The following is a 144,179-nucleotide window of genomic DNA, read 5'->3' as shown; positions in this document are numbered from 1 at the left end:
TTTTTCTTGTACGGCAAAGCTAAGTTCACTTAGTGAACTGAGCTTTGTGTGCTGATTGTTCATGCTTCCTTTATTTGGTCATGGGCCACGCTTTTAAAAGCGTGGCCTAAGGCTCCAAAGTGTGCTCCAACTTCAAAGTGTGCCCCAAAGCTCTTTTTTTCTCCTTTTTAGCTTATTTTGTGCTTCTTTTTCTTCTTATTTCCTACCAAATTTATAGAATTAAAAGATCAAGGAAATATACCATTTAAGCGTAAAATAATGTAATATTTAAGCACTAATTATCAATTTCTTGTATGAAAAAGCATAGAAAAACATGACATGGTGACATGTCATCACAACACCAAACTTAAACCTTGCTTGTCCCCAAGCAAGAAAAGAATCATGCAATTAAGATTGACAACCCAAGGTAAGAAGAATAGCAACTCAATATTCATGGTAGGCTAGTTTTCTATGCATGCTACAATCACAAAAGAGATGTAAATGATTGATACTTCTATCTAGCTCATTTTATGAAATCTTTTTCTTATATTTCTTCCTTGAAACAAGCTTTTGATTTTCTTATTAGCTTCTCCTTTTGGGTGCTTTGCCCCATGAGTTGATAACAAAGCTACGACTTCTAAATGCTTTGTTTTCAAGTATTACCACTTGATACATAAGCACCACAAGCATTTAATTAGAGGGCTTCATTAAGCTCATTTTTCTTTTCTTTTCTTGACTCTCTAATCATTGATGCTCAGAACCTTGAGCTTTGAGGGAGTGCTTTTGCACTTGAGCCTAGCCTTGACTTCTAAGTGTTTTGTTTTCAAGCATTTGGCTTGATACATAAACACCACAAGTACTTAACAAATTGTCATTTCTACTTCTGCCCCCTCTGTCCCTTTCTCCCATTTCTACTTCTGCCCCCTCTGTCCCTTTCTGCTCTGCTTCCAGGTCTCTGTCTTTCCTCTGTTCTATTTTCTTTACTGCCTTATGTTAATTTTGTTAATTAGCTTAGTTAGTTAGAAATGCATTTTAGTTGATTAGCTGGTTAGAGAACCTGAGCTGGATAGTGGATTTAAGTTTGTTTTAAATAATGATGATGATTGAAAGTGCTGCTGCTTCTATGGTTTTCCTTGGCTTGTTTGTTGCTAGATGACCTACCCAGTGTTGATTTAGTTTGCTTGATACTGTTGCCTGGCTGTTCATTATTGCTTTGATCTTGCTGAGTGCTGTGGGTTGAGTTCTTCTCCAATTTGCACTTCATTGTTGGATTCAATTATGCTTAATTGTTTGAATTCATGCTGCTTGCAAGTGGAATGATTATTGTCTTGAAATGGTATTTGCAAGTTGAATTCAATAAATAAGCATGCTGCCTAAATCCATTGTCCTTATTCATTTGGCAAATTTAGTGATGTATTTTAAGCCAGTATTTTTGTTCATTGTTCGAAGAAAGGATGTTATGTGTTACTGGCTGGTTTAGTTTAAATTGCTTTTTGATGTTTTACTGCTGAAAGATTGGCTTATTCATTCAATTCATATGAACTCACATATGATTTTTGTGTTTTCAATTGTTAATGAATTCATATGGAACCTGAATTGATTGTTTGAATTTGGGAAATGGCCAATTTACTGTTGAAATGCTGCCGAATTTTTCCTAACCATGTTTCATGAACTAACATTGTTTTAATTGATGCAACAAGCTTCTATTCGACGAAATTCTGTGTCAATAAAATCTTGTTTGCTAAATGGATTCGGAAAATTTCTCTTGAGCTTCCTTGCAAGTTTTGGTCATGCTTATGACTTTCTTTGCTTACTTGTGATGTGAACTTACTTCTATGCATTGAGTAGTTTGAATAAATTTTCAAATTGACCATGAACTTGAATTCTTTTGAGATTTTGTGCCTCTTTTGTATAAACTCACAAGTTTGAAGGTTTTTAATCTATGCGGCTGATTTGATTCATTATATTCATGCCTAATTTGCATTAAGTCACATAGATCATGAGCTTTTCCATTCTTGCTTCAACTTGTGACTTTCATGCCTCATTGAATTTGGTGTAGAATATTTCTTGATTAACTTGTTTTTCAATGTTATGACTTTACCAACACCAATTAAAGCGAGCCTAGTGACTTTTGCATTGATTGTTGATTCACTTTTAATAAATTGATTCTTCTGCAATCTTGTATTTCATCATCAATGACTAAATGTCCCTCGTGATTTTGAGTGTGATTACAACATACTTTGTGCTTTTCTTTTGAATTGAGTCGGTAACCGTCATATCACTGATTTTTAAACTAATTTCTAACTCTAACTTGTTTAACTAACTAACTTCTCTTTTGGTTTTTCAACTTAACTCCTTTAATCATTCTTTTGAATATGACGTCTCTTAGGCTCAATGAATAAGCATTGTGCAATTATGGTTTGAATTATTGGTTTGTGATTTGGTTTGAATTCTGAGTTTTGTTACTTGCATTCTAAGAATTCTCTTTTCTTTACTCACTTCATGAATATGTTCTACCTTGAGTACTTAATATCTACTTGGCTAATTGCTTATATCATATCATAACTGTTTTTCAGGATGTCAGACAAATGGAAAGCTATAGCCACTACTTCAAAGAAGAGAAAGCGCTCCAAAACCTCTACCCCTTCACCTTATGCTAATTATGCTAAGAATCCACTGAATGATGTGGACATAGAGAATCAGCTACTCCCATCCACTGACCCAATTAAGTTCCCCAACCTCTACTATGAGCTTCGCTTCCCAAAATATCAGAAGACGAACCTGAATATTAAGAAGAAACTGGTTCTTCCCAATGATGTGAGACGCGCCATCAACAGCCGTATTCTGGAGTTGGGCTTGGACTTTGTTGATAGGGATTTGGGGAGGATAAACACTTCGTGGGTGAGGAAATTCTACTGCAAGTTCTTCCGTGCCACTCTTGATTCAGTCCAAGTGCGGGGTAGAGAGATTCTGATCACCGAGGCCGCTATTGGGGAGGCATTGCTTTGCCGACCTCATACTGGTGACCCATGCGCCTGTCAGCAGGCAGAGGTAGCTATCCACTGCATAACTTTTGATTATGAGGCGCTGATAAACCACTATTTTATGGTTTATCTTGTGCTCAATTGAGTGGATTTTATCAACTCTTTACCCACTTATTCATACTATTTGCATGGTTTTACATTTGTCTTCCTAATTATGTGCTTTGATTGAAAACATGCTTCTTTGGCCTTAAGTTCCCTATGTTTAATCTTCTCTTATTACCATTAGATGCCTTGATATGTATGTTAAGTGATTTCAGAGATTACAGGCAGGAATGGCTCAGAGGATGGAAAGAAAGCATGCAAAAGTGGAAGGAATACAAGAAGTTGGAGAAATTGCTAAGCTGTCCAGCCTGACCTCTTCGCACTCAAATGGATATAACTTTAGCTATATAGATCCAAATGATGCGGTTTCAGTTACGTTGGAAAGCTAACATCCGGGGCTTCGATTTAATATATAATTTGCTATAGCTTCCCCGACGTTAGGCGATGCGAACGCGTGAATGACGCGCCCGCGTCGTATCTGCGAATTGCAATCCGCGCGAACACGTGGACGACGCCTCCGCATCACTTTTCCGCGACCTGAACATAACAGAAATCGCTGGGGGCAATTTCTGAGCTGTTTTTGACCCAATTTTCAGCCTAGAACACACAGATTAGAGGCTATAAGGTAGGGGAATGCATCCATTCATAAACACGCTTTCACAATTCATAATTTTAGTTTTAGATGTAGTTTTTAGAGAGAGAGACTCTCTCCTCTCTCTTAGGATTTAGTTTTAGGATTTAGAATTATTTCTTCTTCATCACAGGGTTAATGTTTCTTTTATTTATTTTTCCAATTTAATTTATGAACTTTTTTATGTTAGATTTGAATATTCTATTTAATATAATTTGAGGTATTTAAGTTATAAGATTGTTTTATTTATGCCATGAATGCTTTTGATTTATCCAAATTATTTTCATTCGAGTAGACTCTCTCCCCTTTTGGCTTTGGTTAGGTAATTGGTAACACTTGAGTTGTCAAACTCAGCAGTGGTTGAAATTGGCAGATTCTACTTGATCTAGATCTCTCTAAAGCTAGTCCTCCAATAGGGATTGACTAGAACTTGAGGATCAAGCTTATTAGTCCACTTGACTTAACTAAGTGGGATTAGAATCCAATTCTCATCACATCTGATAAGGATAACAAGGACAGGATTTCCAGTTTTAATACCTTGCCAAGAGTTTATTTTATTATTACTATTTTATTTTTCTTATCATTTAACATACTTCTTCCTTACTTTCAAAACCCCCAATTTACAAAACTCATAACCAATAATAAGAATACCTCCCTGCAATTCCTTGAGAAGACGACCCGAGGTTTAAATACTTGGTTATCAATTTTAAAGGGGTTTGTTACTTGTGACAACCAAAACGTTTGTAAGAAAGGTTGATTGCTTGGCTTAGTAACTATACTTGCAACAAGTGTTTACTATAACTTCTAAACCATCAATCTTCAGTTCTTCAGGCGCTGAAGCGCGTGATTGCCACACCTGAGGCCCCTTGGGTGATGAATTATGGGAACAAGAAGCCCAAGGGGATGCTATTCACTTATCTGTCGAGAGAGGCTAAGACTTGGCAGCATATATTTGCCCATTATGTCTTGCCCACCACCCACTTCTTAGAGATTCCGATGGATATGCTAGTCCTTATTGGCTGTGTCATGGAGAGGAAGGAGGTAGACTTCCCCCGGCTGCTCAGGCAGAGCATGTAGCGCGTGCATATCCGTTGCCTACTGTCATTTCCTACACTGGTCACCAGCATGATTGAGCTAGCTGATGTCCCGTGGGAGGACGATGATGTGACACCACCACTCCCAGATGACGATGACAAGGAGGTTACTATTCCATGGGGTGGGTGGGTGCATGAGAAGCCTCAACCCAGACGTCGTTCTCGAGCCAGAGTAGTGGTGGAGGCAGCTCAGCCTTCGTCATCAGCAGCAGCAACAGGACCCTCCTCTACTTCAGCCGCAGCATCCTTGCCACTACCACCTACACCTAAGCCGACATACATGTTGGTACAGTGCCTATTTCGCTTCATGGAGCGCAACGAGCGTCGTATCATGCGACGTCTTGATCACATAGACCAGGTGTTCATATCATAGGGTATTGAGCTACCTCCGCTCCCAGACTCTCCCGCCTCCGACGAGCAGGATCAGGAGGAGGAGCATGTTGAGGAGCCGACTCAATAGGAGGCACCACCAGAGACACAGGCCACCACAGAGCTTCAGTAGCCCCCTGAGGACTCACAGCCACAGCCACAGCCTGAGCCTGAGCCTGAGCCATAGCCCGGTGCGACTGTTGACCCCCAGCCTAAGCTTCAGCAGTAGCATCGAGGATGATGCTTCATCCTAAAGTGTGGGGAGGTCACCATTCGTGACCGGTGGATATCAATTGTGTGGTGAACTTTCAGACATTTATCTTCTAGTTTCTGCTACTTTATTTTATTTTGCACTTTATCTTTGAGATCATTTTGGGATTATTGTACATATTTGTTATTGTGGATACCCTTATTTTGTTTGTTGCGCACCTTTATTATATATGTGTATATTGCATTTTGGCTTTTGATTGTGATTAGAAAAATATTTTGGATTGTTAAAATCTAGTTGACCCTTTTTTGTATGAGAATTGTGTTTTAATTGAAAAGAGGGTAAACTAGGAAAAAATTTTTAAATTTTCTAAATCACAACATTGCATTAGAATAAGCTTAGTCAATATGATGAAAATTTCCAAGAAAATCCATTTCTGGAGCACCACTCCAATTGGTTGAAAAAAAAATTTTTAGAACTTGCTTGATTAATACACTTTGTGGATCATGTTTTGAGCTAAGAACACAAGCATGAGAGTTTTGAGCCTAAGTGTGTGGTTATATCATATATAACCACTTATTTTTATTCTTGTGTGCATTATTCTCTTCCTATGATTGTAATCTTTGATTTGTTTGATTCTTTATGTCCATTATTTTGTGTATACATGCATTTATATGATTGAGGCCATTGTTCAAATAGCTCACTTACCCAAATAGCCAACCTTTTATCTTCCATTGCTAGCCAATTTTGAGCCTATGCTTAACCTATTTGTTCTTAATTGAACCACATTACAAGCCTAAGTGAAAAATAATAAATGTCCCTTGTTTGGATCTTTGATTAGCTTAGGCTAGTGAGAGTGTTCATTACTTGATTTTGGGAAAGTTGGGTACATTGGGTAGAGATAGAAGTGTGTGTGTGTTTTTGTTAAAAAATTTTGGGAATGGGTACATACTCATATATTAATCATGTGTAAACCATATGCATTGATGATCTTGCATATAGTTTATGTTTCTATGTTTTAAAATAATAATAATAATAATAATAATAATAATAATAATAATAATAATAATAATAATAAAAGAAAGAAAAAGAATTGCAATAAAAAGGGGACAAAAATGCCCCAAAATTCAAAGCTTAATAATGATCAATGCATATGTGTGGTGATCAAAAGAGAATACATGAGTGTGTGTAAAAGTGAAGAATGGGTAGTTAGGATTGTTTAGAATTGTATAGGTTGTCATAGGTTAGGTAGGAAGTTTAAAGTTAATCAAAGATTCAAATTTCAAGCTCACTTGACCATATGCATCCTACCTTGACCCTAGCCCCATTACAACCTATGGGAAAGCCCTCATGATATTTGTATTTATGCATAGAATAATTGTTGATTGTTAGATGGAAAACAAATCTTAGAAAGCATGATTGGGGGAGAATTGAGTAAATCAATCCCATACACTTGAGTGCCTAGACGGATACACATCCGGCGAGGGTTCGATCGCTCAATTACATGTTTCCACCCATGATCATCTTTTCTTTCAAGTTTGTGAAAATCTCTTAATGATTCAACTCAATTGTGGTTTACTTTGATTGCTATTGCCTTAGCTCTTGTGCTTGCATATGTATTCTTGGAGATTGATTTATTTTGATTAAGCCATTGCATTCAAGTAAATAGGTTGCATATAGATAGATTGCATTCAGTTAGTTTACATTGAATAAATGTTGATACCCATTGCTTCTTTCCTGATTTTAGCATGAGGACATGCTTAGTTTAAGTGTGGGGAGATTTGATAAACCCCAATTTCGTGGTTTATCTTGTGCTTATTTTAGGGGATTTTATCACCTTTTCCCACATTTATTCAATGAAATAGCATGGTTTTGTAATTCTCTCTTGAATTGTGTCTAAGTGTAAAAACAGACTTTTTAGGCCCTTAAATTGGTGATTTTGATTCACTTTAATTCCATTCGATGCCTTGATGTGTTTGTTGAGTGATTTCAGGTTCATAAGGTAAGTATTGGATGGAAGAAATGAGGAGAAAAGCATACAAAGCGGAGAATGCATGAAGAAACAAGAATTGGAAATGCGTTGATGGGCGCGCACGCGCCGAAGTGATTTCCCATAGAGACACGCACGCGTACAAGGCACGCACGCGCCGAAGTGATTTCACATAGAGACCCGCACACGTACATGCCGCGTACGCGTGGATGAAGAAACAGCCAATCGAGGTGCACGCGCACATGGCGCGTACGCGCCGATACTCTCACGTGACCCACTTAAAGGCAAAATGTTGGGGGTGATTTCTGAGCTGTCCAGGCCCAAATCCAACTTGTTTCTGAGTGTATTTCATGCAGAATTGAAGTCCAAGCAAAGGAGGAGCAATTAGTTAGTCAACATGAGCCTTTAGTTAGTTTTCTAGAGAGAGAAGCTCCCTCTTCTCTCTAGAATTAGGTTAGGATTAGTTAAATTGTCATGGATCCATGCTTAATTCCTTGATTTCATCTTGTTTCTTTTATAATTTCCCATGTCTACATCTTGATTTTCTTAGTTGTAATGTTAATTTCTCGTTTTGCTCTCTTGTATGTTGATGAACATTGTTAGATCTAATTTCCTTTTAATGCAATTTCATGTTTCTATGTTTCTTTTATGTTGATCTTGCTTGCTATTATTGATTTCTCGCCTCTGAAAGTTATGGGTCTCCTAAATCTTAGCAATTTGTGATGTTTACCTTTAATGCACATTAGGTGTTTGATATAACGCTTCCTATAGTTTTTGAGTAGTTCTCTTGGCCCTTGGCCTAGGCTAAGGGGATTGAGTGATCTTGAGTCCTTGGGTTTCATTGAATTGGTAATTCTAGAACCCTTGGGGATCAATTTGACAACCATTGACTCTAGCCTACTACTAAGTTAATTAGTAGCTAGGTTGGGACTTATGGATTGATGTTGATCAAGCCATTTGACGTACTCCAAGCCTAGGAGTAGACATTACGTACTTAAGGCTTTAGTGAGTAGACCTAATGAGCTCGGTTCCTCATAATTATCAATATTTGAATTGTTGACCAGGATAGTGATCTCAATTACCTAAGTCTCAGCCAAGAGTCTGTTATCTTACTTCCCTTAATTACTTGCTTGATTTACGCGTTTTGTCATTTAAATTCTTGCTCATTTAATTTCTTGCCCTCTTATTAATCAAACCCCCCTTGCATTCTCATAGCCAATAATTGATCACTTCATTGCTATCCTCGTGAGACGATCCGGAGTCCAAATACTCCGGTTAATTCTTATTTGGGGTTTGTACATGTGACAACCAAAATTTTTTATGTGAGAATTGTTTGTTAGTTTGGAGCTATGCTTACAATGAAGTAATTCTTTTCTATAAGAAGAAAATCTAGACCATTGAGTAAAACAGCATTCATCACTTCACGCCTGGGAAGATGTCCAATCGTGCAGAGTGTGAACGAGAAACAAGGGGGGAGTGCACCTGCAAAGGCACTCCGAATCTTAGTTAGTATTGATAATTCAATATATCCATTTAAGGAGAAGATGCCATACCTTTATAGGTGGAGTATAATTGGTCGGTTACATATTTGTTGATCTTCTGATTTAAGGGGCAGTTACTAGGTCACTGATGGATGATGGCGTTTGGTCGGACGTTATCTTTGCTAAATTATGTAACGTGTAACGGCCGAGGCGTTTATGCAATTTGCCAAGTTATGGTCATAATGCCAACTTAAGAGCTCGGATTCGTAACAGCCGTATCATTTATAATTTACTCACCCCTCGCCATCAATATTATATTATGTAAGAGGGATAGGAGTTGTGGTATGGAATTGATAACCCACAAACTAACCGACAAGTGCACCGGGTCGTACCAAGTAATACCTCAGGTGAGTGAGGGTCGATCCCACGAGGATTGATGGATCAAGCAACAATGATTGAGTGATTGGCTTAGTTAGACAAACAGAAAATGGTGTTTTGAGAGTTCAAAAGCATAAAACAGTGAATTTAGAAAATTAGAAAGCAAGCAATAAATGGGTTGTGAAATCTATGGAGAAAACAGTTAAGGCTTCAGAGTTATCTATCTTCCGGATTGACTTTTCTTACTAACTATTTTAATTATGCAAGATTCAATTCATGGCAAACTATATGTGACTAAACCCTAATTCCTTAGACCTCTTTAGTCTCCTCTAACCTTCATCAACCGCTAATTCTTTGGTCACTTGATTCCAATTAGAGGGTTAAGTTCAATTCTAGTTTATATGCCACAAAAACCCTAATTACTCAAATATAATAGGATTATATGTCATGTATCCCATTAAGTCCATATAATTAGAAATTTAGGAGAAGTTATTTTCAAGCTGTTGTTCAAGTAAAGAGTTTTTTCAAGAACTCAATTAGAACCAAGTTCATACTTCCGTTCCATCCAAATTCATAAGATAAAGAACGACAACAATTCTTGAAATAGAAATTAGTACATGAATTAAAATAGAAAAATAATAGTATCAATCCATACAATAGATAGAGCTCCTAACCTTAATAGTGGAGGTTTAGTTGTTCATGGTTCAGAGAGAAAACTAGAATTCTAAAAATTGTAAAGTGCGGAATGAGGTAGAAGAGAAGAGAAGAGACTGAAGGGTTGATTCTTTTCCCTTTTATATCTAATCCTAATTAATGTAAATTATATTTCCTAAAACTAAATAATATCTTTTCCTATTTTAAAATAAAATAAAAGTTTAAATCAAAATCACTAATTGATTCGTGCAGCCTTGTGTAGAATGAATTGGGGACCACCATTGCCTAAAGGGTTTGTGCGAATCCAAGTTTGGCGTGGACTAGGCAGAGTTGCTTTCTTTAGAGCTTCTTCATTGGCGCCAAACTTGAGGTGCTGCAAGTTTGGCGTGGAGGTCACGCATTGCCTTCCTTGGAGTGTTGATTGTGGCGCCAAACTTGGAAGGATCCAAGTTTAGTGTGGAGGTTGTGCGTGTAGCTTTTCTTGAAGCCTTTGAGTTGGCACCGAACTTGAGTAAAATCAAGTTCGGCGTGGAGATGGCAGTGTATATTCTCCTTGGGGCTTCTTAGTGTTGGCGCCAAACTTGAGCTTCCTCAAGTTTGGCGTGAAGTGGTCCATACGAAATGGAAAAAAGGGTATACTATTATATATCGTTGGAAAGCTCTGGAAGTTAGCTTTCTAATCCACTGGAATCACGTCAATTGGATCTCTTTAGCTCAAGTTATTCTTGTTTGAGTGCAAGGATGTCGGGGTTGACAACATCATTCGCTTTCTTCCCTTTCTGCTACAAAACTCCATCAAACCCATTCGAATGCTACCTGAAATAAATAGAAATTGCAAACAAATCAAAGTAGCATTCATAGTGGCTAAAGGTAATTAAATCTTGGTTAAACTCAACAATTTGAATGCAAATTCATTAGGAAAAGATAGAGAAGATGCTCACGCATCACAACACCAAACTTGAATTGTTACTTGTCCTCAAGCAACCAAAACTAATACATGATTAAGATGTGAATTTGCATGAGAAGTGAGAGTTCAATTAGGCTCATGTCTCTTCTTGAAGTGGGGTTTATCTATTGCAATACTGAATAGTTTTGGTATCTCACTCTCTTTTGAATCAGAGGAATGTCATTGTCATTCGAAATTAGAATCTGGATAATATTATGAATTCTCTGATCTTTATAGTTCAGTTTAATCCTTGAACACAGCAGATATCCTGCAATTCTCTTTTAATTGGTGCTTTGCACCTTGAGCCTAGCTGTGACTTTAAATATTCTGTCTCAAGGGTTACTTGACACCAAAAACACCACAAGCACTTAACTGGAGAACTCTCTTGAAGTTCTGATTTTTCTTACAGCTACTCCCAGACAGTGGTGCTCAAAGCCTTTGGCATACTCTGCTAAACGCACTTGATCTGGACTCGAAGTGTCCAGTCTCAAGGATTACTTGACACCAAAAACATCATAAGCATATGACTAGGGAAACAACTCTTTGAGCTTTTAATCATGTCTGACCTCCCTAGTCATTGATGCTCAGAGCCTTGGACCTTGCTTTTTTTTTCTTTTGCTATTTCTTTTGCTTCAAGGATTAAGCTTTCAATAACTTCAGAGGATTCATAATAGTTCTCTAAATTCTTGTTCCTTATACATCAACATCTTCAATTATGCACGGTTCATGTCATGCATTCAGAATCACAGAGAACACCACCACATTTAAGTAAATAAGATTATTCTTTGTTATAAACTCTATTTCTCATGCACTACATCTTTTTCTTTTTCTTTTGAATTCAAGCTCAGTGAGTAATACATGAGACACTTTTCGGAATTAAAAGCAAATAATAGAATAAAAATAGCAAATTAAACTAGAACCTAGAAATTGAAATAACAAAGGATCATGCAATAACTAAGACAAAATAGCAGAAAACAGGGACATAACAAAGTAAGAACGGGAGGGAATATAGAATGAAAGGAGCTCAACCACCTCAGTTATCCTAGTGGCCGTTTCATTCTTCAGGCTGTGCTCCTCCGTGAAGATAATTCGCCTCCCTTTGGTGCCATTAAAATAAACAAAAAATTCACAAGCGAAGCGACAACACCAAACTTAAAAGTTTTCTTGTCCTCAAGTAAAAAAGAACTAAAAACAGGAAGGGACATAAAAAGATGTACGGAGGAGTGAAAACAAATATTATTACAAAAGAAGAATAAAATGATAAAAGGATAAGAAAGGTTAAAATAATTAAAATATAGATATATATAGATATATATTTTTGTATTTTTTATTTTTTTATTTGTTATACATATATATAATTATTTATTTATTTATTTATATAGATAAGAGGGGGGAATGGATTATATACGTAGATAAATATATAGTATGGGAGGGGTATATATATATATATATATATATATATATAAAAGGGGGGAGGGGGACTGTATATGTATATATATGTATATAAGCGGGGTGAGGACAATTGTCATGGGATTTGGCGGGGATTTGTGGAGATTTGGCTTTATTATAGCACAAAATAATCAAGCTGACGCCAAACTTTAGGTAATTGAAGTTCGGCACCAATAGTCCCACATGAGCATTCCCCTCCAAGCCAAACTTGGTGCAGCCCAAGTTTGGCGCGAGCCCCATTTTTTTTTTTTTTTTTTTTGCGCCAAATGCCAGGGGAGCCAAGTTTGGCGTCCTCCTGGAAAAGAGCACTCCTCTTTTGTACGTAGCTCTCATGCTGAACTTGAAAGAGGTCAAATTTGGCGCCAATTCTTCCCAATCTACGTCATACGTCGTTTTTTATGCTAAATTTGGGAGTCCCAAGTTTGGCTTCAACCTTCTAGAGCCATCTCCTTTTTTGTACGCATCATTCAGCACCGAATTTGGAAATCCCAAATTTGGCGCCAACCAGACCGAGTCAATCTTTTTCAGGGTGGGTAAAAATTCTTCTAAGTGTACCGGTTCCTGTTTTTGATATTCTGCATGATCAAAACACACGTAAAACAAAAGAAAAACAATAAAAACTCAATGAAATTCAAATAAATAATAAAATCAAAGTAACGGAAATTAAACTAAGGATACGAAAACATCGGGTTACCTCCCGACAAGCGCTTCTTTACCGTCACTAGCTTGACGGTTAGCGCTTCTAAGGAGGAGGATCATAGGAACTTAGCTCTTCATCTCTCACTGTGAATCTTCTCTCTGTGTTCCCATAAAGTATCTCAATATGCTCCAGAGAGAGGATTCTGTTTACTGTATAAGTCAACACTAGATTGCTAGTCAACACTACCTTCATTTTTGGGGAGAAGTCTTCAGTGGGAATCTTTTTGTTTCTCCATCCCCTGGGTACTTTCTTCTTTTTGGGAACCTCCTCCTTGGTGGATGATGCATTCCCGACACCAAACTTAGGTTTGATGTCAGGAGGAATTTTATTGATTGTCACCAAAGGAGGTTTGGGCTGCAGATTCTGTTGTGCATCATCAGGGGGTTCTTGAAGGTTTGGAGCAATAAGTTAAGTCTGCATGCATCTCTTTTCTTCACCTGCTGAATGCATATCTTTGAAGACATGAAAGACTAGTTGCTCATCATGCACTCTAAGCACTAATTCACCTACTTCTACATCAGTTAGAGCTCTCCCAGTGGCTAGAAAAAGGTCTTCCTAGAATTATAGAGGCATTCTCATCCTCCCTCGTGTCAAGAATCACAAAATCTGCTAGGAGGAAGAACTTACCCACTTTGACCAAGATATTCTCCACTAATCCATATGCAGGCTTTATAGATTTTTCTGCCATCTGTAATACTATCCTTGTGGGTTGTGCCTTTTGGATTTTCAACTTTTTCATCATAGATAAGGGCATTAAATTGATGCTTGCTCCCAGATCACATAACGCTTTCTCAAAGGTTGTGCTCCCAATGGTACATGGAATTTGAAAGCTTCCTGGGTCTGGCATCTTCCTTGGCAAGTTATTCTGAATGATGGCACTACATTCCTTAGTCAAGACCACTGTCTCATCTCCCTTTAAAGGCTTCTTCTTTGATAAAAGCTCCTTCATGAATTCGACATAGAGAGGCATTTGCTCCAAAACCTCAGCAAAAGGAATATTGATTTGTAACTTTCTAAAGACTTCCAAGAACTTTGAAAACTGCTTGTCCTTGGTCTCCTTTTGAAGTCTCTAAAGATATGGCATTTTAGGCTTGTACTCAGGCACCTTAGGCAATGTAGGATGGGTGTCAAGAGAGACTGGGAATGGATTATGTGCACACCTCGGAGGGGCGTGTTCCACCTCCTCTTTCTTCTCCTCAGGAGCTTCTTTTTCAACTGGATCCTCATTAACTTGTGCTTCCGTACTTGCCACCTGTCCACTTATCAAGGTGATAGCCTTGCATTCCTCTCTTGGATTTGGAATTGTGTTACCAGGTAGGCTATTAGTGGTCCTCTAATCAATTTCATTAACTTTTGTGGCTAATTGACTCATCTGACCCCCCCAAGTGTTTTATTGATGCTTTGGTTTCCTGTATAAAGCTTGCCAATATTGCTTCCAAATCAGCATTCTTCAGGGGCTGAGAAGTTGCTTGCTGAGATGACTGAAACTGGTGGTCATTAAAATTATTTTGTTGAAAACCACCCTGAGAATTATTATTAAAATTCTGTGGTCTCTGAGGTTGCTCTCTCCACCCCAAATTTGGGTGATTTCTCCACCCCTAATTATAGGTCTTAGCATATGGATCATTATTGGGGTTTCTAGAAGCATTCCCCATGTAGTTGACCTGTTCAGAAGGAAATTGAGCATAACCATAATTCTCACCATGCATAAAGCTACCAGTCATGTTATAAGGAGCCTCTTGAGGTGCAATCTGAGTATTAACAGCTAAAACCTGCATCCCACTCAGTTGTTGAGTAATCAGATTCATTTGCTGAGTCAAAATTTTGTTCTGAGAAGGAAGAGCATCAAAAGCTTCTACTTCCAACATGCCTTTCTTCTGAGGGATTTCAGAGTTCACAGGATTCCTGTTAGATGAGTATAAATATTGGTTGCTAGCAACAAACTCAATAAGCTCAGTAGTTTCCTCCGGTGTCTTCTTCATATGCAATGAACCACCTGCAAAACTATCTAAACACATCTTGGATATTTTACCCAAGCCTTCATAAAAGATATCTAGCTGAGTCCATTTAGAAAATATATCCGGAGGACATTGCCTGGTCAGCAGCTTGTATCTCTCCCAGGCTTCATAGAAGGTCTCACCATCCTTTTGCCTGAAGGTCTGAACCTCCACCCTAAGCTTAGTCAGCTTCTTTGGTGGGAAAAATTTAGTCAGAAACGCAGTGACAACTTTATCCCAAGTATCCAGACTCTCCTTGGGTTGAGAATCTAACCACAACTTTGCTCTATCCCTTAAAGCAAATGGGAAGAGCATGAGTTTGTACACCTCAGAGTGTTCACTCCATAGTCTTCACAGTATCACAAATCTGCAAAAAATTAGAAATAAATTGACTTGGATCCTCCTGAGGAAGTCCATGATACTGACAGTTTTGTTGCACAAGAGTGACTAGCTGTGGCTTTAGCTCAAAGTTGTTTGCAACTATAGGAGGCACCACAATACTTTTTCCATAAAGATCTACATTGGGAGTAGTGTATGAGCCAAGCACTCTTCTGGGTTGTTCATTCCCAATTGGATTTGCCACATTGGCATTAGCAGCATGATTATGATCCAAAGTGGACTCTGCAGCCTTGTAAAGTCTTGCTTGTTGTAAACGCCGCCTAAAAGTCCTTTCAGTTTCAGAATCAAAATCAAAAAGGGACTCCTTGTCCCTGTTCCTGCTCATAAACAGACAAAAGACAAGAAAAAATGGGATTCTCTACGTCAGAGTGTAAAGAATTCCCTATGAAGTAACCTGTGTAAAATAATAAAATAAAAATAAAAATAAACTAAGAAATAAAATTCGAAAATTGTAAGTAAAATTAGGACAAAAATTACAAAATTATTAAGAAAAGTAAATAAGAAAAATTAAAATAAAAATAACTAGCAGACACCAAACTTAATTTCAGAAATTACAGAAAAAAATAGTACTGATTTTCAAAAATTGTAACCAAGAATTAAATAAAATTAAAACTAAAACACCTAAGCTAAGCAATCAAACAACTAATAGTTGTCAATCACAGTCAATCCCCGGCAACGGCGCCAAAAATTTGGTGCAGAATTGATAACCCACAAACTAATCGGCAAGTGCACCGGGTCATACCAAGTAATACCTCAGGTGAGTGAGGGTCGATCCTACGAGGATTGATGGATCAAGCAACAATGATTGAGTGATTGGCTTAGTTAGACAAACAGAAAATGGTGTTTTGAGAGTTCAAAAGCATAAAAGAGTGAATTCAGAAAATTAGAAAGCAAGCAGTAAACGGGTTGTGAAATCTATGGAGAAAATAGTTAAGGCTTCAGAGTTATCTATCTTCCAGATTGACTTTTCTTGCTAACTATTTTAATTATGCAAGATTCAATTCATGGCAAACTATATGTGACTAAACCCTAATTCCTTAGACCTTTTTAGTCTCCTCTAACCTTCATCAACCGCAATTCCTTGGTCACTTGATTCCCATTAGAGGGTTAAGTTCAATTCTATTTTATATGCCACAAAAACCCTAATTACCCAAATATAAGAGGATTATATGTCACGTATCCCGTTAAGTCCAGATAATTAGAAATTTAGGAGAAGTTGTTTTCAAGCTGTTGTTCAAGTAAAGAGCTTTTCCAAGTTATACAAGAACTCAATTAGAACCAAGGTCATACTTCTGTTCCACCTAGATTCATAAGATAAAGAATGAAAATAATTCTTGAAATAGAAATCAGTACATGAATTAAAATAAAAAAATAATAGTATCAATCAATACAATAGACAGAGCTCCTAACCTTAACAGTAGAGATTTAGTTGCTCAAGGTTCAGAAAGAAAACTAGGATTCTAAAAATTGTAAAGTGCAGAATGAGGTAGAAGAGAAGAGAAGAGTCTGAAAGGCTGATTCTTTTCTCTTTTATATCTAATCCTAATTAATGTAAATTATATTTTCTAAAACTAAATAATATCTTTTCCTATTTTAAAATAAAATAAAAGTTTAAATCAAAATCACTAATTGATTCGTGCAGCCTTGTGTAGAACGAATTGGGGTCCACTATTGCCTAAAGGGTTGGCGCCAAAATTGGAAGAATCCAAGTTTGGCATGGACTAGGCAAAGTTGCTTTCTTTAGAGCTTCTTCATTGGCGCGGAACTTGAGGTGCTGCAAGTTTGGCGTGGAGGTCACGCATTGCCTTCCTTTGAGTGTTGATTGTGGCGCCAAACTTGGAACGATCCAAATTTGGCGTGGAGGTTGTGCGTGTAGCTTTCCTTGAAACCTTTGAGTTGGCACCGAACTTGAGTAAACTCAAATTTGGCGTGGAGATGGCAGTGTGTATTCTCCTTGGGGGCTTCTTAGTGTTGGCGCCAAACTTGAGCTTCCTCAAGTTTGGCGTGAAGTGGTTCGTATGAAATGGAAGAAAAGGATATACTATTATATATCATTGGAAAGGTCTGGAAGTTAGCTTTCCAATGCCACTAAAATCACGTCAAATGGACATTTGTAGCTCATGTTATTTTAGGTTTAGTGCAAGGAGGTCGCGGTTGACAGCATTATTCGCTTTCTTCCTTTTCTGCTACAAAATTCCGTCAAATCCATCCAAATGCTACCTGAAATAAACAGAAATTGTAAAAAACTCAAAGTAGCATTCATAGTGGCTAAAGATAATTAAATCTTGATTAAACTCAACAATTTGAATACAAATTCACTCGGAAAAGATAGAGAAGATGGTCACGCATCAAGTTGTATGATTTGTATGTATATAATATGTATATGTTACTTGAGTAAGAAGTTTTGTACATGCATATTTTTGTTTTGTTTTATTTAAAAAGTATTCTTTTTCCGATCTTTAGAAAGAACAATGATACGATTTCGAGTCAAAGGCTCCTATTTTATTATTAAGTATATGTAATCGTCGTAATACTTCTTGCTATCAGAGTAGCGCCGCTGGAAGCGTGATATTCTGATTGTGAGGGTGTTACATCCTGTATAAATGATGTGATATGGTCAAGTAACGGATTCTAGCCTTTTTTTTAATTTCTAACTATAATGTTTATGTATATGTATGTTTGTGTGAAAGTACAAGAGTAAATGAAATCCAGCAGCTCTATTTATTCATGTAGTGTGTATTTTTAATTTTATTAATGGTTGTTTTATAATTATTTGAGTATCCTAGCAAGGTATTTTATTTTTAATCTCATATCTAAAAGATAATAATAATAATAATAATAATAATAATAATAATAATAATAATAATAATAATAATAATAATAATAATAATAATAGGATCCATATCAAAAGGTAAAACATATAAGATTAATGTGAGTGTGAAACAAAAAATTATGAGTTATATGCTATTCTTTTATCTAGCTATGTACTAAATATATTGTGTTATTAGGTATAGCTTTGATGTTATATTTTAAGAGTCAAGTTTTTCTACATATTTTTTTTAGACTAGGCTCAGATACATATTAGATATCTGGGTTTTAGACTTTTTCTCTCATTCCTATTGTAGGTTTATTTCATAGATATATCTATATACGTGTGTCTATATATATATATATATATATATATATATATATATATATATATATATATATATATATATATATATATATATATATATATATATATATATATATATATATATATATATGTGTGTGTAGTTTTGTTTGTTGATGTAATTGGTTGGTATTCTTTAATAAACAAAATGACTCAAGTATCATGTTGAAGATTCTTGGCTACATATTAGTATATTTATCTTTTATTGTTTTTGTGAGACAAATCAAGTTTAAATGTCTCAGTTATGTGCTTCAGCAAGGTTATAAAGAAAGAAATGTTTAAAAAGAAAATGAAGTCAAAGATCTTAACATTCACATGTTTCGGGTAATTTTTCTTTTCATGTATTTTTCAACCAAGTGTTAAATATAGTATATATTGTATTGTGCTCACTGTTTGTGATATTTTGTAGAAAATGTTGTTTCTTCATTACCTAGCACTACATCCACAAATACTATAGGTTATTTTTCCCCTAATGGTTAAATATTGTAGTTTTTTCTTCCTTTTCACTTATTATATTTCTTGTTATTATTATGATCTTTTTTATATATGGGCTTTCTCTTTTTCTTTTTCTTTTTTTGTTTTTATAATTTTCCTTAATACTATCTTCTTTCTTTATTTGAATGTTCTTTTTATTTTTTTAAATGTCAAATGATATAGGTGTTGATCGAGATGCTAGTGGTCTAACACAAAATTTATTAGCATCAAGTATTATCATATGTTTTAAATATTTCTATATTAGTTTCTTTTAAATTTTTTAGCATTATATGTTTTATGCTTAATTTTTATTTTCATATTATTTTTTATTCTTTTCTAATTTAATATTACATTAGTTTACATGTGTTTTTAAATTTGTATCTGTTAATGTAGACTAATTAGTGGTTAGGTTTGTTACATGCAAACTGTATTGAGTAGAATAATTAATTTGCATTTCATAATATTTTGTATAGCATCATCTTACATTTTTCATTGTTGTAATATTTAGTTTCATGATATTTTTCTTATAAATTAATATTGAAATAAACAGATATGTTGTTCTACATCATGGCAAGACCTTGACTAAGTATGATGTCAAAGATGATCGATTTGTAAGTTTGTATAATTATATTTTCATGTTTATTGGTTACTTTATTTTTTATGAACTAATTGTTATTTTTTTTATACAGCATATCCCATATCACTTTACTAGATTACTATTTAATTCTGGAGGATCAGAACATTAGAAGTTTATTGTTAAGAACTCAGAGATTACTAAAAGCTTTGCAATGACTGTACTGAAAAGTAAAGGCAGGAACCGAGAATACAAAATTGGTCTTAAATGGAAAGATTTTGTGAAAATGTATAAACTTAAAGCTGCATATTCATGTGTTTTTAAGATAGTTTCAAAAGAAGATCATCTAATTCAAGTTTCTGTAACTAGAAAGTAATTATTTAGGTGGATTCTCAACTTTCTAGTTTACTTTTGGAATGTGTATCATATTTTGGAACCTTGATTTTCCATCCTCTAAAACATATAATATGTATAGTATGTGAACTTGTTAGTTAGTCTATGTTATTTTTTATTTTATGCTATAAATAGTTTCTGTAAATAAATGTGAACTATTAGGTTTTTTTTTTTCTTTTGAAAATGTTGAATCATTTCATTTTTTAACATGTTGACCAAAATAAAATTCCGTGCAAATACACGGGCTTTCACGCTAGTATTTAGTAGTGAAAAGGAATACACATTTTATTTTAAAAATAATATTGACAATACAGTGATAGCACAGCGATGATGACAAACACATTCTATTCAGAAAGAGAACAAAAATAAAAAAATAAAAGTAACGGTTTTATTTTTTGAAGGAAAGAAATTATAGAAATTTTACTTAATAAAAGGTAAATTAAATCTGCTTAATAATGTGTTTAATCAAAAATAAAAAGTGACTCATAAAATAATTAAATAAATAATATTATTAGATTAAAAAATTAAATAAAGGCTAAACTTAAAAGGATGAGCTGTATTTTTCTTTTTTGTCAAAACCTTACTAATCAATAATTAATTGATAATGCTAAAGTAATTTTAACATAAAAATTAGATACTAACTTTTTTTTATCAAAACACTAATAATTTATTATACAATAGTGACCATGGTTATCAAGTTTAGATCGGACCGGTTAAATTGACTGAAAAATTGGTATATCAAATTTTTAATCGGTTCGAATTAAGTGTCTGACCACTTTTGTTATTGATCCGTAAAAAATCAGTCTAATTCGCATTGAATCGAACCTGTTGGCCCGATCAGATCAATGTAACCCGTGCGCTTCTACAGTGTATCAGCGGTGCACGGGATCACAATAAGAAATAGTTTTTTGTATGTATTAATCATCCAAAAAACATTACTATGATTCGAATTTGGTATCTTTTAAATTATATGCTAATAATTATATATATACTTAAAAATAATAGTTTTTGTTTACCAAACACATCCTAAAAAATTAATAATTACATCATATTAAAGCAATTATATTGTAAAATATTGTTTTTATTCTTCAATAATATATTGTATTTATTTATTTTTATAATTTAATTTTGATACATTGATATTATAAAATATGTTACATAATTATTTTATTATATCTCTATTTTTAAATAATTATTCATACAATTAATATATAAGATAATTATTTTTACTGAGGTAATATTATTAATATACTTGTGAAGACATATATTTTAAATTTTAACTTTAATTTTAATTTATTTTTATAATTTTATTATTTTTATTTAATTATAACCGGATCAATCAGGTAAAATCAATTATTTACCAATTGAATCAGTAACCAAATAAATTAATTACCAATTTGATTCTGATAACTATGATAGTAACTTTAACATGAAATTAGAATCTAAATTTTTATCCAAACATCTATTGACCACTCGTTAACTGAACAAATGATCCTAATTTGAAATTAGAATATGATCTTTTTTTTTTTGTCAAAACACAAAACAACTACTGATTGATCCGGCAAAAGTGACTTTAAATTAAATTTAAAGTTTTATTTTTTTGTCAAAATAATAATTAATCCACCAATAACTTGCTTATCAAGAATAATGCTAAAATGATATAATTTTATCGAATTTTTAATTAAAATTTTATATTTTCTCTTTTAATTGGGCTCCTAAAATATATCAGATTTTGTAACTAAGTATTTACTATGACAAAAATATTGAAATTAATGAAATATTCTATTAAATTATAGAGAATATTCAATAAAATATTAGGCATATTCGTTTTGTTTAATAAAATATTCTGTTAATTTTGATGTTTTTGTCACAACAAGGACTTAATTACAAAATCTAATATGCTTTAAAGACTCAATCGAAAAGAAAAAAAGCTCAAAGACCTAACTAAAAATTCAATAAAACTATAAGGACTGACAGAGTAATTAAATCTAATTTTTTTAATGTACCATTAAATTGGTCTTGTGGCCCATAATTTGGGTATCATAATCCAACTCATTGTCATATTAAAAATAAGTTTCATAAATGTAAACCCCGTAAAATTAGCAAATAATTAACCAATAAATTAATTTTAATAAAGAAAATTAAAAATGTGAATATTATATTAAATTAGGGTTGAGCATATTAAAATGAGAAATTTGACACTAATTTCAAAAAATTTGACCCAAAATTGAACCGAATAGACCGAAATGGTCGAACCGGACCCGAACCGAGCCCGTGGGTCCAACCAGCCCCTTCCACTTAATGGGCTCAGCACACCTCTTCCCCATTTTTGCATGAAAACACGCTGGAGTCATAGCCATGGGGAGAAGAACACTCTTCCTTTTCCAAAACCCTCACTCAAATTTCATTTCTCAATAACTTTTGATCCAGAGCTCCGATTGACGAACCGTTTATGACCACGCGTTCACCGCGACGAGCTCTACAAAACCTATGGAACAATTTGGTAGGTAACTCACTATTCTCTTCTCAGCCACTCTCCCCAAATTTCAAAAATGTATGAGCAATTATGTTGAAAATTGTTCAATTTCGGTGTTTAAGTTCGAATTAGCTTGAGGAACACGTTTACTATTGCTTATACAAAGCTCGGATAAGGTGAGGAAACCATAACCCTATCTAAATTCTGAATTTGTGCTATAGATATTGAGTTGGGTATATATATGTGTTGTATATTTGTATTAGGTGGTGTGTTTGTAATTGGAACTTGATATTGTGGACATTGGAAGCCTTGGATTGGTGTCAAGTCTTGATGATTTTGTGAATTAAGGAGTTGTGTGTGTAGCTTAAGTGTTGCTTTGGACAATAAGTAAAAGCGGCCAAGGTATGGTTTAGGTTTTGCGTATTTAATATATAATGTTCTGCGAAAAGTTAGGCTAGATGACCATAGGATAAGAATGTATGTATGAGGGTGTAAATTGCTTAGTGCCTTATTGATAACTATGAACCAAGTTGAGTATGGATTTTTATTTAATATTGAGAATGGAGATTCGAATGTTAAATGATGATTTAATGATGGTTGATAAATTGAGATTAATGAATGTGTATAGATGATGAATTGTTGAAGGTCTTCTTGATATAGTTGTGAAGTTATGCATGAGAATTATTTATAATTGAGGTATGATGGATGATGGAAGGGTGTAGAGTTGTGTTGTGGTGATATTACATGTGTTGTAACTAATTTTGAGTGTAGAAGGATTGATATTGAATGATGATTTGATGATGATTTATGTATGTATGTATGTTGAATAGGTGAAATGAGAATCTTGTTGAATTGAGAAATGGTAGGACGTGAGGTTGTTGTGGTATTGATAAGGATATGTTGTGTTGATGGCTATAGGTATGGTAAGTGAATTGAGGTTGAGTTTTAAAGAAAATGGAGGTTTTGAAGCTTTGCGTAAAGTTGGTTTTTGGCCGAACTTCAGCGAGACATAACTTGGCTTCCAGACCTCTGAACTATTTCAAACCTATTTTAAATGAAAATTGGGTCCGTGACGTTTATGCCGTTCAAAGAACGGATGAAAAATGTTTTAAAACAAAAAAGTTATGCCCGTCGAAATTTAGACTTGAAATCTGGAATTCTGTAGCATTTCAGACATGGCAAAATTCGTACGCGTGACATTTCGGAGTGCACTTCCACGCGTAGGCATGGCCCACGCGTACGCATTGCCCCTGTTTCAGCAAAACTGTATTTTGTATTTTCAAGCCTAATTCCAAACTTTTAAACCTCTGTTTTCGTTCTTTTAACCCTAAACTATAGTAGTAAGTTTAGTAATGAGCTGAAGCTAGGAAAAAGGTGATAACTTGGGAGTAAAGTAATAATCTTAAATGATGAATTAGGTATAAATTGCAATGATATGAGGTGTATGTTTGAGACCATGCTAAACTATGGCTATAAAGAATAAATATAAGGAAATGATAATGATAAATGATGAGATTTGGGATGACTGTGTGTGGCCGGAATGGTCGAGATGTATATGTGGCCGAAATGGTCGAGATGACAAGGTCTATGTGTGATCCCGCTTGCGTATTAACTTGATAATGTGTTCGGATGGCAAGTAGAGGACGGAAGTTCCCTCTCTTGTCGTGATGTGGATGTGGGAAAGGTGGAAAGGCACACTCTTTCGATATGTGGAAAGGCACTCTCCTTCGTATATCCTCCAGGAGAATGTGGAAAGGCACTCTCCTTCGTTTATGATCCTCCTGGAGATGCGCAACCTAGAGACCAATGTCTGGGTTAGCTACCAGATGTGTCGGGTTCTGGCAAAGTAACCGACACGTGAGCTCACGGCCAGTAGGATAGACATTCATCATATGCACATGTGTGCTTTGTTTGCTATGCCTTAATTGGGAATGCCTAATTGATTATATTCTACTAATTGTTGTAATTGTTACTTGAACTACTTGTTTTCTACTTGTGCTTGCCTTGTCTGTTTGTTTTGTCTATGCGAATCATCGGAGATGGAGGTACGGAGGAAAGGTGGACAGGTTTAGAGTTAAGGTTAAAGTTTAAACTAGGTTTAGAATTCCCTAAAAGACCACCCTTTTTATGATTTCTGTTTAGTAATTTAAGCTTTATAATTTGAGAGTCGGCGTTCTAGGATTGCCTCTGGCATTTTCAGGACCTTATATACCATGTGCGTGGCACCTTTACCATGCTGAGAACCTCCGGTTCTTACCCCATACTGTGTTGTTGTTTTCAGATGTCGGTCGAGGGCTCCTCGCTAGGCGTCTGGATTTCTGAAGTGGAGTAGCCCTAGGTTCTTTTGATTATCAATTTACGTATATATCTGTACTTAGCTTTCTCTCCAAGAAACTTGATTATTTTGTCCCTCATAGAGGTTACAGGAGAGTTAGGAACTTGTTTCTGTATTTTGGGTGTTTTGGGATACTTGTATATGTATGTAAATATTCTCCAGCCAGCCTTGGCTTTGCAGGCTGAGTCAGGAGCTAGTTATGCTGTATTCTTGGCTCTCTATTCACTCTTTCTCTTATTCATATCTATAACATTTAGGTTTCTTAGCACGCAAGTAATTGTGTTTCTTGAGCGTTGCGCTTTTTATTTTGCGATTTTGCTTTACCCATTTTCAAGGCTCGTAGTATATTATATGTTTCCGCTATTATACGTATGTATTTGCTGATTAGAGGTCTGTAACACCACACTACCTCTGTTCTACGACTTAAGCGTAAAGCTCTGTGTAGTAGGGTGTTACATTATGGTATCAGAGCAGTTCGTTCCTATAGAGCCTGAAAGACAGACTGACTATGCTTCTGTGCATTCTCTGTATATGTGTCTATGTGCCATTAGGATATCTAACTGATATATGTGGCATAAATGTTCATGAGCATGCATTTGGGACTTAAAGCACTATACTTGCGATATTAAGATTGATCAACTTGATATCACTTGTTTGGTGTGTATAGGGACCAGATGGCGACTCGCAGACGCGGACGCGGGCGAGGTAGAGGCAGAATAGGAAATGCTATGCCTAAAGTGATAGGGAATAATCCTAACCCTGTAGACTTTATGGCTATCCTGGAGAACATGGCTGCGGCTATGCAGGCGACAGCCAAAGTCCTGAGAAACCAAATAAACAATGGAAATAATGGCAACAACGGTGATGAAGGTCCTATGATGCTTTCCTCCTTCCTGAAGGTTCATCCTCCGACCTTCAGAGGAACCTCGAAGCCTACCGATGCGAACAACTGGATTCAAGCAATAGAGCGAGCATTACAGGCTCAGCAGGTTCCTGAAGAACAGTGGGTTGAGTTTGGAACTTATCAGCTGCAAGGTGAAGCTCAACACTGGTGGCAGGATACGAGGCAAATTCTGCAGCCTGATGGGGTTGTAATTTCTTGGAAATTATTCCGAATAGAGTTCTATAAGAAGTACTTTCTTAGTTCAGTCAGAAATGCTACAGAACTTAAACTGCTTCAGCTGAAACAAGGCTAGATGACTGTTACTAAGTACACTAGCAGGTTTGAGGAATTGTGTCATTTTTCACAGATTTGTCAAGGAGCTCCTGAGGATTTTGCTGAGTGAAAATGTATTAAGTACGAAGAGGGCCTTCGGAGTGATATTATGAGCTTTGTTACACTGATAGAGATCAGGGTATTTTCTGAATTGTGAACAAAAGCCGAATAGTTGAAGAATGTGTGAGGAACGCAGCTGTGGCAAAGAATGATAACCGGGAGTCCTGCTGAAGAGATCACCATCAGAATTTGGCACCAAGGAGTCAAGAATTCAAGAGGGCTGATAACTACTGACTCAATAGGCAGCATAAAAACAAGCAGGGTATGTGTTACCGATGCGGATCACCCGGACATCTAGTTAAGGACTGTCCTAGTCCACGTGGTGGAAACTCATGATGCAGATTGACCACAATCACCAACTTAAGGTAATTGCAATGATTGAATTTAAGGAGCAATGTAACATTCTAGGATACCGTGATTACTCATAGCCTAAGATAGGGAAGAAAGACTTAACAGTGAAATGTCAAACCTAGTATAGGACTTAGAACCAAACTAAATCGTTCCGAGTAGGGTATTGCCGTCAAAGCTTGCAGAGCTTAGTGAAGTTTTTGGTTGGCGTTGGATGAATAATCAAGACTCTTAAAGATAAGCGGATTAGGGGAATAAGGCAATAGTTTGTTCACGTAAGAGGGCCCAAGGTAACAATGGGTCACAAGAAATAGGAGGTAAACTGAAACTGATACCTGAAATTTTATTTACATATAGGAAGTGAGACATCGTACTTATCCATACTTACAATAAACTAGAATTGTAGGTGTCAAACTTAATAACCCAAAACTGCGAGGAAGAGGCACGACACGGATTTAGCTTTTAGCTGTAAATTACTCAAGTGGCGAGATAAAGTGAGTAGCAATAAGAATTTGAGGCGAAGACCGAATCATTCTTGGTTATATTATGTACAATAACACTGTTAAAGTCGACAAAACTTAGAAAGCTAGATGAAGTGAGTAGTAAGAACGGAGTCTGTTCGATTAAGCATTCTCAGTGTGAAATATCGAAGATGCCAGAGGTGAGGAAGATAACAACAGAAAGACTTTCGATGATTAACTTACTATAGTCCAATCTAAAAGCCAATTACAATATCACGTTTGTCAAATTATCCGTGTACCATGGTTATATCACAAGTCAGCAGCCCAAACATTTCCATACTCATTATTACTTGAGCTTATTTCAACATTATAGTTGGTTATTTGGTAGCTCTCCCGATGCTACTTCTTAGTTCATAGTTTTGTTTAAATTTGGAAGCCCTTTTAACAATTGGAGTTGATAATTCTTTTAAATTACTCAAGCCCTCCATGCTTTACTACACATTTTAACTTAAATACAACTGTGTGCTTGCTCTCGACTCACACACAGCCAGCTTTCACCACGATCAATCACGAATTCACCCTTTACAATGCCATCGAAACTAGAATCGATCTTATCATGAGCCTACTCGCTAATTCCCAACCTTGTCATCTCTCGCCATTCAACCATACAAGACAAATATAAATAACCTGCAAGTACCCGATAAGTTTTACAGCACTCGTAATGAATTGGTTATCTTTCTGAATTCTTACTCCTTACTTACATGAACCTTGTCTGGACATACTTATGTCAATTATGAACTAGAGAAATTTGTTGTGAGTGGAGTTGCTCACCTTCGCAATTTGTATTCTTCGGAGTTCAGTTGAGACTTACTTGACTCGAAATTCCTTGATTCTCTTTCACGATTCCAATAATCGAATTCCTCTCTTACTATGCACCTTGATTTTTATCCTTGAGCATTTTTGACATCCATTTTGAGATTAAATACAGTCACCAAACCAAATGTCCTTTTTCATTCCTTGTAAATGCCGTTTAAGCGGTGTGAACGTCTTTTAGTTTGATGTCTTCTCGAAAATTTTCTCGAGCTTGGTAAACATCTAGTATTGTTCCTAAATATAACCATCAAGGTGATAACTCATTAAGAGCAAAACTTTTAAAATACGGAAGATGGAATATGTAGTATACCACAACAAGAAGAGATCTGGAGCTTTAATTTTTGTCGACCGTATTGTCTATGGTTCAATCGACGCGTTAAGATACACTGATTACTTAAATGTCCCAATATAACAAGATTTTTGAACTTTGAGAGGAGAAAGCAACCTTTGTGTCGAGATTCATCACATCTGAACCTAATGATACATTAACTAAGGACTTAGGACGTGAGTGAATGCAACCTTATGGTGCCATGACGACGCCCCATTAGAAAAACTTTTAGCAATAAATGAAGGATTTAAGACCATTAGGTAATTGTGAATCGAATGACGAAAATCCATCCACCTTTTACCTATCGAAGGAAAAATGACCAGGATATACATTAAGGTGGTGCGGTATGTTAGTCACTCTGGTATCAATCCAACCCCAAAATATTTGACAACCTAGGTCCTAATTTGAAAACCGAGACAATAGAGAAAAGGTTAGCAAAATTCAAGCTAAGATTCTAACTACGTGATCCCAACCAAATGATTTAATTGGAAGTAAAGACCAAGATAGTTAGAAAAAGGGAAGTTACACTTTCTTGAAAATTATCTCAACAAGATTAGGAGCGGTGAGAAATTGAGACCAAGTGATTAAAACCGAGAAGTATTGAAACCGAAATGAGACGACTACCCACACCTCCTTTCAGGTAACTGAATCTGAATTTTGAGGACAAAATTCTTAATTAGGTGGGTAGGATGTAAACTCCGTAAAATTAGCAAATAATTAACAATAAATTAATTTTAATAAAAAAATTAAAAATATGAATATTATATTAAATTAGAGTTGATCATATTAAAACGAAAATTTTGACACAAATTTCAAAGAATTTGGCCCAAAATTGAGCCGAACAGGCCGAACCGGACCCGTGGGCCCAACTAGCCCCTTCCACTTAATGGGCTTAGTGCACCTCTTCCCCATTTTTGCATGAAAACACGATGGAGTCACAGCCATGGGGAGAAGAACACTCTTCGTTTTCCAAAACCCTCACTCAAATTTCATTTCTCAATAACTTTTGATCCAGAGCTCCGATTGACGAACCATTTGCGACCACGCATTCAACGCAAAAAACTCTACAAAACCTATGGAACAATTTGGTAGGTAACTCACTATTCTTTTCTCAGCCACTCTCCCCCAATTTTGAAAATTTATGAGCAATTATGTCGAAAATTGTTCAATTTCGATGTTTAGGTTTGAATTAGCTTGAGGAACATGTTCACTCTTACTTATACAAAGCTCGGGTAAGGTAAAGAAACCATAACCCTATCTAAATTTTGAATTTGTGCTATAGATATTGAGTTGGGTATATATATGTGTTGTATATTTGTATTAGGTGGTGTGTTTATAATTGGAACTTGATATTGTGGACATTGGAGGCCTTGGATTGGTGTCAAGTCTTGATGATTTTGTGAATTAAGGAGCTCTGTGTATGGCTTAAGTGTTGCTTTGGACAATAAGTAAAAGCGGCCAAGGTATGGTTTAGGTTTCGCGTATTTAATATATAATGTTCTACGAAAACTTAGGCTAGATGACAATAGGATAAGAATGAATGTATGAGGGTGTAAGCTTAGTGCCTTGTTGATAACTATGAACCAAGCTGAGTATGGATTTGTTATTTAATATTGAGAATGGAAATTTGAATGTTAAATGATGATTTAATGATGGTTGATAAATTGAGATTAATGAATGTGTATAGATGATGAATTGTTGAAGGTCTTCTTGATATAGTTGTGGAGTTATGCATGAGAATTATTTAGAATTGAGGTATGATGGATGATGGAAGGGTGTAGAGTTATGTTGTGGTGATATTGCATGTGTTGTAACTAATTTTGAGTGTAGAAGGATTGATATTGAATGACGATTTTTGATGATGATTTATGTATGTATATATGTTGAATAGGTGAAATGAGAATCTTGTTGAATTGAGAAATGGTAGGATGTGAGGTTGTTGTGTTATTGATAAGGATATGTTGTGTTGACGGCTATAGGTATGGTAAGTGAATTGAGGTTGAGTTTTAAAGAAAATGGAGGTTTTGAAGCTTTGCGTAAAGTTGGTTTTTGGTCGAACTTCGGCGAGCCATAACTTGGCTTCCGGACCCCTGAATTATTTCAAACCTATTTTAAATGAAAATTGGGTCAGTGAAGTTTACGCCGTTCAAAGAACGGATGAAAAATGCTTTAAAACGAAAAGCTATACCCGTCGGAAGTTTGGACTTGAAATCTGAAATTCTGCAACATTTCAAACTTGGCAAAATTTTTTGGAAAAACGCCTGTCCACATGTACGCGTGGCCCACGCATACCCGTGACATTTCGGTAGTGCACTTCCATGCGTACGCATGGCCCACGCGTACGTGTGGCCCCTGTTTCAGCAAAACTGTAGTTTGTGTTTTCAAGCTTAATTCCAAACTTCTAAACCTCCGTTTTCGTTCCTTTAGCCCTAAACTATAGTAGCAAGTTTAGTAATGAGTTGAAGCTAGGAAAAAGGTGATAACTTGGGAGTGAAGTAATAATCTTAAATGATGAATTAGGTATAAATTGTAATGATATGAGGTGTATGTATGAGACCATGCTAAACTATGGCTATAAAGAATAAATGTAAGGAAATGATGATGATAAATGATTGAGATTTGGGATGACTGTGTGTGGCCGGAATGGTCGAGATGTATATGTGGTCGAAATGGTCGAGATGACAAGGTCTGGGTGTGATCCCGCTTGCGTATTAACTTGATAATGTGTTCAGATGACAAGTAGATGACGGAAGTTCCCTCTCTTGTCGTGATGTGGATGTGGGGAAGGTGGAAAGGCACTCTCCTTCGTATTGTTTCCCCCCACATTCTTCTCTGGTTGCAAGGTGGAAAGGCACACTCCTTCGATGTGGAAAGGCACTCTCCTTCGTATATCCTCCAGGAGAAAGTGGAAAGGCACTCTCCTTCGTTTATGATCCTTCTGGAGATGCGCAACCTAGAGACTAATGTCTGGGTTAGCTACCAGATGTGTCGGGTTCTGGCAAAGTAACCGACACGTGAGCTCACGGCCAGTAAGATAGACATTTATCATATGCATATGTGTGCTTTGTTTGCTATGCCTTAATTGGGAATGCCTAATTGATTATATTCTGCTAATTGTTGTAATTGTTACTTGAACTACTTGTTTTCTACCTGTGCTTGCCTTGTCTGTTTGTTTTGTCTATGCGAATCATTGGAGATGGAGGTACGGAGGAAACGTGGACAGGTTTAGAGTTAAGGTTAAAGTTTAAGCTAGGTTTAGAATTCCCTAGAAGACCACCCTTTTTATGATTTCTATTTAGTAATTTAAGCTTTATAATTTAAGAGTCGGCGTTCTAGGATTGCCTCTGGCATTCCCAGGACCTTATATACCATGTGCGTGGCACCTTTACCATGCTGAGAACCTCCGGTTCTTACCCATACTGTGTTGTTGTTTTTAGATGCAGGTCGAGAGGCTCCTCGCTAGGCGTCTGGATTTCTGAAGTGGAGTAGTCCATGGGTTATTTTGATTATCAATTTATGTATATAATTGTACTTAGCTTTCTCTCCAAGAAACTTGATTGTTTTGTCCCTCATAGAGGTTACAGGAGAGTTAGGGCCTTGTTTCTGTATTTTGGGTGTTTTGGGATACTTGTATATGTATGTAAATATTCTCCGGGCAGCCTTGGCTTCGCAGGCTGAGTCAGGAGCTAGTTATGCTGTATTCTTGGCTCTCTATTCACTCTTTCTCTTATTCATATCTATAACCTTTAACTTTCTTAGCACGCAAGTAATTCTGTTTCTTGAGCGTTGCGCTTTTTATTTTGCGATTTTGCTTTACCCATTTTTTAAGACTCCTAGTATATTATATGTTTCCGCTATTATACGTATGTATTTGCTGATTAGAGGTCCGTAACACCACACTACCTCTGTTCTACGACTTAAGCGTAAAGCTCTGTGTAGTAGGGTGTTACAATAAAAATATGGTTTAATTACTCTCTTGGTTTCTATAGTTTTATCAAATTTGTAATTAGGTCTTTATGATTTTTTTTTCTTTTAATTGGATTCCTATACTGTTTTTAATTTTGTAATTAAGTCCTTTTTAGTATAAAAAATATTAAAATTAACTGAATATTTTTTTTGCAAGATGAAGATATCCAAAATTAAGAACCTAATTAGATCTTTGACCACATATTTTTAAGAGAAATATTCTGTTAATTTTAACGTTTTTAACATAAAAATGACCTAATTACAAAATTAAAAATAGTATAGAGACTTAACTCGAAAAGAAAAATGGTATAAAAATTTAATTGTAAATTTAGTGAAACTATAGAAACCAAAAGAATAATAATTAAACCTGAAAATATTTATCATTATATCATCATTATCAAAACTGAATCGAATCGACCAGACCAGATCTACCCCAAAATAGCAGTGAATCGATGACCTATTTAGTTCAGTTCAAAATAAGAATAATTTTTGTCTAAAAACTGACCGGTTTGTGTTAAACCCCTTGAAAACTGAATAGTTAACAGATCAATTCCACCTAAGTCACAACTATTGCATATATCTCCTCTCCTATGTGCATGCCTAATACCCTACTCCACATGCACACAACGGAAATCTGATTGAAAAGAAGTAAAATTTTCAAAAGTTAAATTAAAACCTTTTGAAAAGCATTGACAGTTTCAAAAAACAAACAATGGAGAGATCGAAAAATGGTTACAGAAATGAGTATATAAAGACTACGTAGAAGTAGAGTTGGAGAATTAGAAGAATGAGTTTATTTTGGGTAGAAGAAATATACAGAGTATGTTTGAGTGTGTGAGAAAATATATATTTTATATTTTAATTAAAGTTAGTGTGTGAGAGTATATTAATTTTATATTAAGTATATTTATGGTGTAAATAAAATTTAAATATGTCCTCTCGAGTCTTGACGTTGTAATAAACGTGATATAGCGATGAAAGCAGAATAATATATTATTGAGTGAGTGAATAGAATTGAAGTAAGTAATATTTTATATTTTTTTAATATTATCAGTATTACTCTGAATATAATTTAAAAATTATTATTAAAATTTTTTATGTAAGTATCATAATATCTAAAGTAATCAAATAATAAATAATAATAACAACAAATAAAAGATATTAGAATGCTTTTAAATATTTTATAATAATAATAATAAAAAAAAGCAGCAATGTTTTATGTTGAGAGTTATTATTCAATCAGTAGAAGAAAAAAGCTACTACTTAATTTAAATGTGTAAGTTGCATATGATATAAATAATTGATTGGCCAATATATTAGTTTTTTTGTTATTTGACTGACTAGGTCTGCTGATTTCGTGCCACTTTGCCCTCACCTCCTTTTATTAGGAGGAATATTATGTGAGTGTGGATGTGGTTTCATATATTTAAATAAATAAATAATATATTAAATATAAAATTAATATCTTAAATATATATTAAATAAATAATATATATTTAATATATTAAATATTTTAAATATATTAATATTAAATCATTTAAATATATATTTAATATATTAAATATTATAAATCTATTAATTATATATATATATATATATATATATATATAAACAGGCAAGTGACTTATTTTTTTGCAAGTCATTTAAAATATTCAAAGTGTCTTTAATATTCTATAAGTTTATTAGTTTTAAAATTGTTATAAATTTGTAAGTATTTTACTTTTAAAATAAACTAAATTAAAATCATATTGTATTTTGATAAATATCAAACAAGTTAATAGATCTCAAACCTCGCATTAATCATGTCAAATTAGATTTAGATTAAGAAGTATGTTTGCAATTGATCAGAATAAAAATGTTATACACCATCAATATTCAATCGAAGAGTATTAGGGGGCAGCAATTTTTGTAATTTGTAGCTATCAAATAGTTATCAATGATGATTTTAATGGTGTGAGATTTGTGTGAGATTTCATCCAATAGTTTACTTTTCTTTACTAGTTACATGCTGGTCAGAATTTAATAAAGTTGTTGGCCTAAACTTTTCCTATTCAATATTATAACATAGATCATGCTTTTATTACTTCACTGGTAGAGAGATAGAGACCCGAGTGTCAAACATTCTATTTTCTTTATGGAGAGTGCATTGTGACACGATTGTGCTTTAATAATTGTAGAGTTGAAGTCGAGGATTCAGTCACAAAATAAAATTCACATCCATCTGGTGTATTTATGGGTAGTGTGTTACCGTAAAGCAAAAGGCTCAAGTTTATATACTACTAATTTTGGGTGTTCGTTTATTATCAGACAAGTTAGAAAACTTAGTCCATCGAAAGTATCTTCCACTGGTGATAGATTTGGACCACTATGAGAATTTAAGTTGGGGAGTCTATATACCTCGCCAGTTTATACTAGAGATTATGTCGAGCTTCTTGCAACAAGGTAGATCAAATTAGTGGTTGCACTATTTTGTTACAATCGTGGGCATGGCTTAGGCCTTCATGGCTATGTCCAGTGCCTCATTTGCCTTTTTCATTTTCATTAGCACGAAGATTTATATCATAATAATATTATTTATCTTTTAAATTGTATTCCATTTTGAAATGCTAAGTTTACATAATTTACATAGTTGAGAGGGATGTAAGCATCCTCGACACTGAAAATTCCATAACATACTTGCAATTTGGACTCACATAGACCACATGTCCATGCATGAGGTAAGATTAAAAATAAATTTACTTTATTATATGTTGTGGGTTATATGGTATTATGTAATCTGGTGTTACTTTGATATGACAGTTTAAATGACAATCTTACCAAGATACAAATGTGGCAATGCAAATTTCGTCGGATATTATGCATGACATTGAGCAGTTGTGCTTATCGTTGTCCAGTAATTTGCTTTGAAATTATCGAGTGGTATCTGGCTGACTGGGTGACACATCAATTTGGTTGGACTCAACGTCACCTTATGGATCTCAAAGTTAGCCACAATAATAGAGACTTAAGGAGTCATAACTACAAGAATTAGAATGACATTCATTTTGTTTGGATTACGACTTGAGACATGTGACCATAGATGGTTGGAGATCTTACTTCTGACATATGGATTGGTATCGTCCCCACGAGCCACATGGATTTTTGGCCACACAGGTTCGCTTGCACAATCCAAGACTTGATCAACTTCCCGAGCTGTGGCAACGTTTAATGTTGTTCCACCCATTCAATTGATGTGGAAGTTTATGCCATCTGACTACCATCACGGTCAGCATGGGGCTCAATATTATCCTCAACTGCAAGTTTCAAGAGCTTCTGTAGATAATGGCCAACTTCAAAGAAAGGTTGTGAATGATTGGTCAGATGCCACACCTGATGTTTCTCTGCAATCTGTTGACATAAGCACATCATTTTCGAGTCGCTCTAACTTTCATTTTCACTTTGGAGGAGGATTTTCTAGCATGCAACCAGATTTGAATCTTAATCTAGGCTTGCAAAACCCGTCTGGTGACGACATTGGTGTTTATAAACCACAAGTTCACGAGGACATCTTACATATTTCTCAGGTATTTGCTTTACATTGTGCATAATAGTAATGTTTGTTAAATATCATCTATTGTTATCTACACAGGCACTAAATGACTGGGCAATCTTTATTTTTTTAGTTATGGTTTAGGTGGAACCAGCATTATTACAAAATTTTGCTGCATAACAAGAATAAGTGACAGATGAGCTCTTGCACGGGATAGAGTATCAGTGGCTGGATGCCTCAAATTTTTTCCGTGTAAGAAATCTCGAGTCGGAAGAGGCAGAAACTAGGCAAGAAGCTTAAACAAATGCAAAGAATGCAACTGAGGAGAGTCATGTCAGATAGTGCACCCCACGTCACACAACTGGAAACATACATATAACATGATGAAATAAGTTTTTCAATTGAATTTTGAGAGGATCTACTCCCATTCTTTTCATACATTTAATTTTTTTCAAAGATTGTTTTACATGGTATCAGTGCACAAATCGGAAGCAAAAGTGTTTAGTCATTAACCTATTTCACAAGTCACTGATAAACAAGACTGGACTCTATTTTTGTTTTTCTATCTTCTTCCTCCTCTTTCTCACACTATTACATACCAAATTGCAAAATCATCAGTTCCTCTAGTTTTCAATCAATATTTAGGCGACAGTCACTTGATTTTTCAGGAGCTTTTAGAGTATCATTCTCCAGTGAACATGGATCAAAAGGCAAGAACTTGTTCTGCTTATGCATCAAATGCCAGTCTTCAATATTAGTCCCTTTGCCAAAATCCAAGACAGAAAATGCTCTTTTTTCTAGCATTTCTATAATCTTCTTGGTCTTACCAAGCACATGAACCGAATATCTGACACTATCCTCTCTCTCTTCAATGGCGCTATTCAAGCACTTTGTGGATATAACATGGGGCAAGTTAGTGAGACATGCACCCAATATATCACAGATCATTCCTTTCAGTGCTTCAAACAACCTCTCTGAACTATGGTCTTTCATGCATTCATGATTCAATAGAGTGGCTTGGCTTATTCTGTACATGGAATTAGATGCCAATATCTTGATGGGCCATGATGAAGGTGATACCCTAATGCATATATGGTTATATTTGGCTTTAAACTTGTGATACCGGATTTTCGCAGCTTCACTGAGTTTCTCTAATGTCTCTTTGGGGCTCTCACTTTGAAGGGAAAGCTTATAAAGATCCACATCATGCCACTTATGATATAGATCAACTCCAAGCCATATGATTTCTGCAGCTGTCCTCACTTTAATTAATTTTCCTTCTTTGTCCAAGTTGTTTTCTATGAACTTCACATAGGGAAGCCCTTCATTTAGAGCATCTATCAAATTTCTCACCTTACACCTATCAATGTTTGGAATTGCAACTATTATGCTTGCTAGTGTTACCAAAGGAAGTGACCAACTATTTGGAGGTTCTGCACAGTGTAAATGAGGAACTTGGTCACTGTCAAACGCTACCACTCCCTTAAACCCTTCCAAGATTGAACACTTTTCTATTAGCTCAATGACATGCTTTGGCTCCTTCTTTTCCCCAGCTTGAAACCAATGATTAGTGGCGTCACGATTGTCTTTCATCATCACCCCAACTAGCTCTTCCTCGCCTTCAAGATGAAGAACAAAACGCCTCAGATCGAGCTTCGCATTCGGCCTTGACTCTGTCCCGCTGCTAATGCTTGAAACACTGTGACTAAACTTGGACTTTAACTTCCTGATAAAGTTACAACCTGCCAACACAAAGCACATGAGGGACACGGAAACACACTGTGTTGCTTTGCACGTCAGAACAATCCCTATCTGCAGTTTAATCAAGAACTTGAACAGGATCACTTTTGCATCATGGGCTAACTTTCTGTACTGCCTATTCCGAATTCGAAAACCAAGAGGCCTTTCTTTCATTAGAATTAGCCTATCAGTCCAGTATCCTTCCACTTGTAATCTCTTCTTAGTACTTCTATGTCTCAAGACTGGGCATCTATAACTTATGGCAGTGAACCATCTAAAAGCAGGGGAAATAGTACCAATTGCCACTGCAGCAACCTGAACTATGAGAATCATTATGGTGGACCATTTGTAATCACTGTGGCCAGTGCAGAATCTAAAGGACCATGGCATTAAATAAGACCTAAGCATAGCCTCTGCTAATGCCATTGTACTTAGAAGACAGAAAGCGCCTGACGCAGTGCACGTCACTGACCTTCCAACAACAAATTGGGGGCTGCTAGTGTGTGCCATCATCCAAAACCTCATCAGTTCTTCTCTAAGACTGTTGATGACTTGATTATTGGCTTCGGCTTCGGCTTCTTCTACTTGGTTCGCGCTTTCTTTTAGCGCCTCCTCATTCATCTCATACTTCAGCTCCAAGTAATGCTTCATCTTTGGGATAGCCACTGCGGAGGAGAACATTGTCATCAAGAGAATGAGCATTAGAAGCATGATGATAGCATGTTCTACCCAGAATACATAGATAACCCCGGTAACAAATTGGATGCAGATATTCACAATCATGGTGATCACAAGTATTCCCATGGCCACAACATTCATCATGGTCTCTTTGTTGTCCGTGACACCAAGAGAAGGCATGGAGTTACCTATCAAAAGTGAATAAAGTTATAAGTTGTATTAATCTTAATCAACCAGCCATAACAGAATTCGCAATTGCTATAACTAACCATAACAAAATTTGTAACTGCAAGTCTGCAAGCAAAGCACAGTAGCTGCTATCCATAAGTATAACAGATTTTGTAACTAAAAGTCGGCCAGCAAAGTAGAGTAGCTGCTATCCATAACTAACTATAACAGAATTTGTAACTAATATAACCTGTGATTGTGCATACAAAAGAGCTCACGGCACAATCACAATGATGAAGCCCAGCAGGACAAATAACTTCTTTTCGTCCCTTTCTCCTTTCTACATTTTATGCACCTTTATTCTTTTCTATTCTAGAATTAGTATGTTATGATGAATTACTACACACTCTCTTTCTTTTTCTGGCCAAAGGAATCATTTTGTGGATTTGAGATCTTGCGTATATTTTACGAGTTGTACAGAGGAGAACATGTTCCTAATCATTCAAATAATATACACAATAGATTCATACATATCATTTTTCAGTCTTTTATTCCTTTCACTCAGTCTTATTACATACAAGTCTAAAAGCAAGTGAAATAGAGGCTCTTCCTAACTAACTAACTAACTAGCTAGCCGTAACAGAATTTCTAACTAATTCAACTAACTTCCTTGGACTCACCAATGATTGTGCAGATCAAGGCGCTGCTGCTGAGTTTAGCGAGCTGGTCATGGCGCTGAGGCACCGGAGTGTTGAGATCAACGGAAAGCTTAAGCGCAACGCCGATTATGGTCAAGGAAGTAGCGTTGAGGCAGAAGTATCTGCAAGGGAACCAGAATTTGCGGCCTCGAATTCCATGTATGAGATCTACAGTTACTGCTATGAGACAAGCAAGGGAAGCTGCTGCTATGTATATCCCAATCCATGGCATAGGTTTGTTGAACTTTGTGTCGTCCATGTACCCACCAACACTGCACCCTGTTATCCCCATCTTCTTCTTAGAATTGAAAACCTTTTCTGCCTTTCGGGGTTGAGCTTCTTGATTGCTTCTGCTAATCAATTAGAGCAGTGAATGTTAATTCTTTATGGCTGAAAAAGTAATAGTATTTCTAACCACATTTTTGTTCCACGAGTTGTCAATTAGGAATCCCTCCTCCTTAAAATTGGACTTTAATAGAATAAGATATGACAATTCTACAAGGAAATTATTGAGGACTTAATTGATTAATTTGTGTTAGTAAAATATTCATTAATATTAATACGTATGTGGGTAAATGTGGTTGAGGGGAGTCAAAAATGTTTTGGTATGGAGCTTGACTACTGAATAAATTGACATGAATGTTTCTTAGTCTCTGGCGGACCCGCGGAGCTGTTGGTTGATGAGGTGGGAGGCGGTTAACCGTGCCAAATAAACTGGAATTATCTATGTTAGACTTTGTAGAGGTACTTTTGTTTGTTTTTTCTCATCTTTCCGAATCCTCTTGCTTTTGGGGGAAAGTTAATGCAGAAAAAAACGGCACCTACGTGCACAGTGATGTCATATCAAAAGATCCATGGTCAACGTATAAATCATGAGAAATTACATGTATCACTTTTCAGTATTTTTTTTGGCAAATTCTTTGGTGTCGAATTGGTGGAATTTATTTTTTATGATAAATTTTAAATATTTAAAAATTATTTATTTTTATATTTTTTAAATTAAATATTAATTTTTATTTTATTTTAATAAATTAGGTCATTATATATAAGTATCATAGTAAATATTATTTTTCTCTTGGTGTATTTTTAATGTTATTATTTGTAAAAGTTTATAATTTTTTATTTTAATTAATATATACTAAATATGTTAGCATGTGTACTTGTGCATGATAATGAAAAGCTAGTTAAAAAATCATTAATTTATATTTCATATATATTTATTTTCCTTAGTTTGGTCTCCTTTTTTCTTTCTTCTCCTTCTAAGTCTAGATAACTTTGAATTTAAATTGTTCCCAAAATATTTTAGTTAAGAAATATGATATATGAACTCAAATTTTTTAATTATTTTATAACTGATTTAATCATGAAAAACTAAAAAGTTAAAAGATGAATATAGATAGTGTTGCATTTATTCTGAAGTTGTTATAAAGATAATTTTGACGACATACGCTATCAATCTTATGTATGCATCTTTTAGACGCGATTTAAAATAATCGAAGAATATTATACTACTAATTATGTAGTATCGACTTTGTATGATCTCTTCTCTTTGTTAGTACTATGAGTTTTTTTTTTTTTTTTTTTAGAGAAATAATTTTTTTCCCCATAGATAAATAAGATTTTTGAAGGAAAAAAAATTCATGAACTTGCTTTTTATTTAACAAAAGATTATCATTTAGTCCACACTAAATTTGCTCGAGTTAATAGAAAGGTTAGGACCTTTGAAGATGGCTTATCCGATGATATCTTCTGATTTATCCCTTTATAAAAGCTCATCAATTTAGATAGTTCGATCAACAAGGAGAAAAGAGTCGTTTGTAGAGATATCCTAAAAGATCATAATAGAAGATTTATTGTGAGACTATAATAGAATATTTATTGCGTGTTTTAGTGCTAACCTAAGATACTCCTCTGTGACTTTTTGTGTTACTCTGGAGTGTTCTTCTTGACTTGAATCTAATTAATAATCTTGACTTTGCAAATGTGGAGATTGAAGTGGATTTAGAAGTGCCTATCTGACTGTGCTAACAAAACTTGAATGAACTCTACTCTACATAAATTATTAGTTTCTGCCATAAAAAATATTGCAACAACTTGAGCAACTAATCTCTTTATCATAAATTCAAAAAAATTAATACTTATGTAGATAAATTAATCTCTCTTAAGATAACTCTCTAAAGTTGTCTGCAATTTTTCTTATTTTGAGTGTTAAGTCTCATTGTTCCAAAAAAAAGAAAAATTGTATGGTGACCTTCGAATTTCGATATGTAATAGTAGTCTAAAAGATACAATAAATATAAACACCCTTTACAATTTATATCGTTCATTGAGGAGATAGTTAATATTTCCCATTTTGGTTAACATCGCTAATTGGCTTGCCAAAATGAAGACCTATACAACGAAATACTTTTGTTGATATATCCTTGTGAGTTTTGACCATCTTCTAAGTTAACAATATTCGGGTGAAAAAAAAAAGTAAAAAGCATAAATATACCTCCAACTTGACAAGTTAATGACTAATCTGTTATAGTACTGAATTCCATTTAAAGGTTTGTTACTGGCCAATGAGTTGCTGTATCACAAGGCGGGATTTGAATTTTCGATACTTGCTTAAGTATAGATTAGTGAGTTAACCACTAGATCAATCCAACTTGATTGTTAACCCTTTATTATGACACGATAAATTCACTAATCACGACAAAAGTAATAACAGTTGATAATATTAATGGAAGACAAGACCAGGGAGTTGAAATTTGGATCTAGGAAAAGAATTATTGGGAAAAAATAAGATAAATTAGAAAGATACAATTAGGGCTCGAACAGGGGATTGTAGTGAGTCGTATTGAGTGGTTGTTGAAGGCTCTTGATTTCACGTTGTTTTTGGCTATCGTCGTTAGAGGAGAAACCGGAGACAAGTGTTGTCGGTCGTTGGTGGTGCACCAGCTAAGCGTGGATCGGAGAAGGTAGTATGTGTGGATTCGGCTATCAATGTGTCAGAAGTGGTTTCGAGGAAGGGGTATATCATCGGCAGTGTTGACAAGTGCTACATTCACAAGTATGTTATCATGATTTCTCCCTTTGTCCCCACCGTTGTTGTTGAGTTCTCTTTTTTTGTTATTAGTATCTTCAATAAATATGGTACATTCTCCCCCCAAAATCCTCACAATGATAGAAGTTGACGTTGGCTTTTCTTACCTTTGTTTGAATTTAGATAGGGGTGGAAGTGGGTCAGACTACTCGACAGGGGCTCATGGCTCTGCTTATTTTAGCTTTGGCTCGACTCAGCTTGTTTTATTAAACAGGCTAGTCTTGGGCTATTTATAAAATTCATTAGTTAAAAATACCAGGTCACATGCTTTAAAAAAAGCCTACGAAGCTTGTTGGGCTGGCTAGTCAAAATATTTCTTTTGTAAAAATAAGTTATTCTTAGTGTAGACTTTTAACTATTTACTTATATTAAACACAAAACAAAACTAAACAGAATTAATAGTCAATACTAATTAAGATCATAGTTTCTTGTTAAAAAAAAAGTTTATGAATTATAACTATGGTTATGATATGTGACTAAGGATTGATATATAAATGAATTTTTTTACAAATTATAAATTATAAATTTTAGAATCTATTTAATGTCAATTTAGATTTCTTAAGTTTATTATTTTTTGAGTTTTAATTCACAAAATAGGCTTTTTAAATAGTCTCGTGGGCTTGTTGAACTTTGAACAGGATGATCTTGAGCTTGAAAAAAAGCCTATGAAAGATAATAAGCCTAAGCTTAGGCTGTCTATTTAGAATATGGGTCAAGCTCATCAAAACCAAAGCTCGGCCATTTCCACCCCTAACTTTAAGTGAATGTATTTTAAACTAGAAAAGAGCAGATAGTATAATTCAAATGGTATGCTAAGAATTAATTGCATTAAAGTGTAATGGTAATTGTATCAATTAAACAGAATTTAGTTGGTGTCTTATGGAATATGATTATAAGTGTATAGGAGGTTCATAGTTGCAAAAGTGATAGTAGGAGGCATTTCAATGAAGTTTGATGTGTTAGTAAAGATTTGTAAGGGTGCTTGGCATCAATATTGTGAACTAGATGTTCGAATTTCGTGTTATATTTGGTATTGGTATTTCATGTCTTAAATGGTCTGTAATGTAGGAACTTAAAAGCGCCTTGGAAGGGATACTTGCAGTAAAGGGAGCTTGAAATTTTTTGACCAATGGACTAATGGATGGAGTAGTGATTCCAATGAGGAAGAGGTCTCTAAAGGGTTAGAGTCACAATCTGGAGTGGGCAAAGAGAGTGAGGCAAAAAAGAGATTGAATGTATCTGGTGAAGGGGAGGAGGGTGGCATGGTGCTTTCATCGAAGTTACCAGCTGGTTCAGACAATCCTACAAGTGATGATGTGGATGGTTCCATGCCGTCAACCGCGACTGCATTGGCTGAAGCTGAATTTGATGGGGTTGAAAAGGCTTATGCAAGATACATAGAGTATGCAAAGGCCCCTAATTTGGCTGTTCAAAAAGGAGATTCCATTAAAGATGATGAAGGCAATGTTATGAGAAAATTTTTTACTACAATCGACAGGGCTTGCAGGAGAAGAAGCATTATAAAAAGGCGAATAGGAAGAGAGCGCATAAGGCAGATACTAGGATCAACTGCAATGCGAAGTTTGTTGTGTTCTTTCACAAACAAAGAGCTGAATGGAGGATAAAGACATTTGTTCAAGATCACAATCATGATTTAGCTTTGTCTGCTTTCACTAATGTCATGCCAGCCCACTGCAATATCAATGAAGGTGACAAAGCCCACATTCATAGTAGGCACAAAGTAGGATTTCAAACAAGTCAGATCATGGGGTTGTTTGCATACTTGTCCATTAGTTATCAAAACTTACACTTTATTAAGAAGGACCTTTAAAACTATATCGATGATGTACGTCGCTCTTGGATCATTGAAGGGGACGTGGCAGCAACAATAAGTTGTCTGAAGGAAAAAACTGAGGTGGATCCGTTAGCTGTTGTGCCATATACATATTGTCCCAAAAATCACCCTGGTCACCTATTTTGGTTATATGGGGTGATGCGGTGTGACTATAAGTGCTTTGGTGATGTGTTGGCGTTAGATTTGACATATAGGAAGAATCTATACAATTGGCCTTTGGTAATATTTTTGGGCACTAATCACCACCGAAAAATAATGATTTTTAGTTTTGGGTTACTGGAGGATGAGAAAATTCTATCTTATAAGTGGTTGCTAGCCACTTTCCTTGAGGTAATGCATCAAAAATAGCCTAAAGTTGTGGTTACAGATGGAGACGAGTCAATAAAGGAGTCTATTAGGGCAAAATTCTCTAACGCTACACATCGACTTTGCACCTGGCACTTAGTGCAGAATGCTATTTCAAACATCAAGAATACTAATTTTTGTGCAACATTCAAGATTGTTGTGTATGGTCATTTTAAGGTAGAAAAGTTTGATAACTATTGGGCAGACATGGTTGTTGCATTTGGGTTAAAAGAGAATAAATAGATTTGTAGAACATACGAAAAGAGGGAACAGTGGGCGAATGCCTATTTGTGTAACAATTTTTGTGCAGGGTTGAGAATGACATCAAGATATGAGGGCATTAATGCAGCACTTATGAAATTTATCAAGTTTTTGAATTGCTTGCTGGAGCTAGTTCAGAATCTTGAACATATGGTTAAGGACTATAGGAACAATGAGTTTATTGCGGATTACAAATCTCTATATTTGGAACCGGTCATGACTACAGAATTGGAATCAATTGAAAGGGCCGTGTCACAAATCTACACTAAGGATACATTATTTGAGGTGAAGAAACAGATTGATGGTGTAGCTGTGTTGATAGTTCTTCATACGAAAAGCTATGGTAGCTTGGAGAAGTTCATGCTTAGAAAGTTTCGTAAGCCCCATCGGGTTTACTCTGTATTCTATGAAAATAGTTCTGAAAGGTACGAGTGTTCGTGCAAGCTCTGGAACAGCATAGGGATTTCATGCAGTCATATCATCTGTGTTTTGAATGAATTAGAGAAGGATGCCTTGCAGATGTGGTTGGTGTTGAAGAGATGGTTCAAAGATGCAAAGTTTGGATCATTCCATGACTTTGATGGTAGTTTGGATTCTAATCGTACATTCCGGGAAAGGTATGGTTTGTTGTAGACTGCTTGCCTTCCTATGTGCTTGTTAGCGGCCCAATGATCAGATACGTATGAGTATGCGGCTAGCAGGATTGCGCAGCTATTAAAAGAGGTTGAAGCAGAAGTCCCAAAGGGTAACAGTACAACTTTCATGCATGCTATTGCAAATGGTTGTGATATTTTGGATCCGAAGATAATCAAGTCGAAAGGTGCACCCCGGTCAAGCAGCAATAGCAAAATGGGTAGGTGGTGCAGGCATTGCCATGGATTTAGACACGACCGACACAATTGCATAGCAAACGACGAAGACGGATATGATGAGGTTAGTGTTATATTTCATTACTAAGAACGTAATATAGGTTTTGTATCCCTTGTGTTCTACTTGTGGATTTACTATTTCATTTTTTAAGTGCATAGTAATGAAGAAACCTGTGTTATAACTTGTTGTACAGCCATCAGGGTCAGGTTTGAGACCAAGTCAGGGTGGCGGTAAAAGATCTTGCCGTGCCAAAAATAATAGGGCCAGCCAGGGCGACGTTTTTTCTTGATGAAGGAAATTGAGTTTCAACGATGACAAACTATAGAGGGAAATTGCTGGTCTCAAGTTTTCAACATGAGTATTCAAGTCCAAAAATAGGATGGTCATACCAGAAGCTGTTGATGCATTGTATTTCTATGGAATGAATTAAAACCTTGATGTATACAGTTAATTTGACTTGCATTTTGTCTTTGTCTTTTAATCATACCATGGCATGTATGTTTCGGTTCTTGAAAATGGTTTGGGTAGAATGTCACAAATGCATGGATTTAGGGAGTAGTAGAATGCCCATGTTGTGATTGTTTAGTGATATGAGTTGATGTTAAAGATTGGTTGATTGTTGCAGTTATTTTATCACGTATTTAGTTGAAATAGGCCCTAATTATGGTTAATTTTATCCCTTATGCTGAGATGGGTCGTTGTTTCTAGATGATTTGTAGTAGGGGTGGCAAAACGGGTTGAACCCGTCGGGCCGACCCGCTAAACTTGCTAAAAAGGGCGGGTCGGGCTAGGATTTAGAGCCCGTCAAATTAAAAAAAATCCTCCAAACCCGCACCGCCAAATTGGCGGGTTATGGCGGGGCGGGGCGGGCCGAAGATCTTTATTTTTCTTTTTTTTATTAAATAAAAGAGTGATTACTATTATAAAATAAATAATTATAGAATTTTCAAATACTTTTTTTATTTTTATTTTTATTCTTCTTTTAGTTATTAACTTTATTTATTTTATTTTACAATTTCGTATATTTGTTCGAATTATGTGACTTATTTTTTAAAATAAAGATAGTTCTATTGACAAAAATTATTTTGAACAATTTTATTGAAGTTAAAAATTGAAAAAAAGATAGTAAAAAAAATTATATTATAATTTGACTATTTTTTATTTGTATTCGATTTTTTAATTATTATTTTTTAGTTAATTTTAATGAATTTTATTTTTTTTTTAGAAAAGAGTCAAACGGGCTAGCCCGCCGACCTGCCAATCCGCCATAAAGTGGGGCGGGCTAGTATTTTGAGCCCATTTTAGTTGGCAGGGTGGGGGGTTGGGGCAGACCGGTCCACTTTGCCACCCTATTTGCTAGTACGTGTTGAATGGGAGATGTCTTGGATGGTGAAACTATATAATTTTGCTTTATTATTTGAAAAATATTTGAATTAGGTCCATAAAAATGACTTTATAAAAAAATTAGAAAAGGTTTGAGTATTTATAAGATATCAGGGAAAAAAGACGTGATAAAATAACTGCAAAATAACCGTAGAAAAATGAGTAAATGACTGCAAAAAGACATGACGCTTCAAGTTTGTGAAAACATATCGAGTACCTGACCTAACCCTTAGAAAGGAGGCGCGCCTGACGTGATGCACTAACACACAAGAGACCAGTCTAAACTACAAAATGCTCGAGTTCGACTTCAGTAAGCTCGGGCTTAAATATGGGCACTGTTCATACCCTGACCTAAACATACATCCAGGGCCAAAATGAATGAGGCCCAATTAAGAGATCAAATTTAGTCCAGACCTACTCGACATAGCGATAAGAATCTAACTCTACTTATCCAAATAAGTAACTGCTCCTAAGATATTTCCTATTCTTCTAGAAGGGAGTTCTCGACTACTTTCTTAACAAAAGGGAACGGTCATCCACCATCAAAAGTAGAACTACTCTAGAAAGGTAATTATCTATTCTACTATAAATATACTGTGACACCCTCAGGTATATTCAGGATCCAATCTATTAAAAATTCGTCTAAAATCTATGCTAATTTAAGCATCGAATTTCTTTGCAGGTACTACCCTCTATCTTCTCACAAGAAACTCCGACAACATCACCTTGATACCAGTCAAAATCGGACCTCATGTTCAGGCCCAAAACAATTCAATTTCAAGTAACCTCCATAACAAGTTTAAATAATAATAATAATTATATACCGAAATTCCAACGGATTGGTTAATTAAATTTAGCACCCGTGCCGACGTCACGTTGTGGAATGGCCCCAACCTTCTAAAAGTTTGCTGCTGATCTTAAGGTATGACCTTTGATAGTTGAGTCTGTGTTTCTTTCTTGTGTTTCTTTTTTTTTCTTTCATTATTTTTTTTCTTTAGTCTCTTGTGAGAGTAAAAGCAAAAATTAAAGATGAAAAAAATGGTTGTGTCAAAAATAAAATTATCTTAAATTAGAGATTTGAAAAAAAATATGGATATTTTTGTCTATTTATAAATATTATATGGTCTTTTTTTTAATATAATATTTATTCAGTTTTTTTAATAATTTTAATATAATTAATTTTTATATTAATTAAGATCTTAGTGTAACGACCCAACTCCCAACATGTCATGATCATACTAGAAGCTGAATGTTACTAACTTGTTTCCTCAACTTAAGTAATATTTAATAAATATAAGCCTGTTCGTTGTTAACACCTCGCGATTTTTCGAGGTATTTTTTTTTAAACAATAATAGTTTAGAGTCACATACATATAGTATAACAAGGAAACATGAGTACACACATTCAGAGAATAGTAGAAGACAATGCATAGAACATTCCACCATAATATACATCATAATACAGAAGTGGCTCAGTTATTAGGGGTGAGCATGGGTCAGTTTGGTTCGAATTTATGATAAAATTAGAACCGAACCGATCAAAATGTAATTGGTTCGGTTTGGTTTGAATTTACATTTTTTTGTACATGTATCCGAACCAAACCAAACCAATTAAGAACGGATTGGTTCGGTTCAGTTAATTGGGTACCCGATGACTTTGAAATTCATAAAAAAAAACCAAATTTTTATCTTAAAAATTCAACAAGTACAATAAACATGTAACATCAATAGAAATAATCCAAACATGTTAAACACCAAATACATTAAAAACTAAACTCATTAAAATCCAAACATATTAATAATGAATAATCATTGTCTAATAAAAAAGCCATATATATTTTTTATTTTTTTATTTAATTAATATATGATCGGGTTCGCGGGTTGGTTCGGGTTCCGCACCCCAAAACCGATACCCGAACCAATCACTAACAAAAGCCATCGGTTTGGTTCGGGTTGGATCCGACTACCCGTTGGTTTCAGAACCAATTTAATTGGTTCGGTTCGGGTTCGGACGGATAATCGAGTACCCGCTATCCGTGCTCACCCCTATCAGTTATACCAGTACAGAACTATAATACAGCATCCTTCGGTTAGTGACTCATATAATATATACATATATGTACATAAGATGTCCCGGGACCTGACCTGTCCAAAAGCCCCTAAGCTGGTACCCAGGCTAGCCTAACTCTATGACATGTCTATTCCCTCTGAACATGTTAGGAAAAGCGAGGGAAACACTATAATGTACCAAAGTTAGACTGGATGTCTCAAAAAGTCTCCTCATCTCTGATCCAAAAGTCCCTCAAAGAAAGTCATTGGGTAGGTGGTGATGCCCGCTCGCTGGTGCCTCATCTGGCTCATTACTGCCAGAAGAGATATCCACGATCTGGTCACGTACTATATAATTACATACACAAGGTGCCGCACAATATAATTAATACTCGCCGAGCACTGGGTCGTCGTAGACAGACGGATGATCAATATCGTAAAACAGGACTTCCGTGTCCATCTGAAGAGGAGTAAGGGGTAAGAACTGGGGAGTTCTTAGTAAGGTCGGGGTTTACAGTTAAGTCCATTTATTATGGTCGTTTGCAAGTTTCTAAATCCTTTGAAAATCGATGGTTCAACCATAAAAAATTCAAAACCTTTTAAAAAAGAAATCAGTTAATTAACCAGAAATCCAAACTCCCTTTCCAGATAAAAGAATCTTAAAAGTTTCCTAATGGTATAAATGACCAACTTGTCCCAAGCATAGGTTCAATTAAGTCTATGCTGTAAGAGTTTGATTTTTCATACTTTACTAGACCATAAACATAAAAGAAGTTACCTACGTAGTATAAATGATCATCCTGTTCCAAACATAGATTCATTAAGTCTATGCTGAACCAGTCAGATGCTTTATACAGAACTAGACTTCAAACATACCAGCCACGACCTTAGACCCAAACAACTCAATCAACATCCAATCACCACAATCCAAACAATCAGTTACAAACACAAGTAATAAGGTTCAAACACAATCAAGAGCAGTTACGTCAAGTATAGAAATTAGCAATTAAACATAATTATTCACATAGGCAAACCAATTAAAATATGCACAAACAAGTATGATGCATGTCTGGTCCTATTGCAGGTAATGAGCTCATTTGTCGGTTTTGACCCACACCCGACGCAATCCAACCCTCCAGGTCAGATAAGGCCTTCCCAGAACTTAATCCTAGATTAAGTACCGCATACCCTCTACCAAGTACTCTCGACTTGTAGGGCTGGTATTTGCTCAAATCTTAATATACCGCAGGTATACGAGTTAGGCCTCTACCAAGCATTCAGCTTGCAGGGATGGTACTTCTCTACCGCAGCCTGTCTGGGAAGCAACATCACAATATGGGCGTCCCTGCACAATATTCACAAGCATCGTCCGAAGGCTCATAACTCACATATAGCCATACTTTCATCATTTAGAAATCATCTTTGTCATCTTCCCACGATCATAAATCAAGCACCACAACATCACAGTGAGCTCATTTTACAAATCTATCATCCCTCCATAATCGTAAATCAAGCATCACAATATCACAGTGAGCTTTCCACAAATCTATCATCTTTCCACAATCATAAATCAAGAATCACAACATCATATAGTGGTCTCATTTCACAATTCTCTGCTTACTCTGCAAGGTTAAGCACACTGCTATACAGCCTTTAGCTCCTTTTCTTTCTATCATGTATACGAGTTTTTAAAACTTGTTTCGTTACCTTACATACCTTTATACATTTCCTTAGGTGTTTAATAAAGAGAATTAGGAAATTCTGGACTCAAAACTGCCTTCCCGAGACTTTTAGGAAAAATTGTCTTTTTATCAATATTTTATTATTATTAATAAAATAATATATTAATATTTTAATATTAAAATAATAATATTTTATTCAACTTTCAAAATTTGTATTTTGACCCCCGAACTTTTTAGAAATTACATTTTGACCCCTTAACTTTTAATATTTGCACTTTGACCCCTCAACTTTCTATTAATTAACTTTCAACCTCAAACTTTTTAATAATTTCATTTTGACCCCAAAATCATCAAAATAAACATTTTCACATCCTTCAAAAAACCAAAAACATTCTTCTAAAAGTTTATTAGATTTTCACTTGATTTTCAGCTAGTTTTTCAATCTTTTCGGTAACCGATTTTTACCTGATTTTTACCAAACCAAAGAACAATATTTCAGCCATCAAAGACACATCAAATAAGCATCAAATGTCATGAATTTTATGGCTGGAAAGCCACGTTTTCCAACACCAACAACAGAAACTTCAAAACCATCATAAACTTGATTTTCAAGCATTAAACAACAAGATTTCATGATCAAACCACCACACAAACACTCAATATCAAGTCTCAAGCAACAAGATCTGATTTAACACTTCAAGAACACAACCATTCATTAATTAATTTACCAAACTTTATCTCCTTTGCTGCTGCCCAAAGTTGCACCAAAAACAAGCTTCTAGAAGTACTTTTACGCCTATTTTAACATCAAAAATAACTTTAGAATCTTATGAACCATGAAGGATGAAGCTTCATGATGATGAAAAGAAGGTTTATCTCACCTTAAAGCAGCTAGAAATCACATTTTCTTAGAGCTTATGGTGAGTGAACAAGAGATCTTAAGAGAAAACTTGAAGAAAATATCATTAACTTGATTTCTCTACCATGGCTGAAACTTTAAGGAGGAGGAGCAGCCATCATACCTTGATTTACTCCATAAAAAGTGACATAGAAATGAAGAGGAGGAAGAGGTGAACACTTTGGTCGGATTAGATTTTTGATAAGGGTTTTAGTTTGAGAAAGAACGAAGAAAGAAGCTCAAGTGTTCATGGAAGTTTTCATAGAAGTTCTTCCAATTCTAACTTGTTTAGAAAGTAAAGATGATATGAATGATGATACATGGGAGGCCGTGGGGTTAGGATAAGCATTATCCTAAAGTTTGGTGTAAAAATTATCTCAAGAAAGGATAATTACTAAAGCTAGATGTATTAGAATACAAGTGTTTCTTACTTTTCTCTTAAGAAACCTTTGCTTGGAGAGTAAGAAAGAAAACATGTGGTGGCTAACTCTGGGAGAGCCACGTGTCATAGGGTGCTGACTCATCAGAGTTTAATAATAAAATATCGTTCTGAAGATAATTACTAAAACTAGATACTTCAGATTACACTACTAAAGGATAAGCATGAGCTTTACTAGTATAAATGATACTAGTAACAAGATAATCATGAGAATAAAAGATATATGATGAAGCATTAGCATTGCTAAGTTCATCTAAAAATGCCGGTATTATTCATTACCGGTAGATTTCTAGCTCAATTATTATATTACTAAACATAGAGCAACATTAACCACAACAGAGAAAATAATAATATAATATTTTGAATAAAATAATAATATATGAATATTATATTAATATAATTTTTCTCTCGAAATTCGGGACCGGCTCGTCACAATGACACTAACCACAGAAATCAGAATTTTGAAATTCGGACCCGAAGTGGCTCAAGAATGCAACCTTTCGCGACGTGCCTGCTTAGATCAGGAGAGGTGTCTAGTGCAGTCAAACTGCTGACTCAGCAGCTTGATGACACAGTACCTGTGCAGTCGAGGTGCTTATATGCACTAAAATTCCGAAAAATTTTATAAAAATTCCGTTTGATCCCGAAAAAGCGTCATTTCTTTGGGGCTAAAGGCTAGGCCATTACACTTAGCACTAATTTTTTTATTTTATCAAGAATAAAGTAATAAATAAATTCATAAAATTTATACTTTACATAAATTAGTCTATAAAAAAGAAAATATCAACTAAGTCCTAGACGTGGATATATTACTTTTAAATTAATTCTTATAATTAGAGTAAGAGAAATTTTTTGTGGGCAGTTATTTTTAGTATTTTTGGTTATCATTTGACCAATAGAAAACTAAATTATCTTTAAAAAATAAATTTTATTAATTTATGTGAATAAATTCTAAAAAGTATGAGTATAAACTGTACTGATTCATATGTGTAAAACTCTAATAAATATAAATATAAATTATATACTTTTGGTGTGCAAAACTTCTCTAAATATGAGTATAAATTATTATTGACTTTGATTAAAAATAATAATATTTGCTGATCATATAATATTACTCTTAGAGTAAAATATCTTAATTTAAATATAATTTATCCATATTTATTATCTTAAAAAAATTTATTTAGCATTTTTTTCTTCAAGTACTAGTTCAAAATATAAATTTTAAAACTTATTTATCTCTTTACTCTTTTATCCTATTAAAAATATTGAGAACTTATTTAAAATATTAAGAATTAAAATTTACTTAAAAGTTAAATTTTTTATTTTAAAATAATTAAAAATAAATAGTTTAAATTTTTTGAGAATTTTAATTTTAATTTTTTTATTTATAAATCAGATAAAAAAAATATAATTTTCAAATCAACTCTCACATTTTTTTAATTTAAATTTTATTTTATTAATATATTATAATCATTCCAAATGAGGTAACTACCAAATTGGTACCCGAAAGATTCTGGCGCTGACAAAATGGTACCTGACTTTTGTTATTGACAAAATAGTCCCTAAAAAATTTTAAAATTTGACAAGCGTGTCCCCGAGCTCGCCGGAGCAAATTTTCGGCAAGCACAATGCTGACATGGCCACCGTATTTTGGTGACCTGGCAAGCCACCTCCCAAACCCTAATTCCTCCTTCCCCAACGCAGACTCCCTTTCCTCTTCCTCCCCATTGCAGTCCCCAATACACACTCCCCCCTTCCCTTTCCTTCCCCATCGCAGTCCTCTTCCCTCTCCCTCCCTCTCATATCATCTCATCTCATCTCATTTCTGCAACGAAAAAGAACAAAAATCTGATACCTCAAAATCACATCCCTTCACAGCATTCACAAACCAAAACGAAAATTGGAGAAGAAGAAGAAGAAAAAGAAGAAGAAAAAGAAGAAGAAGGAATAATGGATCTAGCACTAGAGGAGCTACAATTCCTGAACATCCCAGAAATCTTGAGAGAATCAATCTCAATTTCAAAAAGATCACTGAAGATGTTCTACCTCATAACCCTAACCCTAATTTTCCTCTCTGATTCGCAATCCTCGCACACTCACTCTTCACACACCCATTTCTCACTTAGTTTCAGAACCCTTATCAGGACTCTTCCCAGGCTAACCATGAATGGACTCTTCTCCTCACAATTCAGTTCTTCTATCTTCTCTTCCTCTTCGCCTTCTCTCTCATCTCCATCACCGCCGTCGTCTTCACCGTCGCTTCCCTCTACACCAACAAAGATGTCTCCCTTTTCTCCACCGTCTTCGCAATCTCCAAAGTCTTCAAGCATTTTGTTCATCACTTACCTCTGGGTCACAATTTTGATGTTTATCTATAATTTTGTCTTCGTGATTTCCTTGATTTTGCTTATTATAGCAATTGATATCCTTCTCTTCCTTTGCTGTTTTTTGCGGTTATTGTGAATGTGTTGGTCATTGTGAATCTGGATGTATGATCAAAAGAAAAGAAATTTGGGGGGTTTGTAACTGAATTTTTTTCTTCTTTTTCTATCTGTGTCTTTATATGATCTGCGATGAGAGGAAGAGGGAAAGGGGCTGCGATGGAAAGGGGCTGCGATGGAAAGGAAAAGGGCAGGGAGAGTGTGCGTTAGGGGGCTGCGATGGGAGGAAGAGAAAAGGGGGTTGCGATGGGAGGGAGGGGGAGGGGGTTGCGTTGGGTAGGGGGGTGGGTTGCGATGGGGAGGAAGAGGAAAGGGAGTCTGCGTTGGGGAAGGAGGAATTAGGGTTTGGGAGGTGGCTTGACAAGTCACCAAAATACGGTGGCCATGTCAGCATTGTGCTTGCCGGAGATTTGCTCCGACGAGCTCGGAGACACGCTTGTCAAATTTTAAAATCTTTTAGGGACTATTTTGCCAATAACAAAAGTCAGGTACCATTTTGTCAGCGCCAGAATCTTCCGGGTACCGATTTGGTAGTTACCTCCATTCCAAATTAATGAATAAAATTTCAAATGGAAATTAGGGGTGGCAACGGGGCGGGTTTTTGCTCTACCCGATCCCGCCCCGCCCTACAGAAAATCCGCATTAAACCCGCCCGCCCTACCCGCGGGTTGTAAAATGTTAAACCCTAACCTGCCCCTATAAGTACCCGCCCCGCCCCTACCCGCCCCTATAATTATTAAATCCAACAAATAAAATTAAATTTTAAAAATTATATAACCACCATTTACATACATAATATAAATTAAAGTAAAAATTTATATATAATATAATATTATTAATCATTTTACTAATTATTTTATATATGTTACGTATATTATATATTAAAAATATATATATTTACATATATATTATATATACCGGGGCGGATAGGGACGAGTTCAACCTAAACCCGACTCTGCCCCGCCCCGCCTAAGAACCCGCCCGTTAAAATCCGTCCCGGTGCGGAAGCGGATAATTATCCGCCTCGAGCGAGTAGGGGCAGGGTGGGTACCCGCGGGTTCGGGTAGTATTGCCACCCCATTGGAAATGTCTTAGATGGTTCCAAACAAGCTCCCTGAGATAGCAGCTAGAGAATGTTAGAGGAAGCGTAGCTACCAAGATGGAATGGAGGAGGCAACTTTTCCCCGAAGAAGAATATAGCCAAAATCACTTTCAAGACTGGCCTAGAGAATAGTTTCTCTTGTGTGGACTTAGGCCCTGTTACTCTGTCAGTGTCTCTCTTTGGTAAGGAAATGGGAACTCGATCGAATTTCTACAAGAACCCATCCATCTCTTACAACAAACACTTCAGTCTCTCTTCCGTTCTTCAGAACCTACAAGGTACACACAACACCCCCTTTCTACATTTTCTTTCTCCCCTTCCTTTCAATTCATCTCTTTTTTTTTTTTTTCATTTGTCCAGCTTACAATACCGCCACCGGCAACGCTCCTCCATCCGATGAACTGCCATCTATTTCCGCCACTTCCTCCGTCGAAAATACTCGCTCCCTCAAACGCCACCGCGATCCCAAGCCTCCGAAATCCCAGCCCGATTGCGATGTACCTAGCTCCATGTCACACCGCGATTACGTCCAAAAAAGAAGGTAATTCTCACTTTTCTTTCGTCAACCATGATTTCCTCAAATAAGCAGTTGTTGCCACCGTTGCTTCTTATGCATTAATTTTTTTACCCTATTTTTTTTGCTCTGAAAATTCGTGAATCACAATTTCTTATTTTATTTTTGGGTTTGCCAGGGACGAAGTTGATTCGTCTCGAAATTGCGATCGTGTAGAATTGACTGAAGATGTGTTGTTGGTAATTTCAATTTCTGAAGTTTGATTGATGTCATGTCTTTGAAGATTGCCTGATTATTTAATTTTCTCCTCACATTTTGCTTATTTATGTGACAGCACTGCCGGGGAAACCCTAACTCTGCTGTAGCCTTGGTGGATTATGCTAGTGAGTTTCTTGGAAAACTTTCGTTCAACTTTTTGCATTTTTTTCAATGACAAATTTTTTTTTTTTTGATAATTAGCATGTAAAAAATCACGTGATATTGTTTTCATGATCATGCATACAAATTTTGTTGTTCATTAATTTCTTTTACCACTTTTCTGTCTTCGTTTTTCTTGTTTCCTTTTTTGGGAGAGGAATGTACCTATTTGTTATCACATGTGTAGTGAGAAGTTTCATGATTAGTTGATAAAGAAATGTATCTTTTCTAACAAAAATTTATTGAAACATGCTATCATCTTGGAATGTATCTGTGCTTCTAATAATTCAATTATACTGATGGATATAGGTGATGAAGGTAGCCCTTCAGACCGTCAAGAAGCACACACTCCTCCCGATACTACTGGTTTGTTTCTTCATTCTTAAGATTAAGTTTTGTATATTAAATTCCTATCTTATTTACACTTTTAGCATTCAAGAATGCTTACATCAATTATGGCTTTGACTATATTCTGAAGACCAAGAAAAAGAATTTCATGGAATTAAAAGCAGAAGTGAGCAGCGCTTTCCTGTCAGTGGAGAACCTATTTGTCTCATATGTGGCAGATACGGAGAATACATATGCAATGAGGTGAGTTTGTGATCTAAATTATTCACTCTAATTTGTAGTTTATGGGCTTTTCTTATTTCAATGACAATTTATATAATTTTTTTTTTGGCCTTCATAGACAAATGATGATGTCTGTAGCATGGAGTGCAAAAAGGAGCTTTTGGAAACTCTGAAATTGAATGAGGTACATCTATTATAATATTATTTATTTCTGTCTAAAAGTTCTAGCCATCATACCCATCTAATATTCTCTTCTTGTTTCGTAATGTATTTAGGGATCCTCCCATATCCAAGTCAGACATTTCTCCTCATCTGGAATTAGTAATGTATCGCTGGAGCCTGTATTTAGTGATGATAACTGGGATTATGATCGGCATCGCTGGACAAAAAAGAGATCTAGCCTTTCAACATATGAATGGTATATATTTTCATTGGGCATTTAGTACTCGATACTTATGTATTTAGTCAAAATGTCAGATGCTAGCAGTTCTGATTATATGCTTGAGGAACTTGAGAGATGAATATCCCCATCAATGCTTGCATATTTCATGCCCATGCACTAGAGTACCTTTGTGTTCTAATCCTTTTCTGATTTGGGCTGTGCGTATGGTTTTATTTTATTGTAGTTGGAAATGTCATAGACCTGGGCACCTAGCTGAAGACTGTCTAGTAAAGAGTTGTAGCCAGGTTTGTCATCAATCCCTTCATACACAAAAGTTCACTCCTTTCATCTTTCCTTTTTGTTTAAAAAAAGTATAAATTATAATGGATAGTGATTAATGAATTATACTATTTTTATATACAGATCACACCATCAAGTAATAGATCTAGTTCCATTCCCAAGGATCTTCTTGGACTGTATAGAAGGTTCCAAATTTCTGTTTTCTGTCAGTTTTTGATAATGCCGTGTTCCCATAGTTGTACCAGTTTTTCATTTAATCAGTTCTTAGGTTGATAATAGGACACATTATCAAGGATAGCTTTCAAGTATCTGTCTTTTTTATTATTGACCTATTCTTTTTTTGTCTAGCCTTTAGTCTTTATTCAAATGATTTTCTGAAGTGCATGTTGAGTTTATGGAATGTGAATGACAAACATAAATTCTTTTAAAAATGTCATGTTCAGATTAATTTTGAAGTTGTTAATTTACATAGGAAAGCAAATTTTCCCTCCTCCTTGAGTACCTCTATCCTATCCTTATGAGGCTATGACTTCATCATGCTTCCTAGGAGAAGTTTTGTGGTTGTTAAATGCTTCTGTATCTAGGTCAAAGGGAGTAAAGTTGTTGATGACTTGTTGCTTGTATAGCTTGAAATTTGGATGTTGGAAAGTTGAATTTTATATCTCATGGTGACCAAAAAATGTAGAAATTATTTTCGTGGTCCATACTTCAAGTGAATTAGTAGTAGTGCTTCTCATTTCGTATTGCATATTCTTTGAAGAGAATTTGTTGTTGAATGATTTTTGGAGATTGCATGCAAATGAAGTAAAATCAGCAGAATTTATTAATTTATTTATTTTTATTGATTTTATGCAGATGCCATCAAATTGGCAGAGACTTGTTGGCTGCAAACTGTAATGTGTGCCGTAACTCATCAAATTTGGCTACTTGCCTTGATTGTAGTGTAGTCCTTTGTGACCGGTAAGTTGAAAATTTGTACTCTGGCTACATTTCATGTAAAATGTCTAAGGTTAGTTATTTTCCTCTCCATGCTCCTCTTTTTGAATTAAATGATATTGCTGTGAAAACTACTAACTTATGATGGTAGTTGATGCTATGCTAGAACAAATATGTGTTAGTAGTCAATAAGCATAATTACTCAAGAGTGGTGAATTGAGTACTAACATTTTTAACAAATTTGCGCAAATAATAAGAAAAACAAATAGAGTTCATGTTTTTAAAAGCTCAAGGCTAATGATTATTTGATCCTTGAAAGATATCTTACATGTTTTGTGAAAATTTGTACTTTCAAAAACTTTTTCAAAAACACTTGTAAACGGAGATACTAAGTTTCTGGTTTTTAACAAGAATTATCTAAGTTCTATTTTACTAAATTCTTCGTAATTTTTGACTTGGTTTCTTGTTTCCTTTGTTGCATAAATCCTCATATACCTATAGTTGTTATTCACTAAAACTAAATTCTTGAGTTCATGCATATTTGTAGTACTTTTTATATTGTGTTTTATCTTTTATTTTTACCCTATATGGACATACTGTTGCTCTTGAGTGGTATAATATTTTGCTGCCATGGTTTTATGCATTTGTAGTTGGCATTAAGATGGATTGTATTGTGATTTATGCTCCATTCCAATTAAATGAACTTGTGCTGAAATTTTGTAGTTCATACTACACCTTCTTGATGAACATTGTTTCCATAAAATAGATAGCATACAAACACATAACGTGGTAGGAATGCAGATTTCAGTAGTTATTGCTCTAAGATTTTGATTTTCCAGGGCAGGACACTTGGATGAACATATAAAGACACACCCATCTCATCAAAAGTGTTACTCACACAAGCTAAAACGTCTGGTGAGTTACCATGCTTTGATTTAACAAGGGCTAAAATCTTACTTCATATGCACAAATGAATTTAAAATGCACAGCAAGTAACTCTGGAGTTGAATCTTAACCTAATCTAGGCCATGTAACCTTTTACCAGCTATGTTAACACTCTGAAAACTAATGACAGACCTAGGAAAATTTGATTCATACATTTTTCTGCCTTATACTTATTTTCTATCTCCTTTGTCTGCACTTTCTGTCACTTTTGGCAAGTCCTTTTCCTCTTATTATTGTGCTATGCTTGATCTGATATACTCCGTACTGGGGCTTCTACAAGTCTTCTACACTCATGAACAAACTGTCTGAGGCAAGATCTAACATTTCGCATTATATATAGGTAAAATGCTGCAAGTCAACATGCAATGTCACTGACATCAAGGATCTTTTGATTTGCCACTACTGCTTTGATAAAGCCTTTGAAAAGTTCTATGACATGTATACCGCAATGTGGTAAGCATTTCAAGTTCTGCATATCCAGATCCTCTTTCTTCTCTACTTCTGATGTTCTGAATAAGTGATTATATTATATAAAACATATTCCTGTATCAAATCATAATACAATGTCATGAAATGGAGTTTTCAAATAGTATGGTAATATAGTCGTCTTCTTTCGTGTTGTTGCCTTTACTTTTCAAAGGGTTTTCATGTGAAGAGCATTTATCGGGCAATAAATACATATCAAGACTAACTTTGGGTTTAAGATGGATCAGAATAGCAGTTGCCTATACTTATAGTTTAATGCATGTGGTGAATATATAGATATTATAGTCTTCTGTTTAAATGTTTTCTTTGTAATGTCAACTTCTGCCACCTTTCTTTTCTTATTCATCTAATATGTCCTGTTGCTTGTTCATATGCAGGAAGGAGGCTGGGCTTTCAATCATATGGGGTTCTATATGCTGTGAAGATCACTTCACCTGGTAAGTAATTCCTCTATCTCTATTTGGCGGAGTCTGATAAAATCATATGGGGTTCTTATATGCCTTCAAAACTGGTATTTTAGATATTTCCATCAATGTTCATGTCTAGTAAGTAATCCTAGATTTAGGGATGTGTCATGCATGTGACTGCCCTTAGCAGTCTTAAATCTTAGTATGGTTGACTTGAATTTTTGTAACATCATCGCCAATTTTATAAAAAATTATAAATAAGTAGTATCAAATTTTGTTATAGGATACAATTTATGGTTTAATAACAGTACAATTTTTATCAAATTAAAGTTTTTTGGATTTTGATTTGTAATTCTTCTATGTGGACCAAGTGTTTCTGTTTCTTTAGTCTGATGTTAAAGAATTCTACATCCCGAAAAGGAATATTGCATCTCAAAACATTTATTGTTTTGTTGTGACTTAATATTAATTTTTTAATATACCAATAAGTTGGAAATGGATTTTGCTACTCCTATTTTGATAATGTTACTCTTTTTTGTATAAATTTATGAAACATACGATGTAAAGAAATCATGTGTATAGTGGTGTTATAAAAAATGAGAGTGGTATTTTGATTTCCCTCATAAGTTCTGTTGCTAATTTTTGTGGTATATAAAAGATATTGTAAACTGAAGAGATACTCCTGCCCAATCCTTGGGCAATTTATCTAAATAAATTATTTGAGAACTAATATTACCCAAATGTCCTAATTAGAATCAGGTTACATGTGTGTTCTTTTACGCATCTATATAATTTGCTGGACCCATGAACAAAACTACAAAAAAGAATGTAATTCGCCAAAGGCAGAAACGAATTAGGAGGATATTCTGTCTTGCTAATTCATTGGAGCCTGCAATGAATTTTTTGGGGAAGCATGATTTGCAAGTAATTTGTTGTTGGACAGCATAATTCGTGGTTCCATGCAGCAAATCATGAATTTTCCTTTCTACCAACATTGTCCTTCATTCTTATCTTTCGAAAGGGACACAAGTAACATAAGATGATTATTTCATGGCTGTATTATACAAGTGAATATTTTAGTTTTTGGATATTTTATTTCCTCTCTTTCAAATTTTGATTTTTTTTTTTTTACCAATTTTTCTTTTTTTTGTTCATATAATGAATGTTTTTTTAAAATGACCTTTTTTTTAGTGTTCTATGATGTATGAACAAAAAAACATGCATTAGAAAGTAGCAAAAACAATAAAAAAGGACCCACATGAACAAATATACTCAAAACTCCATAAAAAAATAACAGCATACATCATACTGTCTAAAAAAACATTCTTTATATGAATAAAGAAAATACAACAAAGAATTGGTAAAAAGGTCAAAATTTGGAAGAGAAATAAAATATCAAAAAACAAAAATATTTACTTATAAAATATGACCATGAAAAAATTATTTTGTGTTTCTTGTGTCCCTTTCTGAAAATGACAATGAAGGACAAAGTAGAAAGGAAAATTCATAATTCGCTGCTGCCAACAACGAAATACTCACAAATCATGTTTCTCCAAGTAATTCGTTGCATCCTTCAACGAATTAGCTTGAGGCAGAATATCCTCCTAATTCATGTCTGCATCTAGCAAATTATGTTCTTTTTCGTAGTCTAGCGAATTACATAGATTTGTAAAAGGACACATGTAACCTGATTCAAATTAGAACATTTGAGTAATATTGGTTTCTAAACATTTTATTTAGTTAAATTGCCCAATTTGAAACCTAGGTGAAAGTGCGTCTGTTGAGCACTTCCATCTTGTTTTCTACATCCACTATTTTTTTTTTTTTTTGTTACTTTCACCTAACATTACTTTATCATGGATCAGGCATAGGATGAATTGTTTGAATGCAGATGTGGAAGTTAATGCATATATTTTTAAAAATGACGGTCTAAGAGGTAAACCTAGGCAACTTAGTGACTTCATTTTTTGATGGTTGAGACACTCGCTCAGTTTGTCCTGGAAGAATTTGAGCTTCACTTTGAAGAATGTGTGCGGTTTAAGGGACATAATGCAAATGTAAAGATTAAAAGATATATATAGAAAATACATTAATTTTGTATCCTTAGAAACATAATCATGTATCTGCTTTTAAATGGAAACATATACATGTCTTTCTATCTTTTCAAAGTAAACTATCATTTTTATCCAAAAAAGTTTAAAACGCATATAAATTTACTCATGAAGGAAATTAACGCCTATGTAATTTGGTATCTTTTGTATAAAGTTAGTTTTGTTCATTTATAGGAATATTTGTTACGTTTGAAAAATTGTACCATGTTAGTTTCCACTTCTTTCCGTCTAATTACTCTTTACACTATGAGTGACTTAACACATCTCTTTAACGCACGAAGAGAAGACATCACCTTAATGGTCATACATTTTTTGTGGGGCATAAGACGTTTTGTTGTTCATTAAGGTTAAATGACATTGTTTCATCAAGTATTTGACGTCAAAACTAAAATGATGTCATTTCGTCTAGTCTAGCGTGGAACGGTATATGTCAGGTCACTCACGGTGTGACTAGTAACTCGATAGAAAGAGAGTGAGGGATTAACGTGGTGTAATATTTTCAGGTAACTATTCAAGTGAAGATGGCAAAAACATCTTTTCATGAAGATGTTTTGTTAAAAAATGTGATTTGTTTATTTAGTTATATTTTAAATAAAGACAACATTTTTATAACATGTCAAAATCTAACCATACAATCTATCATTTAAGGGTCAAAAGCAAACATTTTCATATGAAGACAATTATAAAATCTTCATGGTAGTATTCACCATATTTTCAATTTTAAAGATGTTTATGGTGCAATTAAAATCTCAAAGATTTTTTTGATGCAAGCAGCCAATTTTTAGGGATCACTTTTGGATTTAACTCAATATTTACGATTAAAAATAATAGTTTATTCTTGGGTCGTTCTACGATACAGAGGCAGATTTACAGATATTCTTTTTTCTGACGTCATCATGATACATGTGGGTGGGTTGTCGGTGACTTGGGACATAGCTTCAAAGGCGCCACACTATAAATTGGCTTGGCTTAACGTTCAGTGGAATGCTTAAACTCAAACGGGATAATGAAGTATTGGGCTCCATTTTTTGACAGTGAATCCAATCATTATTTCGGTTTCTGTAGGCCAGTTGCATATGGGTGTTTTTATTTTTGGTCAAGAGTTGCTAATGGGTTTAAGGTGAATTTGGTTTACTATTTTGTTTTGTTACACAGTATAGTGAAAATTACTACAAAAAAAAAAATACAGTATAGTGAAAATTAAAAAAAAATTCAAATCATGTTGTATTAGATGCAAAGACCCTAAATAAGTGAGTTGTGAAGAAGTTACCATTGATGTCAATGGCATCGTGAGCAAAAAGAAAAAAAATAATTGAATGGCAAATAGTTTGAAAATCAAAAGGGAGTTGTCTTTTAAATTAGTGGCTCAAAAGACATTATACAATTTATTACGCTATTTTTATTAATAAAAAAATATATATTATTATTATTATTGATTTGAATAGTAAAAAACTGGTGATGTATTATTGAAAAGTAATAATTTAGATAAATCTAATAGAGAGGAACAAAAAAAATATGTTATATTCATATTAATTCATTATTTTAAGACGGTATAATTTAATAATTTTTGAAATATTATTGAATAATTATTTAAAAAAATAAATAAAAGTTCATTTTTTGTTGAGTATAATAATATAATTTTTTATTTCCTACAACGAATTGGAATAATAAAATATCCAAGTATCTAAAATTTAGGTATTAACTATACAATTCAATTTATTAAAAATTTAGACTATTACATAAATTCTTTTTTGATATCACCAACTTTTTTTAAATTATTCATATAAGCAATAGTCAACAACATGAACAACGAAGAATAAAAATGGATAAGTTTTAATCATGCATAATAGCACCTAAAATTTAACTCTAAACTTAATTTACAAAAAAAAGAGAAAATTTTATATATATTAGAGTAAAAAATAAATATTTTATAAGTTATATGCAAAATATTAAGGATAATGAAAATATAAAAAGAATAAAAGAATGCGAAATATAAAAAATTATTATTATTACTTTTTTATGAAAGGACTAAAATATAGTTTATTAAAATGAATAAAAAATTGAAATTACTATAAAAAATTGAATAAAACACCTCAAACAATTTTATATACATTAGCATTCATTTTTTTTTATAGAAAAAGAAGTTGATTTTTTCTTTTTTTTTCCAGAGCAAAATATCAAAACTTGATTGAAATAAAATAAGAACACAGCAAAATTATATAAAGGTTGCAAGAAAAATGTCAGAAAATGAAGAAATTATAAAATATATTAAAATTCATTAAAATATTTAGGTACAAGTAAATATTTAATAAATATACATGGATCAACAAATATAATTAGAGATAGAACTTGATGAATGTGATGCACTATAAACAATTATAAAAAAAAGTCAATATCAAATTTGAATAAGAAGAACAATTAGGAGTAAAAATAGGTTAGGCAGGCTCTTAGTCTATTATAGGCCTATGATGGTTTATCAGTGGCTAAGAGAAGGGGTTGAATCTTAACCCCTTTTTGTTTTGTAACTCTTGTTATCTTTTAGAGCACTTGAGGAGATATTTTTATTTTTGTCTCGTGCCTAGTCAAGAGACTTTTTCGTTTTGTCTCGTGACCAGTCAGGAGATATTTTTCAATTTTGTCTCCTATGCAGCAAAAACAAAAATGGAGTAGAAGAGAGAGAAAATCACACCAAGATATGTCCTGGTTCAGCTGCTAAGTACAATGCAGCCTACCTCCAGTCTCCATCACAACAATAATGGAATTTCACTATAATCATCTTTGATTACAGACTCCAATACTCCCTAGGAACTACCCTTCCTATCCGGGACAAGTCCAGAATCTAAACCTAGACTGAACTTGACTTGGTCACTCCCAAGCTTTCAACTGCTAAGTGCTAACCCAACTTACAAGGAGATTCCCACAGAATCATGAAATACAACACAGATGTACAAAGGACCTCTAAGGACATCTATGGCTTTTTCTTTTAATTTTGCACTCTATGCCTTTTTCTGCTCTATGACTTTTTCATACAAACCTCACTATTTACCTTTTTCTATGAGACTCAAGACAGACAAAATTAAATAGAAAAATACAAAATAGAATACATTGAAGGAGAAGAACTTCTGTTAGCTTAGGTAGCTATGTGAACACTATGTCTTGCACTCTCACTCCTTGCTTCAAGCCCTGACTGTTCTCCCTTATTTATAAAAGGAGAAGCCTCCATGGTTGAAACCAAAAACCAAGCTAAACTTCTTCTTCTTCATGCGAAACCGGTTCGGCCAGAGAGAGAGAGAGAGGAGAGGTAACCGAATGTAATGACCAACATACAATTACCTCTGGGTCTTCCTTGGTCACCAATAATCATCAATCCGAGCCATCCATCTTGTCTTGCACTCCAAGAAGGACTCCTAGCCCTTGATGCACTCTTGATGATGACAGCTTCATCTACTCCAACTTCTGCCTTCTCCATCACGTAGCTACTATAGCTACCTCCTGTGATGGTTGAGCAAAATTAGAGTCAAGTCATCCCTCCAAGGATCTTCTTCCTCTGACCGAAATCTTCTCTTCTATTTTTGGTATGGAGAGGCTGAGCTTACTTCACCATACTTACCTTTTTTGGTTGAAGATCTCAGTCACAATATATTTTTTGTTTTCTTTTTCTTGCCATCATTTCAATGGTCTTGTAACTTGCTTCTCTTTTTTTTCGGTGACTAGGCTTAGCTTCCATTCTTTCTCTGTGAGGTGACCAAAAATGGAGAAGAGAGATGAGAGTGAAGAAAGAGAAACTTGAATAATTAATGAATGTGATAAAGTAAATTAAGTTTCTCACTTCGCGTGTAGCATTGATGATGTCTATCAAATCAAGTGCTAAACCTCTCTCATATTTCCAATGCAAGTTAATTCAAGTTAATTGAATTTAAAATCCATCACAACTTAAAGAATGGGATCCATTGGAAGCAAAGGAACTTTGCTTTCTTTGCTTAATGGTTTCGGACCATGCTTTGGCCTATTTAGCAAAGATTGTAATTGAGCTTGTAGTAATAATAATTCAATCTGGCCCAAGTAACATAATAATTCAGCCATAAGAATCAAAATAATTTGTATCAATGCTGAATATACTCTATTGGGCTTGCTGAATTTTTCTTTCCTTTTTGGCCCAAGAGTAAAACATGCATCAACAAAATTATTAATTAAGCAAGTATGAAATATGATCAAATTAATAATTTTGTAATTAATTACTTTAATAATATTTGTTCATCATCAAATTAAATTTAGAGTTTTCTAAACTCATCAGCCTATAATCTGATCTTGGCCTAGTCTAACCTAAACTGTTATAAAATAGGCATAGACTCACGCTGTTATAAAAACTTAATATGTTAATAGGCCGAATTCAAACTTACTGGTAAATCTTATTGGCTTGTCTGTGTTTATTAAAATATAAATAAATATATAAATAATTTTTTATCATTAACAAAGTTATTAAATATTTTAAATTTATTATATTTTATTATAAATATTTTTGTATATTTTAAATGGATTATGTTACGTGTACACCAAAATCAGTTATCAAAGTCAGCCATCAGTATAAAATACATATTGAAATACAAATATACATTAAAAATAAATTAAATCATACATGTATTTATACACAAATATATTGTAACTGATTTTAGTAGCTGATTTTAGTATACAAATAGCATTTTTCATTTTAAATACTTGTAAACATTAAATTTGGCATATTACATATAGGTAACTTTTAAAAAATCGTCATGTCTTTTAACAAGTTTCAGATTAAGTCAGGCTCAATAACAATCTAAAATATATAATATTAACAATTTGGGATATTATTGTTATATATTTTTTTTCTTTGAGTTCAATTAGAAAATTAATAATTTTTAGTAAATATCAATCAATTTTTTAATTATATTGTTATTATAAAGTTTAAATATTAAACTTTAAATTCTAATTTTTAATTTAAATTCTGAATTCTAATTTAAACTCTAAATTCAATCTCCAAAATTAAAAGATTAAAAAATAATTTTACAATCAATTTTTCACTTTTTTTAATCGATATTTTTATTTATCAGTATTTTTAATCGGACATTTTCAATGTATATAAACTACTAAAAAAAATTTCATTAAATTTTAATTAATGAGTACTCATTACAAGATTTCATTATCTCAAATCAGCAACGAGAGTCAATTACAGATTTCTCAAATCATCAACTAGAGTCAATTATCTTATACTCCATTTGACATGTACAATTTTTTAAAGTCTAATTAGCAAGTTAAGTGACACATATCCATGTTGATAACTTTAATATTGATAGCTTTAATATGTGTTTTACTATTTTGCATAGGATTTTTTTTAATTATAGTTTCATGTCAAAATTGGCAATTAGGTAGAGTAGTTTTTAAAGTGAAGACTCTGGATTATTTTATTTGTGTACTAGAGAAGACTAGAATGATTACAACCACAATCACAATTTTATGGTGTAGTGACAACTCACAGAAACTTAGCTATTATTGTCTTAACACTATTATCCATGTTTTGAAAATTCAAAGAGTTCAACATGATCGATTCTTCACCATCAATCACTAGAAGAATATGATGTAAAATAAATATTGAATTAATTGTATATTAACTTAATTATTTTACATAAAAAAGGTGAAAAGAATCCAGAAGCATTTCCTTTATTCTTCTACTTATTTTTCAGGTGTTCATTCCGTTTTTTTTTATTCTGCCCATGGGTGGCCATTTGCTATCTTCTTGGATGATTTCCTACCTTCTTAAATAAGCATCAGCTTCTTTTTTTTAGACATAAATATCTACATTAACTGATTTTTGACATAACTTCAGCATACAATGAATCCAATTAAAAAACCCATAAAAAAAACGGTGAAGGCCCATACAAAACTTCTTGAACTGACCCATAAAAGTATCCTCCGTTACGCCATAAACTCTGGAAGGCTCAACTAAACTATGCGAGCCTATGCCGGCAAGCCCTGTAACGAAACTGTTGGCTCTGACATCTGTGTCTCAATGCTGAACATGATTTAAGGTACGTGTACATTTCTCATTGCATCACATAGAATATCTGTAAATCTGTACATATTTAACTCTTTACCGTATAAATGACCTTATTCTTTTGATATATAATTAGGAGGGGTGCGATACCATTTCATAAGTTGAATCATGCTTTATTTTAAGAGTTCTCATCTAACTTTGGCGATTGTTTTGTTTACATTTTATCAATGTTCTCAAAATCGGATCGAACAAGCCGGTTGGACTAGTTGAACTGAACATCAGTGACTAATTTGATTTGTTGATATACAAAAATGCCTATTTTAAAAAACAAAGTTGAACCAGAATCATTTACTTTAAAAAAAAAAACCTAAAGCCTAAAACAGCATCGTTTTAAGGTTTTAAAAAAAACCCAAAATAAAAAAGGAAAACAATATATAGAGTAAAGTACCAACCCGATATCTGTCCATTTCCTAAAATGATAAGACGATCTTTAACCAAAAACACGTTCTATTACGATTTTGACCCTATACTCTGTCTGTCAACCCGGTTCTTCTGTCAATTTTACGGCGAAAACTCGACGGAAATTGCTGACGTGTCAAGTTAAAAAATGGACAGAGACCTAGTTGTCTCTAAATTTAAATTGGTTAGGGGTTTATTTGTCCGTATTATTCTTTAAACAATATTTTTTAATTATTTTTTTATTCATTATATTACTATTCTTTTTCTAATAAATAAGTACAAACTAATTAATAAATTATTCAAATTTAAAAATATCATTTATTATGAAACTAAATAAATAATTTTTAAATATAATTTTAAATATAAAAATATAAATAATAAACATTAAAATTCAGTTAATACATTAATAATAATAACCCTATGATATACTATTAGTATTATGATCTAGCTAATTCTCACAATAAAGTGAAAACTAATGAACACATTATTTGATATATAGTAAACTTTTTTTGACTAATAACAAATTTAATTTTTTATCTCTTGAAACTAAATTAATAATTCTATTTGATATCTTTGCACTAAAATACACTATGAGTAGGCTACTAATACTAAATGAAATAAAACATAATAGAATTATTAATTTAGTTTAAAGAGATAAGAAATTAAATTTGTTATTAGTCAAAAAAAAGTTTACAATATATCAAATAATGTGTTCATTAGTTATAAATTTATAATACTAATAGTATATTATAGGGTTATTATTATTAATGTATTAACTGAATTTTAATGTTTATTATTTATATATTTAAAATTTTAATTTAAAAATTATTTATTTGGTTTCATAATAAATGATATTTTTAAATTTGAATAATTTATTAATTAGTTTGTACTTTTTTATTAAAAAAAGAATATTAATATAATGAATAAAAATATAATTAAAAATATTATTTAAAGAATAATAAAGACAAATAAATTCCTAACCAATTTAAATTTAAAAACAATTAGGTTCCTGTCCATTTTTAAATCTGACACGTCAGTAATTTTGTCGAATTTTCGTCGTGAAACTGACAGAAGAATCGAATTGACAGACGGAGTACAGAATCAAAAACCATAATAAAACGTATTTTTGATTAAGGGTCGTCTTGTCATTTTAGAAAATAGACAGGGACCGAGTTGATATTTTACTCCAATATATACCCTAATTTCCTCTTTGCTCCTTCACTATTCAGTATCAAACAATTCAAACTCAGAAACAACTAAATAAGAGAAAAGTCAGAAAACAAACACCAGAGACCAAAGCCATCATCCCCAACTCTATAGTTGCCGTCCCCTTCCGTGTTGGCCGAGCAACTTCTTACCCTCCTCGCCGTGATGCTCGTAGTTCTTGCCTATTACGGTGCTTCTCGCGGTCTTTCTGTGTTGCTTTGCTTCTGGCCGTTCTCGCCGAAATTCTAGTAGGTGAGTCCTCTCTTTGCTGTGTTCTTGCTGCGTTGTATTCGTTTGTTAATTTGCTTAATTAATTTCTTAATTTTTTTGTTCTTGTTCTTCCGGCATTGAATTTTTTTCACCTTCCATCTCCTTGGTTGCAGGGAGCCACATGGAGAGGCGACACAAATTGAAGACAGAGAAGAAGGATCATATTGATTTGGCATAGGTTACTTTGTACTATCACTGTTTAGCCCCTTACAGTATCGTCTTAGGGTTTTCAGAATTCCCAATTACACCCGCGGACACACAACGTGTTCCAAACTAAATTCACAACGAAGTATTGCAAATTTGTTATCAATATCGTATCTCTCCCTGGGAAAATCGAAAGAGGCCTATCATCAGGCTCATAGTTCATCGATATTACAAATTTCACAGCCAATCATCTCCAACCTCAGCAAGCTGAATCGTTAAGCCACCGAAAATGGGAGGCCATGGCGGCCTCAACATTCTCCCGCAGAAGCGGTGGAACGTCTACAACTACGAGAACAGGGAAAAGGTCCGCCGCGACGAGGAGCAAGCCGCCAGAGACGAGCAGATCAAGCGCGACGAGGTCAGAAAGCGCGATGCCGAGTTCCGTCTCGAGCGCCTCCGCACCGCCAAGGGTTTGGCTCCTCTCGTTAAGGCCAAGGCAGAGGAAGAGGAAGAGGAAGAGGAAGAGAAGGAGGAGGAAGAAGAAGAAGAACCAGAATCGAAGAATTCGGGTGACAACAGACACATTAACTTGTTCGAGGGGATTAAGATTTTTGATCCTGTACGAGGAACCGAGAAGAGGAAGGAGTTGTTAGGGGAAAGGGAAGGGTGGAAGAAGGAGAAGAGGATGAAGAAAGAAGAAGGGAAGTCCTCGGGGGTGGCGGTGGGTCCCGAGGATGAGAAGTATAGGTTAGGGTATGGGGTAGCAGGGAAGGGTGTGAAGATGCCTTGGTATCTTGAAAAGCGTAATGGCGACGATGAGAAGGGCGGTGGGGATGATAGTGATGGGAAAGTGAAGAATGAGAACAAGAAGAAGAAGAATGGGAGGAAGACTTTGGAGGAGTTGAGGGAAGAGAGGTTGAAGAGGGAGAAGCACGAGAAGGAGCGGGAGAGGGCATTGATCGGGGAGAAGGGCCGCAGCAGAAGCAGCCATAGTGAGCGCCGCAGCGATAGAGATGTGTATGGGAACAAGAAGTTTAACAGGTGATCACATATTGACCATGTTTTTAATGTTATGCATTTGGCAATTTTGTTTGAAGCTCTTTTAAATCATAAATGCTCTTTGTATGTCTACTACGACAAGCTTAGAAATTCAATGCTGTGTAAAAAGTTGTTGATTAAGTAATCTTGTAACATAAAAGAATAATGTAACGAATCAAAAATCAAAATTGGCTTGGTTTTCTTTCATCAAGTAATCTCTTAATTCTAAATGTCGAAATACAGTTAGGATCATATATTTCTAAAATAAAGTTACAAAATTAGCAGAGATATATGCCCCCCATTCAAATTTTGTATCTGACCTGCAACTGTTTTCTTGCTTGATCGTGCACAAGGTTCTGACTTCTGGGGTCTCACTATTGTAAAACATATTATGAATATGACATTGTCTATTTGAGTTTTTCAGGAAGTAATTCAGAATATGGCTGAGATCCCTCAGTCCAACTTATTTAACCCTAGGTTTTTTTTTTCAATCTTTTGATTGGTTGCTGTTTCACTGGCCACTATTTGAATGGTGTCATTTTTTTTCTAATATTGATTTATTGAATTGCTCCACATCTAAATATGATAACATTAGAATTCATAATTTTAATTGTTTTTTAACTTACCCTTTGGACTTTTCCTTTCCAAAGTATATAGTCAGAGATATAATTGTAAAGGAATGTTGTTGAGTGAATGTTATGTTTGCGAAAATGAACCACTGGCCGTATTTCTTTCTTTACATTTACATATAACAGTGGATTATGTTTGATACTGACCCCAGATGATGACAGGCCAAAAAGTGCACATCATACCTGATGTTATGAGATAACGATTTTATTGGTTATTCTGTTTCATTATTTTGTTTAATGAAAACCCATATTCTATTGTTTTACAGGCGATAATTTCAGTAAGTGACACAGATTTCCTTATTGATGCTTCCACCCATGTCTTGTTGCACGGATCTCTGGATTTGCTCTGCCGGATATGGCCTTTGGGATTTTGTTCTTTTTGTTCTAGGATAATTCATTGCAAATTCACAAATCACATGCAGTTTCTTGCAACCCACATCAAAGCTCCCACTTTGCTAAATAGACCCTGTAAAATCACCTGTCAGAGCTTGTGCTATTACTTAGACTCGAGTCCAGTGGAATCAAATTGCTTGTCTGAAGGGGAAAAAGAAAGCAGAATCACGTTATATTTTTTGGTTTGGAGTTTCTAGAGCTTTTAGATGAAGCTTAGTTTCGATTATTGCCCTGTGTAGAAAGGATCTTCAAATTGCTTGAGCTTATGTGAAAAAGTGGGAAATAACATTGGTTAATATTATTTTTAGTTTAGTTTGTTAAGTTTGTACCCGAGTTTTGATCATCAACTTGTATATAAAGAAACGACTGTCTGAAAAAAACCTTGTATATGAAGAAATGCTGATGATTAAAATAATGCAGTTGTGTTTGAAAAGAACCTCTGACCTTGCAACGATGGGGTTTATACTACTAGAGAAATACTTATACTGGGAATTTCGACAACCTTTCATACTAGACAATTAGACATGCATTTTGGATAAATATTTGTTTATTCGTAGAGCATGCTATCTTTTATACGTTTTTTGATGAGCTTTACAAACATATAAATGTCCTATATGAATTTGTCTTCAATGGAACAAAAGTAATAATAGGAATTATGGAGGAGGTAAGCATCAAAGTAGTCCCTGAAGTTACCTTCGAGCCTCAAAGTAATCTCGTAATCGTCCCTGAAGTTGATCTCCGGTACTCATAGTGGTCTTTCCAGTGAATTTCGTCCAGCTGGCGCAACCGAAAAGCTGACATAGCGTCGTTGGTGACATGTTAGCAGCGCAACGGCTAGCTGACGTGGCGCGTGGACTCAATTTGGTCCCTAATTTTAGGTTAAAAACCCTAACTCCCAATTGACTCTCTTCTCCTTTCTCCATCGCACACGCTGTTCTCCTCTACTCTCTGTCACACTCTTCACTCTTCATTTCTCCGTCACACTCTATACGATTTAACCTCTCCGTGCTTCCACTGTCATTGATGCGGCAGGGTGACGTTCTTGTCTCAATTTCTGTATATATTCTAAGCAAACTCGAGACCACTTCTGCCATGTTTGGTCTCCTTGAAGGTTCTTCAACCAAGCATGCTAGGCTTAGCTTAACTAGCTGAATTGCATAGACCTTCTGACTGTTTCCCACGAGACTAGGATCAATGAACAAACCGAGTTTCTCTTCTGCATCATCTTTGTCAATGAGATTCAATATGATTGATGAAAGCATCGTCTCACTTCCATCATCCTGCACAATAATAGAATCTTTGCCAGTGATCAATTCCAACAGCACCACTCCGAACGCATACACGTCCATCTTCGATGTGACTCTCCCTGAATCAAGATACTCTGGAGCCATATAACCCCTAGTTCCCACAACATGTGATGTGTAATAAGAACAAGAGCTTGTTACTTCTCTATCTGATTCTTTAGCCAAAGTGAAATTCGCTATCTTGGCCCTTAGATCTTTATTTAACAATATATTGTCAGTGTTTATGGCCTTGTGAACATAGCAAGGATCTGTGAAGTTATGAAGATACTCAAGTCCATTTGCAATATCCACAGCAATCCGAATCCTCTTTCTCCAACATTGGTGTTCTAGGGTTCTGTTTCTTCTCCCAAGCCATTCTCTCAACAACCATTTTCCATGTACTCAAAAACAAGATGGAAGGATCCATCTTTTTCACAGTAACCTTCCAGCTTTATCAGGTTGAAGTGATTGATCCTTCCTAACAAATTCACTTCCTTAGAGGCACCCAAATTCATCTCCTTGATCGCCATGATTTTCCTCTCCTTACCAAATACCCCACGGTAGACAGAGCCTTTGATTCTGTTGCTTGCACTGAAATTCTCAGTTGCTTCTTTAATTTCATCAAACCTGTACACTTTGGAAAGAAGCTCAATGCTTGCTAACCCTTCACGTATTTGTTCTGAAAACACTTGCTTTGTTCTGCCTCTTCTATCTCCCCTGAAGAAAATTTCTAATCTCTTTCTACGCACAAACACAAGAGATAAAACGACAAACAGAAAAAACAAGAAGCTCGCAGAGGAAGTAAGAGCAACTATGATTCTTTTTCTTTTTGTCTTTGTCTTATCCTTTCTTAGTGTAAAGAGTAGTTGGAGAAGGTGGTTGACCATTTTGAACTTTGGTTATTGTGCTGTTGGGTTCACTTGTTAATCGAATCAGGACAGTTGTGAATGGATAGAGCATTTCATTTTCTGAGGATAAACCATTGGCATCAACCATACTACTTGCGTTGACATGGAACCGTGTTGCGATATTAGAGACGTTATCACCCCAATTAACCGAGTAGGTCAGGAAATACTTGGTGCCGCTACCGGCTTGACGCGCCGTCGGACAAGCGCATCTGAGGGGCACGTGCAACACCATGCCAGGATGCAAATCAAGAACCCCATAAGGATTGTAACGCTGGAGAGAATCGCACGTGGTTAATCCCTGAAAGGTATCATTTGCTGTTGTAAAATATGTTGGATCTTTTGGCAGAACGTATGTGGTTTGGGCTTGATAGTACTCATCATCATGTTCTCTGGTTGGACAAGAACAATTGAGAGGGACAATGACTTCTTTGCCGGTTCGGAACAGTGTGGAATGAGTGGCGTTGTTGAACCTTGCAAGGTCCTCTGGGTTTGAGGAAGTGAGGTTGGAGATTGTGGCAATGGTGTTGTGAGGAGTTTGGGATTTGAATATGAGAAAGGCTAAGCAAGATTTTTGGAATCCATTGCAGGTGTATAGGAAATCTGAAGAAGGACCCTCTGCGTCGTTGTTGCTGCAACTTAGTACTGATAATTCTGCTGTGACATGATGCCATTTGAAGATACAAGAAGAAAGCTTAGTGTGAAGAGAACAATAGTATTATCCATTGGACTCAGACTCGTGATATGATAGACTAATATTTCTCATATCAGAATACGTAATATATAGCGCAAACGCGGGTTGGATTAAAAAAGTGATAAAATTATTTAACCTAAAATTAGAACCAAATTGAGTCCAAAATGTTTACTGCGCCACGTCATTTAGTCGTTGCGCTGCTAACGTGTCACCAACGACGCCAGGTCAGCTTTTTGGTTGCGCCAGCTGGACAGAATTCACCAGAAGGACCACTATGAGTACCGGAGATCAACTTCAGAGACGATCTCGACAAATTTTTAAGTTCAGGATTATTTTGAGGCTCGAGGATAACTTCAAAAACTACTTTGATACTTACCTCAATTATGGAGTTATGGTCCTCGATGTAAAAGCATGATAAAAGCATAAAATTACAGTTCTATCCTTATTTCAATTTTTCTCTATTCTAACAAGCATTATTTATGAGAACCATGGTCTTCAAAATTGGATTGAACTGATTGGTCGAATTAGTCATATAATGAATCGATCGCAAATCTGATTAGGTCCTTATTTTTGCCGTTTTACTTGTTAAGTAATATGTTATGCTGCTTTTCATATATTCAAACTTAGAATAGCAAATTATAAACTATGATTTTGTATTTTATGTTTTAGAAAAAAAAAAATTAAGAAAGAAAAAGTGTAATTTGAGGCAATTGATGATGAAATGAAAGTATCAATCCGTTGACTTTGGGTGATGGATAATTTTTTTTTTTTTGGTATAGAAATAAGGCATAAAATTTGGAAAGGAAATTAAATACATGCTAGTCACTAACTCTCCAGGAGAAATGTCGTAAAAGTGAAATTCTATCTCAATTATATGCTTTTGCGTGCTAGATAATCAACGTGTCTATTATCTTCCCTGTAGATATTTATAAAAGGAATGTTCCATTTTCTGATCTTCCAATTATAGATATTTTTTATAAGAGCATTTAGATGATTCTTTAAGTCTTTGGGATTGTTGAGGACCTCAATAACAGACTTAGTCACATTCCACAATTATCTTTTCTAAACCCATAGTCCAAGCCAGCTTTTGGTCCCTGTTCTATTTTTTTTTTTTAAAAGAAAAAAGCTCAACACAACAAGTGGAGCAAAAAAAATAAGAAAGTACTCACATAAAATATAAAATAAAAACACCTAATCAATATTTATTTCCTTGTCATCTTTGGCATTGTCATCTCCGGCATTGCCATCAACAACAAAAAGAATCTACACCTAACGACTCCTTATAGTTCATGAAGGACATATGGATAATCTCGTCAACCCCTTTTTCTTTATTATGAAAAATCCTTCTGTTTCTTTTCAACCAGATGTTCCAAACAATCGCACAAAAACACATCATCCACCTCTGGCGCTCCTCTTTGCTAGCTGATATCTCAGTCCAACTTATAAAATATTCTTTCATCGTCTCCGGGCATGACCATGGCCTCTCAACAAATGATAATCAGGCACACCAGACCTGCCATGAAAAATCACAACCAAGGAACAAATGGTGACCATATTCGACACTTTTGTTGCATAACACACATACAACATCTTCCTGGTTAATAACTCCTAACCGGCTTAGCCTCTCCTTCGTATTGACCCTACCAATCAAAGAAAACCATACAAACAGTTCAACTCTTGGTGGAACAAGACCTTTCCAAATTGTCCTAATAAAGCTGTAACTTGTTATATCCTCCGGGATTATGTCTGCCTGCAGTACCTGCATAAAAGTGTTAGTAGAAAAGACTCCTTATTTATCAAATTTTCATACAACTCTATCCTCTCTATCATGAGCCAGTTTGACCAGCCTTAATATTTCATGCAACTGATTCACTAGATCCAACTCCTATTGGAATAGCTCTCGCCTCCATTGGAAGTTCCATATCCATTCAGCCCCGTCCCAAAACCCACAATTCCCTATAACAGATCCTCTTTAGTTTGAAACTGAGAAAAGTCTCGGAAACTGATCTTTCAGAGCACCAACACGCAACAAACATCCTCCCAAAATCGAGTCCCTCTCCAATCACTAACCTCCATAGCCAACCCAATGATCATCTTCTGTCTCACCTGCTGATTCTTGAACTGTAACTGGCATATATCCTTCTAGGGGCCTCCCCGGATAGGTAAAGTCTGAGAGGACAGCAACACGTTTGGGTTCAGGTTATTACAAGAGCAAATCACCTTCTTCTACAGCGGACAATCCTCCTTTGAAAAACGCCACCACCACTTAAATAGAAGAGCTGTGTTTCGCAGCATGGCATCTCCAACACCCAATCCACCAAACTTTTTGGGTGCCTGCACCACCTCCCACCTGACCAAAGCCATACCATTCCTACCATCATCCTTACTCCATAGAAATCTTCTCTGTAAGGAGATAAGTTTCTCTGCAACAATAACTCCATAGAAATCTTCTCTGGTTAATAACTCCTAACCGGCTTAGCCTCTCCTTTGTATTGACCCTACCAATCAAAGAAAACCATACAACAGTTCAACTCTTGGTGGAACAAGACCTTTTCAAATTGTCCTAGTAAAGCTGTAACTTGTTATATCCTCCGGGATTATGTCTGCTTGCAGTACCTGCATAAAAGTGTTAGTAGAAAAGACTCCTTATTTATCAAATTTTCATACAACTCTATCCTCTCTATCATGAGCCAGTTTGACCAGCCTTAAAATTTCATGCAACTGGTTCACTAGATCCAACTCCCATTGGAATAGCTCTCGCCTCCATTGGAAGTTCCATATCCACTCAGCCCCGTCCCAAAACCCACAATTCCCTATAACAGATCCTCTTTAGTTTGAAACTGAGAAAAGTCTCGGAAACTGATCTTTCAGAGCACCACCACGTAGCAAACATCCTCCCAGAATCGAGTCCCTCTCCAATCACTAACCTCCATAGCCAACCCAATGATCATATTCTGTCTCACCTGCTGATTCTTGAACTGTAACTGGCATATATCCTTCTAGGGGCCTCCCCGGATAGGTAAAGCCTGAGAGGACAGCAACACGTTTGGGTTCAGGTTATTACAAGAGCAAATCACCTTCTTCTACAGCGAACAATCCTCCTTTGAAAAGCGCCACCACCACTTAAATAGAAGAGCTGAGTTTCGCAGCATGGCATCCCCAACACCCAATCCACCAAACTTTTTGGGCGCCTGCACCACCTCCCACCTGACCAAAGCTATACCATTCCTACCATCATCCTTACTCCATAGAAATCTTCTCTGTAAGGAGATAAGTTTCTCTGCAAATCTTTGCATCTTGTATTATAATATACAAGGCTTTTATTTTTTTTTTACTTCATTTATTGAGTAAGCAAATTTTACTGAAGGAATGCTTTTAACCAGAATAGCACATACGTTTAGACTGTTTCACAGTTTTCCTTACTTTGTCAATAATTGACTTCCAAGTCTTCACCAATCTTGGATTAGCTCCTAGCGAGATCCCAAGTATTTTACTGGAAGGAATGCTTTCTTGCAACCCAGCACATAGCACATACGTTGTACCCACTGATTATCACAGTTAATAGGAATCAAGCTAGATTTGTCAAAGTTAATACTTAACCCCGACATCAGCTCAAAACAACGAAGAATCATCCTGTAATTCTTAACTGTCTTTTCCTCTGGAGGGCAGAACAGAATAGTGTCATCCGTGAACTGAAGATATGACAACTCAATATGATCTCTACCAACCAGTAACGGAGATATGCGCCCGTTCCTAACCGCCTCCCCAAACATCCTATGTAGAACATCAACGACGAGGACAAACAGAAAAGGAGACAGCGGATCACCTTGTCGTAGGCCCGTTTCCATCTTAAACTGCTTAGAAGGCGAACCGTTTATCAATATTGACATAGAGCAAGTACTGACACACTCCATAACCCAACCCCTCCATTTCCTTCCAAAACCCATCTTCTGTAATACAAGATCTACGAAGCTCCACTTGACCCTATCATATGCCTTATGGAAGTCTAACTTTATTATCATCGCTTCCTTTTTTCTCGATTTAATCAATTGAACAGTTTCGCACGCGATAAGAGCCTCATCATGAATCTTTCTCCCCTTCACATAAGCACTCTGTGTTTTACCTACTAGTCGTGGCATTATTGCTCGCATTCTCCTAACCAGCATCTTTGAAATGGCTTTGTACACACACTCGACCATACTAATCGGCCTGAGGTCCTTGATTTCCTTTGCTCCAGTAAACTTAGGCACCAATGCAACCCAAGTGAGATTAGCATCTGCCGGTAATCTGGAGGACTGGAAAAAGCCCAACACCGCTCCTGTGAATTCCGAACCGATTTCATCCCAACATTTCTTTATGAAGTTCATGTTGTAACCGTCACTACTGGGAGCCTTAGATGACTCATAATCCCACACAGCTTCTCTAACCTCCTCAGAAGTCAGTTGTATCTCCAAAGCCAGAGCATCATCCTCATTGATCATCTCCACCAGACCGTCTCTGAATCCCACCAACGGCGACTCCTCCTGATGATATAAGTCCTTGTAAAAGTCCCTAATCGCAATCTTAATTCTTGCTTGATTCCTTATCAATCTTCCATTAATAACCAGTGCATCAACCTTGTTGTTTCTCCTTCTTGTCGAGGCTATGTTGTGAAAATACCTCGTGTTTTTATCTATGTCCCTCACATGTCTTGAGCACGACATTTGCTTCCAATGTAGTTTTTTTCTTACATACCATTTCTCACAACACGTCACGAGCGCTTTTCTTCTTGCCTCTACCGTTTCATCATAAACCCCATCGCCCACCATATCATCAATCTTCTTAATCTCTTCTTCAAACTTAAAAAATTTTTTGTCCATGTCACTAAAATTGTCTTTATGCCATCTACCCAGAGGAATTGCCAAAGCCTTTAATTTATCTGTGAATTGCATCTCTCCTAAACCTCTCCATTCCTCCTTTACCATCCTCAGGAAGCCTTCATGTGTAAACCACGAGTCCAGACTTCTGAACGGTCTAAGGCCATCTCTCAGCCTCTTATCTTCCACCAAAATAGGACAATGGTCAGGCAAATCCCTTGGATCACCTCGTAGTCGAGTCTCTGGAAACTCTTCAAGCTATTCCAAACTTACCAAGGCCCTGTCAATACGGCTACAGGATCGTCCTCTGAACCAAGTAAACTTGCGGTCAGTAATTGGCAAGTCCACTAGACCCATGTCATGTATCCAATTCTTGAAATCCTCCGCCGACAAGGATAAGTTATCGGTACCTCGTCTTTCTTCCACTTGTATAATCTCATTAAAGTCCCCCATGAAACAACAGGGAACCTGGCATAAACCAGCTATGTAACTCAGCTCCTCCCACACCACAAGCTTATCATCTCTAATATGTGCACCATAAACCAAAATAAAAGCATAATTAAAATTATTCTGCAACAGGACTCCTTCAACACACAACAATCTCTCACTTTTATAGCAATTTCTGATTTCAAAAGAACCTTCGTCCTACATTAGCAACAACCCGCCAGACGCACCGGTAGACTCAACATAGTCCCAACCAAAACAACCATTCCCCCAAATTTTTTTAACATCAAAACTATTCACTGACTGTCTTTTAGTCTCCACCAAACCTAGCATGTTTAATCTAAACTTTCTCTTTAGGTCCTTTACCATCCTTATTTTCCTGTCACCCCTCAATTTCCTAACATTTCAAGAACTAAAAATTATTTTAAATAATTATTGCACACCTTTTTTTGTGTCTTGGGTTTGCTCTGTCTAGCTTTTACCTTCTGTTTCGCCAATCTTCTTTTTCGAGCGATTTTTTCATTCTATTGTTGGAGGATTGCTATAATGTCATCTTCTTCATTATATAGCTCCGCTCTTGACTCCTTTGCCAATTCCCATGTCCTTTTGTTTTCTAGCAGCTGCTCATTCAATCTTAAGCTCTCATCATTACTGGCATCATCATCGTTTGCACATGTTCTGCCCTCCATACTACCCTCATCATCACCGTATCCATCTCTTTTATTAATCTCTGGCATAATTCTGTGACAAGACGTTTCAATTCCCCGCCGTGTAATGTCAATTTGTTGAGCTCCACCACTGTGTTCAGAAGCATCATCGTTACAGAGCTCGTCGTTCAGTCCCACATCTACGCCATTAACCCCTTGTACCCATTCAGCCCCCCCCCCCAAACTTTTGGCAATCTGCACCCCTCCTCCATAACCGTTTCTCCTGCGCTCCCAACCTTCCTACCCCTATCATCATTGACCATTTCGGACTTACCATCGCCTTCTACGTGTACTGCCTGTGTCGACAATGAGCCTTCACCATCGCCTCCGATCCGGTACCCGCGCCGCCCGTTCGGTTCCTCACCTTCCACCGACCCAGCACACCCCAAAGCGTGTAGCGGCCCGTTCTATTTTTTATAATTCCACTTTGAATGTTATGCAATAGCAATGGAAGAAGTTATAGAGTAAGAACCTAATCTTCTTGATAATATTAAAAACTCATATGCAAAGGTTAATAGAAGTACAAAGATTAATTTATATATAAAATATTGCAAACCAATTGCCAAACACATTTATTAACCTAAAGAGAGTAACAAAACCTTACATTCTAACTGCAAATATACCAATAAAAACAAGTATTTTGGAAGGTCAAATTGTTAGTGCAAATGAAAGCCATCCATGCCTAAAGCATGGAAGACCAATTGGTTCTAAAAATAAAAATCTCCGGAAAAAGAGAGAGATAATCAATCATGATGGTCACAATATGGAGGCAAATACTCAAAAGAGATCCGAAGACATAACTATTGATGAAACCTCTGAAGAGGTTCAGGTACCTGAAAATGTAAAGATCTCAATAAGTTATGTCACTACCGGAAAAATATGGGACCGAAAGAATACTATTGTCAACAATATTTTTGCTTATAATATTGTTGTTGAAATAGCAAAGCAAGATGAGGATTATGAACTAAAATCTGTCAAAGAATGCAAACAAAGAAATGATTGGCCAAATTAGAAAAACGCAATTTACGCTGAATTAACTTCACTTAGAAAACGTGAAGTTTTTTAGTCCTATAGTCAGAACTAGTGGGATACAAGTGGATTTTTGTGCGCAAACCAAATGAGAAAAATGAAATAGAAAGATACAAAGCACGGCTAGTAGCATAAGGGTTCTCACAAAAACCTGGTATTGACTATGTGAAAATATATTTTCCTGTAATAACATTAAGATATCTAATTAGTCTGGCTGTGCATGAAAAGCTTGACATGCGTCTAATGGATATTGTTATAGCTTATTTATATGACTCAATTGATAAAGAAATTTATAGAAAAGTCCCTGAAGGACTCAAAGTGTCTGAAGCATATAATAATTTTCCAGAGATTTATTCAGTAAAACTTCAAAAATCCTTGTATTGATTAAAAAAATCTGGACTTATGTGGTATAAACGTCTCAGTGAGTACTTATTGAAAGATGGGTACAAAAATGACCGTATATGCCCATGTGTGTTTATAAAAAAAATCTAAATCCAAATTTGTTATTATTGCAATATATGCTGATAATTTAAATATCATTGGATCACTTGAAGAGATTCTAAAAACTGTGAATTATTTGAAAAGAGAATTTGAAATGAAAGATCTTGGTAAAATAAAATTTTGTCTTGATTTAAAAATTGAACACTTGAAGGACGGTATATTCATCCATCAGTCAACCTATATTGAGAAACTTTTGAAACAATTTTACATCGACAAGTGATAAACCACTATTTCATGGTTTATCTTGTGCTTAATTGAGTGGTTTTTATCAACTCTTTACCCACTTATTCATACTATTTGCATGGTTTTACATTTGCCTTTCTAATTATGTGCTTTGATTGAAAACATGCTTTTTTGGCTATAAGTTCCCTATGTTTAAATCCTCTCTTATTACCATTAGATGTCTTGATATGTGTGTTAAGTGATTTCAAAGATTACAGGGAAGGAATGACTCAGAGGATGGAAAGGAAGCATGCAAAAGTGGAAGGAATACAAGAAGTTGGAGAAACTGTTAAGCTGTCCAGCCTGACCTCTTCGCACTCAAACAGCTATAACTTTAGCTAAAGAGGTCCAAACGACGTGGTTTCAGTTGCGTTGGAAAGCTAATGTCTGGGGCTTCGATTTGATATATAATATGCCATAGTTTTCCTGACGCTAGGTGACGCGAATGCGTGCTCCACGCGGCCGCGTGGTAGTGACGAAAATCAGCGTATTTGAATTCGCAACCAGCGAATTCTGGGCTGTTTCTGACCCAGTTCTCGACCCAGAAAACACAGATTAGAGATTATAAAGTAGGAGAATACATCCATTCATAAAAAAAACAAGCTTTTTATAATTCACAGTTTTAGGAGTAGATGTAGTTTTTAGAGAGAGAGGTTCTCTCCTCTCTCTTAGGATTAAGATTTAGGATTTCTCTTAGTTTTAGGAGTGACTCTTAATCCTAGGTTCAATGTTCTTTTTATTTATTTTCCTAATTTAATTTATGAACTCTTCCATGTTACATTTGATATCTTTATTAGTGCTAATTGCGGTATTTCAGAATTACGATTGCTCTCTTTAATTTATGTATTCAAATTATTTTCATTCAAGTAGATTCTCTTCCCTTTTAGCTTTGGTTGAGTCATTGGAGACACTTGAGTTATCAAACTCATTGTTGATTGAAAATTGGATTTCTTCATTTCATTAATTCAAGTTCCAATAACTCTAGCCTTTCCCAAGGAAAGACTAGGACCTGAGGAATCAAAATTAATTCATCCACTTAACATACCTTCATAGTTAGAGGTTAACAAAGTGGGAGAAAACCAGGATAGGACTTTCAGTTCTAATACCTTGCCAAGAGCTTATTTTATTATTACTATTTTATTTTATTCTTTTTATTCAACATACTGCTTCCTTACTTTCAAAACCCCCAATTTACAAACTTATAACCAATAATAAGAACATACCTCCCTGCAATTCCTTGAGAAGACGACCCGAGGTTTGAATACTTCGGTTATCAATTTATTTAGGGGTTTGTTACTTGTGACAACCAAAACTTTTGTAAGAAAGGTTGATTGCTTGGTTTAGTAACTATACTTGCAACGAGAGTTTATTATAACCTCTAAACCATCAATCTTTAGTTCTTCAAAATGGCGCCGTTGCCGGAGAATTGCAAACGTGTGCCTTATTATTGGTTATTGTAAATATTTGCTTTTTGCTTGTTTATTTATTTTTATTTCTGTTTTTATTTTTTTCATAAATTAAGAGGTTATTGGTTTTTATTTAGTTATTAAAAATTTTTTCAAAAAATTTTTTTTCTTGGTGTTCATCTTGATCTTCAAGTTGTTCTTCGTGTTCATCTTGACCTTCAAAGTTGTTCTTAGTTGTTTTCTTCGTTTTGATCTAAAAATTTTAAGTTTGGTGTCATTTTATTGTTCTTCTCTTTCCTCATTAAATTCAAAAAAATTCAAAATTTAAAATTTCAATATTTAAATTCCAAAATTCAAAATCAAAATTTAAAATTAAAAAAAAATTAAAAAAAAATCGAACATTTTCAAAATTTAAATCTTTTTCAAATTTTCATCTTATATTGTTAACTTTTTTCAAAATTCAAATTTTAAATTTAAAAAAAAATTTAAATTTAAAAATGTTCAAATTTCAAATTTCAAATTTTAAATTTCAGAAATTTAAAATTTAAAATTGTTTTTATTTTCGTTTTTAATTTTTTTATTTGCTACTATGAACTCTCACCCCTTTTGCTATGAGTCTGGTTACAATTATGTTACAAGAGGAAGAAATTACATTGAGAACAGGCATCAAGGTTGGAACAATCAAAGATAGGAGGAGTCACAAGGATTTGATCAACTCTCTTGGCAACAACCACCTCCAATGGACTATCAACAACCACCACCATATGCCTATGAACCATTTCCTCAACATGACTTTGGACCACCAAACTCACAAGCCCCTTTACACCATTCACCTTCATATGATCCTAACCCTCATCCACCATACTAACCACCTTATGAACCATATGAACCATATATAGAACCACCCCAATTCCAACCCAATTATTCCCAAGAACCACCACCTCCCTATGCATCATGTCCATATCCATCACCCCAAGCATCATCGGAGCAACTCAAGGAAACATGTGAAAAATTTAATGCCACACTTCATCAATTGAATCAAGCAATAAATCAATTAGCTTCCCGACGTTCGGACACTCAAGGAACCCCATGGCTTCATGTGGACAATCTAATGAAGAACGTAGCATGAAGGAGATACTAGAAACTCCATTGGACAGTAGAGAACATGGCTTTGTACTGGAATAAGTGGAGGAAGCTGTAATTATTGAAGAGGAAAAAGTGGTTGCAAACTTAAGAGATGCTGTACCTCTATGGGAAAGTCAAGACATAGAACCTCCTTCCAGGATGGTTGCATTTGATGCTGAGGAGGATGTACAACCTCCAAGGCATATCATAGTTAAAAACTTGGAAGAGGTTGGTCAAGAGATGGAGATTAAAGAAGAAGAAGCACAGCCTCCCATGCCCTTGGTGAGCAATGAAGAAGAGATTGAACTGGAAAAAAGCTACCAAGAGGAAGAATAAGAAGGGAAAGAAACGAAATCTTTTGAAAAATGGAAGTTATATATTTGCGCGTTAATTGATTTGAATTGATTTAAAATTCTGTTAAAAAGGCACGTAACATAAGCAGCACGTTTAATAGATGGGTTTCGTTCAGACTTGTAAAGCTTGTAAATGCAAAACACTTGTATGTAGAGATTAATCCTATTTTATACTATTTATTAGCTACATATAATCTTAACCTTTTAAATTAATCCAATAATTATAAATACATTCTCACACTCTCATATAAAAATTTCTCTCTCTCTCTCTATATATATATATATATATATATACTTTTTACAATTCAGGGAAGGGGGGAGGGGAGTCGTACAAAGTAGACCCATTCATGACTTTAATTTCTTACCCTTGTTGGTAATGTTAGGAAAATTATTAAGAGAGATTTTTAAAACAAAAATATCTTCACTTTCTAGTGTCTCCAAAACCACCACTTAGAAACCCACAAAACTCTATGGTACCTTGTAAATACTTGTTTTTTTTTTTTTTTTAAAATAAACTGAACAACTTCTAATCCTAAATATGATAACACTATAACATACTCATACTACACACTCACCCACACAATACTAAAAAGTTCATATTCAATACTTGGCACATTTGTCAAAGTTCAACCCAAATATAGCATATTAAGATACATATGATTTACCATTTGAACTAAGGCTTCCTCAGCTGCCCTTGTAAATACTTGTTGAATTTGCCAAAATATGAACAACTTTTGATGTTGGAGAGAGATATGAATTTGAAGCCCATTCCTTTATGTTTGATTTCTGGACCGTAGTTGTAGGCACTATGGCAAACACCAACGTTTTAACACACCAACATTTCATGAATCATATTTTTTATTTTTCTGGCACATTTATGTATCCAAGTTTTTTTTCCTATCCTTTTTATTATTATCTGGAATCCATGTTATTCATCAATTTTCTACCAGATATTTGACAGTGAAGGTATTATGTCATAAGCTTTACGATATTTCTTCGACACCATAAATTTGAATAAACAAGTCATTAGCCAAAATAATCAGAATATGTGATCTTTAAGTACAAAACTCGTGTTCATAATGGAAACCCTAAACCCTAAACAAGAAGGAAAATGTGCTAAAATACCCTATAATGGAAACCAGAGTAATATATATCTGATGAGTCACGAAAGGATGAGATTTATACACCCTTCAAGAGTACCTGTAGCCTTTTTGTGAGCTTTTCTTGTTTGAGAGAAACTACCAATATGTAATACATACACACACACACACATACATAAAAGGGGGATTACGAAAGAAACAAAGAACACTGTCATAAGTAACGTACTAAGGACATTCTTAACATGGAAAGATAAGAAAAGGAGCCTCTTATCATCATTTTTTTTTTACAACTTCGACTTTACCCAAGAGCCACCAGATAAACAACAAGAGAAATAACAAAGTTCCCCTCTTTAAGTTACGAAAGGAATTCATGTACCGAAAGTATGAGCCAAGTCCCAAATAAGGGCAATCTCATACCTGACATTCCCCAATGTTTTCTACTTCCAGAATGCTATCCATCTGAGACCAAAAAATAGAAACAAAAATGGAGAAAGAAGAAAGAGAAAGATCAAATTGCAGAATTGATTAGATCTTCCTCATGAGATACCCCATAATAATGCCAAGCAAGCCAATTAATACAATAATGACAAAGGAGACTCCACTGCGATTTTTATTGCCTTCACGCTTCAGAAGATCCTACAATCAGTAAAATCACCAAAATAAATGTTTTCTTGAGCGCAAAGCTAAGTTTGAAAGAATTAATGCATGTGCATGGCACAAATTAAAGTGCATGATTGTGTTTGTATGTGCACGAGCTCGCGTAGCACGTGTAAAAGAAATTGACGTGGAAGAAATTGACAGGAACAATCAAATCCCTAACAGACTATTAGAGGGGTCATGACAAAGGCAAAATCTCAACACAAGCAAACATTAAATATGCAATACATAAAATCAATATAAAACTAATGAAGCACAACTATTACTTCATGTCCTACACAAAGTGTTCATACAACTAAACCTCATATTGGTGTTGAAAATATGTGCTCTTCATCTCATATTACTAAAAATTGAAACCCACAAACAATACACAATATCTTGAAAATCATCAAATTCGGAGAACACCTTAAAATATATTTGAAGGAAAAACAAAAGAACAGTTCAAATTAAGTAAGGTCCCTCCCATAGCATTACTTTGACATGAACTGTGATTGTTACCACATCTATCTGAGAATATATGCTTTTAAAATAGATAGTTAGAAAGAGCATCAGATTTTGATGGTGTTTTAGAGACTTTAATATTTGTGGTATATATTGCTTTAATAGCAAACACTGCAAATTTAATTGCCAGAAAGACATCAATATAGACTATACAAATTGGTAGATAAAATTATCTAAACCATATTTGATTAATGCTCACCGGTTCCTGATGGCACTCGTTGTTCTGTTGAATTGCATTACTTTTTTCTTCAGTCAATCTTGTGATAAGAGCCCTTGCCTGCAACAAAGCAATTATAATCAAAATAACGTTGCCACACAATAACAACTTTATGTAGTATCTAAATCATATATATATAAGTTTAAATATTTTTTGGTTTGCCTTTTCCTGTTAATCTAAGATACCTAAAAACCATCATTGGAACTTGAAAATATGAACTTATCCTCCAAATTTGATAGTAGAGAAGAATGTGTGATCCCCAGGCCACTTAGTAAGTTAGCCATAAACCATTTCTCAACTCAGGCAGAGCTCTTTTAAAAATTCTCATGCTCATGTATTCCATAGAATTAAAATTGTAGAGTTGACTGAGTTGTAGAAAGAAGGTCGTAGGGTCAACTACTAGCAATGCCAATCAATCAATGACACAGAAGGAAACATACAAACTCTGCATAGTATTGAAAATTTCTCCAATTAGTATGCTCCAAGTAAGGGCATGAGATAGTTTCTAAAGAGCTCAATTGTCAACATTTGATCACAAACTAAGCAAGATGAAATGAAAACAACCAGAAGTCGTACAAATTAACAGACAAACAAAACGATATGATTTCTTTATATAATTGAACAAGATAGCTCGGTTATAGTTGATATTCTTTCTAAAACTTCCATATTAGAAATAAAGATTTATCAATCAACAAATTAGCTACCAATAAATAAAAATTAATTTTTCTAATAACTACAACACACTTTTTCTTTCTTTACCTCTGCATATTTGTATTGAGTATCGGATCTTTCAGTAAATCCTCTTGATGCCTGCAATATTCAATAATAAAAGGAATCCCAATTGACATCACCGGATTTTTACTTGGAGAAAGGTTAAGGTTCATCCAATTGAGGACAAGTTAAGAACCCACTTGTGTGAAGTCAACACTACTGACATTCCCATTTTCTGAAACAGAACCTCTAGGCGATGACCCTTCCTCAGAACCTTCTGGGACTGGAGATGGTGGTTGAGGTGGAGAAACATACACCACTCTCAATTTACACTCCTCAACCAAATGCCCTGCCTCCTTGTTGAACTAGACAAAGCAGCATAAGATTTAAAATTCAAACCAAAAAGGTGAAAAAGAAATTAAATGAAAATGACAGCAAAAGATTCACAATTCAAACCAAAAAGGTGAAAAAGAAATTAAATGAAGATGCAAAGGCAACTATTATTAAGTATTATACCATTTCTGAATTGATATCTTTTGTAGAAGCACCGTCAAAAGTTTTCACACTCTGAAGAAGAAATTTATCCTTGCATTGCATATCAGGTGGCGCTTCCTTTTGCGCCTGCATGGCAACTTATTAACCAAAAAAATAGTAGAAAAAAGTGAACATTAATGGATGATAACCAATAACATCATAATGTAGGGGGAAAGGGAGAGTAATCGTTATTAGATGTACTGATTAGTAGCATAAGTTAACAAGTTAGTTAGAAATTAAATTAGCTGTACCAGTTAGTTAGAATAAGGGCTCAATTAGTCACAGGCTCGATCAACTTCATTATAGTGCATGTATATAAACCTTCAATTGAGAAGTTCAATAACAGGTTCCATTTTTCCCTTTCCTCTGTTCAATATGGTATCAGAAGCAAATCCTTCTTGAAGCTTCCGTAACCTTCGACTCTTTCTCTCTTCCTCTCTCTCTCTCTCCTCTCTGCCATTTCTGCATCTTCTTTCTTCGATATTCTTTTTTCTTCCTCTCTTCTTGGCTCACACGATAGAGATTGATGAGATCTTGCTTGTTTCATCGCTGTTCTTGAATCGAAACAGCAAGTTCCAATCAACGAGCCTCGAAGAGAAGACATTCATCGTGCGTGTTCATAGAGCCTTCCGTTTCACCGTCTTCGGCTGCTTCTTCAGCTTCATCCATGACGATCGATCCATACAATCTCTCTCCGGCTGATCAACTAGGTTTGATCTTAGTCACTCAACAACTCAGTGAGGACAACTATCATTCCTGGAGCCAGGCTATACGAAAAGCCCTCAATGCCAAGAGAAAGCTTGGTTTTATCACAGGTTCTGTTCCTCAACCTGATCCTACCACTAAACCAGAGAAATTTGAAAACTGGCAGTGTGTCAATGATGTAGTGAGCACTTGGATTCTGAACTCTGTTTCGAAAGAGATAGCCACTTCACTGGTGTATACAAATTCGGCTGCTGAACTTTGAAATGATTTGAAATTCGATTTCAGCATGCCAATGGCTCTCGCGTTTTTGAGTTAAAACGTGATTTGATGAATCTCCGCCAAGGCACGATGACCATCTCACAATACTTTACTAAGATCAAAGTTCTTTGGGAGGAATTGAACTGCTACAGACCCGTACAATGCAACTATGGTGATGCTCGAGCTATGCAAGAATTTCTTCAAGCAGAATACGTCCATTGCTTCTTGATGGGACTAGATGAGTCTTACTCTCAAATTCGGGGCCAAATCCTACTCATGGAACCTCTTCCTGCGATTAACAAGGTGCTACCTTTGGTGACTCAAGAAGAGAAACATTGAGCATTAGGAGCTTCCTTAAATTCACTGCCACAATCTCAGGTTGCTTTCCTCGCCTGCAATCCTCATGCCACTCAACCTCAAGGTCGTGGCCGAGGCACATTGAAGAAAGACCGTCCTCTCTGCTTTCGTTGTGGCTTTCTTGGGCACACAATCGATAAGTGCTACAAGCTCCACGGATTAGCACCAAATTTTGGCAAAGGGAGAGAAACGAGGCCATCCGTACACAATGTGTCTGCCAATTTGGAACCATCAACATCTGCCACTCCCAACCTGACTTCTGCTCAAGTTCAATAACTCTTGTCCTTACTCAACCATCACCAAATTCAGGAAATTCCAACTCCTGAATCCACAAGCGTCACAACCCCAGCAGGTATTGTTCTCAACACATCCATGTTAAGGTCAAATTTATCCAATAATTCTTGGATCTTGGATATTGGAGCCACTATACATATTGCTTGTGATTTATCACTTTTTGAGTCCATTCATACCTCTAAGAATTTTTCAGTTTCTTTACCAAATGGTGACATCTTTTCTGCGAATTTCGTAGGGTCAGTTTTCATCAATAACAATATTACACTCCACAATGTGCTTTATGTGCTTGAATTTCGAGTCAATTTACTATCAATGTCTTCCTTACTTTCCAATTCTTCACTCACTGTGACTATTGGATACACTCACTTCGTTATTTAGGACAAGTGTTCGAAGAAGATTGGGAAGGGTAGCCTACAGCAGGGACTTTATATCCTGAAAGCTGACACCCCAACCAAGTCATTATCATATGGTTCCTCAGATCCTTATGTCTCTACTCAGTCTAATCCGACCTTTTATACTAGTTTTAATCAAATAAATTTGTGCAAATCCCAATTATAGCATGCACGTTTAGGACATGCTCCTTCTAGTGTTTTACAGCATTTAGATAACATCTTGCAATTACCAAATAAGTCAGACCATCACACTTGTGATGTTTGTCACTTAGCGAAATTCAAAAGACTTCCTTTCGAATCACATAATAACATGTCCTCCAATGCTTTTGACCTTATACATTGTGATGTTTGGGGACTTTACCATATCCCAACTTATAATGAAAAATGTTTCTTCTTGACAATTGTTGATGATGCGACTCGTTTTTGTTGGATTTATATGCTAACTCACAAGTCTGAGGCCACCCCGACTGCTTAAAGAATTTTTTTGCCTTGATTGAAACTCAATTTGGCCAAAGAATTAAGTGTTTCAGGTGGATAATGCCAAAGAACTTGCTCTCGATGCATTCCTGCAGCAACGGGGAATCTTGTATCAATTCTCCTGTCCTTATCGTCCGCAGCAGATGCCGTCGTGGAACGCAAGCATCAACACGTTTTGAATGTTGCAAGAGCATTACTTTTCCAATCCTTAGTGCCCATTTCCTTTTTGGGTGAATGCATCATCACTGCTGCCTTCCTTATCAACCAAACTCCCAGCAAACTTCTACATTTCAAGTCACCATTTGAACTCCTTTTTGGCAAGACACCCAACTATGATTCCTTGAAAAGTTTTGGATGCCTTACCTATGCAGCAACTACTCCCAATTCTAGGACTAAATTTTTCCCAAGAGCTGACCCCCTGTCTTTGTTGGCTATCCTATTGGCTACAAAGGATATAAACTTTACAACCTTCACACCAACAGTTCTTAATATCCAGAGACATTGTGTTTCATGAAACCATCATGCCCTTTAGTCAATCCCCTCATCTTCAATCTAACACAGATCTGCTTCATGACTTTGCACTACCTAAACCTATTCTAGATCCTACTCCATCACATTTACCACCTTCACCTCACACCAATTCCACACCCGCACCCCATTCTCCAAGCCTTTCTTTCATCGTCCCCAGCACTCAGCCTCAGCCTCAGCCACCACCATTACGACGATCTACCTGACACACTCAGCCACCATTATATCTAAATGACTATGTGTGTATACCTCAACACCATATCCTCTCACTAACCACCTTAGTACTCACAAGCTCAACTTCAAATATCACAATTCCATTGCTCAGTTGAACATCATTCCTGAACCTCAGTTCTATCACCAAGTTGTCAAGTTCAAAGAGTGACGGCAGGCCATGCAAGAAGAGCTAGATGCCCTCAAAGCCAATAATACTTGGGTCTTGGTCGAATTACCCAAAGCCAAACGTGCAATCGGGTGCCGGTGGGTGTACAAAGCCAAATTAAAGGCTGATGGTACATTGGAGCGCTATAAGGCACGCCTCGTCGCCAAAGACTACACTCAACAAGCCGGGATCGGTCGCAAAAATCACCAGGGTAAGGACTCTCCTCACCATTGCTGCGGTCAAGAATTGGAGTCTTCTCCAATTAGATATCAACAATGCGTTTCTCAACAGCGAATTAGATGAAGAAGTTTACATGGAGTTACCCTTGGGCCATCCTCAACGGAAAGGAGGATTAGTTTGCAAGCTCACAAGGTCCTTGTATGGTCTAAGGCAAGCTTCACGACAATGGTTTACCAAGTTCTGCAACACTCTCCTCAGCCACGGGTTCACACAATGCAAACAGGATTAGTCTCTATTTGCTTTGGGAGAAGGCGATGCGACTACTTTCCTCATTGTTTATGTGGATGATATCATCATTGCTGCCCCCCAAGCAAGAGATGGTTGACAATGTTAAGCTGAAACTCCAATCAATTTTCAAGCTCAAAATCTTGGGTGACCTCAAGTTTTTTCTGGGTTTAGAACTTGCACACTCTAAAGCTGGCATGGCGCTTACTCAGAGAAAGTATGTGATGTTGTTTTTGACAGAGACAGGTTACTTAGGATGTAAGCCTGCCACCACACCTATGGATGCAAATATGAAACTTCGAGTGGTAAAGGCGATCCCGTACCTGACCCATCCCACTATAGAAGACTCATTGGCCGCCTCATGTCTTTGACTATTTTCAGACCAGACATTACCTTCGTAGTAGTGAAATTGGCCCAGTTTATGTCCGATCCGCGCCTTCCCCATTTGAATGCCGCTCATCATGTCCTTCGTTACTTGAAAGCTGCACCGGGACAAGGGCTCCTTTTCTCATCTAAGTCCAAATTCAATCTCACTATGTACACTGATGCGGATTGGGGTGATTGTTTAGATACGAGGCAATCCACCACTAGGTATTGCACCTTTTTGGGTGATTCTTTGATATCGTGGAAGAGCAAGAAACAAGATGTGGTTTCGAAAAGCTCGACTGAGGCTGAATATCGGGCGTTGGCAAATGCTGCTTGTAAGGTCCTTTCACTCGTTGTTTTGCTAAAATTCATGCACGTTGAGGTCCACTCAGCCATGGTTTTTTGCAACAACATATCGGCTATTCAGATGTCTACCAATCCAACCTTACATGAAAGGTCCAAACACATTGAAATCAACTGACACTTTATTCGAGAAAGTCGCATCTGGGATTATCAAGCTGGTGCACGTTCCAAGCAAGCATCAAATTGCGGATATTCTCACCAAAGCACTCCCTGCACCTCAGTTTCAGTTTCTCATGGCCAAGTTAGGAACATACAACATGTATGCTCCAACTTGAGGGGGGATATTAGATGTTCTGATTAGAAGCATAAGTTAACTAGTTAGTTAGAAATTAAATTAGCTGTACCAGTTAGTTAGAATAAGGATTTAATTAGTCACAGGCTCCATCAACTTTATTATAGTGCATGTATAAATCTTCAATTGAGAAGTTCAATAACTGATTCCATTTTTCCCTTTCGTCTGTTCAATGATAGTGCATAGAAGTATTAGTACCCATGATATCACATGTTGATCGTGGCAAGACAATTCCTGTGTTTGGACGAACACAATACTTCTTCGGATTAGTTGTTTTCACCTGAACAAAACCAAATATGCAACACGTAAACATGGAAATTAAGCATTTTATCACATCAACAAATAAATAAAATAATAGAATAGTAACAAATTATCGTCCAATTTTTTTTAATACCGCATTGCACCAAACACTTGCTGAAGAGTTAAAGTTACTGTGAATTCAATAGATCTTATAATAGAATCAAAACAACAATTCAAAACAAATTCTCCAAATTGACGATAGGAAAATGAAGAGCATGACGAGACAAACAATTTGGATTTTGAAAAATAGAAAGAAGGAAGCTAAAGCTAGAAAAGAAAATGTCACCATTTACCTTGAAAGCTACATAGCTATCGGTCTTATTGAACAATTGGAGAGCGCACGAGATCTGCTTCTTCAACTCAACTAACGAGAAGAAAAGAAAGAATTAGAAAATCATGGAAATTTGAAATCCTAGAAGATGAGAAAAATAGATCGAGGGAGAATGACAAAAATGGGAACTCACAGGGGAACCTGAGCTCGAGAGGTTCGATGCTAAAAAGCTCCCCGTTGCTCATCTCCAACTGATTGAGGTTGCGAAAGGTTCTAGAAGGTTTGCAGTTATGATTGTAAAATAGGAAAGATCCAAAACGAGATTTAGAGGAAGGGGAAAAAGAAAATCGGGAATTGAGAAAATGCAGTGATGAAAGAGATCTTCATTTTGGTTTACGTAACTGATTTCTATTTGGTGGAGAAAGTGGTCGAATTAACAGCATGCTCTGAAACTCGGAAGAAAGAATATAATAATAATAATAAAAAAAGAGTGAAAGGGAGAGTGTTGGGAAATACATATAAATAGTCACCAAAAAACCTTTTTAAATCGATAATTATTTACTAAACCCTAGCAGAGAAAGAGTACGTACTCCGTATTCAGAGAGAATGAGAGAAGGAGAGAGCGGGAACGAGTGTTTGAGGGCGAAACACAGTGAGGATGGCGGCCATGCCGTCGAAAGAGATAAGGGGGAGAGTGTGGGTGGGGGTGCATCCGGTGTCAAGGAGGGTTTTTCACGAGGGGGTTTTTCAAATCCTACAAAGATCTCCTTTAGAGATAAAGTCATTGGTCCAGAGAAATCGAAGGCGTTTGCACTTGCAGGATCTTTATCTGGGGATAGTATAGCCACGGTGGTGGGCAAGCAGGGCGATTCCCAACCTCCATGTGTAAATTTCACTGAAGAAGCCAAGCTTTGTTTGGCAGAGCCTTATCGAGAAGCTTTAGTGATTAAGGTTCTTGATAAAAATTATAGTTACACAGCTCTTTCACACAAGCTTCGGATGGTTTGGCGCATCAAAGGTGACTTTGATCTGCTTGATGTGGGGTTTGGGTACTTCATGGTAAAATTCGATGCATGTGAAGATCGTGAGAAGGTCATGCTTGGTGGCCCGTGGTTGATTGAGGGGCACTATGTTGCTGTAAAACCGTGGGATATAGATTTTCGGCCATGTGAGCAATCCTTCGGGTCTACGCTTGTATGGGTTCGGATTTCGGGGCTCCTAATCTGGTGCTATCAGGAACAGGCCATGATGCGTATTGCTTCTGCAATAGGAGTTCCCATCAAAGTGGACTTAGCCACTAAATTGGCTGAGAGAGGACGATATGCCCGAGTATGTGTTCAAATAAATTTAGGACTGCCAGTGATCAAACATATCATTGTGGAAGGCGTAACTCATGTAGTGGAGTATGAAAGTTTAAATTTAATTTATAACTCTTGTGCACGTTATGGTCACGATATGGCACAGTGCTTGGGTAGAGACTCTAGGGAAGGAAAGAGTGTTGATTCCGATGCCACCAAGCCACGGGATGGTACAAAGGCAGTGCCACATCCTGAGACCAAAATTCACAATTCAAATGAAGTAGAACCTAATGTGGTAGGTGGCGTTACTGGCAAGAATCCTGCATCGAATTTGCAAGAAGATTTGGAGGCTAATAATTTGGAAGGAAATAATGTTGAGGAGGCTTGCATGCATGATGAACCAGGCTGGGAGCAAGTTGTGAGGAAAGGTAAAACCAAGCTGGGTCAGAAGCAATCTAACAAGGTCCAAAGAGGCATTCAATCCAGAATCGATTCGGGTAGAGTAATCAGGCCCACCATTCACTTCTCTCACACGAATGGATCAAGCTCCTATCGTGCTAGGGTCGGGTCACGAGTCAAGGTCGGACACAGCGCTTCCCGTGTTGGTGAGACGTCAATCTCCTCAACCCGATACACCCCAGTGCCTTGCGGGTCCTCTCTCCGGAAACGACCAAGGCCGGGGTCCCTACAGAGCTCGCCAGTTGAGAAGAATGGAGGCACGGTGGTGGAAGCATCGTCATGTCTTCCTGCAACCGTGAAGGAGGGTGTTACCGTGGCGGTTCCATTGGAGAAGGAAGGCACATTGCCGGCTGTTACTGCGTCGGTAGGTGGGATTAAGGAGATATTCCAGGGAGATCTGGCAAACCTGAAGGTCACGGGAGTCACTTCCGCTGGGCAAGCCTCGGTTTGAGGTTGGTGAAGCACTTTGATTTTCTTGTTTTATATTTTTATATTTTATATTATGGATAGTTTAAATATAATAGCTTGGAATATTAGGGGTGCTTCTAATAAGTTAGCCCGGGTGAATTGTAAAGAGCTGGTTAGGAAATTTAAACCTGTAATTTTTATTGTGGTTGAAACTCACTGTCCTTTTCAACACTTGAAAATGTTCTGGGAAAGACTTGGTTATCACCCTATTGGTATAGTGGAGGCGTCAGGACACAAGGGGGGTATTTGGTTACTTTCTGCAATACAGGGTGTTCACTGTAAATGGGTTGATACTTTCGATCAGTGTGTTACAGTTGAGGTTCAGGTAAATAATGTGATTTGGAGGTGCAGTGGTATCTATGGTAGTCCTCAATTTAATACCAGAGTTTTGCTATGGGATTATCTTGTTACTCAGTCTTCGTCTTTCTGCGGGCCATGGATTGTTCTTGGTGATTTTAATGAAGTACTATTCTCTCATGAATCTAAGGGTTGCCTCTTCTCGAGTCATCATGCAGATCGGCTTGCTGCCTCTCTAGGGGATAGTAATCTGTTTGACTTGAAGACTATTGGAAGACAATTTTCTTGGTACAGAAGGGTTAAAAATGGTGTTGAGGTGGCGAAAAAACTTGACCGGGTTTGTATCAATAGTGGCTGGCTATCTCTCTTTCCAGAGGCTTACGCAGAAATTTTAAATAGGCTTCAATCTGATCATTGTCCTATCCTAGTACGCTGTACAGGTCGTCCCCAACCGAAAAAGAATAGACCTTTTCGGTTTATTGCAGCTTGGGCAACTCATCCGGGGTACAGAAATATTGTGAACCAGTCATGGCAGGCTGGCTACAGAGAGATGCATGGCAAGCTTTCAGAAGTGCAGAAGAACTCTTTGGAGTTTAATTCTAAAGTGTTCGGCAATATTTTCGTTAGAAAATGCAAATTGGAGAGACAGATTAATTTTCTTCAGAAGCGACTTGAAGTAATGGAAGATTTGTCTATGCGGCAAAAAGAAAAACAGCTGATTGAGGAATTTAATAACACGCTTGTGCAGGAGGAACTTCTATGGTTTCAAAAATCCAGAGAGCAGTGGGTAAAATTTGGGGATAGAAATACCAAGTTCTTTCATGTCCAGACTCTTGTGCGGAGAAAGCATAATAAGATTCATGGTCTCTTTCTTCAAGACGGGGTGTGGGAAACGGACCCGGATGTCCTTAGAAGGGAAGCTGAATCCTTCTATAAACGCCTATTCTGCCAGTCGGAGGATGTAGACTTAGGTTGTCTTGGTGATGTGCCGCTGCCTTCCCTGAATGATGAAGCCTGTTGTAGCCTCACAGCGCCAGTTACTCTGGAAGAAGTTAAGTCGGCTGTTTTCAGTATGCATTCTTTTAAGGCGCCGGGCCCTGATGGGTTTCAGGCTTTCTTCTTTAAAGAATACTGGAAGATTGTTGGTTTTGATGTTTGGACTATGGTTCGTCATGCGTTCTCTGGTTTGGATATGGATCCAAGGATGATGGAAACTCTTGTGGTTCTTATTCCGAAGGTAGAAAACCCGGTTTCCATGAAGGATTTCCGACCAATTAGTCTCTGTAATGTGGTTTACAAAGTTATAACGAAGGTCCTGGTCAATAGACTTCGTCCCCATCTCAAAGAGATTATTGGGCCCCTTCAAGGAGGGTTTATCCCGGGGAGAGGAACCCCTGACAACATCATTGTAGCACAAGAGGTTCTCCATTTCATGAAGAAGACAAAGTCAAAGAAAGGCACCCTGGCCTTTAAGATTGATTTGGAGAAAGCGTACGATAGAGTGGATTGGGGATTTCTGAAACAAACCCTGGTGAGTTTTGGCTTTCCTCCTCCGACAGTCAATCTGATTATGCGTTGTGTCACTGCTTCCTCACTGTCTATCCTCTGGAATGGGGATAGATTAAATAGCTTTACTCCGAGCAGGGGTCTTAGGCAAGGAGATCCTATATCACCGTATCTGTTTGTGTTGTGTATGGAGAGATTGTCCTGTTCTATTAATCAGCAAGTTGATAAGGGCTTGTGGAAGCCAGTTGCGGTTTCTAGAGGGGGTCCAAGAATTTCTCATTTGATGTTTGCCGATTATTTGCTTCTTTTCTGTAAAGCTGAAAAACAGCAAGTTCAAACTGTAATGGTAGCTTTGGAAAATTTCTGCAGAGCCTCTGGGATGAAGGTTAATGTGGAAAAATCTAAAGCGCTATGCTCCAGGAATGTTTCAGCGACAAGAAAAGAGATTTTCACTGGAGTCTCCTCCATCAGATTCGTTCAGAACTTGGGCAAGTATTTAGGGGTGAACCTTAATCACTCTTGGGTGACACGCGCAACTTTCAACGATGTTTTGGACAAGATTCGGGGAAGGCTAGCCAGCTGGAAAGAAAGATTGCTTAATAAGGCAGGCAGACTCTGTTTGCTCAACTCGGTAGTGACTGCGATTCCTACTTATCGCATGCAAGTATCTCTCTTCCCTAAAGGGGTAACTAATAAGATAGAATCCATGATGCGAAACTTTCTATGGAAGGGTCAAGTTGATAGTAGAGGCCTGAATCTAGTTAATTGGAAAGTGTTGGTCACTCCTAAGAAGTTTGGAGGTCTAGGAATTAGAGATCCTTTTTGTGCCAATATTGCTCTTCTTGGAAAACTAGTTTGGCAATTTTTTCACCATCCCAACAAGCTATGGGTTCAACTGTTGACGGAAAAATACCATTCTTCTAAGGATGATTGTTTTAGTCAGTCTCGAGGAAGGGGATCTTATGTTTGGAAGAGTATATGTCGAGCTTGGGATATCCTAAAGGAAGGTTTTAGTTGGTGCATTGGGGATTTGGAACAGAACTTTTGGTTTTCTAAATGGAGAAGAGAGGGGCGACTGTGTCAGGAGATGGATTATGTTCACATTTCTGATTCGGATCTCAGGATCTTGGACCTTTGGTCATCTGGACAGTGGAACCTTGAGAATATCTATTCTCATCTGAATCAGTCTCTGCAGAGCAACATTAACTCTTACAACCCAGATGTTCAAGCTGGTTCAGAGGCCGGTTGGGGTTGGACTGGTGCGGCCTCAAAGGTTTATGATGCTCATAGTGGTTATTTATGGCTCAGTAAGAAGATGTTTAGTTGGGAGGATAGGGGTAATTGGCTTTGGCTTTGGCGTCAACATGTTCCGGAAAAGCACAAATTTTTGGCCTGGCTATGTCTTCGGGAGGCTCTTCCTACTGCTGCATTTCGTTTTAGAAGGGGCATTTCGCACACGGATAGCTGTCCACGATGTTTCTCAAGTCAGGAGTCGGTTTTACATTGTATTCGGGATTGTCCAAAAGCCCAACTTGTTTGGCAAGCTTTAGGGATCTCCGATCAACCAGTGGATTTGATGAGTTGGTTCTTACATAATAGCAAACAGCGCCCCTTTAGATTCTTTTCTGGTCTCTGGTGGATTTGGTGTTCGAGAAATAACGAGATCTTTCATCCTCACGAGCATTGGACCACAGACAAGGTGATTGGTATGGCTTTGTCCTTAGAAAAGGAGCTCCGAAATATTTTTGAGTTGCAACGACTATCTATCCCCTCAACCATTAGTGGCTCTTGGATTCCTCCCTCAGTGGGTACCTTTAAGATTAATTGTGATGCTAGCTATCCTGGCAGTGGTGCTCGAGTTGGTTTTGCTTGTGTTAGCAGAGATTGGAAGGGAAGGTGGCAACGAGGTTGTCTGGGAACAATTGAGAGTCGTAGCATTTTGCAAGGAGAGTTGTTTGCTATTTGGAGAGGCTTTCTTTTAGCATGGGACTTGGGACAAAGAGACATTATATGTGAGACAGACTGTGTGGAGGCTTTTACTATTGTCAATAATTTACAAGATTGCTCTGGGTTTATTGATCCTTTGGTGTTAAAAATCCGAGATATCATGTCTTGGAAATGGCGTGCTGATCTTCGGTTGATCTTGAGAGATGCAAATACAGTAGCAGACATCATGGCAAAGACTGCAATGAGGACTATTTCTCCCCAAGTGGAGCTTCCATTGCCTTGGAAGGAGTTTGAGAGTAGTATTCAGCGGGACTGCCTTTCTTAAGCAGTTTCTTGTTTTTTTTTCTTTCTTAGTTTTTGTTTATTTTCTTTTAAGTCACCAAAAAAAAAATAGTCACCAAAAAATATATATATAAATTATAAATAGTCCGAGATTTTTTTTTAACTTTTGCATTTAAATTTAAAACATTCTCTACATGCCCCTTGTCCATTTAAAAAAATAAAAAATAAATAGTTGGATTCCATCTTAAAAAATTATTCATTCTTTAAATTAATTCTCAAAAATATTTTTAATAAAATTTATTCTTAAAAAATTTTAAATTAATTAAATTAGTTTTTTTTATCATTTTTGTTGTTGATAGTTACAAAATTTGTTAATATAACATGTTAAGTGATACTATAATACACATATAAGTTTTAATTGACTATTAGCATGATAAATTTATAAAATTAGATCAAATTAAAATATAATTGGGGAAATAATTTGAGACATTAGAATCTCTCCATTTGGGGTTGATTTGATCTAATTTCATACATTTATCATGTTAGCTACTAACTAGGAGTTTAGAACTATTATGTGTGTGTTGTGGTGTCACTTAACATGTCACATCAATAAATTATAACGTGTTAGTAACGGAAGAGACTGAAAGACTAAAATGACTAACTTAAAGTTTTGAAGGCGAATTTGATTAAAAAAATTTTTCAGAAACTAATTTGGAGAATGAATAATCTTTCGAAGATTAATTTGACCATTTAATCTATTAAAAAATATTAAGGATGAGTTGAACACTTAAACTAGAATTCATATAGGAAGGTTTGTGTTTTTGCGTAAAATTACATGGAAAAAAAAAAGCCCGTAAAACATATATTCTTTTAATAAGGTAGGATAATAAAATACAAATAATTACTTAAATGAGTTCTTGAAATTTTTAAAATTGGATATTTTAATCTTTAAATTTTAAAATATTCAAAACAATTTTCAATGTTTATTTCCATTAGAGAATATAATTCTCCTCCAATTCAATTCGTTAATTACTAGCAGTGACCGTTAATGTGAAACATTAACTTGTATAAGTAAATGTTAGGTATCCACATATACAATAAATATATAAGGTAAAGCAAAAGTACAAAACAAGTACTGAAAAATAAAATATCAAAGCAATTCTTTAAAAAATTTTAAAATTTTAAAATTTTAAAATAGTCCCTTCCATGAATAAAATATCCAGTGTAAAAGTTGTACCTATGGTTGGGGAGCTGACTGGAGACATGAATCTCCTCTGCTACTTGGTTGAAAGTTTTAGCATTTGATTGAGCATTAGTCCTTCTATTTGAATTCCCTAAAACCTCTTTCGAAAGAGACTAAAAAATAGTAAATTCTATGTTGCAATGTGCTTTGTAAATTTTGGATTTTATGCATGTAATGGGTGAAATATTTTCTCTGAGAATGTAAATTTTTGAACATGATGAATGAGTTTTAGTTATTCATTCTTCGTTAGATCACTTATATAGTGCTTTGCTGCAAATCTTTGCATAAAAGTTGTATTAGGCAGCTAATAATTGCAGTAAAAATTTATTAAAATCTTAAGAAACATGAGTTGGTAATGTCAAGTTGGTGTCTATGATTCATGGATTAGTTTTGATTATGAATTTTGGGTTGGATTATTGGTTGCTTGTGTAGTCTCCATTATCAGTGTGACAAGTACAATCTTTGTATCTATAAATATGATTGTCATGTTGCGATGACATAGTAAGGCATGCTTCTTCTGTTGAGGGAGTTGCCTATGGCGATTAGTGACTCAATCAAAAAAGAAATAATTTGAATGAACGATTGACTTCATAATATATTTATTTTCATTTTTATTTCATCAAAAGTTAACATTTTATATAGTTTTTTTTTTGTCCTTGTAAATAATAAATTTGAAAGGCAACTATTTTTTATTGATGTTGTTTGATTAAGATTTGTAAAAACAGTATAATGGGATTAGAAAAGATTTGTATTGATAAATGAGACAAGATAAACAAATGAAAAACGGTAAAGAGAATGTGCCCCTATTCGAGTTGGGTGCTCACTCCAATTTACAACCGAATCCACTAAATTCTCTATTGAACTCTCATCACGTTCTTTCTAATATATTTCCTTCTAACTAACTTGCTAAGGTGTCACAGTGATGCCATTTTCACACCCTTCTCCTCTCATCAGTTGAGCACAAAATTCTTCATCCGAGTGGGCTTGTTTCTGGTCTTGGGAGCAATGGGTTCAGCTTCTGTTAGCCCAACCTCCAATGCCTTTACTGCTGCAAGAACACTTTCATATTCATTTGGGCTATAGCTATCAATATTTGGGCTAGAGCTATCAATAATCCCGCCCTCCACAAGGACCTTGTCCTAAAGGTCAATGTCGGAAAACAACATGTGAATCGTGGCTTCATCCTCCCAAGTTGTCTCCTCATGCGGAAGACTTTCCCAATCTACAAGAACCTGAGATCGTAGTCCATCTGGGCTGTTGGCAGTGCAGCAGGCCAGAATTGCAAGCGGGTGGGGCCAAAGAGAGGAGGGCAAGTCGGCAGTCGAAGACACCGCCGTAGTCGGGTCGCCGTGGAACTCCTTCAACACAGACACATGAAACACAGGATGCAAGGCACACGCATCAAGTAGCTTATATGCGGATAAATGCCGGTCAAGAATTACCAAAAGTATTTTTCCAAATCAACATTGCAAGTACAATCCTGATCGACGAGATTTTCGCTTATCGAATTTAAAATGTATCACATGTGAATTAAATAGCCGGGAGTAAAATCTCGGGTCGTTTTCCCTAGGAGTTGACACAAGATGTGAATTATTGGTTAGAATTTTTCTGGAGATTTTTCGAGCTTGAGAACAAGGAAAATAAATAACTAGAAATTAAAGCAATGAATAATTAGCAAGAGTTGTAAAATAATCAATATAAATAGCCTTGGTTGGGGTGAGAATTGGAAATTCTATCCTTATTGTCTTTCCCAAGAGTGATAGCAAAAGTTCATTACTCTCACTTAGTTATCCTCTAACAAGTGAAGGAAAGTCAAGTGAAACAATTAACTTTAGACCACAAGTCCTAGTTACTTCGTAGAGAAGCACTAGAGTTGGTGAGTTTCAGGCTAATTAGCAATTTCCAATTACAGATTAATACTCGAGTATAACAATTCAAGTGGCTCCAATTATCAACTCCCAACCAAGTAAGGAAATCTACTCCATGATATTGGATGATATTTCCTCAAACACTTGGTGAGAAAAGATAAAAGACATGATAATAAATAGAAAAATGATTCAATTCAAATTACCACGCAGAGTAATCAACAAGAGCAAAACAAGTAATAACAATAGATATGAAAATTCTCAACTCATTAACAAAATCCAAAAGTAACAAGATCCAAAAATGAATTCGAAATAACCAAATGGAAAAGATCAATAAAGGGATTAGAGAAGAAAACTATAAGAAAAATGACTCCAATTGAAGGTGAACACAGCTTCTCCCCGGATCCAATTGCAAGTAAACTAAGAAAAACCAAAAATCCTAGAGAGAAGTAGGAGTTTCTCTCACTAGAATTTGAAAATAAAAAACTAAGCTAAAGTGTGAAGTGTCTTCAGTCTCAACTCTATTTCAGGCTTGAAACTGGGTCCAAATCAGCCCAGAAATCGCCCCCAGCGAGTTTTGATAATTGCAGCACGAGACGCTCGTCACGCTTACGCGTCAGCCACGCAAACGCGTCGCTAGGCTCTGCGCAAGGTCACGCGTACGCATCAGTTACGCGTACGCGTCAGTGAAAAATGGCTTGATCACGCGTACGCCTCAGCCATGCGCGCGCGTCACCTCCAGCTTCTCAAATCTTCAAATTCTTGTGTTCCTTCCACTTTAGCATGCTTCCTCTTCATCCTCTATACCATTCCTGCTCTATAAATCTTGTAATAACTTAACACACATATCACGGCATCGAATGATATTAACAAATGATTAAAAATTAGTGATTTAAAGGCCTAGGAAGCATGTTTTCAATCATAGCACAAAATTAGGAAGAAAACTTAAAAATATGCAATTTACATGAATAAGTGTGAGAGTAGTTGACAAAACTCACTCAATTCAGTCCAAAATATATCATCAAATAGTGGTGTATCAAATCTCCCCACACTTAAATGTTAGCATTTCCTCATGCCAAGCTGAGGTGAGCCAAAAGAGTGAAGGAAAAATGGTGAGACTTATGCAATGCAACTTATCTATGTGAATGCAACTACATGCTAAATGTTTCTACCAACTTGGTTAAAAGTAAATAAATCTTTCAAGAACAAATGTGAATTGGATTCCACTATTTCAAATCTCAAAATGAAGTACAAGTATACTTGCAGAAGAAAGCTTGTGAAAGCCGGGAATAAAGAATCGAACATCGAACCCTCACCGAAAGTGTATACACTCTAATCACTCTAGTGTTTGAGGGTCAATTCTCTCGGTTCTCTACTAATCTTACTTTCTAAGCCTTGCTCTTCTTCTACCAATCAACAAAAATTTAATGCACGAATACACATATGAAGAGGTCTTTTCAAGGGTTGTAATGGGGTTATGGTCAAGGTAGGAATGTATTTGGTTAAGTGGACTCAAATCTGAATCCTTGATTAACCTAAAACTTTCCACCTAACCTAAGACAATCCATGTAATTACAATGCAAACCTAACTACCCATTAACTATTATTTGCCACATATTCATACATCCCAAATTTGAGTACAATATATATACATTTCTACCTCCATTTTCTTCGGGACATTTTGTCCCGTTTTATTGCTATCTTTTTTTTTTTCTTTTTTTCCTTATATATATATATATATATATATATATATATTTCTATTTTTCTTCATATGCGGTGGAAATATATATATGTACGAGAGATTAATGCATATGATTAAGCTAAGGTATTGAATGCAAGAATATGTGCTCAACTATCTTTTTCATTTTTTCCCAAAATATACAGTACTCACTTCTCAAACTAAATGTTTCCAAACCCAACTTCCCCACACTTAAATCATGAACACTTTCACTAGTCTAAGCTAACCAAGGATTCAAATTAAAAATATTTATTGTTTTCCGCTTAGAGTTAATGATGTACTAAAATAAAGAATAAATGGGGTAAAATGGCTCAATATTGGATTGCAAAGGGTAATGAAAGGGTAAGGTCATATGGGTATGTGAGCTATAGTGAAACAAAGGCCTCAATCACATAAGTGCATGCATACATCAAACAATGGAAATATAGAATCAAGTAAGACAAAGATCACAATTTTAGAGAGAATAACACACACCAAAATAAAACATTGGTTGATAAGATGCAACCAATCAAATAGGTTCAAAATCTCACTGGTTTTGTGTGTTTGAGCTCTAAAACCATGTTCCGAATTAAATTTCTTCAGGCAAGTTCAACAAAAGTTTTAATTCAAATTAGTGAAATACCGTAAAATAGTTTCTTGGACAAGAAATTATCACTTCAACTAAGTAATACCTAAATGCAAGTAACTAACTACACATGCAAGTTATCCTCTCTAACAAAAAAATTAAAATATTGGTGTTGAGAGAGAAGAGGGTTGTTACCTTCGAGAGTCAGTTACTGACCTCCCCACACTTAAAGCTTGGCACGGTCCTCCGTGCCATCAGTGATGAGCAAAGTGGGATTGGAATCATCACTTCCACTGTCTGGCTCATCATGCCTTTCCATGCTGTGATCTGAAGTGGATTCTGGCGTATCGGGCTCTTCCAGAGGTGGGTGAGTACAATCAATAAGCTCCTTCAAGTAGTTGTATCTGCGCTTGTTGCGGCGCTCAATTTGCTCAATCCACCAGCCTTGCCGGTCCACCTTCTCGAGGATCTTAAGTAGCAACTGGTGGGTGGATGGTGGTGGTGCATGTGGTGTTGATGATGGTGGAGCGGAGGATGAAGGAGCTTCAAAAGACAGGTCTTCATTTCGGCTCACAGGTGGTGCTGGGGCCTAATATATTTTCTATTCGGGACATATTCCTCGTCCCTAGGAATCATGGTCTTCACATCCCCAACCCGATAGGAAACTTCCGCTGCAGACACAAAGTCTGTAACCAATGCGGGAAAAGGTAGGTTACCCACTATTTGCACTTGACTCATAGCTTGTCGGGTGAGTCATGGCAAGTTGAGAGGTTTCTCTGTGAGAATGCACCAGACAAGAATGGCCATATCGGCAGTAAAAGTGGACTCATGAGTGCTCAGCAATATGTAGTGGAATATGATCTGTGCCCACACTCGAGCCTCCATAGTGAGTGCTTGGGTGGAGATGCTCTTGGGTCGAGTCCGGTATTGCCCATAGATCTACTCGCTTCCAGGTTGGGCGATGACTCTAAGGATGAGGTTCCAGTCAAACTGAAATGTCTTGCGCCCAAGCTGTGCCTCTTGATAGGCATCCATCCCATCCGGACTAGGTAAAAGATTAAGTACTTCCTGAATAGCATCTTCTGAGATAGGGACTTGCTTTTGACGCACAAAGACTAACTGAAGGGTAGGCGAGTGATAATTGGCGTAGAATTCAACTACCCAAGAGAGATTAGCTTCTCGCAGACTCATGTTTAAGAATCCCCATTGCCTCCTTTCAATGCGGGGCACCACAAATTGCACGAAGTGTTGTGGAAGAATTAGGAGGTGCTCATTGTGGTAGTTTTTCTCTACCAAGACAGGGAACATCCGCTCACAATAGCGGTTAGTGAATCGTGCGGAGTCCCGTGTGGAAAATTTCTTCGCTTCATCAACTCGGATGGTGATGAGCGGATAATTTATACCATTTTGGCATTGTTTTTAAATAGTTTTTAGTATGTTTTAGTTGCTTTTTATTATATTTTTATTAGTTTTTATGCAAAAATCACATTTCTGGACTTTACTATGAGTTTGTGTATTTTTCTGTGATTTCAGGTATTTTCTGGCTGAAATTGAGGGACCTGAACAAAAATCTGATTCAGAGGTTGAGAAAGGACTGCAGATGCTGTTGGATTCTGACCCTCCTGCACTCAAAATGGATTTTCTGGAGCTACAGAAGCTCAATTGGCGCGCTCTCAATTGCGCTAGAAAGTAGACATCTTGGGCTTTCCAGAAATATATAATAGTCCATACTTTGTCCGAGATTTGATGGCCCAAACTGGCGTTAAACGCCAGCCAGAGACCCTTTTCTGGAGTAAAACGCCAGAACTGGCACCAAAACTGGAGTTAAACGCCCAAACTGGCACCCAAGCTGGCGTTTAACTCCAAGAATGGCCTATGCACGTGAAAGCTTCAATGCTCAGCCCAAGCACACACCAAGTGGACCCCGGAAGTGGATTTCTGCACTATCTGCACTTAGTTACTCATTTTCTGTAAACCTAAGTTACTAGTTTAGTATAAAAACTACTTTTAGAGATTCATTTTGAACTCATGACATTTTACATTTCATATTGTATCTTCTACAGCATGAGTCTCTAAACCCCATAGGTGGGGGTGAGGAGCTCTGCTGTGTTTCAATGGATTAATGCAATTACTACTGTTTTGTATTCAATCTTACTTGATTCCATTCTAAGATACTCACTCGTACTTCAATATAGAGAATATGATGATCCGTGACACTCATCATTATTCTCAAATCTATGAACGCGTGCCTGACAACCACTCCCATTCTATTTGAGCTCAACGTAGTCATTGGGCGACAGCTTGAGTGCGTATCTCTTGGGTCTCTGATCCACGGACCGAGTCCGTGAGATTAGAATTTTTGTGGTAGAGGCTAGAACCAATTGGCAGCATTCCTGGGATTCAGAAAGTCTAAACCTTGTCGGTGGTATTCCGAGTAGGATCTGGGAAGGGATGATTGTGACGAGCTTCAAACTTGCGAATGTTGGGCGCAGTGACAGTGTGCAAAAGGATAGAGAGATCCTATTCCGACGCTAGTGAGAACCGACAGATGATTAGCCGTGCGGTAGCTGTACCTAGTATTTTTCATCCGAGACGAGAAATCCGATAGTTGATTAGCCGTGCAGAAACCGTGCTTGGTATTTTTCATCCGAGAGGATCATACAGCTTGCCATTGAAGGAAGTCATGCGTGTTTGGAGAAGAAGACAGTAAGAAAGCAGAAATTCAGATGACAGAGCATCTCCAGAACCTCAACCTGTTCCTCATTACTGAATCACAAGTACCATTTATTTCATGTTATTTACTTTTCATAAACAAAAATCATTTCTATCATTAATCTCCTGACTAAGATTTACAAGGTAACCATAGCTTGCATCAAGCCGACAATCTCCGTGGGATCGACCCTTACTCACATAAGGTATTACTTGGACGACCCAGTGCACTTGCTGGTTAGTTGTGTGGAGTTGTAAAAAGTGTAATCACAATTTTGTGCACCAAGTTTTTAGCGCCGCTGCTGGGATCTGAATCTAGAGAGGAATTACTCTCCTTCTAGTTTCTCTTTACGTTCCTAGTTTATTGCTTTTGCTTTTGGATACTGAAGAGTCGTTACCTCCGCAGAAGATATTATTCTAGTTTGTTTCCTTACTTACTCTTTTATTTATTCCATATTCTTAATTCTTGTTTAGAGTAGTAATTGGATTATTTTCATGGATTGTTAATGCAAATGATTACTTTTACTTTCAATTAATTTTAAATCCCATCTTATTTAATTTATCATGTCTTCTTCTTATATTTTTATGAGCGTTTTATTCATGTCAATGGAGTAGACTCCATACTTGACATGGGGTTGATTAAAAGGAGACACTTGAGTTGGAAGGCTTAAGTGCTGATTAAACTGGAAGTTGTTGGCTAGTTCTGTATTTACTAACGCTAGACCTTCCCAAGGGAGAGGACTAGGATTTGCGAATAAGATTTAGCTCAATCACTTAACTTTCCTTTATTTAGTAAGTGTTAACTAAGTGAAAACAACAACCTTTTTAATACTACACTTAAGAGATCCCAACAAGGATAGAACTTCTAATTAATCATTCCCCCAGTCAAGGCTTTTTATCTAGAATATTAATAATCATTCTTAGTTTTTATTGCTTTAATTTACAATTATTTAATTGCTCATTATCCAAACTCAAACTCTCTTGAAAACTCCTGATTAATAAATTAGCATCCTTTTTTGCAACTCTTTGGGAGACGACCTAGGACTCATACTCCCAGTATTTTTATTCTAATTTTTGTGACACCTTTCTAAATTGGTGAGGCGGATTTTAGCTGGTTAAGAGCTATACTTGCAACGCTGTTCTTATATTACAATCTCTTAATTGGCCTAACTTCTGCCATGCACCAAGGTCCAATTGACGTGGTTCCAGTGGTATTGAAAAGCTAACTATCAGAGCTTTTCAACGATAGATAATAGTATACACTTCTTCACCAGTATATTCGGCCATACTGGCACCTAACTTGGCTATTCTCAAGTTAGGCGCTAGAAGAAAGATTGCGCGTAAAGAAGGTGCTGCATAGGTGGCGCCTAACTTGGCTTTTCCCGAGTTAGGCGCCAAGACCACAGGAACACCCAATTGCTTGCTGCCAAGCTCAAGTCTAAGAAGTTAGGCGCCACACCAATGACAAGACATGGTCCCCACAACTCCTCAAGTCCTGCACGAAGATCTTTATTAATTTTTTATTAAACTTTATTTTATTTTAAAATAGGAAAAGATATTGTTTAGTTTTAGAAAATATATTTTACATTAATTAGGATTAGATATAAAAGGGAAAAGAACCAGCCATTCGGGCTCTGCTCTGCCCTCTTAACTCATTCCGCACTTTACAGTTTTTGAGAATCCTTGTTTTTTTCTCTGAACCATGAGCAACTTAACCTCCACTCTTAAGGTTAGGAGGTATGTTTATTCTATGGATTAATACTATGACTTTTCTATTTTAATTCATGTATTGATTTCAATTTCAAGAATTGTTTTCGTTCTTTATCTTATGAATCTAGGTGGAATGGAAGTATGACTCTTATTCTATTTGAGTTCTTGTAAAACTTGGAAAAGCTCTTTACCTGAACAACAGCTTGAAAACATATTCTCCTAAATCACTAATTATCTGGACTTAACGGGATGCGTGATAGATAATCCTCTTATATTTGGGTAATCAGGGTTTCTGTGGCATATAAACTAGAATTGAACTTAATCTTCTAATTGAAATCAAGTGACCAAGGAATTGTCAGTTGATGAAGGTTATAGGAGACTAAAAAGTTCTAAGGAATTATGGTTTAGTCACATATAGTTTGCCATGAATTGAATCTTGCATGATTAAAATAGTTGGTAAGAAAAGTTAATCCAAAAAATAAATATCTCCAAAACCTTAACTGTTTTACTCATATATTTCACAACCCGTTCACTGCTTGCTTTCTGATATTCTGAATTTACTGTTTGATGCTTCTGAACTCTCAAAACACCATTTTCTGTTTGTCTAACTAGGTAAATCATACAATCATTGTTGCTTAGTTCATCAATCCTCGTGGGATCGACCCTCATTTACTTGAGGTACTACTTGGTACGACCCGGTGCACTTGCTGGTTAGTTTGTGGGTTATAAATCCTGCACCAAATTGTTGAACCTCTTAGTGAATTTCCATAAGCCCATAGCACTTGGCTCAAAGTTTTGTGCCAAGTTCGAGGTTTACTACTGACGGAGGAAAAATGTCGATAAAGATTTTTCACAAAAATGTCACGCTGCAAGCATAGTTCTAAACAGACAATTAACCTCAATCAATGTTTAAATTGTTTATCACTTAAGCAAACCCAATAAAATTAACCAAAGTATTTAAACCTCGGATTGTCTCTCAAGGAATTGCAGGAAAGTGTAGTTTATTATTGGTTATAGAAAAGTATTTTTGGGGTTTTGGAATAAGAGACAAGAAATGTAAACAACAAGGAAGTAAACTAACAATTAAGAAAAGTCCTAGCAAAGATTGATAATTAGAATTCCTATCCCCATTATCATAGTCACTTGTGATGGTAATTGCCTTTTGTTCTCACTTAGTTAACCTCTAACAATTGAAGGTAAGTCAAGTGAGCAATTCAACTTGAGTTCACAAGTCCCAATCAAAGACTAGAGTTAGTGAAGCTCAAGCCAACTAGCAACTTTCAATCACCAACTAACAAGAGACTTTGACAATTCAAGAGTCTCCAATTTACTCAATCTAAGCTAAGAACATAAAAATCTAACTTAAAATCCAACCAAGCATTTTATCAAACACTTGGTAGGCATAAAATAAAAGCATGGAAAAGTAATAAGAGAATGTAAAATCTATGACCAACAATTACAAGGAATCATTGATCACAAATAAAGGAAGAAGCAATAAACATGAAATACCTCAAATTGTATTAAAAAGAAAATTGAATCTAACATGAGGAGTTCATAAATTAAATTGGGAAAATAAAGACATCAACGAAGGAAAATAAACTAAGATACTAGAATAATAGAATATAGAAGAGAAACTAAATTAAAACAAGATGGAAATCTGAATTGAAGAAGAAACAAAACTAAAAACCCTAAAACCTAGAGAGAGGAGAGAACCTCTCTCTAGAAAACTACATCTAAACCTAACTATTGTGAATGAATGTATGAATGATTGATTTCCCCTTCCAACTCTACTCTGCAGTCCTAATTAGTATTTTCGGGCCTGAAACTGGGTCCAAAGCAGCCCAGAAATTGCCCCAGCATTTTCTGTAAATTGCAGCACGTGACGCTCGTCACGCGTACGCGTGAACCACGCATACGCGTCAATGGAATTTTCACCTGGCCACGCGTACGCATCGTCCATGCGTGTGCGTCGTGTGTTTGCTGCTCCAATCACGTGTGCACGTCATCCATACGTGCGCATCTTCCACGCGTACGCGTCGCTGCCAGCTTTTCAAAACTCTAATTTCTTGTGTTCCTTTCACTTTTGCATGCTTTTTTTCCATCCTCTAAGCCATTCATGTCCTATGAAACCTGAAAACACTTAACACACGTATCACGACATCGAATGGTAATAAGTGAGGATTAAAAAATTAGCAAATTTAAGGCCAAAGAAGCATGTTTTCAATCATAGTACAAAATTAGGAAGGAAAATGTAAAACATACGAATTCTATGAATAAGTGTGACAATAATGGATAAAATCCACTCTATTCAACTTAAAATGTACCACGAAATGACGCTGCCAGCTTCTCAAAACTCCAATTTCTTGTGTTCCTTCCACTTTTGCATGCTTCCTTTCCATCCTCTAAGCCATTCCTGCCCTATGAAACCTGAAAACACTTAACACACGTATCACAGCATCGAATGGTAATAAGAGAGGATTAAAAAATTTGCAAATTTAAGACCAAAGAAGCATGTTTTCAATCATAGTACAAAATTAGGAAGGAAAATGTAAAACATGTGAATTCTATGAATAAGTATGAAAATAATGGATAAAATCCACTCAATTCAGCGTATTTCGTGGTGCATCAACTACCGATTTGCTTCTTAATCAAATTGATCAATATTTTATTTTCCACCTCGACTTACCCGTTAGCTTATGCATAATATGGAGTTGAAGTAACCATGTTAATGTTTCTCGAGGCCGCAAAATTCTTAATTCACTGGCCAGTGAACATAGTTCCTTGATTAGTACTCAAAGTTTGGAGAATTCCGAATCGAAGGATTATATGTTCCTCAATGAAGTTTATCACCTCACTTTGCCCAACCTCTTTTAAAGGAATCGCTTTAACCCATTTAGTGAAATAATCAATCGCCACCAGAATAAAGTTATGATTCTTCGATGGTGTGCGAAATTTAAATTCGCACAACTGAACCGGCAAGTGCACTGGGTCGTCCAAGTAATACCTCAGGTGAGTGAGGGTCGAATCCCATGAGGATTGCCGGATTGAGCAAGCTGTGGTTATCCTGCAGATCTTAGTCAGGTGAATCGAAAGATAGTTTTGATTGTTGTAGGTGCATAAACAAACTATAACAAAAGCGATAATTAATTAAGTTAGAGACAGTAATGAGACATCAGTTAAGGCTTCGGAGATGCTTCTTCTTCTGAATTAACACATCATACTCTCTACTTCAACGATGAATGATTCCTTTAATGGTAAGGCTATTAGTGATTAAGCCATGGGTCATGGTTATTAATCTCCTCAGGTCCAGACCAAACATCCGAACGGACTAGATCAATCTGGGAGAGGGTGAAGCGCGCGCAAGTCAATCCCTTTGATGATCCTACTCAAAACGCCACAGGCAAGGTCGGATCTTCTGGATCAGAGACTGATGCTCTTATGGTTAGAGCCACATGAACCTCAATTGCCCCTGACTAACGAGGTTATATGTCACATACCCCAATTAGTCCAGATAATTTTATTAGAACCCGTGATGCATCCTCAAGCTGTAGCTCAATACTATCCGGGTCAAGACTCGTAAGGAACTAATGTAGAATCGAGATTCATAAGGATGAAGAACGACAATGCATCATAGAATAGAATCAAACATTCATTGGAATAGAAAAGAAATTGTATTAATCCATAGGAATCAGCAGAGCTCCTAACCTTAACCTATGAGGTTTAGTTACTCATAATTTACAGAGAAACTTAGGTGTATAAAGTATGATCCGTCCTCCCTAGGAGGCGTGCCTAATTCCTAAGTGTTCTCCTCTTTAAATAGGAGATGCTAACCCTAAAAGATGTTAATTTAAAATTAAAAGTACAAAGATATGTGAAACTAAGCTAAAGAGTGCTAAAATCCACTTCTGGGCCCACTTGATGAGTGTTTGGGCTGAGATTGGTGTCCAACTTGAAGGAGTGGGCGTTGAACGCCCACTAGGGAGTGTCCATGCTGCTTCCTTGCTCCCTTTGTGGCATTGAACGCTAGAAAGGGGGTAGTTTGGGCGTTCAATGCCCATTTTAGGCAGTCCAATCTGAATAAAAGTATAGACCATTATATATTTCTGGAAAGTTCTGAAAGTTAGCTTTCCAACGCCATTAAGGACGTGTCAATTGGACCTCTGTAGCTCAAGAAATGCTCATTTGAATGCACGGAGGTCAGATTCTGACAACATCTGCTATGCTTTCCTTGCCTTTGAATCAGACTTTGCCAAAGCTTACCAAATTTACCTAAAATTATAAGAAAAACACAAAAGCTCAAAGTATCATCCAAAAAGTGAAATTTTCATTAAAACCTACTAAAACACAATAAAAGTTAACAAAATATACCGAAAACACTAAGAAAATGACATCAAAAAGTGTATAAAATATCCGCTCATCAAAACACCAAACTTAAACTGTTGCTTGTCCTCAAGCAACCAAAAATAAGTAGGACTAAAAAGAAGAGAGAGATACAATAAGTCTTAAAGTTTTTCAATGAGGCCCAGTTCCAAATGATGAGTGGGGCTAACAGCTCTTCACTTCTAAGCAGTTTTGGCATCTCACTTTCCTTTGAAGTTCTGAAATATTGACATCTCTTGGAACTAGAATCCAGATGGTATTATTGATTCTCTTAGTTTAGCTTTTCTTGATTCTTGAACACAACTTTTTCTTTTGGTGCTTTGTAGCTTTTTGAGCCTAGCCGTGACTCTAAGCATTTTGTTTTCTCCTATTACCACTGGATACATAAACGCCACAGGCACTTAACTGGGGGAACCCTTTGGATTCAAATTTAGCTTTGCTTAAATTCCAAGTCAGTGGTGCCCAGAGTTCTTAGGCGTACTCTTTTGCTTTGGATCACGACTTTAACTGCTCAGTCTCAAGCTTTTCACTTGAAACCTTCACACCACAAGCATTTAGTTAGGGATAGTAGCTCATTTGAGCTTTTTAGGCTAATTTTTAACCTTCTTAACCATTGATGCTCAAAGCCTTGGATCCTTGCTCTTTTGATTTTTCTTTTATGAGCATTCTTTTTCTTTTTCTTTTTATTATTTTTTTCACTTTTTTTCTGCTATTTTTTCTTGCTTCAAGAATCAATACTTTTGATTTTTTAGAAAGTCAATAATACTTCTCTAGATCCTTTGTTCTTTCAAGAATCAATACACTCAACTTCAATCTCAATCATGCACTGTTAATTCATACATTCTGAAATAAATACAGGGCCACCACATCAAAACAATTGGAATGATTCATGATAAACTTAAAATTCATGCATCTCACTCTTTCTTTTTCAAATAAAAAAAATTTCTTTTAAGTTTGGTGAGGGATACATAGGATATCTTATAACCAAAATAAAGAAAAGTAAATAAAACTAAAAAAGAACAAAATACTACTTGTGATCATGCTGAAGTTAGAATGGAAGACAAGAAATAAGATAAAGGAAGGGATAATAAAACTTAACAACCTCATTTATAGTGGCTGCTGATAAAGATGATCCACCTTCCTTTAGTATAATCCCAGAGCTTGCTCTTTAATACCAAACTTAAAAAATTTGCTTGTCCCCAAGCAAAGAAAATAGGGTCCTTTGTTGGTCATATGGGAAGGAAGAATGGATAGGTAAGGTTTGAATTTGATGCGGGTGGGGTTGGTGGGATTTGTGTGGGACCCACTGGCTAAGAAGGCTGCAAAGCTCGAGCTGCCTGCCCCTTAATGGGCGTTGGACGCCCAGAGTACCCTTTCTCTAGCATTCAACGCCAGAATTGTACTCCTCCATGGGCGTTGAACGCCCATTTCCATCCCATTCTAGTGTTCAACACCAGCAAGCTCTCCCTCATAGGTGTTGAACACCCAGCTTCCTCCTTGGCTGGTGTTCAACGCTAGTAAGGGGTTCTCCTCAGGGTGTTCTATTTACATCTCTAAATGTCTCTGTCTCTATTCTAAGTACTGCACATGATCATAAACGTAAAAAGAAAACAAGGAAAACTATGAAAATCAATTAAAAAGGAAGCAGATGTACTAAACAAAAGAAACAGAAACAATAGTACTCTACTCATGGTTGGATTGCCTCCCAACAAGCGCTTCTTTACTGTCAGTAGCTTGACACTTGATTGTTGACTTTCTTCCTCTTCTTCCAGCTGGTTAAAAAGATGACTCTATGGGAGAAGAGGAGGACATTAGTGCCCTCGAATGTGAATTCCTCCTAACAAGCTTTCTGGTATTGTTATCCGAGTTATTCTCCTTGCTTGTTAGGGCAGGGGTTGGATTGTTTCTCCATCCCCTATGCATCTTCCTCTTGGGACCTTCCTCCTTGGTGGGTAGTGGTTGCCCAACACCAGACTTAGGTTTGATGTCTAGAGAAACTGTATGATTTTCCGCCAAAGGAGGAGGCTTTAGTACTGCACTCTGCATGTAGGTACCTCCTTTGTCAGGGGATCGTGGAGGTTTCAGAACCTTCAAAACTATCCAATCCTTATGTAACCTCAGCACCAATTTGCCTCTCTCAGCATCAATGAATTTTCTTCTAGTAAAGAGGGCCTGATAAACCCCGATTTCTTGATTTATCTCGTGCTTATTTTGGGAGATTTTATCACCTTTTTCCACATTTATTCAATGAAATAGCATGGTTTTGTAATTCTCCCTTGAATTGTGCTTAAATGTGAAAACATGCTTTTTAGGCCCTAAAATTGGTGATTTTAATTCACTTTAATTCTATTTGATGCCTTGATGTGTTTGTGGAGTAATTTCAGGATCATAAGGCAAGTATTGGATGGAAGAAGTGAGTAGAAAAGCATACAAAGGGGAGAATGCATGAAGAAAAAAAGATTGGGAGTGCATCAAAGGACGCGCGCGCGCACAAGGCGCGCACGCGCAAAAGAGATCTCGCCCATGGACGCGCACGCGTACATGCCGCTTCCGCGCGGATGGAGAAATTGCCAATCGACACGCACGCGCACATGGCGCGCACGCGCCAATACTCTTACATGGCCCACTTTAAGGCAAAATGCTGGGGGCGATTTCTGAGCTGCCCAAGCCCAAGTCCAACTTGATTCTGAGTGTATTTCATGCAGAATTGAAGTCCAAGCAAAGGGGGAGCAATTGTTTGGTAGTTTAGCATCATGTAGTTTAGTTTCTAGAGAGAGAAGCTCCCTCTTCTCTCTAGAATTAGGTTAGGATTAGGTTAGATTATCATAGATCCATATTTAATTCCTTGCTTTCATCTTGTTTCTTCTACATTTCCATGCTCTAGTGATGTAATCTTCTTGATTCTCTTGTTAATTTCTCTTTTGAGCATCTTTTTTTGATTGATGAATACTTGTTGGATTTGGATTTTTCTTTAATGAGATTTGATGTTTGATGTTCTTTCGATGTTGATTTGAGTTGTGATTTACTTTTCTTGCAATTAGTAGTTGGTAGATTTATATTTCTTGCACTTTTACTATGCTTTCCTTGTATGCCTTCCAAGTGTTTGATGAAATGCTTGGTTGGATTTTAGAGTAGATTTTAGTGCTCTTGGCTTGGGAAGGTAACTTAGGAACTCTTGAGTACTAATGTCCAAGTGATTGACGATTGGGAGCCGTTAATGCTAGATCTCACAAATTGATTTGGTGGAGAACTAGGACTTATGGTCTTGGATTGACATAGCTTACTTGACTTTCCTTTATTAGTTAGAAGATGACTTAGTGGGGTTGATCCTTGCCAACTTTCATATTGTGGTTAGTGATTAGGATAGAGATCCTTGACCACCAACCTTTGCCAAGGCCATTTTAGTTATTAGTTTATTTTCATTGCCATTTACATTTCATGTCTCTTATCAAAAACTCCAAAACATACCTCATAACCAATAATCATTCACTTCATTGCAATTCCTCGTGAGACAACTCGGAGTCCAAATACTCCGGTTAATTCTTATTTGGGGTTTGTACTAGTGACAAACTCAATTTTTGTATGAAAGGACTATTGTTGGTTTATAAACTATACTTTACAACAAGAATTCATTAGTGGAATTCTAGACCACACAAAAGATCCGATCGTCAGGGCCCCTTGCTTCAAAACCTTAGCAAAAGGAATATTGCTTTGCAGCTTCTTAAAAGCTTCCAAAAACTGTGAGGAGTGCTCGTCCTTGGTCTCCTTTTGGGGCTTCTGAGGGTGTAGTGCTTCAAGCTCTTGAATGGGTGTCATAGAGGAGGCATGTGACAGTGTAACCTCAGCCCTTTCTAGAGCCTCTCTCTCTGCTAACCTTTTAGCAGCTTGCACTTCCTCCTTTGATACGGATTCAACATCCTCTGTGATGGCCATGCACTCTTCTCTTGGGGTAGGCACTGGGTTACTGGGAAGAGTGAAAGGTCTCTTAAGTTCCTCGGAAGGTTCCTCTGAATGACTGCACTGCACTCTTTAGTGAGTATCACTGTCTCTATTTCCTTCCAATCATTCTTGTTATTTGGTGCAGAATTTCTAACCACAAACTAACCGGCAAGTGCACCGGGTCGTACCAAGTAGTACCTTACGTGAGTAAGGATCGATCCCACGAGGATTGATGGATCAAGCAACAATAATTGATTGATTGGCTTAGTTAGACAAACAGAAAAGTGTGTTTGAGCAATATAAAAGACATTAAACAATATAAAAATATTAAAGATAGGCAGATAAATAAGTTGGGAATAAAATATGGGAAAGGCAGTTAAGGTTTCAGAGTTATCTATTTTTCCGGATTAATTTTTCTTACTAACTATTTTAATTATATAAGATTTAATTTATGGCAAACTATATGTGACTAGACCCTAATTCCTTAGACCTTTCTAGTCTCCTCTAATTCTCATCAACTGCCAATTCCTTGGTCAATTAATTCCAATTAGAGGGTGATGATCAAATTCCAGTTTATATGCCACAAAAACTCTAATTACCCAAAAATAAAAGGATTATATGTCACGTATCCCGTTAAATCCAGAAAATTAAAATTTAGGAGAATATGTTTTCAAACTGTTGTTCAAGTAAAGAGCTTTTCCAAGTTATACAAGAACTCAAGTAGAAAGAGGGTCATACTTCCGTTCCACCCAAATTCATAAGATAAATAACGAAAACAATTCTTAAATATAAATCAAGACATGAATTAAAATAGAAAAAGTAATAAAATCAATCCATACAAATAGATAGAGCTCCTAACCTTAACAATGGAGGATTAGCTGCTCATGGTTCAGAGTAGAAAGCTAGGATTGTAAATTGGAATGGAATAATGTTCTCCGAACCCCCCCAAAAGAGAGGTTTCTTCTCCCTTTTATAACTAATCCTAATAACTTTAAAATCTAATTTCTAAAATTAAAATAATATCTTTTCCTAAAATTAATATTTGAATTTAAATTTGAATTAATTAACAAGTCTTCAGCTGATGGGTGGGGACCACTTGTTTTGTCCATTCTGCAGCTTCTAATCTGTATTTTCTGGGCTGAAAACTGGGTCAAAACAGCCTAGAAATCGCCCCCAGCATTTTTCTGCATTTTCTGCACGTGGCGCATGTCACACATACGCGTCAGTCACGCGTACGCGTCGATGGTCTTCTTCGCGTGTCACACGTACGCGTCAGTCACGCGCACGCGTCGCTGAGCAAATCTTGAAATCACGTGTACGCGTCAGTCACGCGCACGCATCAGGCACGCGTGCGCGTCGCTCCTCACTGCCATCTCCTTTGATTCTTGTGCTGCAGAAACTCCATCAAATCCAGTCGAATGCTACCTAAAATAAACAGTATTGCACAAAACTCAAAATAGCATCCATAGTGGCTAAAATATAATTAATTCTTAATTAAACTCAACAAATTACATGCAAATTCACTAGGAAAAATAGGAAAGATGCTCACGCATCACAACACCAAACTTGAATTATTGCTTGTCCTCAAGCAACCAAAGCTAATATAGGCTTAGGGTGTGAATTTGCTTGAGAGTGAGAGTTCGATTAAGCTCATGTCTCTTCTTATAGTGGGGTTTACAACTGCAATCCTAAATCGTTTTGGCAGCTCACTTTATCCTTTGAAGTTCAGAATGATTGGCATCCATAGGAACTCAGAATTCAGATAGTGTTATTGATTTTTCTAGTTCAGTATGTTGATTCTTGAACACAGCTAGTTTATGAGTCTTGGCCGTGACCCTAAGCATTTTGTTTTCCAATATTACCACCGGATACATAAATACCACAGACACATAATTGGGTGAATGATAAACCACTATTTTATGGTTTATCTTGTGCTCAATTGAGTGGTTTTTATCTACTCTTTACCCACTTATTCATAATATTTGCATGGTTTTATATTTCCTTCCTAATTATGTGCTTTGATGGAAAACATGCTTCTTTGATCTTACATTTGCTAATATTAAATCCTCTCTTATTACCATTAGATGCCTTGATATGTGTGTTAAGTGATTTCAGAGATTACAGGGCAGGAATGGCTCAGAGGATGAAAAGGAAGCATGCAAAAGTGGAAGGAATACAAGAAGTTAGAGAAATTGCTAAGCTGTCCAGCCTGACCTCTTCGCACTCAAATGGCTATAACTTTAACTACAGAGATCCAAACGACGCGGTTCTAGTTGCGTTGGAAAGCTAACGTCCGGGGCTTCGATTTGATATATAATATACTATAGTTCCCTTGACGCTAGGCAACGCGACCGCGTGATCCATGCGGCCGCGTCGCAGTGACGGAAATCAGCGCATTAAAATTCGAAACTAGCGAATTCTGGGCTGTTTCTGACCCAGTTTGCGGCCCAGAAAACACAGATTAGAGGCTATAAAGTGGGGAAATGCATCCATTCATAAGGAGGCTCTCATAATTCATAATTTTAGGAGTATATGTAGTTTTTAGAGAGAGAGGTTCTCTCCTCTCTCTTAGGATTAGGATTTAGGACTTCTCTTAGTTTTAGGAGTGACTCTCAATCCCAGGTTCTCTATTTTTATTTAATTTATGAACTCTTCCATGTTACATATAATTTTCTTAATTAATGTTATTTGAGGTATTTCAATTTATGATTGCTGTTATTGTTGCTTTACATCTGAAGGCATTTTTATTCCAGTAGATTTACTTTTTCCCTTTTGGTTTTGGTTAAGAAATCAGTAACTCAGGAGTTATCCAACTCAACAGCATAATTGTTAATTATTATCTTGCCAATTGAATTGAACTTCAATAATCCCAATCTTTTCTTAGGAAATAAATAGGATTCGAAGATCAAACTAATTAGTCCCTTGACTTTCCTTTACTTTAGTAAAGGTTGACTAAGTGGAATTAAGATTCAATTTTCATTATCATTGATAAGGATAACTTGGTCTGGACTTCCAATTTCTCTTACCTTGCCAAGAGTTTAGTTTACAGTTATTTATTTATTTTACTTGTCATTTAAATATATCTGTGCCCATTGCCCAAACTCATAACCAATAATAAGAACATACATCCCTGCAATTCCTTGAGAAGACGACCCGAGGTTTAAATACTCGGTTATCAATTTTAAAAGGGGTTTGTTACTTGTGATAACCAAACGTTTGTACGAAGGGATTTCTGTCAGTTTAGAGACTATATCTACAACGTGACTGTTTTTATGAAATTCTTTACTGGCAAAAATCCTAACGTTAAAATGGCGCCGTTGCCGGGGAATTGCAAACGTGTGCCTTATTGTTGGTTATTGTAAATACTTTTTTTGATTTTTTCTTGTTTATTTGTTTTTATTTTTGTTTTTATTTAGTTATTAAAAAATTTTTTTTTTCAAAAATTTGTTCTTAGTGTTCATCTTGACCTTCAAGCTGTTCTTAGTTGTTTTCTTCGTTTTGATCTAAAAATTTGAATTTTGGTGTTATTTTATTATTTTCTCTTTCCTCATTAAATTTAAAAATATTTTTAATTAATTTTTTCGAAAAAAAAATTTCAGATTTTTATTTTTAAAATTTTTATCTTATCTTATCTTATTTCAAAAATCAAATTTCAAAATTCAAATTTTAATTTTCAAATTCAAAATTTAAATAACCTTTTAATTTAAATTTATTTTTATTTTTATTTTTAATTTTTATTTACTATTATGAACTCTCACCCCTTTGGCTATGAGTCTGGTTACAATTATGTTGCAGGAAGAAGAAATTACAATGAGAATAGGCATCAAGGTTGGAACAATCAAAGATGGGAGGAGCCACAAGGATTTGATCAACCCTTATGGCAACAACCACCTCCAATGGACTATCAACAACCACCATCATATGCCTATGAACCTCCTCAACATAACTTGGGACCACCATACTCACAAGCCCTTTTCCACCACTCACCTCCATATGACCCTAACCCTTATCCACCATACCAACCACCTTATGAACTAAATGAACCCTCCTATCTACCCCAAATCTCCATGGAGAAAGCACTTGCCGATCTAAACTCTACTATACAAGCTCTCTTCACCCAAAACAGACCACCGAATACCTTCAACAATCAACCCTCAAGCTCTAGTACACTTCCTTGTCAACCACAGAATAATCTCTCCATCCCATCACCACCATCCATGGAAGAGCACCCACATCCATCAATCCAAGAGCAAGATGATCCCAATTATGCTATTGATATGGAACAGGAAAGAAGAAATCATCTTCGCGAATCCATACTTCATAAAGAGCTAGAGGAGGCCCTACGGGTAAGGGTAGGAGAGACCCTTGAAGATGAAAGAATAGTTGAAAGGAGTTGTCATAGAAAGAAATACATCGAGGATGAGTATGATTTTATACTTAAACAACTGGACAAAGCAGCAATTATTAAAAAGGAAGAAGTGGTTGTGGACTTAAGAGATGCTGTACCTCCATTGGAAAGTCCAATCACAGAGCCTCCTTCCACGGTGTTTGATGTTGATGTTGAGAAGAGTGTACAACCTCCAAAGCATATCATAGTTGAAGACTTGGAAGAGGTTGATCAAGAGATGGAGATTCAAGAAGAAGAAGCACAACCTCCCATGCCCTTGAAAAGCAATGAAGAGGAGATTGAATTGAAAGAGAGCTACCAAGAGGAAGATGTTGAAATTGAAGAAGCTTACAAAGAAGTGGTAATTATCAGAGAAGAGCACAAGGGAGTGGAACTTGCAATTTCATTAAAAATACCTCCCCCTAAGTTGCCATCATCCTTCACAACATTCAAGTAGGTAAAATTCATATCCCATAGCTTTCTAATCCCACTTGAATATGGGCTACTGGAGACGGATGGTCAACTTAGAGCTCTTTGTGGCATTAAGAGTAAGAGGAAGATGGCCAGTGGTAAAAATTGTCCTGCAAGATTCATTATGGTTGGAAGCTTTAAGTTTAAACACAAAGGTTGGTGTAGAGCTCAATTGAATGGGTCTAGGAAGCTGTTTGGTAGCTGCAGTGAGAATTCAAATTACTTATCACCCGGCTGGAAAAATACAGATCCCGAAAAAAATGGGTGTAAAAGCAAGGTTTGGGATCTTGGAATCTGTTCTGACATCCAACACCCCGGGAGCTTAAGAATCTTTTTGAAGCTGCTCAAGGGTTTTACATGCCTAGTTTGGGACTCCGGAGGTTACTGGAGATACAAACATTGGTGGAGATTCTTGGATAAGTTCAAGCATAAGCCACCATAACAGGAGGCTCTCATAATTCACTTCTCATGATTTAGATTAGTTTTGAGAGAGGTTCTCTCCTCTCTCTCTCTTAGGATTTAGGACTTCTCCTAGTTTTAGGAGTAACTCTCAATCCTAGGTTCTTTATTTTTATTTTCCCAATTGGCTTATGAACTTTTCCATGTTAGATTTTACTACTTTGAATGTATTTTATTTGAGGTATTCCAGATATTTATGATTTTAATTTAGCTTTCTACATTCTTGGCTTTGGTTAAGGTAATTGGTGATGCTTGAGCTGTCAAATAAAACAGTGGTTGAAATTGGCAGATTCTGATTGAACTAGGATTGCTCTAAAGCTAGTCTCTCCATAGGAGTTGACTAGGACTTGAGAATCAAGCCAATCAGCCCACTCAACTTTCCTTTGTTTAGTAAAGGCTGACCAAGTGGGATTAAAATCTAATTCTCATCACAATTGATAAGGATAGGACTTCCAGTTCTTATACTTTGCTAAGAGTTTATTTTATAGTTATTTATTTATCTTATTCTTCTTATGCAACATACTGCTTCCTTACTTTCTAAAACCCCTAATTTACAAGACTCATAACCAATAATAAGAACATACCTCCCTGCAATTCCTTGAGAAGACGACCCGAGGTTTAAATACTCGGTTATCAATTTTAAGGGGTTTGTTACTTGTGACAACCAAAACGTTTGTAAGAAAGGTTGATTGCTTGGTTTAGTAACTATACTTACAACGAGAGTTTCTATAACCTCTAAACCATCAATCTTCAGTTCTTCAAAATGGCGCCGAATGGGAGAGACAAACAAGTTCCTATGCACATTCCTTGATGAGAAGAGCATCAGTTGAAGCAACCCGTCCACTTGCACATCTTCGCATGCACCGAGGACGGTGCAATCTTTAAGTGTGGGGAGGTCGATACCGATCTCCATGGGTTAGTACCTTTCTGTTTCAACACCAATATTTTATTCTATTTGTTAGTTCATTGTTGCATTTGCATATTTGTTTGATTTTATGCATTTAGTTACTACTTGGTTAAAGTAATAAAATTCTTTTAAGACCCTATCTTTGAAAAATTTCACTAATTTAAATTGAAAAAAAATTTATGTTAAAACTTGTTTGAAGTTGTATTTGGAATATAGTTTTTGAGCTAAAGAACACACAACCTGTGAGATTTTGAGCTTATTTATATGGTTACATTATTTAACCATAAATATATTATTCCTGTGTGTTTTCTTTTTTATAATTGTAATCTATATTTTGTTCCAATCTATATGTCCATTATTTAGTGTATTTACATGCTTGCATATGATTGAGGCCATTGTTTGATTTTAGCTCACTTATCCCAAAATTAGCCTACCTTTTACATCACCCTTGTTAGCCCCCTTGAGCTTTTAAATCCCTTCTGTTTTATAACCCTATTACTAGCCTTAAGCAGAAAAACAAAATAAGAATCCCAAGTTGAATCCTTGGTTAGCTTAAGATAGATATTGTGTAAAATTTAAGTGTGGAAAATTTTATGGGAACATGGGATGATATGAAAAAGTAGAGAATTAAATTGAATAAGTTATTTGAAAATTTGGGAAGTATGCTCATGTAAAATCAAAATAATTAAATTACCATGTGCATTGAAGAAAAATATATTAAGTAATTAAATAAGGGGATACAAAAAAAAAAGAAGAAGAAAAGAAAAATAAAAAAAATACCCCAAATGCAAAATAAAAAAATCAATGCACATGGGACAAAATTCAAAAATAAATTTGATACATGAGCATGTAATACAAAAGTGGGAAAATTTTGGGTAGCTAGGTAAAGTATTTTTAAATTATATAAAGTATGTATATGTTAGGTGAGATCTTAGACTAATCAAGGATTCACTTTGTTAGCTCATTTAGCCTTATATATATATATACCCTCACCCTTACCTTAGCCCCATTACAACCTTGAAAAGACCTCATGATGTTTGCATTGGTATATTAAATTTTTGTTGATTGGTTAGATGAAGAACAAGGTTTAGAAGGCATGACTAGAGAAGAGTAGAGTGAATAACCCTATACACTTGAGATTTTAGAGTGTATACACTACCAGTGAGGGTTCGATGCTCAATCCCTTGTTCCCTGCTTTCATGAGCTATTTTATTCTTGCAAGTCTATTTGTACTTCGTTTTCATGATTTGAATTAGTGAAATCCAGTTCATATTTCCTTTTGAAATATTTGTTTACTTTTAACTAAGTAGGTAGAAACATTTTGCATGTAGTTGCATTCATATAGATAGGTTGCATTTCATACATTCTTACCTTCCTCTTCATTTCTTTATAGCTTCTCTTGAGCTTAGCATGAGGACATGCTAGTATTTAAGTGTGGGGAGGTTGATAAACCACTATTTTATGGTTTATCTTGTGCTCAATTGAGTGGTTTTTATCTACTCTTTACCCACTTATTCATAATATTTGCATGGTTTTATATTTCCTTCCTAATTATGTGCTTTGATGGAAAACATGCTTCTTTGATCTTACATTTGCTAATATTAAATCCTCTCTTATTACCATTAGATGCCTTGATATGTGTGTTAAGTGATTTCAGAGATTACAGGGCAGGAATGGCTCAGAGGATGAAAAGGAAGCATGCAAAAGTGAAAGGAATACAAGAAGTTAGAGAAATTGCTAAGTTGTCCAGCCTGACCTCTTCACACTCAAATGGCTATAACTTTAGCTACAGAGATCTAAACGATGCGGTTCTAGTTGCGTTGGAAAGCTAACGTCCGGGGCTTCGATTTGATATATAATATACTATAGTTCCCCTGACGCTAGGCAACGCGACCGCGTGATCCATGCGGCCGCGTCGCAGTGACGGAAATCAGCGCATTAAAATTCGAAACCAGCGAATTCTGGGCTGTTTCTGACCCAGTTTGCGGCTCAGAAAACACAGATTAGAGGCTATAAAGTGGAGAAATGCATCCATTCATAAGGAGGCTCTCATAATTCACAATTTTAGGAGTAGATGTAGTTTTTAGAGAGAGAGGTTCTCTCCTCTCTCTTAGGATTAGGATTTAGGACTTCTCTTAGTTTTAGGAGTGACTCTCAATCCCAGATTCTTTATTTTTATTTAATTTATGAACTCTTCCATGTTACATATAATTTTTTTAATTAATGTTATTTGAGGTATTTCAATTTATGATTGCTGTTATTGTTGCTTTACATCTGAAGGCATTTTTATTCCAGTAGATTTACTTTTTCCCTTTTGGTTTTGGTTAAGAAATCAGTAACTCAGGAGTTATCTAACTCAACAGCATAATTGTTAATTGTTATCTTGCCAATTGAATTGAACTTCAATAATCCCAATCTTTTCTTAGGAAATAAATAGGATTCGAAGATCAAACTAATTAGTCCCTTGACTTTCCTTTACTTTAGTAAAGGTTGACTAAGTGGAATTAAGATTCAATTTTCATTATCATTGATAAGGATAACTTGGTCTGGACTTCCAATTTCTCTTATCTTGCCAAGAGTTTAGTTTACAGTTATTTATTTATTTTACTTGTCATTTAAATATATCTGTGCCCATTGCCCAAACTCCAAATTTTCCCAATTTACAAACTCATAACCAATAATAAGAACATACATCCCTGCAATTCCTTGAGAAGACGACCCGAGGTTTAAATACTCGGTTATCAATTTTAAAAGGGGTTTGTTACTTGTGACAACCAAACGTTTGTACGAAGGGATTTCTGTCGGTTTAGAGACTATATCTACAACGTGACTGTTTTTATGAAATTCTTTACTGGCAAAAATCCTAACGTCAGTGAACCTTTTCAGATTGTGACTCAGCGTTGCTAGAGTCCCCAGTTAGAGGTGCCCAGAGTTCTTAAGCACACTCTTTTTTGCTTTGGATCACAACTTTAATCGCTCAGTCTCAAGCTTTTCACTTGACACCTTCACGCCACAAGCACATGGTTAGGGACAGCTTGATTTAGCCGCTTAGGCCAGGATTTTATTCCTTTGGGCCCTCCTATCCATTAATGCTCAAAGCCTTGGATCCTTTTTACCTTTTGCCTTTTAGTTTAAAGGGTTATTGGCTTTTTCTGCTTGCTTTTTTTTTTTTCCTTTTTTTCTTTTTCTTTTTTTTTATTTTTTATTTTTTTTCGCAAGCTTTGTGTTTTTTACTGCTTTTTCTTGCTTCAAGAATCAATTTTATGATTTTTCAGATTATCAATAACATTTCTCTTTTTTTCATCATTCTTTCAAGAGCCAATAATTTTAACATTCATAAACTTCACTATAAAAAAATATGCACTGTTCATGTCATGCATTCAAAATCATAGAAAATACCACCACATTTAAGTAAATAAGACTATTCTTCAATATAGACCCACTTTCTCATGTAATATATCACTCCTGTATTTTTTTTATTTGAATTCAAGCTTAGTGAGTAATACATGAGACATCTTTTCAGAATTAAAGTAATAGGGAGAACTAAACTAGTCATAGGATTCTAACTAATAAAGGATCATGCAACAAACAAAGCAAAAATAGCAGAAAACCGGAACATAATATAGCAAAAGAGGGGAGGAAATAAAAAATGAAAGGAACTCAACCACCTTAGTTATCCTAGCGGTCGTTTATTCTTCAGGTTGTGCTCCTCAGTGAAGATGATTCGCCTCCCTTTTGGTGCCATAGGAATAAACAGAAAACCCTTAAGCGAAGCGTCAACACCAAACTTAAAGGTTTGCTTGTCCTCAAGCAAAGAGGAACTAAAAATAGAAAGAGACAAATATTAATATCAAAGAAAAAGGAAAGGATAAAAGAACAAGAGAGAATTAGGATTGGGAGAGGGAGAAATAAAATTGAAGCTGGGCGGCGAAGGCGACGCGTATGCATACGGCACGCGTACGCGTGAGTCGCGGAATTTTCTTACTGACGCGTCAGCGTCAGGCACGCGTTCGCGTGCCCTGAGTTTGGCGCGATTCGCGTGAATCCAGCCGCGCGCACGCGTAACTCTCTGTTCGCGTGGCTTGGGAACCAATAATTTCATGTGACGCGTGCGCGTCATGCACGCGCACGCGTGGAGGGCCATTTTTGCAAATGACGCGCACGCGTCAGGGACGCATACACGTGAGTAAATTTGTGCCTCTAGCAAACTTCCTGCCCCAAGCCAACACAACTCTCTGCCCAAACACTCCTTTACGTCAATTTTGTAGGTCACGCGTACGCGTCAGTGATGTGCACGCGTGGATGGCAATAATTGCAAACGATGGGCACGCGTGAGGTACGCGTACACGCGGTCATGTTTGTGCGCCAAGCATTGTTCCAGTGCCACTCCTGCTCAACTCTCTGTTCACTATATATATATATATATGTATATATATATATATATATATATATATATGTATATATGTATATATATATGTATATATGTATATATATATGTATATATGTATATATATATGTATATATGTATATATATATATATAATTTTTTTCGCACACCCATATGACGCGCGTCAGCGACGCTTGCGCGTCGTGTGCTCTTTTTATTTTTTTTTAAATCGCCTGAGGTGTGTCAGTTCCTGTGATAAAATAGCTGCATGATCAGTAAAATAGTAAAAATTCAATAAAACTTAAATAAGTAAGAAAACTACTACTACGCAAAATAACGAAGGATACGAAATTATCGGGTTGCCTCCCGACAAGCGCTTATTTAATGTCACTAGCTTGACATTTGATTATTGAAGTTTCTTCCTCTTCTTCCAGTTGGTTAAAAGAAATATCTCCAAGGGGGGAGAGGTGAAGATGAGTGCCCCCTGATATAAATTTCTCCGAACAAGCTTTCTTTTATTGTGATTAGCTTGATTCACCTTGCTTGTTGGGGTAGAGGTTGGATTGCTTTTTGCTGACCTTTTCTTCTTCATAGATATTCTTTTCTGTTTCTTGGTCACAATCCTCTTTTTAGTGCTTCCCTTGGTTACCTTTACTTCTTTGGTTTCAACATGTGGGTGTTGTGTGATGGTTAGAGTGTACCCTTCATCAAGAACTTCTTGAATTGGTGGTTCAATAAACTCACCCTCCATGCCACTCTCTGCTTTGTTTGAGTGTAGATTTCCATAATTGTTTTCATCCCTTGTAACCTCCTTTGTTTGTGCATCTTCCTTCTTTGTTGGTGCATCAACCTCCTTTGTTTTTGCATGTTCCCTTTCTTCCATGTGTGAGGGTGGAAAGTTCTCCAATTCACTGGAGTATAAACTCCTTTGATTGATTTTCTCACTTTCTTCCATAGAATCTTGCATTATATCTATTGGGAAGAAATTTGCTTGCTCCTCTTCTTGTGACTTGTTAATCGACTGCACATGTTTCTCTATATTTTTGACACTCGTCTTTATATCATGTAAGAATTCTTTCATGAGAAGCTCAAGATCTGATGGTATTTGAGATGAATAAGGAGGAAGTGATGGTACTTGATAAGAATAAAAAGAGGATAGTTCTTGGTAAGAATAGGTAAAGGGTGGCTCTTGATATGGGTAGAAAGATGATGGTTCTTGGTATGTATATGGAGGTGGTGGCTCTTGATAGTTGGAACATGGAGCACTAAAATTTCTTTGGTTTTGACCTTGCCAACCAAAATTTGGGTAGTTCTCCCATTCATAATGATATGAATCATTACTCAGGTGTGATTAGTAACCCATATGATCTCTCTCCATTATTTTTCCTTAGCACAAAATACCAAAAAGGATTAAACGCACCATGTGGTAAACAGGAAAGCAAAGAAAGAACAGAATTATACAAATTAAAATAAGAAAAATTAAAATAAAACTAACTAAGAAACACCAAATTTAATTTCAGAAATTAAGAAAAAAATATTAATACTATTTATTTATATTTTTTTTTGAAAACTAAAGACAAAAATAAAACAAAACAAATAGAATATAGAAAAAAATTTGAAGAAAACAAAAACGAAAATAAAAAAATAAAAAGAAAAATAAAATAAAAAAACGTTGTAAGTTTTTAGAAAGATCAAAAGAAAAAAATAAAATAAAATTAAAAGCAAAGAGAGGACAGGGGAATGGGAAACGAGAACGAAACACCAGGGGAGGGGGTTGCTAACGAAAAAAAAAATTTTTTTTTGAAAAATAATAAAACAATATTAAAATAAAATTAAAATTAAAACGCCTAATTTAAACAATCAAACAACTAAAACAACTAATAGTTGTTAATCACAGTCAATCCCCGTCAACGGCGCCAAAAACTTGGTGCGGAATTTCTAACCACAAACTAACCGGCAAGTACACCGGGTCATATCAAGTAGTACCTTACGTGAGTAAGGGTCGATCTCACGAGAATTGATGGATCAAGCAACAATAATTGATTGATTGGCTTAGTTAGACAAACAGAAAAGAGTGTTTGAGCAATATAAAAGACATTAAACAATATAAAAAATATTAAAGATAGGCAGATAAATAAGTTGGGAATAAAATATGGGGAAGGCAGTTAAGGTTTCAGAGTTATCTATTTTTTCAGATTAATTTTTCTTACTAACTATTTTAATTATGTAAGATTTAATTTATGGCAAACTATATGTGACTAGACCCTAATTCCTTAGACCTTTCTAGTCTCCTCTAATTCTCATCAACTGCCAATTCCTTGGTCAATTAATTCCAATTAGAGGGTGATGATCAAATTCTAGTTTATATGCCACAAAAACTCTAATTACCCAAAAATAAAAGGATTATATGTCATGTATCCCGTTAAATCCAGATAATTAAAATTTAGGAGAATATGTTTTCAAGCTGTTGTTCAAGTAAAGAACTTTTCCAAGTTATACAAGAACTCAAGTAGAAAGAGGGTCATACTTCCGTTCCACCCAAATTCATAAGATAAATAACGAAAACAATTCTTAAATATAAATCAAGACATGAATTAAAATAGAAAAAGTAATAAAATCAATCCATACAAATAGACAGAGCTCCTAACCTTAACAATGGAGGATTAGTTGCTCATGGTTCAGAGTAGAAAGCTAGGATTGTAAATTGGAATGGAATAATATTCTCCGAACCCCCCCCCCCAAAGAGAGGTTTCTTCTCCCTTTTATAACTAATCCTAATAACTTTAAAATCTAATTTCTAAAATTAAAATAATATCTTTTCCTAAAATTAATATTTGAATTTAAATTTGAATTAATTAACAAGTCTTCAGCTGATGGGTGGGGACCACTTATTTTGTCCATTCTGCAGCTTCTAATCTGTATTTTCTGGGCTGGAAACTGGGTCAAAACAGCCCAGAAATCGCCCCCAACGTTTTTCTGCATTTTCTGCACGTGGCGCATGTCACGTGTACGCGTCGCTGAGCAAATCTTCAAATCACGTGTATGCGTCAGTCACGCGTACGCGTCGCCATGGATACTTCCAAATCACGCGCACGCGTGCGCGTCGCTCCTTGCTGCCATCTCCTTTGATTCTTGTGCTGCAGAAACTCCATCAAATCCAGTTGAATGCTACCTAAAATAAACAGTATTGCATAAAACTCAAAATAGCATCCATAGTGGCTAAAATATAGTTAATTCTTAATTAAACTCAACAAATTACATGCAAATTTACTAGGAAAAAATAGGAAAGATGCTCACGCATCATTATTCAGTATTTCTTTCATGAACTTAGCGTATGAAGGCATTTGTTCAAGAGCCTCTGTAAATGGGATTTTGATCTCCAGCTTCTTGAAAACTGAACTTGGCGAATTGCTTATCCCTTTTTGCCTTCTGGAGTCTTTGAGGGTATGGTAACTTGGCCTTGTACTCAAGAGTTTTGAGTGGTGCAGGGTGAGTGTCCATAGTGCCTAAAGAAGGGTTTACCAGCTTGCTTAGAAGAGGTGTTCCCTGAATTCACACGTGTCTGGTCTTCCCTGTCTGGGCGTTCAACACCAGAACTGGTCCCTTCTTGGCATTGAACGCCAGGGCTACCCCTTTTGGGCGTTCAACGCCCTTAGTCGTGCCTTGGACTGCAGCTTGTGCATCTTCTACCAGTTCTTCTTCCCCCTATCTTTTACTGTTCTGAGGCTGGGTGGTTAGTGTCCTTTCACTCCTTAATTGGATGGCTTGGCTCTCTTCCCTTATCCGTTCAATCAGATGCTGTTCAACTTGGTTCAGTCGTGCCTTTATGTTCTTGTTGGAGGCACGAGTTTCTTGCAACACTTCTTGCAAACTCAGCAAATGCTGTGTGAGGGAGTGTAGTTGCTGGGTTAATGACTCACTTTGTTTTAGAGGGTTAGATTCAGTAGACACTATCTTGACCTCTCCTTTCATTAGAGTCTCACCAGATGAGTATAGGTGATGGTTGCTTGTGACTGTCTCAATGAGTTCGTGAGCTTCTTCAATTGTCTTTCTCATATGTATTGAACCACCAGCGGAATGATCTAGGGACATCCTAGCCATATCTATGAGACCATAATAGAAGATGTCTAGCTTAACCCATTCTGAAAACATTTCAATGGGGTATCTTTTCAGCATTATACTGTACCTCACCCAAGCATCATGAAGGGATTTATTATCTCCTTGTTTGAAGCCTTGAATGTCCAGTCTTAGCTGGATCAGCTTCTTTGGGGGAAAGTAGTGGTTCAAAAACTTGTCTACTAACTCATTCCATGTTTTCAAGCTTAATTTGGGCTGAGTATCCAACCATCTCTTTGCTTGGCCTTTTACAGCAAATAGAAAGAGCAGCAGCCTGTAGACATCCTGATCTACTCCGTCAGTTTAGACTGTGTCAGAAATTTGTAGAAAGTCTGCAAGAAATTCTGTGGGTTCTTTCTGCGAAAGTCTATGAAACTGGCAGTTTTGCACTTTTGCTGCACTAGAATGATCAACTCTGGGGGTGAGCTTGAAATGATTTACTCCAATAGGAGGTATACTAATGCTGCTTCCATAGAAGCCAGGAGTGGGAGCTGTATAAGACCCCAAAGTTCTTCTGGGTTGTGCACTTCCATCTAGATACATAGTGATTCTAGTGTTCCTGCACAGTCAAGAATTAAAGAAAGGTGGGGAGTCTCTATGTCAAAGTCTAGAGAACTCCCAGTGAGATACCCAAAAAAATTAAAAAAAAAATCGAAAATAAATAAGTAAATAGAAAATAATAATTAAAAATGAAAAAATAAAAAAAAAAGTCAATTAAAGATTTTGAATTTCAAAAATTGGAAAGAAAAAGTCAAGAGAAAGAAGCAAGATAAGATAAGATTTTAAAATTTTAAAGATTTTAAAATTCAAATTTAAAAGAAAGAAAAACAAACTAAATACTAAACTTTTAAAATTTGAATTTAAGTTAAAGATAAGATAAGTTTTAAAAAAAAATTCAAATTCAAATTTTAAAAGAAAGCAAAACTAACAAGATACTACAACTTAAAATTTTAAATTTGAAATAGGTTAAGATAACAAAATTTTGAAAATCAAAGAAAAGGATAAGATAAAGAATTTAAAGATAGAAAAGATAAACAAGAAAAATAAGATTACTAATCAAGACACCAAACTTTTAAAATTAAAATAAGATAACACAATTAACTAACTAACAATATTTAAAAATAAAATAAAAGATTTGATTTTAAAAATTTTTAAAATTTAAAAAGAAATAGTCAATCAAAGATTTTAAAATTTAAATTTAGAATGAAAAAGTCAAACAAGATAAGATTTTAAAAATTTAAGAAAAAAGATTTTATTTTTAAAAAAATTTGAAATTAAAAAGAGAAACTCAAAGAAAGATTTTGAAATTCAAATTTGAAAGATAGGAAAACTAACCAAATATTAAAACTTTTAGAATTTGAATTTAAAAAGAAAGATAAGATAACAAAATTTTAAAATCAAAGAAAAAGATAAGATAAAGATTAAAGATAAAAATATAAACAAGAAAATTAAATGAAAAGATACCAATGGGACACCAAACTTAAAAATTTTGAATTTAAACAACAATAATTTCAAAAAATTAAAATAAAAAACACTAAAGGACACCAAACTTAAAAATTTTGAAATTAAATGACACAAATTTCGAAAATTAGATAGAGAAACACTAAAAGACACCAAACTTAAAAATTTTGAAATCAAAGACACTAAATTTTCGAAAATTAAAAAGGAAAAATACTAAAGGAAACTTAAAGATTTTAAAATCAAACAAGGAAAAATACCACGAAAATTTCAAACACTAAGAAAGAAAAGCAAGAACAATTTTCAAAGACTCAAGAAAAGAAACAAAAACCAAATGGACACCAAACTTAAAAATTGACACCAGATTCAAACAAAAGAAGAAGATGACTAAAGAGAAAGAGTTTTTGAAAAAGAGATTTTTGAAAAGACACAAAGAAAATTTGAAAAATTTTAACAAGAAACACAAACAAAAGAAAAACAGTAAAAAGTACCTGATCTAAGGAGCATGACAACCGTTAGTTTGTCAATCACAAACAATTCCCGGCAACGGTGCCAAAAACTTGGTGCGCAAAATTTAAACTCGCACAACTGAACCGGCAAGTGCATCAGGTTGTCCAAGTAATACCTCAAGTTAGTGAGGGTCGAATCCCACGAGGAATCAGCAGAGCTCCTAACCTTAACCTAGGAGGTTTAGTTACTCATAATTTATAGAGAAACTTAGGTGTATAAAGTATGATCCGTCCTCCCTAGGGGGCGTTCCTAATTCCTAAGTGTTATTCTCTTTAAATAGGAGATGCTAACTCTAAAAAATGTTTATTTAAAATTAAAAGTATAAAGATATGTGAAACTAAGCTAAGGAGCGCTTAAATCCACTTCTGGGCCCACTTGGTGAGTGTTTGGGCTGAGCTTGGCGTCCAACTTGAGGGAGTGGGCATTGAACGCCCACGAGGGAGTGTCCACACTGCTTCCTTGCTCCCTTTGTAGCGTTGAACGCCATTTTGGGCATTTAACTTGGGAGGTTGGTCCTTCTTGGCCGTTGAACGCCAGAAAGGGGGTAGTTTGGGCGTTCAACGCCCGTTTTGGGCAGTCCAATCTGAATAAAAGTATAGACCATTATATATTTCTAGAAAGCTCTAGAAGTTAACTTTCCAAGGCCGTTGAGGACGCATCAATAAGACCTCTGTAGCTCAAGAAATGCTCATTTGAATACACAGAAGTCAGATTCTGATAACATTTACTATGCTTTCCTTGCCTTTGAATCAGACTTTGCCAAAACTTAACAAAATAACCCAAAATTCACCTAAAATTATAAGAAAAACACAAAAGCTCAAAGTATCATCCAAAAAGTGAATTTTTCCTTAAAACCTACTAAAACACAATAAAACTTAACAAAACATACTGAAAACACTAAGAAAATGACATAAAAAGTGTATAAAATATCTGCTAATCATTCGACGAAGGATGATGTATCATTCCAATCAAATCTAAAGCCCATCCTCAAAAAGGCCATGGTTTAATAATTGAATGTAATTCAAACACTGGGATCTGTTGTATCACTCTATGGCGCTGACATTCTTGGCATGCTTTCACATAATCGATGCAATCCATAATTAAAGAAGGCTAATAAACATGATGGTGACGAAGTGTCCATTTCATTTTTATTCCAGCTTGATGGGCACCACATATACCTCTATGAACCTCTCCCAGAGCAATATCTTTCTTTGATTGACTTATACATCTAGAGAGTTGATAAACTCCATTTTTAGGGTTTATCTTGTGCTTAATTTAGTAGATTGTATCCATTATTCTCACACTTATTCATATAATTCGCATGTTTTACATTTTCCTTCCTAATTTTGTACTATGATTGAAAACATGCTTCTTTGGCCTTAAATTTGCTAATTTTAATCCCCTCTTATTACCATTCGATGCCGTGATATGTTTGTTGAGTGTTTTCAAGGTTATAGGGCAGGAATAGCCTAGAAGACGGAAAGGAAGCATGCAAAAGTGGAAGGAACGCAAGAAAGTGATGTTTTGAGAAGCTAGCAGCGACGCGTACGCGTGGGCGATGCGTACGTGTGGGAGACGCGTACGCATGACTGACGCAGAAGACGAATGACGTGTACGCGTGACTAGGATTTTTGCCAAGCGATGCATACGCGTGAGTGACGCGTACGCATGACAGAGCGTCACGTGCTGCATTACACAGAAGATGCTAGGGGCGATTTCTGGGCACCTTTTGGCCCAGTTCCAAGCCCGAAAATACTGCTTAGAGGCTGCAGAATGGGGGAATCAGGAGGACACATCTCATTATTCACACATTAGGTTCTAGATGTAGTTTTCTAGAGAGAGAAGCTCTCTCATCTCTCTAGGTTTAGGATTTTTAGCATTAGTTCTTCTCTAATTCAGATTTCTAATTTACTTTACTTTAGCTTCTCTTCTACTCTTAATTATTCTAGCACTTTAGTTTCTCTTCTCTTGTTTATTTATTTATTTTCCAATTTAGTTTACAAACTTTTGATGTTAGATTCAATTTTCTATTTAATGCCATTTGAGGTATTTCATAATTATTGTTCCTTTCTTCGTTTGTTATTATTGATGTTTGCAATTGGTTGTTTAGATTTAATATTCCTTGTTAGTTTTCTATATTTTTATGTTGTGCCTTCCAAGTGTTTGATAAAATACTTGGGAAGGTTTTAAGTTAGATTTTTATATTCTTAGCTTGAATTGATTAATTAGAGACTCTTGAATCATCATAAGTCTCTTGTTGGTTGGTGATTGAAACTTGCTAGTTGGCTTGAATTTCACTAACTCTAGTCTTTGATTAGGACTTGTGAATTCAAGTTGATTTTCTCACTTGACTTACCTTCAATTGTTAGAGGTTAACTAAGTGAGAGTAAAAGGTAATTACTATCACAAATGACTATGATAATAGGGATATGACTTCCAATTATCAATCCTTGCTAGAACTTTTCTTAACTGTTATTTTAATTCCTTGTTATTTTACTTTCTTGTTCCTTATTTCAAAACCCAAAAAGATACAATCTCATAACCAATTATAAGTACACTTCCCTGCAATTCCTTGAGAGATGACCCGAGGTTTAATACTTCGGATTTTATTGGGTTTGCTTAAGTGACAAACAAATTAAATTCGATTGAGGTTTGATTGTCGGTTTAGAACTATACTTGCAACGCGATTATTTTTGTGAAATTCTTCACCGACGATTTCTCCTCCATCAATTTTTGGCGCCGTTGCCAGGGTGGTGGTTGCAGAAACTTGGAAGCGGTTATGGTGGTTTTGGGTTTGGAGGGAGAAGAAAAGATGGAACGTTGAGAGGGGTAAGGGACGCGTTTGGCTAGGGCTTGCGCGTCAGAAAAGATGGTTGCGTTGTGCTCCTAGCACCCTTCCAACGCAGTTTCAGCCCAACTCTCTGTTCATTTTTGCTAAAACGTGGAATTGGCATCGACGCGTATGCGTGGGTCACGCGTACGCGTCACACCCTTTTTTTTTTACACAACTAAATCATGAATTAAACGAAATAAACATATCTAAAAACAAAAATAAAAATCTAACTTATTACTAATATAAATAAAAGGGAAATTAGAAAGAATTTACCATGGTAGGGTGTCTCCCACCTAGCACTTTTTGTTAAAGTCCTTAAGTTGGACATTTGGTGAGCTCATTGTCATAGTGGCTTGTGTTTGAACTCATCTTGAAACTTCCACCAACTCTTGGATTTCCAATAAGCTTCAACATCTCCAAATAAATTCACCAAGCCTTGATGGAGTTCTCCATAAGCTTTGATCTCCCAAAGTTGATCCTCTTGTATGCCCGGATCCCAAATCTTGTTCCTACACCCGTCTGTAAGTTGTTCATCATCGCTCCAACCGGGTGGCAAGCAATCCGAATTCTCAATGTAATACCAAACTCTTCTCTTAGATCCAACCAAATGTTCACTAGTCCCACCCTTGCATCTAGCTCTTGAAATATCAACCTTGATGAGCCTTGATTTACAACTCCAACCACTAAACATCCTTCTCTTACGCTTAATTCCACAAAGCTTCCTAAGTTGGCCCTCCGTTTCAAGAATACCATACTCAAGTGGGATAGGAAGGCGAATAGAGATAAGTTTTACCCACTCAAATGAAGGAGTAGATGGCAACCTAGGTAGAGAAGTTTCCAACGATCTTGACAAAATATGTTCAACTCCCGTCCATCCTTTTCGAAGGACTTCTGCTTCCATATCATTCTCAGACTCAATCAGAGAAGGGTCTTCATACTCAAGGAGTTCAGTTGCATATGTAGATTCATCACTAGAAAGACTTGATTCATGATCCTCATCACCAAGGGAACTTGCTTTTTGATCTATTCCATCCAATTCTTTATAGGAAATATGCTATGGAGGTTGTGCAATAGCCTCTTTGACATTAATTTCAAGCTTCTTGGAGGAATAATCTACAACTCTGGATTCCCACGGAGGTTCAGCGTCTCCTAAGTCTTCAACCACTTCTTCCTCTTCGACTATTACGGCTTCCTCCACTTGTTCTAATACGAAATCACATTCCTCACTTTCCACCGGAGTTCCTAATCTCTCCTTCATGCTACATTCTTCATTAGATTCTCCACATGTAGCCATGGGAGTACCTTGAGTGTTGACGTGCAGTGAAGCTAAATTATCTACTACCTCGGTCAAGGTGGCTATAAACTCTTGTGTCGTCCTTTGTATCTCTCTTTGCTCTTGAAGAAGAATACTTAGAGTGTCATCCATTAGAGATTGGGGTGGATATGAGGGTTCATTACTTGGGAGGAAAGGTTCATGATATGAGGGTGGTTCATCATAATAAGGATGTGGCGGTTCAACACTCTCTATCTTTTCCACTTGTTGCACAACACACTCATCCGTAGAAATGCTTTGTTCATTGCATGAGTCCCTTGGGTCGAAATTTTGACGGATGGTTGCTTGAAGTTGATCCATTACTTCCTTGAGACAATCCTTTGACTCTTGTTCCACTTGGCTATCATAAGTAGGATCATAATGCTCTTGGATTGATGGATATTGACATTCTCCTATAGAGGGTTGTGGTGGAAAAGAAAATTCATATTGTGGTTGAAGATTTTCATACATTGGAGGTGGTGTATATTGAGGTGGTGGTTCTTAGGAGTAATTGGGTTGGAATTGAGGTGGCTCTATGTATGGTTCGTATGGCTCATAAGTTGGTTGGTATGGTGGATATGGGTTGGGGTCATAAGGAAATGTTTGATTATAGGTGGCTTGTGAGTATGGTGGTTCAAAGCTATGTTGAGGAGGGGGTTCATAGACATATGGTGAAGGTTGTTGATTGTCACGAAAAGGTCTACCATAATCATTGTCTTGGTATGCATCGTAGAATTTTCTCATAGCACATTGGAGGGGGTTGTTGCCAAGAGGGTTGATCAAATCCTTGTAGCTCCTCCCATCTTTGATTGTCCCAACCTTGATACATGTTCTCATTGTAGCTTCCACTTCCTACAACATAATTATAACCAGACTCATAGTCAAAGGGGTGAGAATTCATAATATCAAGAGAAAATAAAAACTAATAAAAATAAGCAACAAAGTCCTAAAACTAACAGAAAACTAACAAATAAGCAGAAAGCAAATATGTACAATAACCAATAATAAGGCACACGTTACCAAATCGCCGCCGATCGTTCTCTTTTCCCCCTTTCTCTTCTTATTTCCTTTTTCCTCCTCTCCCTTCTCTTACCCTTCTCTCTGCCGTTTCCTTTCCTGCCACCACCAGCGACCACCACGGTCCACCATTACCGCCGACGAGCCACCAATCATCACCACAACTTCTTCTCTTCCTCAATTTCTCTCTCTTCCCTTCTTTCTCCACTATCTCAGCACCCAGGGCAGAATCTGGTGCCCTGCTCTGCGCCGCTCCCCTGTTCTCTGAGCCTGCGCCGCTCCTCTGTCGCTGCAGAACCACTGTGGCAGCGCCACCACTGGGCCAGTAGCGCCTCAGTCCTCTTTAGTCGCTGCCCCTTTCATTTCCATTTCCATTTCCATTTCTGCCTTTCCCAGGTTTTCCCCATGTTCTTCCCCTGTTCTACTGCTCTATTTTTAATTTTCGTTTAGTTAATTTTTCATGTTAATTTTAGTTAATTAATTTCTATTTGATTAGATGAGTTAGAATTGCATGTGGTTAGGTAGTTAGGATGTAGTTAGAGGATTTAGGCCTATTTTGCTATTTTTCACTGTCTAAAATGGATGATTGAACACTGCTTTGATTGAGTGATGATGATGTTTGTGTTCTATGCTTTCACATGCTGCTGTAATTGGTTATTTTGGATTTTCATACACTGTTTGTGCTGCTATGCTGATTTGAGTTGTGTTACTCTATTTGATTTTGCTTGAATCATATGAAACTGGTTTGCTACTGTTTGTTATCCGAGAACGTCCAATTTACTGCCAGAATGCTGCCAAAATTTTTGGAAATTTCCCTATTGTTAACTTGCAACTTAGGAATTGAACTTGGCACTCTTTGAATTAAGATTCATTTGGCTTATACCAAGTTTAATTCATAAGTTGATTTGGCTGGCATTTCCATTTTGTATCTTGATTCCCTTTTCATGTGCATTGACGGAATCAAGGGACTAGTTGTTGGAATTTTGTGGCAATTAGGACCTTGATTAACTAAATCATTTTGAACCTCTCTTATGTTTTGTACCACCCAAGTTAGGTCCAACTTTTATCCTTCATGATCATTTTCAAATTCACTTTTCTAATTGACCATTGAAGTGTTTTCTAAACCTTCAAGTGGCCTAGCCTTGTTGAACTCCTCTTAGTCAAGTTCAATAATTGTCATGCCACTAATACCTAACCCAGTTTTCTAACTTTGACTTAGTTGACTTTCTAACTCGTCTTTTCAGTTTTCACATTAACTCCTTTATATTCTTTCGAGCATGATGATTATTGTTGCTTAACAAACAAGCATTCTATTATCATTGCATGAATTCTTGGTTTGTGTCTTGATTGATGTTTGAATTCTGTTTTGCTTGCAGTCCAAGAATTCATTTCTTTAACTCACTTCATGGATGTTTTTCAATTTCTTTCTGTTGTCTGTTTTCTTTCTGTTGCCTATATCCTTATTTTTCCATGCTTAATTTTCTATATCCTGTGATTTCTATTTTTCAGGATGTCTGACAGAGGCAAGGGAAAAGCAAAGGTTACCTCCAAGAAGAGGAAGAAGTCTCAGTCTTCTACTGGTTCTGCAACCTTCAGTTATGCTAAGATCTATCTCTCTAACAAGGATAAGAAGGATCAGCTCCTGCCTTCTACCAACGTATAGAAATTTCCCAATTTGTACTGTGAGCTCCGCTTTCTGACTTTTGAGAAGCGAAAGCTCAACCTGGAGAAGAAGCTGGCTATCCTTTCAGATTTGAGGCAGTCTATTGAGCTTCGACTTGAGGGGTTGGGCCTGTCCTTCGTGGATAGGGAGCTGGATAAAGTGAACGAGTCATGGGTCCAAAAATTTTACTACAATTTCTTTTCACCGACCCTTGATTCGATTCACCTGAGAGGCGGACGGATTTTGATCGTAAAAGCTGACATTGAGGATGCTCTCCGCTCTCAGCCCAAGGCCAGTGATACAGACGCTTTTATGCAGGCTGAGGTGGATATGCACTGTCTGACCTATGACTATGATGCCTTGGAGAGTAGAGTTGCCCACCTGGATGCCCCTTAGGAGATGGATGCCAATAAAATGAAACCCAAGGGGATGATGTTCGACTATCTGACTAGAGAGGCGAGGGTATAGCAGCAGATTCTTGCTCATTATGTGATGCCTACCACGCACTTCACGGAGATTTTGGTAGACATGCTCGTTCTTATCAGGTGCATTATGGAGGGGAAGGAGCTATACTTTCCCCGCCTGATCAGAAAGTTTATGTGGCGAGCACATAGAAGAAGCACACTCCCATTTTCTGCTCTGGTCACAGAGATGGCTAAGCGGGCTGGCGTTCCATGGTTTACAGATGACGAGTCACCACCTCTGATCGACAGAAAGGAGAGACTTATTCCATGGGGGACCTGGGTGGACGATAGACCAGCCTCGTGATGAGCGGATATTTTATACGTTTTTTGGGGTTAATTTCATATAGTTTCTAGTGTGTTTTAGTTAGTTTTTAGTTTATTTTCAGTAGTTTCTAGGAAAAATTCATATTTCTGGACTTTATTATGAGTTTGTGTGTTTTTATGTAATTTCAGGTATTTTCTGGCTGAAATTGAGGGAGCTGAGCAAAAATCTGATTCAGGCTGAAAAAGGACTGCTGATGCTGTTGGATTCTGACCTCCCTGCACTCGGAATAGATTTTCTGGAGCTACAGAACTCCAAATGGCGCGCTTCCAATTGCG

General features: G+C 36.1%; 5 protein-coding genes, 1 long non-coding RNA gene and 1 other non-coding gene across 8 annotated transcripts; 4 read left to right on the top strand and 3 right to left on the bottom strand.

Moving 5' to 3' along the window:
• The first annotated feature begins 15,038 nt into the window (after nt 1-15,038).
• On the top strand, nt 15,039-15,145 carry LOC112724746 (small nucleolar RNA R71). The gene has a single exon (XR_003163894.1). It is a non-coding gene; the product is annotated as a small nucleolar RNA R71 (small nucleolar RNA).
• A 19,451-nt stretch (nt 15,146-34,596) lies between these two features.
• Nucleotides 34,597-36,129, top strand: LOC112720819 (uncharacterized). The gene is made up of 2 exons (XR_011867541.1): nt 34,597-35,600; nt 35,700-36,129. It is a non-coding gene; the product is annotated as an uncharacterized lncRNA (long non-coding RNA).
• LOC112720818 (uncharacterized) lies at nt 35,960-39,572 on the bottom strand. The gene is made up of 2 exons (XM_025771911.3): nt 38,833-39,572; nt 35,960-38,172 (listed from the first exon to the last, which is right to left on the bottom strand). The coding sequence occupies exons 1-2, from the start codon at nt 39,140-39,142 to the stop codon at nt 36,197-36,199; spliced, it is 2,286 nt and encodes a 761-aa protein (XP_025627696.1). The 5' UTR covers nt 39,143-39,572; the 3' UTR covers nt 35,960-36,196.
• A 15,682-nt stretch (nt 39,573-55,254) lies between these two features.
• LOC112720817 (uncharacterized) lies at nt 55,255-62,414 on the top strand. The gene is made up of 15 exons (XM_025771910.2): nt 55,255-55,541; nt 55,624-55,804; nt 55,956-56,016; nt 56,112-56,160; nt 56,504-56,560; nt 56,673-56,785; nt 56,883-56,948; nt 57,040-57,182; nt 57,391-57,451; nt 57,570-57,631; nt 58,302-58,406; nt 59,222-59,297; nt 59,668-59,780; nt 60,191-60,250; nt 62,086-62,414. Exons 1-15 carry the CDS (start codon nt 55,454-55,456, stop codon nt 62,189-62,191), a joined length of 1,341 nt encoding a protein of 446 aa, XP_025627695.1. The 5' UTR covers nt 55,255-55,453; the 3' UTR covers nt 62,192-62,414.
• Nucleotides 62,415-70,030: 7,616 nt separating this feature from the next.
• LOC112720816 (uncharacterized) lies at nt 70,031-72,934 on the top strand. The gene is made up of 3 exons (XM_025771909.3): nt 70,031-70,276; nt 70,408-71,479; nt 72,372-72,934. Exons 2-3 carry the CDS (start codon nt 70,728-70,730, stop codon nt 72,376-72,378), a joined length of 759 nt encoding a protein of 252 aa, XP_025627694.1. The 5' UTR covers nt 70,031-70,276; nt 70,408-70,727; the 3' UTR covers nt 72,379-72,934.
• Nucleotides 72,935-73,439: 505 nt separating this feature from the next.
• LOC112721334 (protein LYK5-like) lies at nt 73,440-74,311 on the bottom strand. The gene is made up of 2 exons (XM_025772404.1): nt 74,170-74,311; nt 73,440-74,050 (listed from the first exon to the last, which is right to left on the bottom strand). The coding sequence occupies exons 1-2, from the start codon at nt 74,309-74,311 to the stop codon at nt 73,440-73,442; spliced, it is 753 nt and encodes a 250-aa protein (XP_025628189.1).
• Nucleotides 74,312-87,145: 12,834 nt separating this feature from the next.
• Nucleotides 87,146-95,683, bottom strand: LOC112720815 (vesicle-associated protein 1-2). 2 transcript variants are annotated; one of them, XM_025771908.3, is made up of 8 exons: nt 95,384-95,683; nt 95,213-95,283; nt 94,818-94,899; nt 89,726-89,841; nt 89,410-89,574; nt 89,258-89,308; nt 88,481-88,558; nt 87,146-87,582 (listed from the first exon to the last, which is right to left on the bottom strand). In XM_025771908.3, the coding sequence occupies exons 1-8, from the start codon at nt 95,433-95,435 to the stop codon at nt 87,535-87,537; spliced, it is 663 nt and encodes a 220-aa protein (XP_025627693.1). In that variant the 5' UTR covers nt 95,436-95,683; the 3' UTR covers nt 87,146-87,534. The 2 variants fall into 2 exon arrangements, with proteins under 2 accessions (XP_025627693.1, XP_025627692.1); XM_025771907.2 differs by having other exon boundaries at nt 87,146-87,759; nt 95,384-95,682.
• Between the last annotated feature and the right edge of the window lie 48,496 nt (nt 95,684-144,179).

Source organism: Arachis hypogaea, chromosome 11, assembly GCF_003086295.3.
Source record: "Arachis hypogaea cultivar Tifrunner chromosome 11, arahy.Tifrunner.gnm2.J5K5, whole genome shotgun sequence".
Lineage (NCBI taxonomy): Eukaryota > Viridiplantae > Streptophyta > Magnoliopsida > Fabales > Fabaceae > Arachis > Arachis hypogaea.
Note: the sequence above shows the minus strand (reverse complement) of the source record. Positions and strands in the feature narration are given on the sequence as shown.

Excerpts from the sequence above, each read along its gene's own strand:
- LOC112720818 (XM_025771911.3), bottom strand. The coding sequence starts at position 39,142 with ATGGGGATAACAGGGTGCAGTGTTGGTGGGTACATGGACGACACAAAG. Across the intron at positions 38,173-38,832 it reads CTTGATCTGCACAATCATTG|GTAACTCCATGCCTTCTCTT; the intron begins GTGAGTCCAAGG and ends CACTTTTGATAG.
- LOC112720817 (XM_025771910.2), top strand. The coding sequence starts at position 55,454 with ATGGGAACTCGATCGAATTTCTACAAGAACCCATCCATCTCTTACAAC. Across the intron at positions 56,017-56,111 it reads TGACTGAAGATGTGTTGTTG|CACTGCCGGGGAAACCCTAA; the intron begins GTAATTTCAATT and ends TTTATGTGACAG. Across the intron at positions 60,251-62,085 it reads TGTGAAGATCACTTCACCTG|GCATAGGATGAATTGTTTGA; the intron begins GTAAGTAATTCC and ends ATCATGGATCAG.
- LOC112720816 (XM_025771909.3), top strand. The coding sequence starts at position 70,728 with ATGGGAGGCCATGGCGGCCTCAACATTCTCCCGCAGAAGCGGTGGAAC.
- LOC112721334 (XM_025772404.1), bottom strand. The coding sequence starts at position 74,311 with ATGGCGATCAAGGAGATGAATTTGGGTGCCTCTAAGGAAGTGAATTTG. Across the intron at positions 74,051-74,169 it reads TTTTGAGTACATGGAAAATG|ATCCTTGCTATGTTCACAAG; the intron begins GTTGTTGAGAGA and ends ATAACTTCACAG.
- LOC112720815 (XM_025771907.2), bottom strand. The coding sequence starts at position 95,435 with ATGAGCAACGGGGAGCTTTTTAGCATCGAACCTCTCGAGCTCAGGTTC. Across the intron at positions 89,842-94,817 it reads ATCAACATGTGATATCATGG|TTGCCATGCAGGCGCAAAAG; the intron begins GTACTAATACTT and ends TTGGTTAATAAG. Across the intron at positions 89,575-89,725 it reads AAGATATCAATTCAGAAATG|TTCAACAAGGAGGCAGGGCA; the intron begins GTATAATACTTA and ends TGCTTTGTCTAG.